The following is a 135,982-nucleotide window of genomic DNA, read 5'->3' as shown; positions in this document are numbered from 1 at the left end:
TCCACTACTTATTGAAGCTCTGATTAAAGGGCCCCCTTCCAGTCCCCTCATCTTGGGCTTCAACAATCAGGCCAGAGTCAGAGGTGGCTTCTGCTCTGGAGCACCCCCTCTGATGGTCTCCTCATGCCTCCAGAAGTGGTGCAGAGGTTGCAGAGCCCCCCACCGCTGTGTCGGCCCTCGGTGTCCATGGACCAGGCACCCATGGAGTGCATCCAGCTGATGAAACAGTGCTGGGCAGAGCAGCCGGACCTTCGGCCTTCCATGGACCGCACCTTTGACCTGGTCAGGGGCTGGGATTGGGCAAAGGCTCCGCTGGCCACTTGTCAGCAACCTGCAGAGGCTGCAGGAAGGCAGGCTGGCAGGACCTCTGACCTTCCCGTCTACTTCCCAAGGGGTAGCCTGAGGACTGGGGGTTTGGTGGGGGTGGAGTTAGAATGGGAGCTGTGGAGGCCTTTGGAGCAAGAGACAGAGCTCTGGGTAAGAGAAATATTCTATTCAATTCAAACAACATTTATTGAGAATCAAGTATATGCTCAGCCTATTGTGGCAGAAAGACCCTTGCTCTGGGGGCCCAAAGCTGGACTGGTTCCAGTGTCCTATCAATTACCAGCTGAAAACAGCTAACCTCTTGGAACCCCCATTTCCCATATGCCTCCTGATAATGTCTGCAAACACAGTGCCCAGCACCCCAGCAGGGCTTAATGAGTAGAAGATGGATGGAGGGGAAAGGATCAGGCATAGTACACCCCATGAGAGGGGCATGACAGCCCAGGTCCTCAGCAGCCCCACCAGCTTCCTCCTCCTCCCAGTTCAAGAGCATAAACAAGGGCCGGAAGACGAACATCATCGACTCAATGCTGCGGATGCTGGAACAGTACTCTAGTAACCTGGAGGACCTGATCCGGGAGCGCACAGAGGAACTGGAGCTGGAAAAGCAGAAGACAGACCGCCTGCTGACGCAGATGCTGCCTCCGTGGGTGCCAGGGGGAAGCGGGTGAGGAGGGCAGCTGGAATCCAGCCAGACTCCAGGTGATCTCATGGCCTGCCATCCCTAGGTCTGTGGCTGAAGCCCTGAAGATGGGGACACCTGTGGAGCCCGAGTACTTTGAGGAGGTGACACTGTACTTTAGTGACATCGTGGGTTTCACCACCATCTCAGCCATGAGTGAGCCCATCGAAGTGGTAGACCTGCTCAATGACCTCTACACGCTGTTTGATGCCATCATTGGCTCCCACGATGTCTACAAGGTGGGGTGTGTGGGAGGCAAGCCCTCCTTCAGCTTTACCAGCCTCCAGCTCAGCCCTTTCTGCTCAGCCACCTGCCCCAGGCCGCCAGCCCAAGCCCCTTTTCCAGTCCTCTTATACCTTATCTCTTCTGCCAGTCCCCAGCTCAGTTCCACAGCTGGAGGGCTCCCCAGAATCTCTGTATTAACCCCAGTTTAGGCCTCCTGACAAGGGACAATCACTTTGGGCGAGAGAGGTGTTTAGTAGTGAATTTACACAACCCTTCCCCCAGGTGGAGACAATTGGGGACGCCTATATGGTGGCCTCGGGGCTGCCCCAGCGCAATGGGCAGCGGCACGCGGCAGAGATCGCAAATATGGCGTTGGACATCCTCAGTGCTGTGGGGTCCTTTCGCATGCGCCACATGCCCGAGGTGCCCGTGCGCATCCGTATCGGCCTGCACTCGGGTAAGCCCCGGCCCTTCGGGGCACCACCCCATCTCCCTCTTTGGGGCCGGCTCCATATTTCCTACACAGGAGGCAAACTCGTGGGGTGGGTGGGAGAGGGGACTTGTCTTGAAGCCTCCTTTGCGTAGCAGACACCCCATCGTAATATAAGAGGGTACACTTGAGAGTGTTTCTTTGGGGAGCTGGTGGAGAGTATGGGGTGCTGAAGTCCCCCAAGGCCCTAGGTGCCGCCCAGACGCCAGGCACGGCCAGCTTCAGCCCAGCCCCGCCCGCCGACCCCGCGCATCTCCGCAGGCCCGTGCGTGGCGGGCGTGGTGGGCCTCACCATGCCGCGGTACTGCCTGTTTGGGGACACGGTGAACACTGCCTCGCGCATGGAGTCCACCGGTCTGCGTGAGTGTGACCGAGGCGGGAGGGGTAGGGCGACGTCGCGCAGCCCGATGGGGTAACGGCCTGGGAGGGGGTCTGCGGGAGGGGAGTCCCGAGCTCACGGCGTTCCCCGTTGTCCCAGCTTACCGCATCCACGTGAACATGAGCACTGTGCGGATTCTTCGCGCTCTGGATGAGGGCTTCCAGGTGGAGGTGCGAGGCCGCACGGAGCTGAAGGTGAGGCCGGGCCCCGCCCCCTGCTGGGCGACAGCTCTGGCGAGGGGCACGCCAAGTCTCCAGGTTTCGCTGCGACCTGCAGATCCACCTTCTTCACCCCAGTCCCGCTAAGTCCTCCGTCCCCCTGCCTCCCCAGGGCAAGGGCGTCGAGGACACGTACTGGCTAGTGGGTAGACGCGGCTTCAACAAGCCTATCCCCAAACCGCCTGACGTGCAACCGGGGTGAGGAGCCGGCATGGGCGGGCAGGGCGTGTTACGGGGCACAGCCCGGGTGGACCCCTTCTCCCTGCCTCCCACCCTGTATTCGACGTCGCCGGCGTGAAGTATAGATGACCTGGGCCCTGCCCTCCAGGCCGCAATTCCCCCTTTCTGAGGCTGCCGCCCCCTTCCCCTCAGGGCCAGCAACCACGGCATCAGCCTGCAGGAGATTCCCCCGGAGCGGCGCCAAAAGCTGGAGAAGGCGAGGCCGGGCCAGTTCTCCGGAAAGTGAAGCCCGGTCCCTACAGGTGCTGCCCTCTCAGCTCCCGCCCAGCTGCCAATATCCCCTCAGACTGGGGGGCTGCATACACCGCCCGGGAGATGCTGCCTGGCGGACAGGAGCCTCTTCTGCAGCCTGAGGCCTAGTGCTGCCTGCAAACTTCCCATCCCAGCCCAGTGTCCCTATTCCTCTCTGATTCAGTGAGCCCAGGCTGGATCCTAAACCCAGGGATTTCCCCTGGGAGGGCAGCGCCAGCCGCAGGGATTCTGGTTTAGTATTTCTGGAGTGGTCCAGGAATGCAGACATGGGAACCCCTGTAATCATGACCTTCTGTGACCTCTCCTCTGACCCCCACTGCATTAACCAGGGCTCCCCCCCAGGCCTCACAGGCTGTGCACTGCACAAGAGACAGAACCCTAGGGGGCAACATTCACTAGAGGACAAGGTAACTGCTGCCCCTGGAGGTCTGTTAGAGCAGAAGCCCTGCCTGCTACCCTCTTTCAAGAAACTGGGATCCATGACCCTCCCCTTCCTAGGTGAATCCCATGACCCCTCCCCATGATTTCCCTCTGAGACACTCCTCTTTTCCTCAGGATGATTCCAGAAGGTCCTTTTCCTGAAAGTTGCTGCTACAGGTGACTGAAAGTCTGGCTAATACCAGTGGCTTCTGTCCAGCTCTGCCTCAAAGGATTCTGGGCCTTTACAGGAGCTGGTTGCAAACCAGCTGTGTGACCGTGGGAAAGTCTCATGCACTCTCTGGGCTTGGGTTCCCCTCCAAGGCGAAATGAGGAGTGGCCTAGGTGGTTTCCACACCCCCCAGCTCTGACAGCTGGACTTCAGGATGATTGGCCTTGGGATATGGAGCACTGGGCATGTGACCTCCAGCCCCAGTGATCCCGAGCCCATCGGGGGATGCTGGGATGGGGGATTGTCCCCTTTCCACGGCCTCTCGAGGACCCTGGAAGGAGGATCTGGGATTGGATGCCCCAACTCCAGAGGAGGTAGAGACCTGATCCAGGAGAGCATGGGTTGTCTTGTGGCCTGAGGAGGCAGGTGCTTCTGTTTAGCCTCAAGCCTCCTTCCCTTCTCCATCCCTCACAAGTCAGAACCTGGCTCCTTCTCCTGTGGGCATAACCAGATAGCTTGCCCAAGCGCAGAGAAAAGTTGTTTCAAGACTTTGGGGAAAGGAAGGTAAACAGATTGCACCAAACTTTTATTAACCAGAACACCCAGGACTAGTAGTATCTCCTGTGTAACTGAGCGCTGCTGAGTAAGCAACTGGACAGAAACTCTTCTTGGCAACAGTGTCCACTCCCTTCCTGATAGGTCCCCAACTGAAGTTTCTTCTGTGGAACTCTGATGTTCCAGATCCCAGGCCTGGGCATGTTTGACTCTGGGTGTCCTTCACCATTGCTGCAGAGCCTGGCCGAAGTTAGCAGAAGCTGCAGCCACTCAGGCTGCGACCATAGGTAGTGAGCATCCAGTCCCTGGAGGTGTGCAAGCAGAACTGGAGACATCATTGACCAGGCATGTACAATCAGAGGGAATTCTTAGGTAGAAGGATGAACTAAATCCTCACTACACAAGATGTAGTTGGTGGACCAGCAGCAGTGACATCACCGGGGAGCTTGTTGGAAATGCAGAATCCAGGCCCAGACCTACTGAATCACAATCTGCATTTTAACAAGTTCCCTCAAGTATTTACATGCACATTAAAGTTTCTGAATCATGGAACTAAATAATCCTAGGATCCCTAAAATCTTAGAATCTCTAAGATTTCATAAAAGCCAGATGAGAAACCAGCCACAAGACTTGTTTTGTTTGGCCTATGGGGTGTTTTGTTTTTTGTTTTGAGGTAACATTTAAAAATCAAGAGATACCACGTCTTAAAAATGTATACCAAATTTCCCTCTTCTCTTGAAATCAAAAACCCCACACAGGGGCAACTGCTGAGTTTCCACTGGCACTAAAGAGCGACTGTCCCCTTTCTCCAGGGCCTCGCTCTTCAGTTCTCGTTGTCTCCACCTCCCAGAGTCCTAGACACCAAGATTTTCTGAACTTCCTTTGTGTACCTCTCTGGTGCCTGTAGGCATTTGAGCTCAGGTCTCCTGGAGTAGCTGATGTTAGGATGACAGATACTCCTGCAGGTTGTGTTGCCTGACTCATGAAAACCACCAGTTTAGTGATCTTCCCCTCCCTAAAGGTAGAGAGAGAACGTATTAGAAATCGAAAATCCAGCATTTGTAGGTTCTGGTTACCTAAGGTGGTGCTGCTATCGTGAGTAATTTAGTGCAATTTAAAAAACGTTTTTAACTGAGTTTGGAGATGATGAATTAAAGATTTTTTTTAAACCCCGATGCACACACATAAAAATGTTTCTTAAATTACATAGATTCTTAAATATCTCTCTTCAGATTTGCTCTGTGGTTAGGGCCCAGAGATTGAGGGCAGACTCTGAATTGCTGGGGCTGGAGCTGACTGTGTGGGTGTAGCTCTACTCCCCTGCCTCTTCTCTCCCTCCCCACCCCACGCCTTCCCTCTCCTTCCCTTTCTGCCCACGCGGGGGCGGGGGTAGTTAATGGCCTGTGATTCAGGTCAATCTCAGGGAAGAGTCAACCTGGGTGCAAGATGATGTCCACCTGCTGTCGTGTTGGGACCTGAGAGGGTGTGGGCAGGCTGAGGGAAGACACCCCCCAGAGTGGGTGGAGAAGCAAGATGGATGGGGCCCAAACCCAGTCTGGGGAATAGGTGGGGTAAATGGTGTGAACAGGGCTGAGCAGGTCCTTTCATACCCTCAACTCGGTCTTGTTCCCAGGCCCCAGTTTCAAAGGGGGGAGGAGCCTGGTAAAGGAGAGTCCCGTCCTCCTCCCCAGCTAGGAGAACTTGGGGACTGCCTGCCCCAGAGTTCACAGAGCTGGTAGGAGAAGAGAAGGGGAAAAACTAAGCCTCCGTCTCCTCTCTGCCCTTCAGCTTCCCCTTTCTCTCCCTGTCTCTCCCTCTCTCTCAGTCTCCCCTAGTCTCCTCTCTGTCCCCAGTGGCCTCTTTCTCTCTGCCCAGCAGTTTCTCTCTGCCTTTCTCTGCAGTTCCTCAATTTCTGTGGAACCTTTTTTCCTGGGCCCAGCCAGTATCCTAGAGCCCTGCTCCCCTCTGACCGGTTCCTCTCTACCCACTCACCCCTGTTGTTCCCGGAGAGCGCCTGGCTTGGTCATCAGGCACTTCCTACCTTCAGATGTGTTTACACTACCTCTGCCAGCTGGCCTGTGCCAGGAGCCCACACTTGGGGCTGTCCTTGCCTTTGGGATGGCTCTGTAACTGGAACCCATGATGGCCAAAGCAGGGACCTCACGCAGCTACTGCTGCTTCAGTCCCATAGCTGGGACTCTACATCATGAACCGGGGCTCACCTGGCGCCTTTTCTCTGTGCTGCTCCTCAGGGTCTGGGCCCTGTTCCCATCCCCCCCTGCAGGGGACCCCAGGCACCCCCCTTTGGAGAATCTGGGATGCTGCATTGTGGGCTGTGTTCACTGGGATCTTCTGGACTGTGTACAGTGGACACTAGGCTATGTGCTGTCATGTTGGGGCCTGAGAGGGTAGGGGCTGAAATGAAGGTTTGGTTTCTTCCATTTCATGGTGTGTGATCCTTTTGGCCTGGGTAGTCTGAACACCCCCATCCCTGGAATGTTCAAACCTGGCATTGCCAGAGAGGGCTTCAAAGAGAGGTGAACCCTAGAGATGACCGGAGCAGGGAGAAGTGAGCTGGGGCCAACAATCCTCCAGGAAGTCCTCTGCTCAGGGGGTCTGCTCTGAGGGTACCAAGCAGGAAAGCCTTAGAACTTTCAGGCTTCTAGAAAAGACCAGGGTCTCTGAGGTTCTGGAAATGGGTGGTGTGGCCTCATCCCTTGATTGTAGGCTGGAGAGAGGAAGGAAGAGAAAGGCAGAGCATGTCTATGGCCAAGACTCATGACCCATGGAAGCCAGAGTCCAGGACTACAGAAACAGGGTCCCCAAATGGAGAAGTTGAGGTCCATTGGTCTCAGGCAGGACTCACCAACAACCCACACTCCACCTCCAGCCCCTCAAGAGCCTGCCACTGGGGCATTAGAACAGGACAGACCATCCCAAAGCCACCAATAGATAACCAGCCCATTGGTCATCGATTTTCTTTGAGCCCAGCTATCCCAGCCCCAGGCCCACTGTTCCTGACATGACAACTTGTAATGAACATCAGTTGTTCTGCCTTCTAGCATCCATCCTGCTCAGTGGTGGGCAACCATCCCTGCCCCATTCTCAGCCCCTGTGGAACTGGGTGAAACTGACCCCAGACCTCCCCATCCAGTCCTGCCCAATCATTCCATCCCTGTGGCCGCAGAGATTGCCTTAAGGGCAGGCAGGTGACCTGGGCCAGGCAAAAGAGGCTAGTGCTGCAATGTTGCTGGAAGCCTAGTGAAGAAGTTGTCTTTTTTCTGTGGGGTTGCTGAGAGGATGGAACGCTGAGTGGTCTTGCCACCACAAAGACAAGGCGCAGAACTAATAGATGGGCAGAGACGAAGTCTTGCCGCCACTGTTTAAGCCTCCACACCTCACAGGGCCTAAAGCCAGATCCAGCTGTTTGAGTACCATGAGCTGGGCAAGTTGTTTTCTTTACTTAAGACAGATTAAATCGTACTTTCTGTTCCTTGAAGTCAAAACTGTCCTGACCGACATTTCTCAAAAGGATTATAGAATACAGTGAGAGTTAGACTGATTTAATAGGAAAGAAAAGTGGAAAACCCTGGCTTAGGAGGGAGAAGGGGAGAGAAGGTTGAACGGCCAAGAGACAACAGTCCCCAAGTCCTGACTCCACTGAGAGTCAGCCCAGGCCCTTCCCCTGTGCTGTGACTGTTTGTGAAAATCCCATTTACAGGGACCCTAACCCAGGGAAAGGTTAGGGCTGGGGTGAGAAAATGTTCACAGCCTTGTAGCCTTGCCAGGACTTTTGTGCTGAGCCAGTGTTTAGAAGGTGGAGGAATCCATCGCTCTGCCCCAGGGGAGATGATGCAAAGGAAAGTACAATGAATTCTCAACTTAGCCCAGGGCTGGATGTCAACATCTTTGTGAGTAATGTGACTAGGCTTTGACAGGGAAATTTGGGTTGGGGCAGATGGCACTCCCTTCTGGGACGGGAAGGGGAGTAGAGGAAGTGGGGAGATGGACAGCTGTGATATCTGAGAAGCCAGGTTCACGCAGTTCAGCTCTTATTCGTCACAGTCTGGAGACTTGCCCATTCAAACTAAAGCCATTTTTGTCACCTCCACCAGGGACATTCCACCTCACCACCCACCCCTGAGTCTGGGTCTTTGGCCCTGGATCTAGAGAAGGGCCTGCTTTCCAAGCATTTACCTGTCCTGCTCCCAGGGAACGTTGACCCTGCCATTTAAAAAGCATGTCCCCATACACGGTCTCTAATCCTCACACAACCCATTGTTATACACATGAAAACTGAGGCTCCCTGCGGTGAAATGACTTGCTAAAGACTGCACGTCCAGCAGATTTTGGGGTCAGGAAGCAAACCCAAGAGTTGAGACTCTGGGCCTCAGGGTGCCTCTCAATGGTGCCCTGGAGATGCTTACCTTACAGGCAGTCCTGCTTCATGCCCCCTTGATTCTTTTCTGCAAGAGCACGATTTAAACTCCAAATCAATGTCTGTGTAATCACATTATGGAAGAGTTTTGACTTGGTGGCATCTGAACAGGAACACATTTTACATTTCTCTAATCAGTGCCTTCAAAAGCCCAGTCTAGGGCCAGCCCGGAGGCGCAGCAGTTAAGTTCGCACGTTCTGCTTCTCAGAGGCCCGGGGCTCGCGGGTTCGGATCCCGGGTGCAGACATGGCACCGCTTGGCACGCCATGCTGTGGTAGGCGTCCCACGTATAAAGTAGAGGAAGATGGGCACGGATGTTAGCTCAGGGCCAGTCTTCCTCAGCAAAAAGAGGAGGATTGGCAGCAATTAGCTCAGGGCTAATCTTCCTCAAAAAAACAGCCCAGTCTAGTTAAAAATTCCCATCTCCTATCTGCTCTAAATGTCTGCTCCACTCCTCGCCTCACCTGTCAGGGTCCTAGGGAGGGGTGACTGCTCCCTGCCTCCTCCCTCCGGTCTGGCTCCTTGTTCAGGAGAGGAGGGACATGGGGCATCATTTGATCCTGGGACCCCTCCACTACACTCTTCAAGTGGGAAGACACAGCAGAAGCCTAACTGGCTGTCTGTTGGGGCAGTTCCCTTGGTCTCCCTTTGGCTCAGCTGCTGCTGATGCTGTCTGGGGGAGGGGGAGGCGGGGCCTGCCCATATGGGCTTGCTAATAAAGTTGAAACTTCACGGCCCTGCACAAACCCCAGTCAAGCCCCCTTAGCCAATTTTGTTTTCTTTTTGTTAAAAAGGGCCTTCAAAATTGGAAAAGCTTCAGGGCCCCACAACATTTGGATCTATCCTGGATGTGGTCCCCTGGGGGTTGGGGTTCAGCTCCCTCCAAGCCTTCTTTATCACTGAAAACCCCTCAGAAAGCAGCAGCCGTCTTTCTTTAGCCCAACAGTGGTAGGCACACCTATGCCCTTCTCTGGGTACCACAGCCCCTTGTGTGTCCCATGGCTACCTGGCAAGCCGGGGCACCCAGCTTCAGCCTCCCCTCTGACCTCCATCCTCCTTCACAAGGAGCCACGGGAATTGCCCTCTGCTTCATCCTCTCAGGCCACAGGGGACTGGGCCAGAGGCTACCACTTCCTTCTTCCCGGGCCCCTGCACTGTGACTCCTTCTTTCTGTGTTCTTTCCACCCAGCCAGCAGTGAGATGCCTCTCTCGCCATCAAAGGCACCCCCAGTCTCCATAAATGATTCTTCCAGAGAGCTGCCGCTTGGTGTTTGTTGGAAGAAGAGTAGCCCTCAGCCCAGATGTTGCACCCCCCAACTCCTGCTCTTTCCCTCCCCAGCCGTCCTCTGGCAGGGCCAGTTCCAGAAACTCTCAGAAAGCCCTTGGAATGGGGGTGCAGGTGGGGGTAGCTGAGCCATCTATTGGCTTCTCTCTTCAGAATGTGGAGTACTTAGTACTTAAGAGTTTCAGCTGTGGGCCCTCCTTCTAATTCTGTCTCCACAGGAAAAGTTTCACTCAAACCCTGTTACAGAAGAAATTAATGTGCATTTCATGTATGGGTTACACAATCAGGTACACAGGTTATCACCACACCCCATCTTTTATCTGTCATGTACTTTGAAACTTTCATCAATTTTTCACATGAGAAAATGTTGATCCATTTGATTAAAATGTTCTCATGACTGCAAGTTCGACACAGGCCTTTCCTGTCTACTCTGCCTCCTCAAGCTAATAAATATCCGCAACCACCCAGTTTACGACCTTGCCTCACCTTCCTTCTCTTTGTCATTGGCCAGCCCAGCCAGCACATTGTCTCCTCAGGCCTCTCTCTTGGTCCTCACTGCTCAGCCCCAAGCCGTGTGCCTCCTTCAGAACCTCCTTGTTACTGCTGTCGACATACTGTCTGATTTGGGGCCACTTGGGCTCTCATGTGTGTTGTTGGCAGGTCCCCCAATGACCCCTGAGATCACCTTCCCCAGGGCTTAGCCTTTATCCCAGGATGGATGGGCACTCAGAGCTCCTTCCACAGGCTCTTCCGCAGGGCAGGGGTGAGGGTGGGCAGTTAAAACAAGCCTGAGGGATTGCTAGTGGCATTGATTGCCTGCAGCTAAAGCCTCCAGACCAACTTCAAGAGGCCCTGAAAGGGGAAGAGGAGGACCAGTACTTCAAACTTCATGCTCAACACTGCCGCCAAGGAATAGAGGCCTTCCTGACTCTTGGAGAATAGGTCTCCATCTTGGTGGATTCCCTGGGCCCATGTGCCCCAGCACGGGGCAATGCCCATGTACACTGAGGTGATTGGACTGGCTGATCATGGGTCATCCCAAGACCAGAGCTGAGGGGAGGAAGGAACAATGTTTTATTGGGTGCTTCCTATGTGCCAGAAACTGTACTAAGCACTCTACTTGTGAAAGTTAATGCAATACCCTTAACAACCTTATGAATCAGACAGACACTCATAACTTCATTTTACAGATGACAACATTGAGGCTCAGAAAGATGGTATGACATGCCTAAGACCACCAAGTTATTAAATGATAGTCAGGATTATAATTTTCCCAAGGTCTTAAACTCTACACTATTAATAAAGAGGCAAAAACTGATGGGACCAAATCCCTGAGGAAATGGAAGTAGCTTTAGAGAGCAGTAGGCAAGCCTCTTTCTCTGAGGCATCAGGCAGGAGGTGGAGTCCATAAGCATTTGGTGGGAAGGAAAGGCTGCCAAAGAGCTTCTCTTCCTGTCCTCAGTGTTGTCAGGCACATTGCCGCGTGTCTGCCAATAGCAAGATGGGTGGGATGGAAAGTTAGGTGAGGATTTGATGACTTTGGCAAGGGCGGGGGTCAGAGAGAGAGTGTATCTCTGGGATCCTGGATCATCTAGGTCTTCAGCCTCCCCAGGCCCAGAATCCCTGGTTGTGGAGACCCTGAGGAAAGAGTCACTCTCTGGTGTTCAGCATTCTCAGACCTTCAGGACCCAGCATGCAGCACCAGAGGGGACTAAGAAGGCAAAGGAGACATACAGGGATGGGGGAGGGGGACAGATGCTCAGGAAAGGCAGAAGTAGGCCAGAGGCCTGGGACCTCCAGGCATTGCTGGGACCAGTTCAGCCTTTGCTGGGGCAAGGGCCACTTCCTCCCCACCAGGGCAGACCCCCAACACTAGCCAAAGCTCACTGGGATTCTGGATGACCTGGATTTGTCTGTTTGGAAAATGTATAAAAGAATCACCAGACAGCTGAGAGGAACTGGCCGTTCACCCTGGGGAAAGGAGGTCCTTACATTTTCAGAGGCCCCACAATGCACAGTTGTTATTTGCTCTCCTGTGGCTCAGGAGCCCAGACATAGGGGCCAGGAAGAGGAATGGAGCTCAGCCAGGATGTCTGGCACAAGACAGGCTAGGTGGAGGATTTAGGGTGTCGGGGAGAAAGTGGTGAAGTGCCTCGGACACCAGGAGGACAACGAGGTGGTCTTAGAGGGGCTGATGGGCTGTGTCCATGAGGCTGTCCTCACCAGGTTCTCTTTCACCCTCCCTCACTCTCAACCTCATTGCCCCTCCTACACACCAGCAGTGATGGTGTGACCAGCCACAAACACAGGTTCTTTACTCGCCACACAAGAGGGGCCAAATAAAAACTGAAACACCAGGCTTATGGCAAGGAAAGAGCTTTTATTTCAGGTGACGTCAGCCAGGAGACCAGAGTGAGTCCTCAAATTTGTCTCATCTCCCTGAAAGATGGGGGGCAAGGTATTTTCGAGGTGGCAAGGAATGCAGCTGCTTGTAGGGAGGGGGATCTGTGGTCTTGCTGGTTGGCATTTTCCCACCAGCCTGTGTTTGGCCTTGTGAGGCTGCTTGCAGAGAGGGGGGTGGTGAGATAAGGGAATCTGCAGGTGGATATTCTTGGTCGTCTGCCTCCGTGGTGGATGGCGGATTCTGGTGCCAGGAAGCTGAGGCATAAGCAGGGAAAGGGGATGAGTGCTTTTGATTTTAACCCTATATATGCTGGGTCTAACGTAGGGGAACTGTTATCAGGGCCAGTATCAATGGGGGTCAGTGTTTTGTGCCAGACTTAGCCTATCAATGACCAATGTTGTGGTTAGACTGGCCCTTGTAGTTCTTATTACGATTGCAAGATGCCCTTCAGCAATACCCATCAGGAAACTGAAAAAAAACCCAAAGATTTATCACTAACAGGACCTGGAAATTACACAGCACACTGGTGCCAAATAGTGAGGTCGCAGGGAGAGAGAGAGAATGCATGTGGGGCTGGGGTTCTCCTATTATTGGGGTCAACAGTGGGGCCTAGGGTCTCATGGGCTTACTCTTTACTGGCAAATTTAAAACATAAGAGCGGGAATTTAAAGTGAAGGGAAGAGAAAAAACAAGTGGCCCAAAGGGTCAGTTGTTGAAATCAACCAAGATCTCCAAAACAAGGAGCCTCAGTGAGGGGAGGCAGCTTGGCTCTTTATCTCGTGATGTGGCTGACAACGTGTCTATTCAAGATAGCCATCCTTGAAGTGGATGCCTAATAGGGGTGGATGCCTTGGCAATCAAAGCTTAAGTCAGGCACCTGAATTACAAAAAAGAAAGAAACTACCATCAGGACTTTCACTATAGTCAGCCTCCTCAAATGATACTGAGGAGTCAATGCGTGGAAGAAGAGGGAAGGAAATATTTTCTCCAGGTTCTCTGTCAGCATCTCTGTACTAGGCATGTCAATCAGGGTGGCTGCCAAGCCCACCCCCAGGTCATGCCCAAGTGAAAACACTTCATCCACAGCCCTTGCTGGGGAGCAGCCCTTAAGCAGCCACATTCTGTGGGGCATAGCCCTGCCCTCATCCAACCCCAGCTGACTGGATCAGGGGTTGGTACCTGACTCAAGCCCAGCCAAGCCTTTGGTGGATGCATGACCAATGATGTGCCCTGGTGCAAAAAGATGAGTTGGGTCAATTGGATGCTCTCTCTTGGAAATCTGAACAGAGAAATGCTGAGTGAATGGCACAGTTCAACAGCCAGAGATGGAAGCAAAAAAGTTGAGAAGAGCTAGAGGGTGGAGTCAGGGCAATAAGGGATCATGGTAAGGGGAAGATATAGGCAGGAAAAGATATCCAGAGGAGAGAGGAATGAGGAGTGGAGTAACTAATGAACAAGTCACAGAGACAACTATGCCTTGATTATAACTTGACAGGATGTCAAGACTCCCAGAACTGGCCAGAATTCTGAGGGACCAAGGTCCTGAAACCCCTCCTGAGCTCCTGTTCTGCCTGTGTCCCCACGTGCAGATATCCTTCTGCTAAACTCTGCTATCTGAAATAGCCTGCATAGATCTCTTTACTCTCACCCAAAAGAACCTGCCTGATGTAGCCACTCTCCTGCAGGCAGGCCAAATAAACTCAGACAGATTCCTCCATTTAACTACAGTTTTCCAACATTCTGTCATTATGTCTTGATATTTGACAGACTGTTCGTGAGGACCTTGGTAGGTAAAAGTGACATTATTTGCTACTCCTCCTACTGAAAGGTGGGGTCTAGTTCTCCTCCCCTTGATCTACCCAGGCCTTAGTGACTTGCTCAACCAGTGAACGTTTCAGAAGTGACAGCTTGGGGCTTTTGAGGCTAGATTATCATAAGAAGCTCTGTTGGGCTGGCCCCGTGGCTGAGTGGTTAAGTTCGTGCTCTCTGCCTCAGCGATCCAGGGTTTTGCTGGTTCAAATCCTGGGCATGGTGCTGGGCGTGGACATGGCACTGCTCATCAGACCATGCTGAGGCAGCATCCCACATACCACAACTAGAAGGACCCACAACTAAGAATATACAACTATGTACAGCGGGGATTTGGGGAGAAAAAGGAAATAAATAAAATCTTTAAAAAAAAAAAAGAAGCTCTGTTGAAGCTTCTGGGACCCTGAACTGCCATGTTAGGAAGTCTGACTACCCTGAGACCACCATGCTGTAGAGGCCGTGTGCAAGGGCATCTGTTGACTGTCTCAGCTGCCTCCAGCCTTCCAGCCATCCACTTCAAGTTGCCAGACATGTGAATAAAGACTTCTTAATCCTAGGATTCCAGCCTATCTGTCCTGAATACCACCAAGTATCTTTGTCTGTGCCACACAAAGCAGAAGAATCACCCAATGGATCGGGCCAGCACCAATCACAAATTTTGCACAACAACCTGTGTGATTTCTCTCTTTTTGCCATTATAAACCCTTGCCTCCTCTGTCTTCCTCAGAACACATTTTGGGTTTCTGCCTAAATCTGTGTCTCCAGAATTGCAGTTTTAATTACCCAAATAAGTATCTACTGTTTAAAGTATAGCCACCTCTGACACAGGAAGGGTTAATAATCACTGGAAAAAGCTTGCCAACAAACTGTGACCCGGAGGTGAGAAGGCCGGTTAGCCAATGACGGGTAAGACCTCCAGGGGGAGGCTACCTAAGACAGGCATCGCCCACCCGGGGGCACAGATGGAGAAACGATATATCGATATCGGGAGCAGGAGGGGCCATTGCCTAAGAGACCTTGCCTGCTCCGAGATAAAAATATACGAGCACAGCAATAACATGATAATATCAAAACAGACGCCGAGGGAGGGCTCCTTGAGAAATCACTAAGAATTCTTGGTATTCGCTAATTATTTCATCCAGAACACCTGTGTATGTTTAACAGCTGTAAGCTATGTATATATTGAAACGCCGGTTATAATAAACTCAGAGTGGCCATCAGCCCTCTCCGCATCTATCCTGATGTGTACCTTGGATTGCGACACCGACATATGGTGACCCCGACATGATCCAAGATCGGCGGCATTATTGGTGAGTAACGATATGGGGGAATTTCAATCGCCTTTCGGCGGTCCGCTGTGAGAATGATGGGCCAACAATTGGTGACTCAGCAGAAATTATACTTTAAGACACTTCAGCGGCTGCTGAACGCGATTTCAGTTTCGGTTTCTCCCGCCGAGTTACAGAGGATATTGCTGGCAATATCTCTAATCAACCGTGACTTGGCGTCGGGAAACTCGAAATGGGGCACGCTCCCCAGTGCCCCGATAAATCAAATTTGGGGAGCTCTCAATCAGCAGGCCGACTCTATGTGAATGATTTAGTGGCGGCCTCATCAGGAAGTGCCGGAGTGGATCTCATGGCTTCAGAGACAGTCGTCATAGATTGTGCTGACAAAACCTTTCTTGTTCCTACCAATGTATGGGGACCTTTACAATCAGGATATTTTGGGTTATTAATGGGACGCTCTAGTTCAGCTTTGAAGGGCTTAAACATCATTCCCGGGGTAATTGATGCTGACTATCAAGGTGAAATAAAAATCATGGTCCGTTTATCTGGTTATTATGTGATAGAAGCTTTTACGAGGATAGCTCAGTTGATATTAATACCTTACTTGTCCCCTGCTCACGCCTTGATTTCAGTTTCGATTTCTCCTGCCGAGTTACAGAGGATATTGCAATATCTACACATTGCCCCTGGTTCCCTGAGGATGGCATCTTGGACATTGAGTTGTGGGAAAGGGCTGGCAAGGCACTAAAGTCTCACTTTGAGCATGGCCTTTTAAAATCTTTAAAGGACGTACATATCTTAATGACTTTGGGAACAGTACGTACTGCGCTGTTCCCTTTGTGGGATCTATGGGATGAGGAAAACTCGGCCTCGTTCACAGGAGCGCCCTTCAGGCAAAGCTGAGGAGGCGCCACCACTGCCTCCTCCACCTTGCTCGCCGCCAAGAGACTCTTTTAAAAAGGCCATTAGTAAGTCTCAGACAAATTTTGAACAAACGTCCTCAGACGATGATGATTTACCATTCCCCCCTCTTTTAGAGAGGCGTTTCGCCTTCAAGAACCCTCCTGTCTTGCCTACTGCTCCTCCTTGTACTCCACCAGCCGCGTATGTTGATTCCAGGCAGTATAGTGTTGTTCATAATTGCCTTCGGGAAGGATTAAATCATGGAGATCCTGATGTTTTTTCCTGTGCCTTCCCCGTGATGGTCAATCATGGGTGAAGAGAACATGAATCCCTTCTTTTCGGGGTGTTTAAGGAGCTGAAAAAGAGCATTAGAGAGAATGGAGTGCAGTCACCTTTCACTGTTGGGATGATAGGGCGCTAGGAGCCAGTTACCATATGCTACCCTGTGATTGGCTTTTGCTCGCAAAGACTCATTTGTCGCATGCTGAATATACTCTTTTCAGGTCTGAGTATAAGGAGATATCTGTATCCCGATCTATGGATAATCTATCTTTAAACCCCCCTCTCCCAATCAGTGCCGACATGCTACAGGGGGTCGGCCAATATGCGACGCCTCAAGCACAGGCTGAGGCAAATGGAATGTTGCATAGACAATGTTCAGAGGTGGCATTAGCAGCCTGGAAGGCAACTCCCCCTTCAGGGGCAGACAAAGCCCCCAATTCCTTTGTGAATGTCCAACAAGGGCCAAACGAGCCATACATAGAATTTATTGACCGTCTCCAGCAGGCAATTGAGAGACAAATAGCTCATCCTGAAGCAGCTCAAATTATCCTGTTGAAAATAGCTTTTGAAAATGCTAATGCTGATTGCCAGTCTGCTATGTCTCACCTTAAAGGGCGAACTCACACTTTAGGGGATATGCTGCCAGCGTGTCAGGAAGTAGGAACTCATAGTCATGTGGCCAAAGTAATGGCAGCAGCGTTTTCGCAGCTGCCCAAAGGTGCTTTTTGATAATGCCTGTTTTAAGTGCGGAAGACCTGGACACCATGCAAAACAGTGCAAGTCCGGTCCAAAAGATATCCCTGGTAAAGGAGGGCCAGCCGATATTAAAAAGCCGCCTTCTAAACCATGTCCTTGGTGCTGAAGGGGATTCCATTGGGCGAATCAACATTGCTCTAAAATTAATGTAGATGGTAATCTAACCAACCATAATTTGGCGTCGGGAAACTCGAAATGGGGCACACTCCCCAGTGCCCCGAAAAATGAAGTTTGGGGAGCTCCACTGCCAAGAGGGGGGCCAGTGGCTTCGGCCACACTGGCGACGGTGCTTCATAGCCTCGCCCACTTGGCCTCCCCATTGGCCTAAAAAGCAAACCTCTGCATCTGTACAAGGTGTAGGGGGGCTTATGACACCCGAGGGGAGTGATCACGTACTCAAAGTCAGAGGACCTGAAAACAGAATTGCCTTAATTACACCCTACGTTCTTCCAACTCCATACTCCCTATGGGGGTGACAAATAAAAATGGCAAGCAATAGGATATATTGGAGTATATGAGGAAGCCATTTGGTATAAACCTAATTCTGCCTGACTTTTTTTTTCCAAAAGGGCCTGACTGTGGCCATTGAGCATGCATTGTATATCTGCTTAGACATTTTGAGATAAAGGTGCAACTTCCCTCCCCCTCCCAATGTTGGCATCTCCTTAAAGATTAAGCATCTTTCTTTAGTCTGGGAACTGATTGTAGCGCTCATCCATGACCACCCAGCTCGAGGCAACAGACCTGCCAGCCTGCGGGGTTCACTGAGACAGCAGACCTATCTGCCGTTTCCATCAATGGCTGTACGGATAGAGCAGCCTCCTGACTATTGTAAAAGGGACATTTCAATCATATGTGAAACATACTCTTTGAGGGTATATAACCACCCTGTATACCCCCACTTCTTTGGAGTGCTCTGTTCCTTTGTGGAAAGACTGTCCCGGGTTATAATCCTCAGATTTAAGCTCAGAATAAACTCACCCAAATTTTCATTTGTAGATTGGTTATGGATTATTTTCGTCGACAGGGGTGAGATTTGCTTTCTCAATGGAAACTATCTCTAAACGTTCGTTAAGCCTTTTTCCCAGGGGCCGCTGATGTTATTAACATTCCTCCCATACCTATTCAATGGAAAACTACCACGCCTGTATGGACAGATCAGTGACCCCTTCCAAAAGAAAAATTATAGGCTTTAAAGATGCTAGCACAGGAGCAACTAAAATTAGGCCATATCGTACCCTCAAACACCCCAGTATTTGTGATAAAGAAGAAATCTGAAAAATGGAGATTACTCCAGGACTTAAGGGCAGTTAATGCTGTCATGCAACCTATGGGGGCTTCACAGAAGGGAGTGCCAAACCCTTCTTTACTACCTGAGAATTGGCAAATTGTTGTTACTGACATTAGAGACTGTTTCTTTTCTCTACCTTTGTGCTCCGCTGATAGGGAAAAGCTCGCATTCACTGTCCCAGTATATAACAATCAAGAGGTCCCCCAGAGATATCAGTGGAAGGTCTTGCCTCAGGGCATGAAAAACAGTCCTACCATATGCCAACAATTAGTAGGAGATGTGTTATTAACTTTTCGAGGCAAATACCCTACTATACAACTTTACCATTATATGGATGATATTTTATTAGCAGCACCAACTAAAAATTTTTCATTAACAGCATACCAACAATTAATTGAATTTCTAAAAGGCAAAGGCCTGCTTAAGGCTCAAGATAGGGTACAGTTTACCTCCCCCTGGAAATTTCTAGGATTGATGATTGATAGACACCTGGCAAAGCCATGCATTCCCTCTATTTCCATACCCAATACTTTAACATTAGTTACATTGCAACAGCTTTCAGGAAATATCAATTGGATACATCCTTTTCTTGGCATCCCGACACATTCTCTGAGTCACTTGTTTTCCTTGATACATGGTGACTCTTCCCTCTCTGCTACACACACTCTTATCCCTGAGGCAAAACGAGAACTAAGCCTAGTAAACAAGGCTCTAGCCTCCCAATTTTTAAATTGCTTTGATCCAGAAAATTCCCTTATGCCTTTATGTGATAAACACACCTAAGAGTCCTACTGTTATCGTCTTTCAAAAAGCGGGCAAGGTTATAAAATGCTTGGAGTGGATATACTTGCCCCACACACCAGCTAAGGTACTCTATACATATTTTGATGGAATAGCAGAGGTTATTCAAAGGGGACGTTTACGGTGTTTACAATTGCGAGGCGCTGACCCTCAGACCATTTTTTTACCTTGCACATCTTCTCAGTTTGATCATCTCCTCGGTTCTCTCTTCGCAACCTATTCCTGATGCCTTAACTTGTTCACTGACAGCTCCGGAAAAACCAGAAAAGCCAGTATAGCTTGGTTTGCTAATAGTGACTGGCAGACCAAAGTCTCTCACGGACATTCAACTACTCAAATTGCAGAATTGGCAGCTGTGCACCTTTCCTTCTGTTCCTTTGAATATTCTTATGGATTCTGCTTATGTAGCTAATGCTGTCCCGCTTTTGCCCTCTGTTTTAAACTTTCATCAAACCACACAAGATATTTTCACTCATTTTCTGAAAATCAAGTAATTATTGTCCCAGCGTACTCACTCCTGCTTTATTGCACACATACGCTCTCACACTCCTCTTCCTGGTCCTTTATCTCAAGGAAATGCTATTGTTGATTCTGTTGTAGCCAATGTTTGACTTGACTGTCCTGCGTTTACAGCAGCACTTTCGTTTCACGCCTTACATCATTGCAATGCTCCAGCCCTGTGCTTGCACTTTCACTTAACAAAACGACAGGCTGCACAAATAGTTGCTGGTTGCCCAGGCTGTCAACAATCTTCCCTAGCCACCTCTCCCTTCGCTGCTGATGGGGTTAACCCTCATGGACTATACAGCAATGATCTTTGGCAAACGAACACAACAATATTTTCGCCTTTTGGACGTTTCAAGTATATTATCGCTTCTGTTGACACTCACTCTCGATTTCTTTTCGCATCGGCACATACAAAAAATAGCACTAAACAAGTCATTCGTCGTTGGCTTGCTATATTTGCTTTCGTGAGGTCTCCTACATGCATTAAAACTGATAATGGTCCTGAGTTCTCAGTGCAAATTTTCCGCCAATTTTGTGCAAATTGGAATATTATCCATAAAACTGGCATCCCCTATAATTCTACGGGACAAGCTATTATTGAGCGATGTCATAGAACGCTAAAGGATGCTTTACAAAAAATGAAAGGGGGAAATGAGTATTATAAGAATGATCTGCAAGGTATTCTCAATCACGCCTTATTTACTTTAAATTTTTTCAATCTAGCAGAGGATGGCACATCAGCTGCAGAAAGATATATGGGTCAAACTCAGAACCATATGGCCCAACAAAGGCCAGCATTACACACATCTGTTTTGACACAATATCTTGGCAAAGTGTGGATTAAAACGTCCTTATACGGATATCTGGGAGGGCCCTTTTATGGTTAAATGTGGGAAGAGAGGAGCTCTTTGTGTTTTGACAGATAAAGGCATTGAGTGCATTCCATCAAAACGCGCACGGCCTGCTCTGGAATTACCAGAAAATGGACAAACGGATAAGTAAATCAGTTTTTTTCTTTTTCCTCTTTTCTTCTCTAATGCATGTTGAGGTGATTTCAGAACATGAGAATCTCACATGTTGGGCCTTTATTCCTAATCCTCCTCTCTTTACTCCGGTTACTTGGTGGCATGCCAATCCCCCTTTGTCCTCTAACGATTCTGATTGGACAGGAGGAACCGGGGTACCCTGACAACAACATACAGGCCTGCACCAAAAGGAAGAAGGACCTCTGGTGATGTATGCTAACAATTCACCTTTTTGTATGGTTTATTAAAACAAAAGCACAACATGTGTCACCTTTCAGGAACAAATGTATTTGTATTACCAACCTAAGAAAGGACGACAGGCAGCCAATCTGACATACATTACTGCTATATCAACATCTTACGAAGACAAAAGTCATGTCACACAAGTTCCTTCCATCCCAATTTGCCATCCAAAAACTGATTGGTGTTACAAACATTACTCAGTACAGTGGTCCCCTTGCCATACAGCATATCCAAGGCGGGGCAACATCTTTGGGGCCAACGTGCTGGATTAGGGACCTCATGGACATCTTTTGAGTGACAATCATACTTGGGCCTTCAACAGATCAAGTCAGAAACCTATAACATGAAGCGAACAGAGCCTATCTGGACCCCTTTTACAACTATCTTACAATGAGACAGTGTGCAGCCCCCTCACAAAGGAATATGGAGGATCGGGTTGCCTTTTATATCACAATTGTCCCATGGCAAGTATGGGAATGAAACTGGCAATTATTTACTAACATTGGTCAAAAATGTTTCTGATACCGTAATGATTTGTACCACCCATCCTTATGTGTTATTATGGGGAAACAGTGTCCCTGCTATCCAAGAATCTTCTGGTATGTATGTGGTTAATATTTCTCCCCCATATTGGTATTCTGATTGTTTAACACATTATAATGTAACCTCATTGAATGTGATATATGTAATGGTGTTAAAAAGAAGAGCACATATTTAGTTACCTGTTTCTCTAAATCGGACATGCTCCGAAGAGCATGCTCTACATATCCTCCTTGAGTCCATGAGAAAATTACGCCCTAAGCGGTTTTTGGCTACACTAATCACGTTCATTGTGTCCGCGGTGATTATCATTGCATCAGCCGCTACAGCTACTACTGCCTTGGTTAACAGTTTTCAAACAGCCCATAAGGTGGAGTCCGTCTTGGTAAATGTCACGATTGCAGGCATTAGAGGCAGCAGTAGAGTGGCTGGGAGAGCAGTAAAGTGCATTAAATATGCGTATGAAACTAAAATGTGATTGGCAATTTACCATGCAATGCGTTACCCTCCTACCGTATAATAGCTCGCTGACACCTTGGCAAGAATGAAAAAAACATTTACAGGGGGCATTTAATACCTCCCTGGCCAATGACATCACTGGGCTACAAGCTCGGTTAGAGAGGCAGTTACAAGAAGTAAATAAGGTGTTCTCTCAACAAATATTTCAAGACATTGAAAATGGGTTACACTGACTAGAGCCCTCCAATTGGTTCTCGGACCTCTATTTACGCATATTTGTTAATGCTGGTGTGATTTTGATATTATCCATGTTAATAGTTTATGTTTTACGTCTGCTGTGCTCCCTGAAAAAACAACAAAGTCAACAAGAGCAAGTATTGGTTATGATGGGCCTTTTGGCCTCAGCACAACATGACGCCTTCCTTGCTTTAAAAAACAAAAAGCGGGGAAATGTAGCTGCCTCTGACACAGGAAGGGTTAATCACTGGAAAAAGCTTGCTTGGGGGGGGCAGGGGGCACAGATGGAGAAACGATATCAATATCAGGAGCAGGAGGGGCCATTGCCTAAGAGACCTTGCCTGCTCCGAGATAAAAATATACGAGCACAGCAACAACATGATAATATCAAAACAGACGCCGAGGGAGGGCTCCTTGAGAAATCACTAAGAATTCTTGGTATTCGCTAATTATTTCATCCAGAACACCTGTGTATGTTTAACAGCTGTAAGCTATGTATATATTGAAATGCCAGTTATAATAAACTCAGAGTGGCCATCAGCCCTCTCCGCATCTATCCTGATGTGTACATTGGATTGCGACACTGACATAAAGTGTAGGGATATTCCCTCAGTCGATACCAGAAGTGATCTCCCCGCACACTTGTGGAAAATCCACACTACCCCCATAGCTCATTAATGTCACCAACATGGCTGCAGTGGACACAGGCAACCTGGCATTTTGTGTGACTTTTCCTCCTGGACAGAAATAATTGGACCAGAGTTGGGTCCCTGGTCCAGGCTGGGTCAACGAGAACCCTTTGGAATTTGAACCTAGACACTCCAAAACCTGTCTACTCTCGTAGACATAGAACGAACTGTGCGGCAGCCATCTACCATGTGGACCGGGAAACAGAACTGGTGGAGGGAGAGAGACAGACAGACAGAGACACAGAGACAGAGAGAAAGGAGATAAAACAGACGTGCAGAGAAGAGAGGCAGAGAGAGAGGATTTCCTGAGTTCCTACAATGCTCCCGTCCTGGCCACTACTCTGTCCCTGAGGCCCAGTTGTATTCCTGGCCTTGCGTTCTTATAACAAGTCCTCCTTTTTGCTCAAGTTGTCTCTTGTGGGTATCTGTTACTTACAAACAAGAGCCCTAATTAACTCAACCTCCCCAGTCTCTTGAGTAGTTCAGTCCTAACTCCCTTCTAGTCTGGATCCACATTGCCCTGGGCCATAGTTTACCTTGAGGATGACAGTGGGTTTCATCTTAAAAGCCAACTTCAGTCAGTTGGTTGTGCCTGGGCCTGCTTTTTGGGGCAACAATGGGGCCCCATGGGAGTTCAGGTAATAACCACACCCTCCTAACTAGAGCCGGGTGGGGCACAGGGTATATCTCTCAGGATGAGCCACCCGTTCTTCAGTAGGGCCAGCAGCAGAGAGACAGACTCTGGGTGGCATCATGGCCAAGTACAGGGTGAGGGTGTCCACTGGGGAGGCCTTCGGGGCTGGCACTTGGGACAAAATGTCTATTACCATCGTGGGGACCCAGGGAGAGACTCCCCGACTGCCTCTGGACCATCTCGGCAAAGAGTTCACTGTGGGCGCTGTGAGTGTATGGGGCGCAGGGGTAGGGGCAGAGGAGGGAGGAGGAGGAACGGTCCTCTCAGATAGTAAACCTACCGTCCCCCTCCCCAGGAGGAGGACTTCGAGGTGAAGTCCCCCCAGGACGTGGGCCCGGTGCTGCTGCTGCGCGTGCACAAGGCGCCCCCGGCGCTGCTCCTCCTGCTCGGGCCCTTGGCTCCGGACGCCTGGTTCTGCCGCTCGTTCCAGCTCACGCCGCCGCGGGGCTCCCCGCTCCGCTTCCCGGCCTACCAGTGGCTGGAGGGGGCGGGGAGCCTGGTGCTGCGGGAGGGGGCAGGTGCGAGAGGGGATGGGCTGGGGCTGGGGAAAGGGCATGGAGTGAGAGGGGGGCTGATATTGGGGGTGAAGGGCAAGGGAAGTGGAGAGGTGAGCCAGTGTAGCCACTAGAGAAGGGGCAGAAGATGAGGGGCTAGTGAGGCTGTGGCGAGGGGGAGGTAGCAGCCGCGTATGGGAGAAACTGTACTTACTGGGGGAGGGGACCTGGTAGGTGGTGGCTCGAGTGGAGGGGAAAGTGGCTGGGGCCAGAGGTTGGGGGAGTTTCTCTGCCTTCCTCACTCACTCCCCTCCTCCCACAGCGAAGGTCTCCTGGGCAGACCACCACCCCAAGCTCCAGCAACAGCGCCGGGAGGAGCTGCAGGCCAGGCAGGAGATGTACCGGTGAGGAGGGGTCTACTGTATGTGGGTGGGTGGGGCCGTCGCCCACCAAGGTCGGCCTGGTGTCCCTGGTGATGATGCTGACTAAAGTCTCTGCTTTGTGCTCTCTGAACATAAGACCTGAAACTATCACCTGGGAACTTGTTAGAAATGCAAATTCTCAGACCTACTGAATCAAATATTGAAGGTGGGGGGCAGCAATGTTGGTTTTTGTTTTGTTTTGTTTTTTACAAATGTGGGGTGTTTTTCTGACCTAGTTTGCCCTCTCCAAAGCTATAGTGCAGATTAGCATGTGTAGAGAGGCCCTGTTTAAATGGGGAGTCCTTTGACTCAGATCTTAGGTTACACACCCTGTAGGGTGTTTGCACAACTGAAGGAAAGCTAAGGATTTTTTTTTTGGTCACCATAATTTCTTTGTTATTGTCTTTTTTTTTTCTTTTTACCTGTTGACCCCCTTCACCCGTTTCTCTCACCCCCCAACCTCTGCCTCTAGCAACCACCAATCTTTTCTCTGTATCCGTGAGCTTGTTTTGTTGCTGTTGCTGTTGTGGTTTTAGATTCCACATATGAGAGAGAGTGTATAGGATTTTTCTCTGCCTGACTTATTTTACTTAGCATAATGCCCTCGAGGGTCCATCCATGTTGTCACAAATGGCAAGATTTTGTTCTTTTTTATGGCTGAATAATATTCCCTTGTATATATATACTACAGTTTCTCTATCCATTCATCCGCTGATGGACACTTAAGTTGCTTCCATATCTTGGCTATTGTGAACAATGCTGCAACGAACATGGTGGTACATATATTTTTTCAAGTTAGTTTCCATTTTTTTCAGATAATACCCAGAAGTGGAATTGCTGGATCATATGGTAGATCTAGTTTTAATTTTTTGAGGAACCTCCATGCTATTTTCCATCATGGCTGCACCAATTTTATGTTCCTACCAACAGTGCGTGAGGGTTGCCTTTTCTCAGAATGCTTGCCAACACTTGTTATGTTTTATCTTTTTGATAATAGACTTTCTAACAGGTGTGAGGTGATATCTCACTGTGGTTTTGATTTCATTTCCCTGATGATTTAATGATGTTGAGCATCTTTTCATGTACCTGTTGTCCATTTGTGTATCTTCTTTAGAAAAATGTCTGTTTAGATCTTCTGCCCATTTTTAAAAATTGGGTTGTTTTCTTTTTCGTCTAGTTGTATGAGTTCTTTATATATTTTGGATATTAGCCCCTTATCAGATATATGATTTGCAGATATTTTCTCCCATTCAATGGTTTACCTTTTCATTTTGTTGATGGTTTCCTTTACTGTACAAAAGCTTTTTTTTTAAATTTTAGATTGTCACCTGAGCTAACAACTCTTGCCGATCTTTTGTTTTTTTTCTTTTTCTGCTTTTTCTCCCCAAATCCTCCCAGTACACAGTTGTGTATATAATTTTTTAGTTGTGGGTCCTTCTAGTTGTGGCATGTGAGATGCCACCTCAGCGTGGCCTGACGAGTGGTGCCATGTCCATGCCCAAGATCCAAACCTGCAAAACCCTGGGCTGCCGAAGCAGAGCACGTGAACCTAACCACTCAGCTACAGGGCCGGCCCCTGATTTCTTCTTTGATCCATTGGTAGTTCATTATCATGTTGTTTAATCTTCATATATTTCTGCGTTTTCCGTCTTCTTCATGTAATTAATTTCTAGTTTCATACCATTGTGTTTGGAAAAGATGCTTGATGTGATTTCAATCCTGGTAAATTTATTACAACTTGTTTTGTGGTTTAACAAATGATCTATCCTTGAAAATGTTCCATGTGCACTTGAGAAGAATGTGTATTCTGTTGCTTTTGGATGGAATGTTCTCTAAATATCTATAAAGTCCGTCTGGTCTAACATGTTGTTTAAGGCTGATGTTTCCTTACTGATTTTCTGTCCGTATGACCTATCCATTGATGGAAGTGGGGTATTAAAATACCCTACTATTATTATTTTGCTGTCTATTTCTGCCTTTAGGTCTGTTAATATTTTCTCTAGATATTTAGGTGCTCCTGTGTTGGGTGCTTAAATATTTATAAATATTATATTTTCTTATTGGATTGGCCCCTTTATCATTATATAATACCCATCTTTGTCTCTTATTACAGTCTTTGTTTTAATGTCTATTTTGTCTGATATAAGTATAGCTACTCCAGATTTATTTTGGTTTTCATTTGCATGGAATATCTTTTTCCACCCCTTCACTTTCAGTCTGTGTGTGTCTTTACATCTAGAATGAGTCTCCTGTAAGCAGCATATAAATGGATTTTTTTTTAATACATTCAGCAACTCTATGTCTTTTGATTGGAGAATTTGGTTCATTTACATTTAAAGAAATTATTGATAGGTATGTGCTTATTGGGATTTTGTTAATTGTTTACGGGCTGTTTTTGTAGTTCCTCTCTGCTCCTTTCTTCTTCTTTTGTAGAGAGCAAGAGTACAAGGCAGCCCTGGTCAAAATATGTGCTGTGGACTGATTCTTTCACCCACCATATGCAGATAGGGTCCTCTGGTGCCAACACTAACTGTTCCTTATCACCTGGGACGGCTTTTAGAAACTACTACCATTAAGTGTTTTTTTCAAGTGGTAGTGAAAACCTAGATTTTTTAAAGTGCCTTTTAATTCATTGTTGTCCATGAACTTTTAGAGTACTGAATATGTAACAGTATCTCAAATTTTGACTATTTCAGTCTTTAATGAGTGCCATTTAAAAAATTTTAAAATAGATATAAATTGTTATATGTAGGCCTCATGGTAACCACAAAGCAAAAACCTGTAATAAATACACAAAAGATAAACAGCAAGGAATATAAGTATTCCTAAAGAAAGTCATCAAACCACAAAGGGAGAGAGCGAGCAGTATTGTTTTAATGAGGCTTTCAGATGACTGGTGCCTGCTGGTGTCTTCTTTGCCTTGGGCCTTTTTCACACATCAGTTGTTGTGTCCTCCCGGAAATGTGGGCAGATCTGCAAATATACCACCTCAAACCTCAAGAAACTCATCCTCCAGGGAGGGCAAGGGGTGAGCTGGGGGCTGTTTCTCTGCTCTGGGCTCAGTGTTGTTGGAGGTCAGCAGGGAGAGCTGGGTGTGAAAGGCCACTCTGGCGGTGGATGGAGACTGCAGAGGAGCTGAGGCCGCTGGTGGGGATTCCTGAAGCAGAAAGCCAGGAACTGCACTCAGATGCAGATTTTCAAAAGATCGTGGTCTGGCCAACTTTGCTGCTGTCTAAAGCTTGGGCTACAGGCCGCTGCTCCAGTTCTCTGGGGACACAGCAGCTGCAGGCTCGTGTGGTTCCTGGTGATTCCACCTGTTGTGAATTATATCCCCAAGAACACCATTGCACCAAATCTGCCAGCAATAGCCCCTGATGAAGGAACAGATATGGAGGTCTACTGTGTCCATGGCGTGGCCTTTCTTCCTTTCTTGTCAAAACAAAGACACAGGAGTCAGGAGACCCAGGGCCAATCTGCTGAAAGGAGCTGTGAAATCTTAGGCAATCATTTGACTTTTTTTCCCTTTTTTTCTTTTTTTTTGGTGAGGAAGATTGTTGCTGAGCTAACATCTGTGCCAATCTTCCACTATTTTGTATGTGGGACGCCACCACAGCATGGCTTGATGAGTGGTGTGTAGGTTGGCACCCGAGATCTGAACCCGCGAACCCCAGGCTGCCAAAGCAGGACATGCAAACTTAACCACTATGCCACTGAGCCAGCCCCTCATTTAACCTCTTTGATCCTATTTTCTTCTGCAAAAGATACTAAGAATACCAGTCTGATATGTGTTATTAGGAAGAACAAATGAGAAAATTTGCATTAAGAATGCAGCTAGACAACTGCCAAAGCCTGCGCAAATGTATTCTGTTACTGTTGTTCATAATGTCTCTCAGTTACCCCTGTTGCAACTGTCGAGGCCCTTGATAGTTTAAGTGAGGCCTCAGATCCACAGTGTCAGCATCACCTGGGCACTTGTTAGAAATGCAGGCTCTTGGGCCCACCCACCCTAGACCTACTAAATCAGAATCTGCATTTTACCAAGATGGCTAGGCCTAGGTGAATCTTTTGTACATTAAAGTTTGAGAAACAGGGTTTGGCCACCACCTGGTGGCAGTGTGCTTTAATTGCAAATTTGTCGTTTGAAGTTGAAAGTTCAGACCCAAAGGCGATTTGAGTGAACCAAAGAATGAATGAGAGGAGGACTGGCTGGGGGTCTTCAGCTTCAGAGGGACCTGATTTTACCAATTCACTCAAAGGTCTTCAGGCTGTATTGCCTGCTTGATAGTGAGACTCAGAGATGCCTTAGGCCAGGGCAAAGTAAATTGGTGGGCTCCCCCAGCAAGTGGGATGCCTGCCAAAGGCAACTAAAGCCTCCTGCACCCTCTGCTTCCCAACAGCCTCCCCTCTGCGAGACGCAGCTGTGTTAGTCAGGAGTTGTGTGGTCGCAAGAACAAAGACAGACTCCAGCTAGCAGACAGGAACAAAAGGAATGTGTCTACAGGACACAGAGGGTTTCACAGAAGGAAGGGCTGGAAGTGTAGCCAGATCTCACAGGCCAGAAGCCAAAGTGACACTCTCCCTGTCTCTGGGGTCCCCTAGATGCTTCTCTCTCCTGCTTCACTTTTCTCTCTCTCTCTCTCTGCAGAACAGCTTTCTTTGGCTCCCAGTCCACACGGTGGAACACGGCCATCACTAACAGTCTCTGTGTTTACATGTTATAATCCAGATATCCAGAGAGAGATGGCCTCTCTGACTCAGCCCCAATCACCAGTTCCCTGGGAAGGCCCAGCTGTGGTCAGGTGCCCAACCTTGCACCAGTCAACTGTGACCAGGGGAGAAGTCTTGCTGCGGGAACATGGCAGCTCCCTTGCAGCCTTGTGGGTGGAGAGGAAGGACAGAGCCCATGAAGGCCCCTGCTTGTAGAAGGGGGGCTGCCTCTGACCAGGACCTCCAAGGGAACTGCCACTACCTCTGCCCTAGTCAAGGGGCTCCCTGAGGCTTCTTGCTGACCACCTTCTTGCTCCTCCCTCCAGCTGGAAGACTTACCAGCCAGGCTGGCCTCACTGCTTGGACATGGAAACCGTGAAAGACCTGGACCTCAACACCAAATACTCTGTAGTCAAGAGCACCAACTTATACCTGCGAGCACAGTCTGCGTGAGGACACCCACCCTGTCCTGCCCCTGGGCCTCAGATACCCTAGGACCCCTACCTTCTGCTCTTCCCTACTCAGCTCCCCCACCACGAGGGATATAGGTCAGACAGCCTACCCAGGGTATGGCCTCTGCTCACCACCAATTCTTAGAGGGCAGTGGCTACCTCAGGGACAGTGGCTGCTTCAGGACCTGGAGGTTGGTTCAAGATCCCAGGAGGGATAAAGCTAGCTGACAGGGGAGGGTCTCCCAGGGCCTCTTCCCCCTTCCCCCCCTTTCACATCCTCTGGCAGGTTTGCACAGCTGAAAATCAAGGGGCTGCTGGACCGCAAGGGGTCCTGGAGGAGTCTGAGTGAGATGGAAATGGTGTTAAACTTCCAGAAGACCCCAGCCACTGGTGAGGAGCTTGGGCCAGGGCTTCTGACCTCTTTCCTGAGGCATCAGCACTCATGGCTGCTAGGAGTCTCAGAAAACCAAGCACCAATTCACTGTGTGGCCCCGGGCAGGACCCTGTCCCTTGCCAGACCTTACGTTCTCCACAGATACAAAGGAGGATGTGAACTGGGGGCATCCCTCACTTTCAAATGCCTTTTAATCTAACCGATGTTTGTTGGCTTACTACACATCAGACCCTGGGTTAGGACTGTGGACACAGTCCTTGTCCCCGCAGGGCTCACAGTAGAGCAGGCGAGTGGACATTAGGCTCAAAACCAAAGTAACAAGTTTCACTTGTGAAACCTGCGCATCAGCTCCAGTGAGAGTGTAAAGGGGCACCTGCCCTAGTCCAGGGGTGGAGGAGGGTGGGGTCCTCTCCCAAGGAGGTGACTTTTACGCTGAGACCTCAAAGTTGAGTAGGTGTTAACAGTGCCAAGAATAGGGTGTGGGGACAGAGAGCATTTCAGGCTCGGGGGATAGTGCCTGTGAAGGCCCTGAAGATGGAAGGATCGGAGACCTTTGGGGGAAAGAAAGCATCTGCTGTGGCCAATGGATATTGAGTCACGGAAGGAAGATAAGAGACACAGCAGGGGAGGTAGAGGGGACTTGGGTCGTGCAGGACTGTGTAGGCCCTGGCAGGAACTTGAGCCTTTCCTAAGTGCAGCAAGAAGCTTCAACTGGCTGTCAGCCAGGGAGTAACATGGCCATATGTGCTCTGTGGATGGTGGTTGTTAGGGGACAAGAGTGGAAGCAGGAGGACCAGTTATGAGGCTCTGGTCGTGGTCAGAAGAGGATGGTGGCCTCAGCAAAGCAGTGACAGCAGAGATGGAGTGGACAGGTGGACCTGTCCTCAGGATGGAGAATCAGTGGGATGTGATGAGAAGAGGAAGCGAGGTCCCCAGGCTCTCCCACAGCAGCCAGGTGGATGGAGGTGCCATTTCCCAGGATGCCAGGCAATGGGAGGGGCCGGGCTGGAGGAGGAACCCACGTTCAGTCTCAGATATGCTGCATTTGAGGCTGGTGAGTCCTGGGGTTGGGATTTCAGGTAGACAGTGGAACAGGTGGACTGGGGACTAAGATTTGCTGTTTGGTGAATGGGCAGTGACTGAAGCCAAGGAACGAGAGGAGGTCACCTTGAGAAAGATACAGAGTGAGAAGAGAAGGGAGCCTAGGATGACCCAAGAGTAACTCCACCATGAAGCTCGGGGAGACCTCTGGGGCTGGGGTGACCCAGTCCCCATCTCCCCTTTCCCCCTACAGAGTATGTTTTTGAGCACTGGCAGGAAGACGCCTTCTTTGCCTCCCAGTTCCTGAATGGCCTCAACCCTGTCCTGATCCACCGTTGTCGCCGCCTCCCAGAGAATTTCCCTGTCACTGATGCCATGGTGGCTCCAGTGCTGGGCCCTGGGACCAGTCTTCAGGCTGAGCTGGAGGTGAGGGATGCTGAGGTCCAGGCTCTGCACCATCACAGTGCCTTCAGGCCCACCCCACTGGAGAGGGGCAGCACTCACATTCATTAAGGACCTACTGTGTGCTGCCTGCAAAACACCCTCCACCGCACTCACTCCTTTCCCAGCCCTAAGTCTTCTCCCTGCTCCACCCCCTCCATCCTTTAGAAAGCCAGGTGGCAGCCCCAGCTCCCCTTCTCTCTCCTGCAGAGGGGCTCCCTGTTCCTAGTGGATCATGGCATCCTCTCTGGTGTCCGTACCAATGTCATTAATGGGAGACCTCAGTTCTCTGCAGCCCCAATGACCCTGCTATACCAGTGCCCAGGACATGGGCCCCTGCTGCCCCTCGCCATCCAGGTCAGTAGCTGGCCAGGGGGCGGGGCAGGGGTGGGGAGGGGTCCGACTGATTGGTCGACAGACCCCTCATGGCCTCCTCTCTCCCCAATGGCCTCTCCTACAGCTCAGCCAGACCCCCGGGCCCAACAGCCCCATCTTCCTGCCCAGTGATGACAAGTGGGACTGGCTGCTGGCCAAGACCTGGGTGCGCAATGCTGACTTCTCTGTCCATGAGGCCCTCACGCACCTGTTGCAAACACACCTACTGTCTGAGGTCTTCGTTCTGGCTACACTGCGCCAGCTGCCCCGCTGCCACCCACTCTTCAAGGTCAGCAAGGCGGCTCAGACTGTGCCCCAAGCCTTCAGGTCCCTGAAACTTGGCCTACCCCTTGGGGTGGCTCTTCAAGGCAGCCTGTCCCCACATGGCCCTATCCTTTCAGGCTGGGGTGCAGAGCCACAGTCCAGCTTCAGCCACATCTCCCTGCACAGCTCCCCTGAGAGCCTGCTTTCCAGCAGGCCCTGAGCTGGGGTGAGGTGAATAGGGACTGCAGCGAGGAAGGTACCACATGTAAGACCAGGCTGTGCCCCAGAGAGGTTCCCTTCTTAGGGGAGATCAGACCAACAGCCAACAGCCATTACAGAAGCCCAACTCCTAGGAAAGGAGAGACCTGGGGCTGGTGGATGTCAAAGTGTGAACATGGCTTTGAGGGACCAACAGGTTTTCTGCAGATAGCAGCAGGGGTGGGGGAGCCCTGGGAAGGAGACCCATGTCTCTAAAGTGGGCTCTGCAAAGCCTTCAGATGGCCCAGCTTCATTTCGCCCAGGGACCTGACGCATCTCCTCTGTGAAAGGCAGGATTTCCCACACACAGGGTGGGTGGCTGCTCAGTTCTTGCTTCGACAGTCTCCTGGGTCCTAGATGCAGGCCCCCCTCTATCCTCTTTAATCCAAGCTGATTCTTTCTGACCACCGGCAGCCTCCTGGGCCTGACCCTCAGAGGTGGGCTCTGGGGGATGATTTTACATTGCCAGGCCCTGGTTTTCATGGTTCTTTGCCTTCCCAGGGGTTGGGAAATCACTGGATGCCAGAGCTGAGGGGCTCATAGTGCTCATCCAGCTCAGCCCCCTCACTTGCCCAATGATCTGATGCCCAGAGAGAGGAATGCATAATACCTGAGATCACAGAACAAGATGCTGGTGGAGGCCAGTCCCGTCACTGCACCTGGAGCCCTCATCCCTGTCCTGGGCTGTCCCTCTTGTCCCTGTCATCTCTTTCCACAAGTGATTTACAAGACTGGGTGCCTCGGTAGGGGGAGGTCTGGGGCCAGAAACACTGAGGCTTCACTGGACCCTGCCTTCTCTGGCCCTTACAGCTGCTGGTCCCGCACACACGGTACACCCTGCATATCAACACGCTGGCCCGCGAGCTGCTTATCACCCCTAAGCGGGTGGTGGACAGGGTAAGCACTGCCTTTGGGAGGGTAGGGGTGGCACATTCCTTCAGTTTGAAGAATCTGGGGTCCTGGGTTGGGAGTGGCCCTGTCTCCCCTACCAGAACTACCTCCTGCTTCTGGGGCAAGGGCTTTGGTACCCAGAAGTCCCATCTCCCAGTCCACAGGCCTTGGCCTCAGAGGCTTCTCCGAGTTGATACAGAGGAGCATGGAACAGCTGAACTATTCCGTCCTATGTCTGCCTGAGGATATCCGTGCCCGAGGAGTTGAAGACATCCCTGGCTACTACTACCGGGATGATGGGATGCAGATCTGGGGTGCAGTGGAGCAGTAAGGGGGCCATCCCCAGAGAGCTGGGGGCTTGAGGGAAGCAGGAAGGCTGGGAAGGAGAGGGAGGGCCCAAAGAGGCTCTTGACAAGGAAAACTGAACATTAACAAGACTGGGCAGGGGCGCTCCTCAGAGCACATCGAATTGAAGGCTAGGACTGAACCCAAACATGGTGCACCTTGCAGCTTTGTCTCCGAAATAATTGGCATCTACTACCCGAGCGATGTGTCCGTTCGCGATGACAGTGAACTCCAGGCCTGGGTGTGGGAGATCTTCTCCAAGGGCTTCCTAGGCCGGGAGAGCTCAGGTACAGGGACCTCAGCCCTTGAGCCCCACCCTCAGGCCTCTGCAGCACGGTCCTCAGGACCCTTGTGGCCCCAGCCTCAGTGCAACTCTCCCTGCAGGTCTTCCTTCCTCATTGGAGACCCGGGAAGCCCTGGTGCAGTATGTCACCATGGTGATATTCAACTGCTCAGCCAAGCACTCTGCCGTTGGTAGTGGGCAGGTGAGAAGGGTCAGCACTGGGGGGTGGTGGGATGGAGGGGCCGGGCTTCTAGGCCTCACTCTGCCCTCTTGGCCTTCAGTTTGACTACTGTGCCTGGATGCCCAACCTGCCGCCCAGCATGCAGCTGCCACCACCCACCTCCAAAGGCCAGGCAAGCCTGGAGGGGTTCATAGCCACCCTCCCACCGGTCAATGCTTCATGTGATGTCATCATAGCCCTCTGGCTGCTGAGCAAGGAGCCTGGAGACCAAGTAAGTGTGGGGCTGGGAGTGAGGCCAGCTCTAGAGTAAGGGACGAGTGTTGTTTCCCCTCCCTGGCCCAGACCCTACTCTGCCATCAAGAAGCCTGGTCTCTTCACCCCACTGAACCTTCCCAGGGGGACACATGAGCCTTGGACATCTCACAAGCAGGGTCAAATGGCCAAATGAGATGATCCACAGTCACCCTTAGCCGCAAAGACAACCCATGATCGCGCTCCAGCTGGCGCCCCTTTTGAAACTGTTGGGGGAAGGGGACATGGATGAGGCTCAGACAGAGGCTGGTTCAGGTCCTCAGGGTGGAGGGCTGGGGCCAGAGCCGGCTAAGGCAGGTGACAGCTTCTCAGCAGCCCCTTCATTCAACCTTGTGGTTGGTCCGCAGCGGCCCCTGGGCACCTACCCAGAAGAGCACTTCACCGAGGAGGCCTCACGGCAGAGCATCGCTGCCTTCCAGAGCCACCTGGCCCAGATCTCCCAAGACATCAGGGTGCGGAACCAGGGCCTGGTGCTGCCCTACACCTACCTGGACCCTCCCCTCATCGAGAGCAGCATCTCCATCTAAATCTGGAGATCAGGGCCTCACGTGACAACTCTTTGACCACATTGCTCTAGTCCCAGAGAAAGGGACTCCCCAGAAAAACAAGCCCCCACATGCCTCTCCTAAGACAACCAGATGCCATGTAACTCACCCCCCACAACAAAACAGAAATAAATACAGAGAACAGAATTTCATGGGACAGCGCCACCATACTTTTTGAAGATTCTAAGCCTCAAAGCGCCTGCATACCCCACAGCCCCCTTGAAGGGTTCTGTGACTTTGTCCCCAGTTGTATCTTTAACTTGCGTTATGGTGGGGCGAGTAGGGTTGCATAATCCTGCCCCTGATCCCAGTGACCACAGCTGATTGGACCTAATGGTCACCTGACCCAAGGGCAGCCCTCCTATAGGTTGCTCAGCAGCACAAGAAATGGCTGGTTCAAAAACTGCCCAAGAAGTTGATCCTGACCTCTTGTCCCAGCTTTAAAATGAACAGCCCATTGAGAAATGGCCACTGGAAGCAGGGCAGAAGGAGGATGACACCCTGCTTGGGGCATGCAGGCAATGCTCATGTATGCTTTCTTAAAAACTTGCCCCAAAGTTAGATAAAAGGCTTGCATATTATAAAGCAGCTTCCATTTCCAAAGACTTAGAAAATATTCTATCATTAGTCATACATTGCCATCTAGATTAATCTTCAATGATGGAACTGCAACATTTCATACCTATTAATTCTGTTTTTCTTTTTTCTTATTCCAACTCAGTGAGCATCCATTAAGGCCAAAAATGTGTCCCTTTGAATTCACCTAATGATTTCCATCTCTGTCTCATATTGCAGGTATCGGAGGTTTGGTTTTTGGGTTTCATTAATTTTTATAAAACAATGTGGACAAAATGCAATATATATTCGAGTAACAGCACAAACATGACCATTGAAATAAATAGAACAGCGCTTCCAAATGTGTTGACCCATAGGCAGCATTTGAACTGTTCATTCTTTACTAAAGTTCAGTGTACCAAAAATGATTTAGAGCTATATAGCTGTTGAACTTCTTTGGTTTCAAGCAACAGGGAACAATTCCTGCTAACTCAAGCAATAAAAGAGTTTCTGGAAAAGAAGCTGAGTGCCTTGGGGGATCGGAGAAAGAGTTAAAACCAGTAAGAGTTAAACACAGTTCTCAGGAAGGACTGGAAACCTGGGCGGCTTTGGGCACAGGAACCAATGGACATCCTCCTCAGGCGCTGCCATGGGAATGACAAAGCTCCTACCACTTTTTGTCCTTGAATTATTTGCCTCAATATTCAAATTCCATGAGGGAGAGTCTGTTTGCCTTAACTTGGAGTGGCAGAAACCATTGGTTGCTGTGGCAGAAAGAGTTTGTGCTCACCAAATATCCCAGGTACTTCTCAACATATCCCAGTCTACCTTTCAGTTAGGTTGAAACCATGTGACCAATTCTGGCCAATAGATTGTGAGAGGAAGTGATGTATGTCATTTCCAAGATGAGGCAGTTAAGAGCTGGTGTGCCTCCTCCATCCTTCTCTTGCCATTGAGGCTACCTTGGAGGCATGTTCCAGAAGACATGAGACCCGTCCTTCCCTCTATCACTAGACTCGAGAGCTCATGAGAACAGGGTTCATAACTGCCCACCACAGTGTCTGGCATATTGCAGGTGCTCAGTAAGTAGGTGTTGAATGAAGGAATTAATAAACGAATGATTTCTAAAACCCTTCTATGCCCTTTTTCACTTACCTGTATGTCTCCCCAACTAGACCATGAGTTTCTTGAAGGCAGAAGCTGGGTCTCATTCAACTTTATATGCATGGTGCCCAGCACTGTGCTGACACATAAGAAATACTCAACAATGTTTGTTTAATGATGGACAAAAGGAAGAATGATTGGATGGATGGATGGATGAACTAGCAAGTTGAGGGGACGTTGTGCCCCAGTCAACAAACTGGTACTTGCTTCAATGTATGTCTTCTGGGATCAACTATCATCTCCAGGAGAAACTAGAGACCCCAAGGCAGCTCAGCAGTAAGAATCTAAGCAGTCAGTCTCCAACCCTCCTTGGAGAAGCCACCACCACCTCCACTGCCCAGGTCCTGGGAGCCCCTCTGTCTCTCTCTCTTTCTCTGTCTCTCCATCTGTCTCTGTCCGTCTGTGTCTCTCTCTCATACGCACACACACACACGCCGAGTCCTTGGGCTCTCGGCTGACCAGCCATCAGAAGAGAAGGTTGTTACAGGTAAGTCACCTCTAGGGGATATCCAGTTAACTCTTCAGAGTGGTGGTCCCCTCAGCCTAGGGTGGGGACTTCATCATGGATGAGGCGTTGGGCATCCAGGCCCTACAGTCATGCTTTGCAGACCCCCGCCCCAGTTCGGCTTCCTGGCAGAGGGGGAGGACAAGTTCCCTCTTCACTACCCTGGACTCCTGCCTCCACCATCCCAAGTCTTTCAGTTATGGAATGAAGGAGTCATGGAAGGAGAAAAGAGGAAAAAGTGTGGGGTGGAAGGTCCCAGAAGTGGGGCAGAAGCCCAGCTTATCTGCTGCCACTTCCTGCCCAGTGTTCCAGGACAGGGTGGAATCACTCACCAGGAAAGAAGGATAAAGGTGTGGCTAGGTAGCAGCAAAAGGGATAGAAACAGAGATGCAAGACTCAGACATTAGCATGGAACTGAGTTAATGAAGACAACGCAGAGGCAAGGGGTGCCAGACATAAAAATTAAAGGCAAGTAACCAGTGGGAGCAACTATTTGTAACAAATAGAAAATACCTGAAATATATAAAAAGTGTCTACAAATTAATAACCCAGCAAAAAAGAGAGCAAATAATATAACAGGAAATTCACAAAAGGCGGTTCATAAAATAAACCTAAACATCTAACAGACATGTGAAAAGATAGTTAACTTCACTGGTTGTTAGGGAAGTGTATTGAGAGTTGTCAGGGGTGTAAAGCAACCGGTCTCTGGCATGACAGTGTAATGGTGTAGCTTTGGTGGAGAACTCTGGAAGCCTCAATCAAACTTTAAAATCTAAAAGAAAAAATTTAATCCAGCAGACCACTTATAAGAAGGTATCCTACTAAAAACGCCCATATTTGCATAAAGAAATGTTTATGATGATGGTCTACGCAATATTATTTTTATAGGAAAAAACTTTAAAAAACTTAAATGTCCAGGGGCTGGCCCGGTGGCGTAGTGGTTAAGTTCATGCACTCGGCTTTGGCAGCCTGGGGTTCGCAGGTTCAGATCCCAGGCTCAGACCTGGCACCGCTTGTCAAGCCACGCTGTGGTGGCATCCCACATAAAATAGAGGAAGATTGCTCAGCGACAATCTTCCTCAAGCAAAAAGAGAAAGATGGGCAACAGATGTTAGTTCAGGGCCAATCTTCCTCACACACAAAAAAAAAAAAACAAGAAAAAAAGAAAAACTTAAATATCTTTCAGGAAGAAAATGTTAAATTGGGAAACAGTCCTACCATGAAAAATAATATAGCCGGTAATAAAGTCAATCCATAAATGCTGACACGGAAAAAACATCCAGGATGTATTGTTGTAGAGGTGGAAAACAAGTCGCACAATGATAAGCATGGTATGACGCCTTTTATGGTACAAAAATAAGCTAAGTATGTAATCAACACAAATGCCAGGGAAGAAGTTTGGGAAGATGCACACCGACCTGTTGTTTGAGAAGGAGCTGGACTGTACAGGAGGGCCATGACGAGGAGTAAGGGAGCGAGGACTTCCAAATGAGAGAGAGAGAGAGAGAGTGAGGAAACCTGGGAAAAAGAGATCTATTTGATTGCCTGATAGATATACTCACAGGGAACAGCTTTGTTAAGGAAAAGTATCCAAAACTGATAAAGAGGACAACTGCCTGCCCTTTCAAAGACATTTAATTTTTCTGGAAGAAAGTACCATTGCTTGATTTTGCTATTTATTATTAATAAAGGCCTCAGTCTATGTGAAGCTCATGTAACTTGTGTCTGGTAGAGATGCAAATGATTTCTGTTCAGTAATAAAAGATAACCCCAACAGTTAAGAGTTTATTGCCCTGTAGGACATTAGCTATTTTTGTAATTAACCCAGCAATCCTATCCTAACATTCCTTTATAAAATTGCCCATAAATAAATCCTCAGCACCTCAACTGTTCTTGGAACCAGTACTACCACCTTGCTAAGCTGAATTAAATCTTTGACTTGTGTTCATTCTAATTTGTATGAATCATGTTTTTAATATTTTTGAAAATAATACTTTGACAGGCTGGAGGGAGGGGAGCTATGTCCCACTAGAGCCTAGAGCCATGGTCCCTTCCCTCATTGCTGGGGCCTCTTCCAGCTTCCTCCCCATCTTTGTGGCCCCCTGCTCCCTTGTGCCATGCATGCTGGACTTCCGGGATGCCTTTGCTCACCACCCAGGGAGGATGGAGAATACAACACGTCCCCACTCCCACCTCCACCGACCTGAGAAAGAGCTGAGGATGGGGCTGGAGGCAAGAGAACAAAAATGGAGACAGAGACGGGCTGGCTGCGTGAGGCCACGCGGTGACTCAGTGTTCGCTACTCAGAGCGGTTTACCCGGACTGGGAGTGGACCTGGGGGAGATGCAGAGGAGGCGCCCAGACTTCTCTCCCGGGGCACCAGAAGTGGGGTGGAGTCACCTGGAAGAGTAGACAGGGAACGTCTCGGGAGCCAAAAGCCGACCCTGGTCTGGAGAGGTGGGGGTAAAGCAAGGCTACAGCGAAAGGAGCCGAGGTTAGACTGTGGGCTGAGGGCGAGGGCCTGGGCCGAGGGGGCGGTGCTGGGTGGCGCACAGGATCGCCCCGCGCCCGGGGACAGATGCCTCTTGAGGGGACAGGCCACGGGAGCCCGAGCCAGGCGCACACAGATCTCCCCAGACCCGGCTGCCCCGCCGCCCCAACGACTCTCAGTCCTCCAGCCAGCCCGTCGCTGCCTCGCCTTCTGCGGCATTCCGGACCTCATCGACCGCAGGCCATGGGCGAATACCAGGTGCGTGCGGCCACCGGCTCCTTCCTGGGCTCGGGCACCTGAGACAACGTGTCAGTGAGCCTGGTGGGACCCGCAGGCGAGAGCCCGGCCCTGCTGCTGGACAACTTCGGGAAGGGCTTCAATCGGGGCGCGGTGAGGGCCCGCGCGGGCCCGGGCGCCCCTCTCTTCTACCCCACTCCACCCCACGAGCCTTCTCCCTCTCCCGCTCCCCGCCCCGGGAGGAGGACTGGGAGGTGAAGTCCCCCGAGGACGTGGGCCCGGTGCTGCTGCTGCCCGTGCACAAGGCGCCCCCGGCGCTGCTCCTCCTGCTCGGGCCCTTGGCTCCGGACGCCTGGTTCTGCCGCTCGTTCCAGCTCACGCCGCCGCGAGGCGCCCCGCTCCGCTTCCCGTGCTCCCAGTGGCTGGAGGGGGCGGGGAGCCCGGTGCTGCGGGAGGGGGCAGGTCGGGGAGGGAATGGGCTGGGGCTGGGGGAGGATAGTCCGGCCGTGGGTCAGGGGCGGGCACAGGTGCGCTGGTGTGGCCAGAGAGTGGGAGGAGGGGAAGGTGAAGGAGGGAGAACATCTAGGGGCGGCAGGAGGGGCACCGGAAAGAGGAGCAGGAATGGTTGGGAGGAAGAATCTTATTGATTGGGGGGACCTGGTGGAGGGACCAATGAGGAGGAGGAAGGAGTGGTTCCGACAAGAAGCCTGGGGGGACTTTTGGGGGCAGGGACTTCTCCATCCCTTTACCTCTGGGAGAAGAGGTAAAACAGACCAAGAGACCAGTGGCTGACCCAAATTCCAGTCTAGAGATGCCCCACCCCGGGTCTGAGGAGAGGCTGGGGTGCTGAGGATTGGGGGCCGGTCCTCCTCTCACTCCTTCCCTCCGCCAGCCAAAGTCACCTAGCAGGACAGCCTCCCTCTGCTCTGTCCCCAGCGACAGGCAGAGAAGAAGGAGAGGCAGCAGAAATACCGGTGAGCAGCTCAGGGGGACTTGGGCGTGGTAGGCCCTAGAGCCCCCACTTCTTAGTTTTCTGGCACAAAGGGGCTCCCTTGCTCCTGCTTGCTGAGGTCAGCTGAGTCTCGGGTCTGACCAAGAACAGCATGCATGTGAGGAGCCCCAAGTTCTGGCACAGCCCTGCCCCCCCCCCCCCCATGAGCTCCCAGTTCAAAGCCCTCCATGCACAACCAGGCCCAGGGGCCCAGCCCATTACCTTTTCCAGTCCCAAAGGGTGGGGTCCAGCCACAGCACCTCACTCTCATCTCCATCAATGCCCTTGTCCAGGTGGAGTGAGTTTTTCCCCGGGGATATCCTGCTGCCTGGATGCAGAAAACCTCAAGGAGCTTGATCCCAACCTGGGCTACTTGGTCACCAAAGAAGTCAGCCAGAAATTCCACCTCCTCTTCCCGTGAGCCTGCCTGCCCCAGCCAACGGCTCCTCACGGCAGCTCCTTTCCCTCCCAGCCCACCCATGCCATTCTGAACGTCATCCTGCAGGAACGTCGCCCTGGAGCTGAAGAGACTGCTAGATAGCCGATGGCCCTGGGGAAGCCTGGATGAGATCCAGCACACCTTCGTCTTCCCTAAATCAGCGTGTCAGGTCTGGGATGTGAGGGAGGGCCAGAGAGTCTGGGGTGGTCAGCTGGTAGGAAAGAGAACCAGGGAGCTGGAATTGGAACATTCTGGAATGTCCTGCACAGAACTTGTCCTGCACAGCCGCCACTTCCCTCCCCTGTCCTTCACAGGACCTCATTCCTACCCTGAGAAGAGAAGGCACACCTTCTGTCACCCAGGGCTGCCGGCAGGGTTGGCCTCTGGTGGGAGCTGAGGGACCTAGGGAGGACACTCCACCCCAAATGACCACCCTCAGGATGCGCTAAGGCTCGCTGTTCTGGGAGCCATTCTCATTCATCAGGACTTCAGCAAGAATGGCCAGAAAGTAAGTTCTAACAACTTCACTTGTTTGTCAAGGCAAGTAGAAACACTTCCTGGCACAAGCACTCCTTTTCTGCCCTCTCTTGGCTTCATGGCAAGGCAAGCTTCTCAAGCTGGTGAAATTAAGTTAGGGCTTGGGGTTTGTCTGCCGGTCATCCTCCTCCCTAACTTCATAACTGCATCTCCAAGCTGTCCTCAACACTGAGTGGCTCTGAACAACTGGTAACACCTGTCCCGTGAATATTCTCAGCAAACTAGGAAAAAACATCTGAAGTAGAAAGACTTTTTCCTTTCAAAATTGCCACCTCCTCAGTTGGGGCCTTGTACTTCGCATGAGACTTGAAAACAAACTAAGTCAAAAAATTTAGGAGTCTCCACTCGCCAATATCCTTGTCCCCGTGGGCACACTGTGGGTCCAACTGTCCATTCTGACCTGGGGTTCGAACTATACATGCTGAACGGTTCAAAAATCCTAGCACCAACGCCACACTCCGAGGGTGTGCAAGCTCTCTCTTTGAATGATTGTTCTGGTTTAACAAACTATCCAGGGTGTCTTGTGGCAAAGTTTCAAAAGAATAGGACATGGGTTTTAACAGGAAACTGAAGGACCCCAGTAGAGCAGAGACCAGGAAGGATGGGCTAGAAAGATAGGCTCTGCTGGTATCCAGCGTCCCTCAGTCTTCTGATTTTCTCAAATTCTACTCAAATCCTGGATGCAGTCCTATGCACACCACAGAGTACCTGAGGCTTCCCCCCAAAATGGGTGGGGCTAAGGGAGTTGGTAAGTTCTCAGGTAGAACCCAAATCTCCAATTCCTTGTTTTCTGAGAAACCACTCACAAGTAAAGTTATCCAACCAGCAGGGTAGAAGAAAGGGGACATCAGAGTGTCTGTGTGGAAAGTTGGAGATCTGGGTCCTCAGAGTGGTGGCAGTGCTAGAGGAGGGACTTGGGTCTCTGGGGACCAGGGTGACCCTCCCCACACCCACCCTTTGCAGAGTATGTGTTTCAATATTGGTGGGAAGACACCTTCTTCGCCTCCCAGTTCCTGAATGGTGTCAACTCCATCCTGATCCCTGCTGTCACAGCTTCCCAAAGAAGTTCCCTGTCACTGATGCCATGGCGGCCCCCATGCTGGGCCCTGTGACCAGTCTGAAGGCTGAGCCGGTGGCAAGGGGCCCAGGGTTTCAGCCTCCCTTCCCTCCCCTCAGTGCCTTCAGGAGCCCAGGCTCCCAGTCCCCCAGAACCTGCCTCTCCCACCCAGCCCTGGCTTCCCTTGATCCCCTCCCATTCCTGTCAAGCCTTCTTCCTCAGCTAGCTCAGCCTCTTCTCTGGTCAGTGCTTCCTGCTCATCCCTGAAAGGGGGTGGGGCCTTGTTCTGCGATGGCAAGGGCTGAGGGGGCAGGGCTTAGTGGGGAATGCTCTCTCCTGGAACTTTACCAGGATCAGTGCATTTGGCAGGACCCCACAGCTCAGAAACCTGGGGGATGAGTCAGTTGTCATGGTTACTGAGGATGCCCTACAGCTGGTCAGCTGAGTGCTCCCCTGAGCTGTCGTCTCCCCTCTCTCTGGGCTATTGGCATGAAATATACCTCAACCCCAGGAAGCTGCCTTCTGCATCACAAGGTGCTGTCCAGCAGGGCTCAATTCTCTCACCGTCTACCTTTGAAACTTGGGCCTGGCCACAGCAGAAGCCCCTCCAGTATTTGGGTGGAGGTCTGTTTCTTAGGAACCAGAAGGTGGTTCTGGGCTGGAATGCCCCACTGGCTCCAGTGAATGAGGTTCCTTTAAGTGAAATACTTGCGGGTGCAGAGTAACCCCCACTCCCTCCCCCCAGCTTCCCAGAACTGCACAGGGCTGTCCCCTCCTTCAGCTCTCCTCCTCTCCTACCCTAGAGGGGCTCTCTGCACCTAGTGGACCACGCCATCCTCTCAGGCCTCTGCCCTAGTGTCATTAACAAGGTGGCCCCAGTACATGGCTGCACCCCCGACTCTGCTGCGCCAGCACCCGGGCAGGCCCCTGCTGCCCCTCGCCATCCAGGCCAGCAAGGAGGGCCCGGGGCAGGCTGGGGAGCAGGGAGCATATGGTACCCTCAGGATGACTGAAAGGTTGCCCCTCCCAATGCTGCTGTTCATCATTCTCATCTAATCCTACCCAGCCCCTCCCGAATTTGGTTTCTTCTAGTTTTCCTGCATGGCCTCTTTGATTTCTATCCTGATGGAAAGGCTGTGATATTCAGTGTCAGAAAACAAACTGCTCTTGACATGGGTTTCAAATCGGCTCTACTGAATCATGCACCTTTGACAGTTCAGTCATGCCGCCAACGGTTAAAAACATGACCCCTTCTGGGAGGCGTCTCCACGCCCTCCCTTCCCACCCTTCCAGTCTCTGCCTCACACAACGAGGGATCTGGATGACTTTGAGCTGGGACAAGGAGCCCTCAACCAGCTCCACCACATGTGACAAGGTGGCCTGGGGTCACTTCACCTCTCAGGGACTCTGTTTCCTCTCCTGTTGTACTAGAAGTGATCAAAATAGGGAACATTCACATGGCACTTACTGCACACCCCGCGCTGTTCTAAGTACTTCACTGGCATCAACTCCTTTAGTCCTCAGAACAACCCAATGAGAAAGCGATTATTATCATCAACCTCGTTTTACAGATAAGGAACATGAGGCACAGAGAGGTTAATTAACTTTCCCCGAGGACACAGTTAGTGAGGGAGTTGACCATGTGACTTGGCCCCGTGGACATGGTAATGGACCGCACTTTCTGCGGCTAGTTTCTGCGTGACACCCACCCTCCCCTGTGCCCCCTACTGCAGCTCGCTCAGACTTCTGGCCCAGACAGCCCCATCTTCCTACCCAGTGATGCGGCTGAGGACTGGCTCCTGGCCAAGACCTGGGTGCACCACTCAGTTCCTGGTGCATGAGATCTGCTGTGAACCCACTTTGCGATGGAGACCTTTTTTCTTTTTTAAAGATTGGCACCTGAGCTAACAACTGTTGCCAATCTTCTTTTTTTTTTTCCTGTCTGCTTTTCCTCCCCAAATTCCCCCAGTACATAGTTGTATATTTTAGTTGTGGGTCCTTCTAGTTGTGGCATGCGGGATGCCGCCTCAGCATGGCCTGACAAGCGGTGCCATGTCCGCGCCCAGGATCCGAACAAGCGAAATCCTGGGCCACCGCAGCAGAGCACGCAAACTTAACCACTCGGACACGGGGCCAGCCCCCTAATGGAGACCTTTTTTCCCTCTGTGCTGTGACAGCTGCCCACGTGCCACCCCATCTTTAAGGTAGGGAGGACCCCTCCTTAAGTGCCCAGAGTGTGGGGGACCTGGGGCTGTCTCATCTAACCTGTGACTCTGGTTTTCCCCCGCTGCTCATGCCTCATTTCCGCTATACCTTCCACGACAACATCCAGGCCCGCACTGGACTCTTTCACCAGGAAAGCTCATTGACCAGGTCAGGGCCCTGGAAGGCCTGGGATCCTGGTAGTCAGCCAGGTAGGGGCAGAGGTTTGGTCCTGAGCTCCTTTCTGCTGGCAACAGTGGGCTCTCTGCTCATTACAGTCAACATCGCTGGGACAGGTGGGCTGTCTGGAGCTGATCGCCACAAGGGCTGGAGGCTGTCACCTACTGCTCCCTCTGCCTGCCCCACCAGCTAGCTGGCCGTGACGTCCGGGACCTCACCCACTATTACTGCCAAGAAGATGAGCTCCAGATCTGGGCAGCTACACACAGGTGAAGCTCCCCTGGGGCCTGAGGGCTCCAAGCCTCACCCTGGGCTACATCTCTGTTGGCTCATCCAACCATTTCCTCCCACCTTCTACCCAAACACACTGCTATCTCCTAGTCCTTTCCTGCCTCCTCTTCTTCCTTCTCAGCTGTGTGACCTTGGGCAAGTCACTTAACCTCTCTGTGTCTGTTTCTTCATATGAAAACAGGGACAATAAGAGCACCTACCTCATGGGTTATTAAGATGAAACGTAAAGCCCTAAGAACAAACCTCAGGCGAATAGGAAATGCTCTCTGAGCATTAGCTATTATTAGTATTCACCCCATAGATAGTCTCCATGTCTCTATTTTTCCTTCTGAATCTCCCTCACAGGAGACCTCCATGGGATGCACCTCTAGGCTCCGTCCCAGCGGCCAGAGGTTCTTGATGTCCGGCCTCCTCGTGGGTCCCCATCTCCCACCACTAACCTGCATAACGACCTCCCTCCAGGCACTGGGATTTATGACAGTGCTGCTCATGAGCCTCACATGGCTCTGTTTTTTGCCACATGCAATGCAGTGTTGACTGTGGCATCTCAGCCCCTCTGGAATCTGCCCCCCACCTTCCATTCTTCCTTCTCAGCACACACTGAGCTCAGGGAGGCCAGGCACCCTGATTCCCCCTCTCTCCCTATCCAAACACTGCCCCCTCTTCAAGCCCAGCTCGTGCCCCGCTCCCCTTGAAGTCCTCAGGGACTCCTCCCCCATGAACACCCATAGCTAGAGCTGCCCCCGTCAAAACCCTTCTTAGCAACGGACCTGCACACCCTTCGTGAGCCCTGCTATGGCTGTGGGTGGATGCACAGTGAGCAAGGCAGACCCAGACCCTTTGGGAACCAGTGGAGGAGACAGAGCCAATCCGCCAGTCCCCATACAGAGGGGCCTGGTGTCTAATCCTTCCCTGTGGCTTGATCTAGCTCAAGAGGCTGGAAAGCAAATACCTGCAGGGCCAGTAAGCAGCAGAAAGCTACGGAAGGGTGGGCCGGGGGTGGGGGGGGGGGGGGTGGGGGGGGGTGGCAGGAACCGTGGCCAATGGAGAACTCATATTTGTTGATGGAGACAATGGCGACCCAGCTATGACTATAGCCAGACTTTAGATTTTTCAAGAGAAACCAGACATTTTCTAATATTTAAATACTGGGTATTGATTCAACTTGAAAAAGAAACAAAGAAAAAACCTGGGCAGCCAATCAAAACACATCTGCAAACAAAATGGCTCTCAGGCCATCGGTTTGCACCCCCTGGTGGAGACTGAGGCCTTCCGGTTTGAAGCTCAGCTCGGGGATTCATACAATGTGTGGTTGGCCATTTTCCTTCTCTGGCATCAGTTTTCTCCTCTTCGGGCAGCTGGTTTCAGTGGCCTCTTCTAACTCACAGCCCTGAGCAGCATAGGCTCCCAATTGTTAATCACCATGTACTCCTGGATCCCCAGCTTTGTGTCTGACATTGTTGGCATCTACTCGCGGTTGACACTGTTGGGGTCACAGGAGGAGAGGACCTAGCAGGAACACTGGCAGCACTGTGCTTACTGAGTTTGGGGGGGTCAGTTTGAATTCAGTGCCTGGATGCCCAATATTCCCACCTCCATGCGGCTCCCCCTGCCGTGGCCGAAGCCAGGCAGACCTGGTGGCCTCACTCCCTGAGGTCAACGCCACGTGCCATGCTCTTGTGCTCTTCTGGGGTGTCAGCAATGGAACCAAGGGCACTGTAAGCAAGGCCTAGGGTGGGGTGGGGGGTGGGAGGGTCTCAGGTTCCGAAAGAGTGGGTGAGGAAGGGGTCCTGGGGACAATGGGTTACTTGGAGGGTGTACTCAGTAGGCTGGGCTCCTTGGTGGAGGGGCCTGGAGGGATGTACCCTGTTGTGGGTGTGGTTTACGTGAGTACGGGCTCCCAGGAGGTGGAGCTTAGAGTGGTCTGGGTTTCACAGTGAGCATGGCTTGCGTGGTCTGAGTTTCTAGCAAGGTGGGCTTAGGGTGTCTTTTGCCTAGATCGGTGGGTGGTCTGCGTTTCAAATTGGGCGGGTCTTGGGTGGTCTGGGTGGGCAAAGCTCAGGTGGTAGTCCTTGGGTGGTGGATCTTCTGGGGGACTGGGTTCCTCGATAGTCTCGGGGACTTAAGATGGACCAGAATCTCGCGGGGCAGAGGTCCCAGCTTTCTCTCCTGCCGTCCCCAGAGGCGCCTGGGGACCCACCCGGACGAACGCTTCACCGAGGACTGCCCGCAGCAGAGTGTCGCCGTCTTCCAGAGCCATCGGGCCCAGATCTCGCGGGACATCCGGGCGCAGACGGGCACCTGGCGCTGCCCTACACCTATCCGAACCCCGCGAGAGCGGAGAACGGCGTCGCGGAGGGATCGCGCGCCCGGCGCCCCACCCTCACCCCACCCCGCCCCCAGTAAACGGGCGCGCGGTGACGGAGCCGGGGCTTGCGTTTGAAGCGGTGTTTTTGGAAAAGAGGCGGGCGCAGGGCGGGCAGAGGCGAGGCGGGAAGGGCCGTCCTAGATAGAAATGCTGTTCTCAATCAGCATCGGGTCCAGGTAGTAGTAGGGGATGGGGAGGCACTTGTTGCGCTGGCGAATGTTGTGCGAGATCTGGGCCAGGCGCTGGCGGAGGGTCTCCATGCTCCTCCGTGGGACTTCCTCCACGAAGTGGATGTCAGGGAAGTGGCCCAGGCGCCGCTGCGGGCACGGAACCGGGCAGCTGGGACGGAGCGGGCCCCACTGCTCCGCTCTTCCCCTTCAGCTGTCTCTGTTTCCCTGCCTCCCGCCCGTGACACCCCCTCTACTGTCGTTGGCCCCCCACCTCTCAGCCCCCTTCCTAGGCTCAGAGTTCCCCCACCCCCACCTGCACCCGAGGCCCCAGGGCACCTTGTCGTCAGGTTCCCGGCTGAGTGTCCAGAGCACCAGTAGGGTGATGCACGTGGTCTTCACATCCGGCAACGTGTCCATGAAGGTCTCCAGAGTGGTCAGCCCCTTGGCCCGCATCGGGGGGTTCCGCATGGATGGCGGGAAGTTAGGCATCCAGGCGGTGAACTCCAGCTGGAGGTGAGGTAGAGGAGGAATTCTGGGTCAGAGAGTACCCCGGGACTCTTGGGTTTAAATTGAGGCTGGAATTGAAGCTGGGACTCAGGTTGAGACAGCTCCGGGCTAGACTAGGGATTATGGCTGTGGTTGGGTTTGAGGTTGGGACTGGGGCAGGGGCTGGTGAGCATAGGTACCTGCCCTGTGTTGACAGCTGCGTGCTTGGCAGAGCAGGTGTAGATGACAATGGTGACATATCGGATCAGCTCGGGCACCGTTCGCAAGCACGTGGGAAAACCTGGGGGCGTGGAGGGAGGCCCATGCAGCGTCAGTCCTGCCCTGGTCCTGGCTGGCCGGCAGAGGGCGCAACCAAGCTCCGCTCACCCTGTCCTGCCAACACTCCAATCTGCCAGATGGTGCCCTCATCCTGCCTGCTTGGCTCTCCTGTGGCCACAACCCCATCCCCCCCATCCAGACCACAAGCCTTGGGGAGGGGGCCTCAACTGGTCTTGGTCAAGTATCCTCCAGGGCTGCTCCCGGCACCAGTCTGAGGTGGGGCCCTCAGATCCCTCCTCCAGCTCTCTTAGGGGGGCCTCTCTGGTCACAGGCCTCAGGATGGAAAAGGCTTCAGAAGAATCCTGGCTTTCCTGCCCTGACTCAGCACAGTCCCCTTCCACTCCCCGGCCCCCCCCCCCCCCAACACACACACTTCTTTGTAGACTCTGTGCTCACTCCAGATGGATTTCTCAGTAGCCTGGCTCTCTGTATCACACCTAAGCAAGATGTTTGCTTCTCTTTCCTGTGTTCCCACATGAGAGACCAGCCCTGGTTGCCATGGTGACCCCGGGTTTCAAAAGCCCGACACTTTCAAACCAGACCCATCATCTTCCTCTCAAAACAGCTCTTTCTTGCAGGCCCCTGTCTCAAGGAAGGACACACACCATCCACCCAGCTGCAAAAGCCTAAACCTGAGAGTCACCCTTGGCCCCTCCTTCCCCCACCTAACCCCCACTGCCAAACCCAAACCAGTCACCAAGTCCTGTCATTTCTATCTCCTAACTAGCTCTGGAGTTCTCTGCATCCCCACAGCTCCCACTCTAGTCAGGTCCCTGTCACCTCCCTCCTGGACACCACAGCAGCCTCCCAAACTGTCTCCTAACCGCCATTGCAGCCTAATGTTCTAACCTACAAATCTCATCTCCTTGCAGACTCCTCGATGGCTCCCTCTGGTGCTCAGGTAATTCCAAATTCCTTAACCAGGCTGTGCAACCCAGGCCCTGCTCATGGCTTCAGCCTTAGCCCCATTGGGAGCCTGCCCAACCCCCACTCTCAGCACCGGTGGCAGGGACCTGTAAGCAGCTCCCAGAACTCACTCGGCTTGCTCTGGCTTTCAGGCTTTTCCACATGCTGTTCACACCCAGAACTCTCCAACCCCACCTCTGTCATCTCACAGCTGACCTCCCCACCCTGCAGATCTTAGCTAGATGTTAGCCAAGATGTTAGATCTCAGCTAGACCTTAGCTTGCTGCTACCCAGCCCACTCTCTACCTACCAGCCCTCTCCAAGCTGGGTTAGGTGCCCCCCTGAGCCCCTCTGCACCCCTAAAACTACACCAGTCCTGTTTTAGTGTAACTGCCCATTTACTTGATCAGACCACCCCACCAGACTGTGAACTTGAGGGCAGCGCCATCGCCTGTCTTGTTCCCTTTTGCCTCCCCAGTAACCGGCACAGTGTTTGTCACATCATAGATGCTCGCTAAATATTTGTTGAGAGGGTGCCCAAGTGGCATGACCTCAGGATGCTCTCCCATGCCCTCCTGGAGCCTGCTGGCTCCCCACCAGCTCACCAGCCTCCAGCATGCTCTGCTCTTTCCTGTTTGAGCTCATGCCTCATTTCTCAGTTCACAAAAGTTGTCAGGTATGGGAGACTGGGATCCCTCCAGGTCTCTACAGAGATGGCCCACAGCAGAGAGACCAAAGGCCAGCCATGCTTTCTTCCCCAACCTCTCCAAGGTGCCGCTGCTTCAGGGGTCAGGGCAGAACCCTGACAAACTCCTAGGCAGTGATTTGGCCTCCTTCGGTCTCCAACAAGACATGCTTCGGGCCCAACCCAGTGGGGCTCACCCCACAGCCCCTGGGCCCTGCCAGGTGCCCAGGTGCCCAGGCCATACCTGAGCTTTCACGCCCTAGTAGGCACTCCTTGAATATCTCCCGCACCCAGGACTGCAATTCCAGGTCACCCTCCACAGCCGCGTCACATGGGTAATAGTAGGTGATGATCTCTGTCACGTACCTGACCAGGGGACAGGGCCTCAGTTTGGACCCCCCGTCCCCTCCCCAACCGTGCTTCTCCCACCTGCCCAGGATGCCCTGGCCTTCGCTGCCCCAGAGCTGCCCCAGGCCTGTGGGTGGGCAAGTCCTGGGGGGCAGAGGTGACGAGGACGGCTTGGCAAGGTCAGAAGATGGTACCAGACCCAAGCCCAGGTCCTTAAAAGTTCCCCACACCCCCTCCAACATCCCAGGGTGTCTACCCTGAGTGCCACCCACTGCTGCTCCAACCTCACCTCTCCAGCGCATCCCACACTGCCAAGGAGTCATCACGGTAATAGTATCCTGGCAGGTTCTGAACCCCACGCTCCACAAAGTCGTTGGGGAGGTAGAGACTGTCATAGGTGGTCTCTGACAGAGCCCGCACCATCACCTCAGCAAAGCCCTCCAGGCCCAGGGACATGGCCTGTCACAGAGGAGGCAGACCGTGGCGTTGGCGGGGTCCCTGCAAGTCCTCCCCTCTGAGGCTCACACCCACCTCACCACAGCCTAGTGAGAGCTCAGCTTGCCCCCACCCCAGGAATTAGCACATTCTGGGCCAGCACACCCAGCCCCTGCCCCCTCATAGACACAGCACCCACTTTAACCGGTCCCCCTCCCTCCATGCCCCCTCCTGATCTAAAGGCAAGTGGAAATTCTGCTTTTAGCCTTACTGCAAACGCCAGAAGGAAAGCAGATATCTTGCTGGGGGTGGGGACAGAAGTCTCACCCTGGCAGAGAGTCCCCCCTCATTGAGGAGGAGGGCCCGCCCGATGCTGTTGATCTGGATGGTGTATCTGGTGTGGGGGACAAGGAGCTGTGGGGGAAGGCAAGGAGGACAATGAGAGAAAATCGAAGTTATCCCCAAAAAACCTCAGCACCCCCATTTCTGCAACATCAGACCCCTTCACTTGAGGAAGTCCCTAACCCAAGCCCTCTCTCGTGGGTCCCAGCTGCCTCCCAAGTCTAACTGGAGTCCTTCTGACTGCTGAGTGAGCCAGGTGGCTTCCCGAGGCCAGGCAAGGGTAGTAATGCTTCCCAGAGGCCCCTTCGCCCAAGCCCATACCTTGTAGAGGGGGTGACACATGGGTAGCTGCCTCAGCATGGCCAGGCAGAAGGCCTCAGCGATGAGGTGGGTCTCCAGCAGGTGGGAGATGGCCTCGTGGCAGTAGAACTCGGCATAGCGCACCCACGTCTTAGCCAGCAGCCAGTCCCACTCTGAGTCACTGGGCAGGAAAATGGGGCAGTCGGGCCCTGGGGTCTGGCTGAGCTGGGGGTGAGTAAGGAGGGAGGGTTGGGTAAGGGGAGAGACTCACACACATAAGGACCCCCACTTCAGGAGGAAAGCAGAGGGGAGTCTGAGGGGTTAAAACGCCACCCCCTACACTCCAGTCCCTTTGGTCGCCTGAGCACACCAGGGCCTTCCCTCCCTCTTCACATTTGCTCTTGCTGTTTCCTCCTGCTGTAGTACTTTCCCCCTGCCCCTTTCTCTACCTGGCAGTTCCCACTCACTCTTCAAGAACCAGCTCACAAGCTGCCTCTTCTGAGAAGCCTTCCTTGTCTCAAGCCCCCAGCCGCCACATTCAACTGTGAAGGTTGTGCACTGCACAAGAGTACCCAGCCCCCTGAGCAGGAGGGGACTCACTGAAATCTAGCTTACAGTATTCCACTAATGAGCCAGGAGCATCAGGGCTTGACTGATCCCCCTCAGGGGGTGCCTTTTTCTAATTTGGACAGGACCCTGGTGGAGACCTCTGAGAAGGAAGCACCTCAGTTCCCTTTCCTGCCAGACCAGACTCAAGGCAGCGGCTAAGACTGACCAGCTCGATATTTCCAGCAGAGGCCAGACCCCCAATAAGCACTGGTTTATCAAGTGGATGGGTAAATGGAGTCAAAGAAACAAGCTTGAGACACCAAGTACATTCCTGTCTGTTACCTATGTGTTTATACACACAGCACACACTCTACACACGGGGCCAAACACGAGTGCACCCACAGGGACCCAAGTTCATGCATGGGCATACAATCACAGAGTGGCAGCACACAGTTGTGCACATGTAGGCGCACAGGGTCTCAGCCCAAGGCTTATACACAGGGCCACACACCAGGCTCACCACTAGCCACAGACACAGATAGGGACATACACAAACATAGGTGTATTCTCAGATGCACACACAGGGACACACACTTCTATGGACACACATGCTTACATACAGATGTGCACATTCACACAAGCACAAATTCTCACAAATAGATGTACACCCAGGTCTGTAAGTTTCACAAGCATGCACACTCACAGAGGCTGACCCACTGACCATATACTCACATGGATAGGAGCATAACAAGTACACACACAGGCCCACACACTCTCATAAGCACACATACACATGCATGCACACACAGAGACTAATGCACTAGCGATGCGCTCACACAGCGGCCCCAGGCCTACACCCCAGGCACCTGGATGGCGATGGGCATCATGTTCCCTTCCGGGCCAAAGTGCAGTAGGCAGAGGGGGGCGCAGTGGTGTTGCTTCTGGCCGTTGAGCTCAACGGTGGGGATGCCCTCCAAGATGCGGTAGTCTGCCAGGTAAATGTTCCCCTTCTGGAGGGGAGCTGCGATGGGCGGGCAGGTAGGTACCAACATGGGGCACCTACCACCCACGCCTTGGATGCAGAGTGCCCTACCGCTCGGGTGCAGGGGTTGGCCAAGACCCGACTGGGGGATCAGGGCGGGGGTGGGACTCTGCGGGCGACCGGAGTGGGGAGAGATGGGGATGCCACGGAGGGAGGGAGGCAGGGAGGCCGTGGGGGTCTCCACCGGAGCGGGCCTCACCTCCAGCTCGGCTTGCAGGCACGTTCCCTCGCCCAGGAACGGGGCCACCATGTCTTCTGTGACGGGGAACTTATCTGGGATCCGCGTGCAGCGGCGGAGCAGGCCTGGGTTGATACCATTGAGGTACTGGTACCCAAAGAAGCTGTCCTCTGCCCAGTGCTCGGCCACGTACTCTGGGGGGACGGCGGAGGGACATCAGGACGCGGCCGGATGCCCCTCAGGGACAGAGAGGCATGGAGCTGTGGCCGTGGGCGAAGGAAGACAACGGATACCCGAGAAGACTCGAAGCCCCCAGCCTCCCCTTTAGTGGCCGGAGGGGCCCAGGGCGACGTTTCCCAAGAGGCCGCCAGAGGGCGCGCCCGCCCAGCTAGCGATTCCTGCCTGAGGTTCACCCCGCCCGTCCCGTCCCGTGGCTGTGATTCGAATCCTGGCCTCTTGCACGCGCCTCGAGTTCCTCCCGCCAGAGATCACCTGGCTCTCCCGCGTTCGATTCGGGATGCCCCACCCCGTACCGGAGATGACAGACTTGTTGGAAGGGAAAATTTTCTTAATGTCCTTCAGTCTCTTCCACGACCGTTCGCAGTCCACCAGACCGCGGAGTTTCAACCCCAGTGCCCTAGGAGTTGAGATTCGAAGTGGGGAGGCCGTCAGAGAGGTGCCAAGCGCCCCCTGGGACGGTGGCAGAGCTGCCCCACCTCACGTAGGTCTCTGGGCCTCAGGGTCTCTAAGTCTCAAAGTCCGTGAATTTCTGGAACTCTGGGTCTAAGGGTCTCCCAGGACCGGAGCTCAAAGTCTTTCTCTGTCTAGGTCTCTGAGTGTCACCTCTCAGGTTCTCTGGCCTGTCTTTTCAGCTCCCTCTGCCTTCCTGGCCATTTCAACCTCTGGGGCTGTGGTGGAGGCGGGCATGGAGCAGCGGGTGAGGGACAGTCTACAGGAGCCCTCACCGCCCCCTCACTCACACACTCACATGGGCCCCAGGCGCATGAAGAAGGAGGCGGTCTTCAGGAAGGAGTAGCGGAGATTTGAGTTCAGGAACTTGGTGGCCTTAATGTTGATGAGAATCGGGAATCCCGGGATATATCCATTCCACCTGTGGGAAGGAGTGCAGGGCTGGGGCTGGGCACCTGGGGTCCAGCGGGTGGGGAGGGGGCAGAGCCCAGGGGTCAGTCATGGAAGGGGCCCTAGGGCAGCCTCAAGTCCTTACTCAGGCCGGTTGGGGTTTCTCCGTACAGGAGGGCGGTAACTGGGGATATGCACGTAATTGGGCAGGCCGGGAACGAAGACCCTCCAGCTGCAAAGAAAAACCAAGACGATGATCCCTGATGCCCATGTACCATCCTAGGGCCAGAGGGGGTGTCACTGGCCCCCGACATCCCGCAGCCCCTGTTGCCCTGCCCTCACTGGTAGAAGTCCTGCTTGGCCCTGATCTCCTCCTGTCGGTGCTCCAGAAGGATGGGGAGCTTGTCGTCTGCTCTTGTCTTTCCTGCAGGAAGACCAAAGAAGAGGCTCAAAGTCTGCCTCCCAGCCGCTGCCCGCCCTTGCCCACTTCAGGGATCAGAATGCAGCTTCTGCCTCCCAGGTTGGCTCTGGGGCGCCCACGGTCAAGGGTGGGAAAGGCTTACCCTGAGAGAGGGAGCGTGGGTCTCCCCCCAGACCTCAGAGGAAAGGATCAGGGACCTCCCTCCTCCCTCTGGCTCCACCCCGCAAGCTGGGCTCTGCGGCTGCAGGGAAGTCCCTCTTCTACACCCACTGGAGCGTTAGTGACAGTTCTTTGGCACTTACTAAGTACCAGGCACTTTCTAAACCTTGGCTTATATCAATAATTACTCTGCACAAGAACAACCGTATGAGGCAAGTGACTTATTGTAGGCCCACAACCTGGTCTCCGAATTCCAACATCCAACAGGCTGTAGAGAGCAGGTCAGTCTGTTTTTTCCACAAGTCAGGCACAAATTCCTTGGTCAGCAAAATCTGCTCTAAATTTACCTGAAGCTCTAGGTAGTCTCTATTTAACTCATTTGGTATAACTATTCATAGTTTTTGCTGCAGAAATAATAGTATATTTGATTAGGGGGTGCCCTAGTGGGTATATCACATAGCATTATGGTATGTGTATATATAGAAAATATATAGATATATAAAGATATATCTATACATATATTTCATATATGTGTGTGTGTGTGTATATATATATATATATATATCTTCTAAATCAAATCTGAATTTCAGAATACCTCTGGCCCCAACCAGTTCTGGCTATGGGACAATATCATCGTGCTCATTTTACAAGGAGGAAACAGTCAATATTACATAGAGAGAAGACAGTGAGCTGGCATTTGAACCAAGGCAGCCTGCTTCTGACCACTCACCCATCACCCACTAACAGCCACCAATGGTTGTTAAGCCTTTTTAAAACTTATTTTAGAGGTTACCTCACTGGATTCTCACATCAACCCCACTAAGTAGGTTCCATTAGCCCCATTTTACAGATGAGGACACTGAGGCTTAGAAAAATTCAGAACTATACCCACATGTCCAGCTGGTAAATAGTGGAGCTGAGATCCAGATCTAGGCCTTTCTCCAGCATCTTGGCTGGTAGTCCCCAGCTGGCATGTGCCTATCACTGCAGCCCCGTCATTTTCCCTCGAGACCCTCTTTGCCACCCTCTTCCTCCTCCATCTGCCTTAGCTCACATTGCATCCTGGGCGAACAGTGTCCCCTGGAGTTGTGCAACCCAGAGACCCATCTTGGCTTCATCCCCAGGGTGGGAGCCTTGCTCCTTCAAGGGCCCAGAAAGTGACTCAAGTCTCCCTAACCTGTTGTTGCGTGGCAGCTGCCCCACCCAACCCCATTCCTGCATGGCCACACAGCATCACCCTGCCTGTCCCCTGCTTCCATGCCACTCAGACCTGTCACTGTGAGAAGATGATCCACATCCCCAATGAGACCCTCCCCTTGGCCTCCCCACCCTCTCCCCTGCCTGTCTTCCTCTGCCCCTGCTTCCCCTTTCCCCTGCTCAGGCCCCATTCCCCTGCTCCCAGGGAAAGGCTCTCGCCACGAGGAAATGAGAGGCAGAAGAGGGGGAAGAGGGGAAGTAGGCAGCGGGAGGATGGGGCTCCAGGCCCCTGCATCCTCTCTGCTCTGCCCTCCCCTCCCATCCACCTCAAGGGAGGTCAAAAGGGGACAGGCCTGCAATCCCTGTGTAGCAGCCACATATTAGGAAGCTGACACAAGCCCACCAGACAAGGACTCTGGCAGGGGTGGATGCAAGGAATTCAGGCACTCAGGTCCTGTCCCTTTTCCATGGGAGCAACCACGTGACTGGGAAAACAGCTGGGCAGCCTTGATCAGCCACCAAGGAAAAACCCCATAGTCTGCATGAGTAACAGGGCCTCCTACTGGAGTGCAATGGAACCTTACTGGATTAAGGGCGGCGGGGGGGGTGCCTTTTGGAGCAGAAGTGAGTCCTGTTAGAGAAATAATATCCTGTTGGGGTCTTAGGGAGTCCTTTGGAGCAATAGAACTTCCCGTCAGTCTAAAAAATCCTCAATTAGAAAACCAGGCCAGGGGCCGGCCTTGTGGCTGAGTGGTTAAGTTTGTACACGTTTTGCTTCAGCGGCCCAGGGTTTCGCTGGTTTGGATCCTGGGTGTGGACATGGCACCGCTCGTCAGGCCACGTTGAGGTGGTGTCGTCCCATATGCCACAACCAGAAGGACCCACAACTAAAATATACAACTGTGTACTTGGGGTATTTGGGGAGAAAAAGCAGAAAAAAAAAAAAAGAAGATTGATAACAGTTGTTAGCCCAGGTGCCAATCTTTAAAAATTAAAAAAAAATTTTAAAGGAAAAAAAGAAAAGCAGGCCATCAGGGCTGGCCCTGAGGTGAAGTGGTTAAGTTCGCATGCTCCACTTCGGCCACCCAGGGTTTCGCCAATTCAGATCCCGGGCATGGACATGGCACCACTCATCAGGCCATGCTGAGGCAGCATCCCACGTAGCACAACCAGAAGGACCTACAACCAGAATATACAGCTATATACTGGCGGGATTTGTGGAGGGAAAAAGAAAGAGGGAAAAAAAAGAAGATTGGCAACAGATGTTAGCTCAGGTGCCAATCTTTAAAAAAAAAAGAAAACCAGGCTTCGTGCAAGCCCTCCTGTTACAGCCCCATGGAGAACTGTGAAGCTAACAGGGCTTCTTAGTGAAAGGACGAGGCAGCAGTTGGAATGCTAGGGCATCCTATTAAAGTAACCAGGCATCCTGTGTGGTAATAGCCTCCTGCTGAGGGGACAGGGAATCATTTTAGAGCATCAGGACATGCTGTTTGGCATAAGTAGGGCATCCTAGCAGAGTCCTGAGGCCTGTACTCAGAGTAGTGAGGGGTCTTTCAGAGTGGCTGGGCACCCTGTGGTAGTCAAGGGGAGGACTGGAGAGGTAAGGGAGAGCACACTGGTCTTCAGCTAGAAGCGGGGATCCTGAGATCCTGAGGGTAACCCTGGGCCTCTGTTCCTCCAGGATGCAGCCCGGAGCTGGGTCCAGCATGGCAGCAATGACTGAGAGTAGTGTGTGAGAGTGGCAGGCGTTCCTGGGAGTCCCTGTGGGGCTGGCACCTGGCTGGCTTGTTAGGAGCCTGGAGTGGCGATGCTGGACAGGCCAGGCAGGAGCAAGAGGCCTAAGGGCATGGGATGGGCTGGTGAGGGCTTGCCTGTAGCCTCCCGGAGTGCCAGGGTCTCGTAGCCATCCATCCACTGGTAGGCAGGGAAGTGGTAGGTGTGGCCATTGGGCGCAGAGATCTGCACGTAGTTGCAGTACCAGGAGTTCTTGGGAAAGAAGGAGTAGCGCTCCTTGTGCAGACGGATGATGATGAGCTCCCCGAGGTCCTGCTGGCACTGGACAGTATACTCATCCACCTGGGCAGGGCACAAGGCCAGCTGAGCAGGCAGGACTTGACCCTGGCTCCTCAGGCCTCCCATTAGTCGGGCCCTTCACCTAAATCCTGCTCACACTGAGAGATGCTCATCTCCCTGGAATGAGGTGACCTGATCATTGGGCTCTCCTCCCATCCCTCCCACCTGACTGTCCCCTGCTGGGCCCATCTACCCAGGGCTGGGCAGGACCCCAGCCCCTCCCTTCTCCATTCCCAGCTCCTTGGGTCCCCTCCTCCCACCCCATCCCCAATCACCTCAGGCTGCAGGAGCCATGCAGACCCCCAGGGGCTGGTGTACAAAGGGGTCCATGGGGTCCAGGGCCTCCCAAGCCTCCTACAGTCTTAGAGTGGGCAGAAGTGGTCCAGCTAGTCCCTTTTTCTCCCACTTATCAATGAAGATGTGGTGATTCATAAATGGCCACATAGAGTGACCTATTAAATCACATAACAGCGGGTGGCTGGACCAGACTCAGAATCAGGTCTGAGGGTTGAGGGCCCAGGAAAGGGTGCCTTCCGTGATGGAGCAGGTGGGTCCCCACTGGACAGGCTGGCCATTTTAAGTCACAGAGAATCCACTGTGAATTTAAGCCAGTTGTGATGCAACTTAACTTAGGAAGAGTGAGTAAGGATGAGAGAGAGAGGGATGAGGGAGAGGGGGAGAAAGGAAACAGGAAAGGGATGAAGGCAGAGGGAGTGGAAAAGGGAGGAGAAAGAAGAGAGATAAAGGGAGTGAGAGAGGGTTGAGAGAAGAGGGAGGTGGGGTGAGTGATGAGAGAGAACAAGACGGATGAGGGGGAGGAAGAGAGAAGAGGTGAGAAAAGGGGAGGAAGGCAGATGAGGAGTGACCAGAAAGGGATGAGAGGTGACAGACCAGGGATAAAGAAGGATGGCCCCAAGGCCAGAGAAGTGGGAGAAGGTTGGAGCGAGGTCTGAGTTGAGGGGCATCCGGAACCACACTTGGAGCCCCACTGCTTTCGGACCTCCCCAGAGCCCCCCAACCTCTCCTGGCCAAGCTCTGGCTCCCTGGCTCCCTCCCCTGCACACCTGCATCCCTCTCCGTGTTTCCCAGACTCAGACACATATACACACTCACACATATACACACTCACACATGTGCACACACTCACCGCTCCGGTTGCAAAGTCTCTCCCAAAGTGGTTCAGCAGCTGCTTATGGCTCTCTCCTTGGGTCCCCACGATGGTCAGGGAGATGGAGTCCGTCGTTCCTGACAAGAGATCAGTACCAGTGGCCACCTTGACTTTGTAGGTGGCCATGGCTGCTCTTCAGGAAGTGGGAGCGTGGGACTCAATCACAGACGGTGGGGGCTGGGCCACAAGGGGCCAAGCAAGGGAAGCCAGACACAGAGAGGAGTGGAAAGGGACAGCGTCCCGAGGCGGAGAGGTGAGGCCCACTGGCAGTCCAGAGCCTGGAGAAGCTGCTGCCCTTGATGGGCGGGTTGGGAACCCGGCAGGCTGGGGCGGGGCTGTGCTCCTGACAGGTAAGCAGGCATCTGAGCTACAAGCCTTCTGGGATCTGGCGGGGAGGGACAGATGACAGGGCAGCAGGGCGCTGGACCTATCTCCAGAGAGGGCGGATGGAAGAGGGCTTGAATGAAGGAGACTTCAGGGTGGGAGAGCCAGTCTAGCATGAGCCACAGCCCCAGGGAAGGTGGAGGAAGGGCCAGGCGGGGCCCCCAGATCTCTATCAGCTTAATAAACTCCTTCCTTCTGTTTGCCTCCATTGGCTGCAGTGCTGGGCACTCCTGCTAAGCGGGGCCGTGGGCAGTGGGTTACCTGCATTGGTTCTGGGGCTCCTGGTAGGTGGGGGTTAGGGGAGGCGCAGCGCAAACTTGCTGTCCAGCTGGCCTGCTGCCTGGCCATTCCTCTCTGGGAAATGGGGCAAGTAGTGGCCACAGTGGAAAGGCTGGCCTGTCCTTCTGCCGCAGGGCCCAGAGCCCACGATAGGAAGGGTGGTGTGTGTTGAAGCTAGAGCTCAGGAACCCTAGAGCACAGAGAGTCTCCAGGACGAGATGATCAGGGATGGGAACGGGGGTGTCTGCCGCTTCCTGTGGGGCCAGGGTCAGCGGTGGAGAGATTGGGGTTGAGACAAAGGTAGAAGACAGTTGGAGTGAAATTTAGGGCATAAGAATTAAGCTAAAGAATGGGTATATAATTTGTGGCATAATCATAACATAGAATTCTACCCAGCAATTAAAAAAAAAGAATGAATCTCACAAAGATTATATTGAGTGAAAGAAGTCAGACATAAAAGAGTATGTGTTCCATCATTCCATTGACACGAAGTTCTAGAACACGCAAAACTAAGCAATTCTTAAAAAAGTCAGACTAGTGAGTGCTCAGAATGGGGGTGCAGACTGAGCACCTGCAAGGGGAGCCATGTAGGGATCTAGAAACATTCTATATCTTGATCAGGGGGCGAGTTTCTGATGCATCGCAGAAGCCAGAGCCCTGAGGACGAGGTGGGCTCAGGCCGTGGATAGGGCTGAGCTGAAGGAGGTGTTGGGACTAAGGTTAATGTAGAGAGAGGGCTGGAGTTCTGCTCTCAGCAGATAGCGTTTGGGGCCCAGGGAGAGTGAGGAGAGAGTCCTGTTCCCATGCCATATTTCCGGACCTGCCCTCCTTCCTTCTGCCTCCCAGGAGCAGCTCTTGCCAAAAGGAAGTACCAGCCCAGGTTTCCTCCCTGGTGGCACCCTCCTGTCACCATCCAGGGAAGGTCACACACTTTCCTGGAGCCAAGTTGGGGCAGAAGGGGGCTGGGATTCTGAGATGGAGAGAAGGTCCCCGCAGGTTTGGGACTGGGTGAGGAATGGGGAGGAGATTGCAATTCGAGATAGGGATGCAGTTGGAATTAAGGAGGGAAATTACCTTTTTAAGATCCAGATCTGCTCCTGTCACACCCCACAACCCCCTGCAACCCCAGATCAAGCCTGGCAGCGGCTCCCCCTTGCCTTTGGAGTAACCACCTCATACCTTCATGTGGCCCCCATGGCCTCCTCTAGGTCTCATTCCTCCCGGCCCACCCAACGCCATGTTGGCTTTCTTTTGTCTGAGACTAAGTGCCTTTCATTCATCAGCAGCAGACACTGACCCAGCAGGGCACTGTGTCAGGCCCTAAGAATACAATGTAACCAAAGCAAATCTCTGCTCACCTTCAGGAACCTACATTCTAGTTGGGAAAACAGACCATATTGCCTAATAACCAATGTAAATTAAATACTGTGTTAAATAGTGATAAGTGCTGAAGGGAAAAAATAAAGCAGGGAAGGATAATATAAAATATAGGGGAGCAAACTTTAGAAAGAGAGTGGCTAAGGAATAGCTCTTTGAGAAGGGGACTTTTGAATAAAGACATGAAAGGAGTGATGTCAGCTCCTTCCAAACACAGGGCCTTTGCACACTCTGATCCCTCTCTACCTCTTGGACCTGATTAATGTTTCCTCTTCCTTCTGATCTTAGCTTGATAATTGCTTCATCAAGGAAGGCCAAATTTAACTATTGATGGCTCCCACAACTCTGTAGTTAACGTCTTTGATTGATGTCTATCTTCCCCACTAGATTAGACTGTCCATAACTTGCTTTGGTTTTCTTCCTACCTCCTGGAACAGTATCTGCTACTGGGAGACTCTTGAAACGTGATTCTTAATATTGGATGGGTTAGTGATAAGGATGAGGGCAGGGTTGGGAACTGAATCAACAATAGGGTTGAGATTAGGCTGAAAATTTAGAGAGGAAAGCTAGATTAGGGTGAGGGTGGGGGCAGGGAGTGATGTAGGGGAGGGGAATGGGTTAAGGGGACAGAGACAGGATTGGGGAGAAGGCTGGGATGAAAGTTATGTCCATGCTCTGGTGAGCAGCAGGGCTGTCTCATCTGTCTGGGCACTGTACTATCCCTGGCTGAGGACAGGAACTGCCAACTTGGTCAAGCTCCCGCTTCCTGGGCTCTGCTCAGCCACTCTGATGACTTTTGGGGGATGCTAGGAACCTGATGATGCAAATTTGCCTCTTAAGATATTAATTCCATGTAAATTATCCCAGCCTCTTGCCTTCTAGCCACTCCCCTTCCCTTGAGACTGTGCCCCCAGGGAGCTGCTAAGGCTTGGTGAGGAGCAGGGTTGGGTGGAGTGAGAACTGAGGCTCAGGGGCTCCAGAAACCACACCTCCAGGCCCCTATGGGATTCAGGGTCCTAGTGCAGTGGGGGCGAAAGGCCCAGCCTTAACTTTCTCATCCAGTAGAAAGATTGCTCTGTGAGTGGGTAGCGAGGAGGCACAGGCACACAGGCGGCCTGGAGGGTAGGGTGGGAGGGGTCCTTGGGGAAGAGAGCTGATGGTGTACAAGAGTTTGGGTATCACCACAAATGGTAGGGATCTACCTCCATCCCCCAAAAGCTGCCTCCTCAAATCGTAACCCACTATCAATAGATCTCTCCTTAGTCATCCCTCTGTCCCAAAAAAGCAGGAGTAGTGGCTCTGAGTTCAATCAAGGCTCAGGACTGGAGTAGGAATTAGGTTCCTGAGGGAAACAGAGACAGAGATGGGATGGTGGGGATACAAATGTGGCTGGGGACATGCATAGCATTAGGCATCAGCATGTAGATGGGGCACTCCCAAGTTATGACCAAAATGGGATGCATGGCTCTGGGTAGGTGCTCATTGGGCTGAAGAACTGGTTCTCCTGGACCAGGGGTGGACCCAGAGAGCAGAGGAGGCCCCTGGGAAGGATGCAAGCTCGCTAGGTTGGTTCAAAATGGGCCACCCACACAGGAAGCTGAGTCCTACTGCTGGGGCATCCCCTCCCCAACCCTGCCCTGCCCCAAGCCCTGCAAGGCAAGGAGCAACCCCTGGGCCCCACCCCCCAAGGACAGAGAGAGAGAAATCAAATTGGATCTCTCTGTTTAAAACTTGCCAGAGCTCAAAATGATGTTGTCCTGAGGATCAAACCCAAGGACTCAGTGTGGCCTACAGGACTGTGCGTGCCCCAGCTTCTGTCCGCCTCTCGGTCACCTTATTCCAGCCACTCCAGCCTTCCCTATGTTCCTTGAACACATGCCCTTCGGGGCCCCTTCACTTTCCCTGCCCCTGGTCTGTATCACTTTCCCCACAAGCTGTTTCAAGTGTTTTTCTCTTGTCATCCAGGTCTCAACTCAACTGTCACCTCCTCAGAGTACCCCTCCCTGATCACTAGACCTAATGTTTCCCCCTCAGCCCCAGTCATGCTAACACACTGCCTCGTTTCATCTCCTAACTGCACTAGCAAGCATCTGACAGGATTTGTTTGTTCCTGTGTTTATTTATGTGTTTGGTCTTCTCCCTGTAAGTCAGTGGAGGTAGGGATGGTGCCAGGGGGCTTCATAGCTGCTTCCACCATGTCTCAAATGGTGTCTAGGGAGACAGGAGCCATGAGGCAAGCATTCTAGAAGGTCAGCACTGGAAGGGCCTTTCTAGGTCTTCTCATTTCTCCCATTTATCTGACAGATTTGGGCCACTGAAGCTGATGGCTTGCTCAAGGCCAGCTGAAGAGGGGTGGTTTGCTTTCCACCGTACCACCTTCCAGACTGACCAAAAAGCATAGAGGGGTCCAAGGTGTAGGCTGGAGGAAGGCCCCTGCTGACAGGGTTCACGCTTTACATGAGCCCCTCCCCTCTGTCCTGTCCCCAGAGGTGCCTAGAGCCCCGGCAGAATCCTACATGTGGCCAGTGTGTCTCCCCAATAAATCTCCCTCCAAGCTGGCTTTCTGGGAAACCAGATTCCAGTGATCCTCCCTGGTCCCTCCCTCCCCGGCTCGGGCATCTGTAAGATGGGCATGCCTTCTAATGCTAACTTTGGTGCAGGCCAAGGAGTGTTCCTCCTCTTGGAGGACAGGCTGCCTGAGACACCCTGCCATCACTCCAGGCTGTCCTGGTCCTGCTGTTCTAAGTCAAAGCCCAGGTTTAAGGGGCTGGCACATCCCGCCTCTGCCACAGTCCTCCTGGCCACAAGGGGGTGCCTCTGGGTATTTCTTAGTCCTTTAATTTGTTCTAAAATGAACAAAATCTGGTGATTTTGAAACCGGCAGAGAGTTAGCCATTGATGATTAAGTAGCTAGGAACTAAAGGTTTTTTTCCTTTCTGGAATTACTGAATATAGCTTTCTACTGTTTAACCACCCATTGTTAACTGAGCTGCTTAGGCAATATGCTGACTCCCACTAGGTTCCTATAGATAACATCTCCCTGGAGCCTGGGTCACCACGGTAATGGGTGTGTGAGCTGTTCTTCAGGAATTAGAACCTCTTTGTCCACTCCAGGCTGGTTGAGACCACCAACTCGCCAACTGGGCCATCACAGTTGTCCAATAGGCAACCTTTTGATATCAAGAGGCTAAAAACTCCACCCTCAGATCATGCTAACACCGTCTTTTGTGACCATGGGTCCTATGAAGAGGCATGGAGTCTGACTATGCTTGCACAGATCATCAATTACCTCACCTCTCCTCACCTCCAATCACCTCATTCCACATTTCAGACCACGTTGCCCCCTATCCCATAAATATCCCTGAGTCCCTATTTTTGGGGAAGTGGATTTGAGACTCATGCTCTTGCTTCCCCACATGGCTGCCTTGTGAGTAAACCCTCTCTGCTGCGATTTTGTCGTCTCAGTGTTTGGCTTTCTGGGCAGCGGGCAAAAACAAACCTGGTTCAGTAACAGAATCACAGTGTCTTTGGGGCTGGAGAAGAGGGAGGGGCAGTCTTTGGCTATGCTAAAGGTCAGATTATCACTTCCTGCACCTGTGATCCTGGGAGAAGAGGATCCCCATGCCATTGTGCACGAAGAAGTGTGTTGGGGGGATATCTCACTTGCAGATTCCAATCTAAGAATTTAGTGAAAATCGTTACCGCATCAGGTTTGTTCTTGCCCACCACCCAGAAAGCCAAACACTGAGACGACGAGATTGCAGCAGAGAGAGAGTTTACTCACAAGGCAGCCATGTGAGGAAGCGAGAGCATGAGCCTCAAATTTGCTTCCCCAAAAATAAGGACTCAGGGATATTTATGGGAAACGGGGCAAGGTGGTCTGAAATGTGGAGAGAGGTGATTGGAGGTGAGGAGAGGTGAGGTAATTGATGATCTCTGCAAGCATAGTCAGGCGTCATGCCTCTTCATAGGACCCAGGTTCACAAAATGGTGGCCTTAGCATGATCTGAGGGTGGAGTTTTTAGCCTCTTGATGTCAAAAGGTCTCCTATTGGACATCTACACGGGCCCAGTTGACGAATTGGTGGTCTCAACCAGCCTGGAGTGGACAAAGGGGTTCTAATTCCTGAAGAACAGCTCAAACTCCCATGACTGTGGTGACCCAGGCTCCAGGGAGATGTTATCTATAGGAGCCTAGTGGGAGTCAGATAGCATATTGCCTAAGCAGCTCAGTTAACAATGGGTGGGTTAAACAGCTAAAAGCTATATTCAGTAATTGCAGAAAGGAAAAAAACCTTTAGTTCTTAGCTACTTAATCGTCAATGGCTAACTCTCTGCCAGTTTCAATCCTCCTGTTCCTTGGTCATTCCTTATTCTTGAGGGATTCCGGGCGATGACTGATCTAGCTACTTCCTGCTGAATTGGGGCATAGATCCGAGTTAGAGAAATGAAACTGTTTAGCACTCATTTGGAAATATTCTTGTTCCCAGCTTCAGGTTGACATTTTGCATTATTAGAATTTTGTACCTTGCTCAACAGTTTTGGAACAACATCTAAAGGCACATTTTATAATCAAGTATCTGACCAGAAGAAAAAGAAGTATAGACAACCTGAATTTTAACAGTCCCTGAAAAATAGACCTAATCCCAGTGGGGCCTCCATCTGATCTCCAGGTGGGGCAGACATCTGGTCTTAGTTCCCTAGTCTTCTGTTCCACTGGATATGCATCAGAGACCGGAGCAGTGCCCCATACTCTGATCTTTCAGTTGTCATTGATGATGGCTATCAGTGTCGACTCTGCCTGGGGGTCATCACATTCCTAAGGAACTCAAAAGAACAAAGCTATCGACTTATAGTGGCTGGGAGGGGCCATAAAATCTACAGAGCATGTCTGAGTTAGTTAATCAGAGGTGATTCAAAGCTACAGTATGGCTTCTTTTCTACAATATGGCTTCCTTGTGTCAACCTGTGTTGAGCTTGTATCAACTCAGGCCAGAGAGAGGCTGTGACCAGAGTTTGGTCAGGCAGAGAATTTGACTCAGGAGGCAGAGGATGTAAGGGGGGGCTGGATCTGAGGTCTAGGGAAGCAGGAAATTAGGAAGGTGTAGGGTGGCTGCAAAGGAAGATGTGGATGACTGAACTCGAGGACAGCACAAATCTCTATTTTTAGGGGCTACAGGGTTAGAAGGGAGTACACCAGACTCCCCAGATATCCATCTGTTTCTCTTTTTTTAAAATTAATTAATTTATTTTTGGATGTACATCATATTTCGAATTCTGTGTAGATTACATCATGTTCACAACCTGAAAACTAATTATAGTCCATAACCATGTGTTTCAATCAGGATGGGCTAGATTATGTTGCCACAACAAACAATATCAAAATCTCAATGCCCTTAACCCAACAAAAGTTTATTTCTTGCTCAGCTCTAGGTGCAACTCATGTCAGCAGGGGGCTCTACTCTAGTCCCTCAGAGACAGAAGCTGTTGGAAGTGCCCTCTCAACATGTGTTTCTAGAACAGCAGAGGCAGAGAGAAAACTGGAGGGTTCATGCCAACAATTAAATGCTCCAGCCTGGAGACGATCTGCATCACTTCTACTCATAGCTTGTTGGCCAAAACTCATCCGGGACCCCACTCACCCACCACAGAACCAGAGGTTGAGTCTTCCATGTGTCCAGAAGAGGAACTGAATCTCAGTGGCAACACTACCACACCCAGAAGCTGGATTCTCAGGCTTTGCAAAAAACCTATTTTTTTCCTATCAGCCCTTTGAGTCTGGATATCCTTTCATTTTTTGATGGATGACACTCTGGGAAGTAAAGGCAGGAATGTAGGGCCTGGCTAGGTGGTGGCTCGGGCTGGGAGGCTTCCCGTCTCCAGAACAGGTGATCCAAGGACTCATTGCTGCTGTTGCTTTCTGCAATCCCCGGGTACCCCACCTGCCTACATACGCACATACATATATCAAAACAAAATGAAATATGAGCCAAATATGTTGGTTTTTATTGAACTCACTGGGCTCAAGGACAAAAAGAGGGAGGGATGATAGAGGGGATAGGAGAAGAGCTGGGAAGAGACTCCCCACATACACACTCAAGCCAGGGAGCCTGGCCCTGAGAAGGCAGCTAGAGGTCCAGGTAAGCTGGGCTCTAATTCTAACTCTCCCCTTAAAGACGTTGCAGTCAAAGTAGACCACATAGCAGATCATGGGCACACATCCTTCTTGCCCAGTTTCCAGGCTCTTCCAGAGAAGGACATTGGATTGGTTAGTCCTAGGCTTGGAGGAAAGTGGAAACAAAAAGGCAAGATAGGGGGGCTGGCCCCGTGGCTGAGTGGTTAAGTTCGCACGCTCCGCTGCAGGCGGCCCAGTGTTTCGTTGGTTCGAATCCTGGGCGCGGACATGACACTGCTCATCAAACCACGTTGAGGCAGCGTCCCACATACCACAACTAGAAGGACCCACAACGAAGAATATACAACTATGTACCGGGGGGCTTTGGGGAGAAAAAGGAAAAAATAAAATCTTAAAAAAAAAAAAAAAAAAAAAAAGGCAAGATAGGGGGCTGGCCCCATGGCTGAGTGGTTAAGTTCATGGGCTCCACTTCGGGGACCCAGCATTTTGCCAGTTTGGATCCTGGGTGTGGACATGGCACTGCTCATCGAGCCGTGCTGAGGCGGCGTCCCACATGCCACAACCAGAAGGATCTACAACTAGAATATACAACTATGTACTGAGGGCTTTGGGGAGAAGAAGGAAAAATAAAAGAAGATTGGCAACAGATGTTAGCTCAGGTGCCAATCTAAAAAAAAAAGGCAAGGTAGGAGAAAGAGTTTTGGGATGGGGGAGGACTGAGGAGGATACCTCAGAGTCCCAAGCCAGAAGTCCCAAGGGGAGAAGGTAGATTTTCACAGGAGACAGAAGCAGGAGGCTGCCCAAAGTAGGGCAAACAGTGATGGAGTCCCTTCCTTTCAGAGGGGCCTCTTGTGCATTTGACTTTAGCTGGTGGCTTCTCACCCTGGACCCTGCTGGACTGGTCCCTCACAGTTTAGGGCCCAGTTCATATGATGGTAGAACCATGGCAGGTGGAAAAGGTCTTCATCTGCAGAGGAGACGGTTCAGGCTGACGGAGAACAAGGAGGGCAGAATGGCTTGGAGGACCCTTAGAAGTTGGCCCACCTCACGCTTAGGCCTTTCTTCCAGGGTGGTATGAGGAGGGGTTTAGATGGAGACACTGTTCTCGATGAGGGCAGGGTCTAGGTAGGCGTATGGCAGCGCCAGGCCCCGGTTCCGTTCCTGGATGTCTCGTGAGATCTCGGCCAGGCGTCTCTGGAAGGCGGCGATGCTGTGCCGTGGGGCCTCCTCGGTGAAGTGCTCATCTGGATAGGTGCCCAGGGGACGCTGGGAGAAAATCAGGTGTGGGGTCAGGATGATGTTGAGGACAGGATGGAGAATAATGAAAGACTACATTTGCCAACAAATACAGTCAAGTTGGCTTCTAAGGACATGACCCTTTAGAGCTACTGTACACACAAACCCTTCAAACCACAACCCCAAACCACCTCTCCACGATCTGCACCGAGTAGCCCCCAACACCCACAGCTCATGGAGCGTGGGAGTCAGAATGGGACTTGGAAGCCAGCCAACCCAAGGTTAATGCTGCCTCTGCTGGTAACCTTCTGCCTGTTACTCTGACTCAAGACAGTCTCCGCATCTGAAAGTCAATGGATTTGATTAGTGAATCTGTAAAGGTCCCTTCAGTGCCTGGTCCCTTGCTCTATGAACTAAAAGAACACAACCACATTCATAACACAAGTGAAATCAACATAAACACACCCCAGCAAATATGCCCAAAAATACACCTATTACCTCACAATTTCACAAAACTCAATCCCTGATGACAACCAGATCTGAGGCATCTTCCCAATCAAGGGACATAATGAAACTTTTGCCAACACAATCACTATCACCATACACTATACAATGATATATGTATCACACTATACAGCATGGCCAGCCACAATCGAGAAATACCACCAAGAACAATGCCAACCTGTGCAGTACAGGACTGCCCCTCTCTCCCTGACCACGCCACACAACCAGTTCACCATCCCTGTTCACTGGGCCAGCCTCCTAACCAGCATCCACTGCCTGTTCAATATAACCTTCATAGAATATAACTGTTAGCAATAATACTGATGTTTAAAAAATTCTTTTTTTTTCCTTTGAGGAAGATTAGCCCTGAGCTAACTGCTGCCAATCCTCCTCTTTTTGCTGAGTAAGACTGGCCCTGAGCTAACATCTGTGCCCATCTTCCTCTACATTACATGTGGGATGCCTACCACAGCATGGCATGCCAAGTGGTGCCATGTCCGCAGCCGGGATCCGAACCAGCGAACCCCGGGCTGCCGAAGCAGAATGAGCACACTTAACTGCTGTGCCACCGGGCCAGCCCCTAAAAAATTCTTTGTCTTGTTTTATTGTGCTGGCAGAGCCTTCCAGAACAGTGTTAAATAATAGCAGTAACAGTGGGCATTGTTTTCTTGTCCCTGACTCTAATGAGGAGACTTCTATTGTTTCACTATGAGTACAGTGTTTTCTGAAATACACTTTTTTTTTCCTTCCCCAAAGCCCCAGTGCAGGGTTGTATATCCTAGTCGTAAGTCCTTCCAGTTCATCCACATGAGCCGCCACCACAGCATGGCAACTGACAGACGGGCCCCATGATTCCAGCCCAGGCAAAGAACCTGGGCCGCCAAAGAGGTGAGAGCACTGAACTTTCAACCACTAGGCCATGGGGGATGGCTCTGAAATATACTTTTTATCAATACTCCGTAAGGGAGTTTCATTTTACACTGAGTTTTTATTAGTAATAGCTGTTCACACTTACCAAATGCTTTTCAGCATATTTTGAGATGATTATATCGTGTGTTTCTTTATTGATGTAATGAATTATACCATTAGATTTCATAAGGTTGAACCAACCTTCCATTCCTAGAATAAAGTAGACTTCATCATCGTGCATTATCGTTGTGCTATTTATTATTGGCCTTCATTAACTGATGATATATTTTTAAGACTGTGGTCTTAAAGCGGAATGAGTTTATAATTTTATATTCTTAATCACAGCCAACACACTGCAAGCCCTTACATGGACTATAACAATGGCACAACAATCCTGTAAAACAGGTACTCCCATCATTCCCACTTTACAGATTAAGAAACTGAGGCTTAGAGCAGTCTCATTGCATATCCAAGGTCACATAGGTGGGAGGTATGGATCTTATACTGGAACCTTCTACCTGAGACCCACCTGCCTTCTTAGGAGCATTACCTTTGCCAGGTGCTGGTATCAGGGTTCCCAGTAAAATGATTTGGGAAGCTTCTATACTTTCCCTATACTTTCAAGTAGTTTGAATAATTTAGGAATGACTTGTTCCCTCAAGGTTTAGTAGAATCTCCCTTTGCAGGGAAAAGGATCAGATCGTTTACAACCTTACCCATTCATGTATGGTTCTCATCTCTCCTGGTGTTAAGTTTTGGTTGTTTATGTTTTCCTAGAAAATCATTCATTTCATCAAGATTTCCAAATTTGTTTGCGTAAAACTGTAAGTAGTATTTTCTTCTAATTGTTTTCAGTCTTCTCTGTATTTGTGGCTGTATGTCTTTCCCATTCCTAATGTTGTACATTTATATGCTTTTTTTTCTTGATTAGAATCATCTCTGGTTTCCTTACTTTATTAGGCTTTTCAAAGAATCAATTTTATGTCTTATTTACCAGATTGACACCTAATTTCTAAAACTACAGCAGAGTGTAGCTGTCACAAAAGCAGAACACAGAAATATGACAGCCTGGGTTCAAAGCCTGTTACTAGCTCTGTGACCTTGGGCAAATTGTTTTGTGTCTCTGAAACTTAGTTTTCTCCCCTGTAAAATGAAACTACCATTTATTGAACACTTATATGCCAGGCACTGTATTAAGCATTTTAAATATAGCTACTTATTTATTTTGTGTTTTAAAATGGTATACATAGAGTATCTGATTTAATGACTGAGACGTGACAGATCCTCAGGAAGTGATGATAGCTGCTGTTATCGTTGTTAGAATTTTCCAGGTTAAACTTCCCACTGGTTTATGAGGCGGGAACCCTCCACCCTCATTCTCTGCCTACATATCCCTCTCCACTGTGATGCTGTGATTTATAATAAGAAAAAATATTTGGTCTTCCCTGTTCCTACATAGAGCTCCTAAAACCCTTATATGTGATAAGAATGTTAAAAAGTGCCTTTCCTTATTCAAAATAAGCCCCTTTCAACCACACTTGAGTTTATATTAATGAGGTGACTTCTGGAAAGCCCCTTAGGGTGGGGGCTGGTTGCCAGGGGAATCAACCATGTAATTAGAGGGTTAGAATTTTCAGTCCCACCCCCCAACCTCTGGGGAGGGGAGAAGGGCTGGAGGTTGAATTAATCCCCAGGGGCCAAAGATTTAATCAATCATATCTACGGAATGAAACCTCCATGAACATGTCTAAAATCTGGGTTTGGAGGGCTTTCAGGCTGAACACATGCAGGTGCTGGGAGGGTGGTGCACCCTGAGAGGGCATGGAAGCCCTGCCCCCTTTCCCTCATATCTTGCCCTGTGCATCTCTTCCCTTTGGCTATTCCTGAGTTGTATCCTTTTATAATAAACCAGTAATCTAGTAAGTAAACTGTTTTCTTGAGTTCTGTGAGCTGTTCTAGAAGATGATTGAACCTGAGGAGAGGGTTGTAGAAACCCCTCCTATCCATCCACACAGCCACAGAAGCGGCCTTGCCAAAACACAAATTTAGCCATGTCACCCCAGGCCTAAAACTCTGAAATGACTCCCTGGCTCCCCACTGTCCTCTGAAGGAGTACTGTGCCTGCATGGAACCATTTGTGACCCTACAATCACACCAACAGACTCTCGCCTTCACTTTACTTCATTTCACTTGGTCACATCCTTCTCTCTGCTTAAAAACTAATCCTGCTGCTCCTTTGTCTGCCAAACTCCTACCTGTCACACATGTTTCAGCTTAGATGTCACTTGCTCCAAGAAGCCTTCCTGGGTTTTCCCAGACTCGGTCATTTTCCACAAGGCCCCACCCTCACCTCTGTCACTAGGCTGTAAGCTCACGAGGACAGGGATCATATCTGCCCACCAGTGTATGGTACATTGCGAGTGCTCAAGAAGTATGTGTTGAATGGAGGAATTAGTAAATAAATAATTTCTACAACACTGTGGTGCCCTTTTTCACTTACCTGTGTGTCTCCTCAACTAGACTGTCTGATTCTTGAAGGCAGGAACATCTTGCTCTTTATATGTCTTTATATGCCTGGTGCCCAGTGCTATGTTGACACATGGAAGGTATCCAAAAAACGTAGGTTGAATGTTTGGATGAATGGATGAGTGGTTGATGGATGTGGTTGATTGATGAATAAATGGATAGATGGATGGGTAGATGGATGAACAGATTGGTAGATAGATTGGTAAACTGGTGAACTGGATGGATGTTGTGCCCCAGCTACTAAACTGGTATTTGCTTCAATGTATGTGTTCTGGGATCAACTATCACCTCCAGGAGAAACTGGAGACCCCAAGGCAGCTCAGCAGTGGGCATAAATGCCAGCAGTCAGTCCCCAAGCCTCCCTGGAGCCACCACCCCCACTGCCTAGGCCCTGCAAACCCCCACCCCATAGCCCGCCCCCCACCCCATATACACACCTTGTCGTTGGGTTCTTGGCTGACCAACCAGAAGAGGAGAAGATTTTTACAGGTGACGTTCACTTCTGGGAGGGTGTCTAGGTAACTCTTCAGGGTGGTCGTCCCCTTGGTCTGGGGTGGGGGCTGTCTCATGGATGATGGGGCATTGGGCATCCAGGCTCCAAAGTCATGCTGTGGAGACCCCCACCCCAGCTGAGTCAGCTGGTCAGAGGGGCAGGACCAGTTCCTTCATCATCATCCCTGATCCTGCCCCTACCGCCCCAAAGATCGTGGAAAGGGAAGAGAGCGAGGCGTATACGGCAGAAAGTTCCAAAAGTGGGTCAGGAGCCTGGCTCACCCCTTGTCACTCCCTACCCAATGTTCTAGGACTGGGTGGAGTGAATCACCAAGGAGGATGTAGAGAGGTAATCCTAGGAAAGGGCCTTGGGCCAGCATGCCACACAGAGCAACCTGATACTCTACTAGCCACCTCCTAACCATGACAGAAGCCCGTAAATTCTACTCCCTACACAACACCAACTCGAGTCACCATTACAACCTTGGATCCAGCTCCACCCGTTCATCATCCAACACCAGCTCTGATCATAAACCCACCCCCACCCTGACCCACCTATACTCTCAACCCAAACTCTGGCCTCATGTTCATTGCTGAGCCATGCCACCTTGCACAGTCCACTACTCCCCAGACCGGCCCTCTGCAGCCTCACCTGCCCACTGTTGACAGCAGCGTGCTGGGCGGAGCAGTTGAAGATGATTGCAGTGAGGAACTTCACCAGCTCTCCCAGGGTGCACAGCTGGCGTGGGAAGCCTGGGTGTGGGAGGAAGGGAAGAGGGTGTGGATGGGGGGGACGGGATTCCTAGGGGCAGCTCAGGGCTGGGGCTTACTGCAGGGGGAGAGTGAGGAAGTGAGGGCTAAATATTTGGCCACCACTGTCTTTGGAGTAAAATTAGGGTTGGGCTGAGGTTAGGGATGGTCAACACCAGGGTTTTTGGTCTCTGAAGGGGGTCAGGATAGGAGCTGGGTGCTGGGATCAAACGAGAAAATGCCCAGCCAGCAGAGCTCAGAGCAGAGGAGGCAGGTGCAAGCCAACAGCCAAGCTGCCTCTCCCTGACCGCCAAGGCACTTCTGTCTGCGGCTCACATCAGTGCATAATGATTTAATGCTACCTAATTCACCAAGATTTGTCCAAGCACCCAGTAGGGATCATCCACTGCGGGGCTTAGCAGCAGAGACAGATGACCAGAGAGTGTTAATCATGAGCTCGCAGTGATGGAAGCAGAAGAAAGCTCTCAGGCCAGGGCTTGGCTCTCTGAGGAGAGGGCAGGCAGCACAGAAACAGGCACTGGGACTAATGTGGTTATGGGAGACTTTCCTAAAGGAATAGAAGGGGCCTCCCTGAGCTGAAGAGTGGGTGAGCTTTGAATGGAAAAAAGATGACAGAGGAAGGCACTTTCAGTTGGTCCTCTTGTCTCTGGATCTCACTGGTCTCATCCAATTGTATGGCTCTAACCACCTCCCACTGGTCGATGATTCCCAAATCCACATCTCCGGCTCTGCATGGCCCCTGAACTCTCGACTCAGCAGTGGGTATAAATCTGCAGCTGCTACCTGACATCTCCACCTGAGTGTCTGCAAGGCTTCTCACACTTAGCATTTGCAAAACCTAAGCTTGACTTCCTGTGCACACACACTCCCCAAATCCGTCCTTCCCACAGTGAGCCCATTTTGGTACTCTTTATCCAGTTGCTCAGGCCAAAATCTGTGCACTCACTCCTCTTTTTACCTCATACTGCACATATCAGCAGATACTTCGAGAAACCAATCTTTTCTCACCACCTCCAGTCTCCATCACCACCCACTCTCCATCATCTCGCTCCTGGATGAATCTGGCTTCCACCCTTGCCCCTGACAGCCTGTTCTTCACCTGAAAGTCCCGAGTGAGTGATCCTTTAGAACCATAAATTGAATTATGTCACCATTTGCTAAAACCCTCTAAGGACTTCCACCTCACTTACCCTACCGTGGCCCTACTTGAGCTGGCTCTCGCTCCTTCTCTGACTTCATTTCCTTCCCTAGTTTTCTCCCTCTCACTTACTCTCCTGAAGTCCTCAAACCCACCACATGCTCCCACCTCAGGGCCTTTGCACTCCCTGTATACTTTACCCAGTTATCCACGGAACTAGCTCTTTCACTTCCTTCAGGTCTCTACTCAAACATCAACTCCTCAGAGAGGCCTTCCCTGACCCCCTATCTGAAATGATCCCCCTACCTCTACATGCTATATCCTCTGACACGGTTTCATTCTTCTTAGCATTCATACCCACCTGACATATTTATTATCTGTCTCTCCCCACAAGAACTTTAAGCTCTGGAAAGGCCAGGACTTTTATCTGTCATGTTCCCTGCTGAACGCCAGCACCTGGAACAATACTTAATATTAAAGAGCCCGGTAATTATTGGATGAATGAAGTGAATGCAGGAGAGATTAAGAAGCCAGAGTGGGAAGGATGGGGCCCAAGCAAGGTGAGAGGACAGGGAGGGGACATAATTGGAGATGAGGCTATAGCAGTGTGCCAGGCCAGGTCGTTTCTGGGCAATATTTCAGAGGATTACTAGGGTAGTGGCCCCACAGGCTTGGAGGGCAAGTAGGAAGAGGCTGGGAGAGGTGGGACTGGTTAAGAAGAGACAGCTACCACGATGCAGGAGTCGTGTGAGGACTGGGACTAGTAGAGTGTGGATGGTGACAGTGGGAAATGATGGGGTTAGCCACCAGACTGGATTTAGGGAGAGAGAAAGACAGGAGAGAACATGAGTCAAAGGTGGCTCCAAGGTTTGGAGTCAGGATGACTGGAGAGAGGCTGATGCACCAGAACAGACAGAGAGGTTTGGAGGAGGGACCGGGTATCTGCCTAGAGTGTGTGGGAATTTTCTGAATGTTCTGTTCATGGTTGATAGTCTAACCTTGAGGGCTGAGAATTAAAAAGCCAAGAAGTCAGACCATCTATGGGAATTTTTCTGTGGCTTATATTATGTATTTTTTCCCCTTGAAATATGGAAGCAAAAGGCATAGTGACTGAGTTAATGAGTGCATTTTGCCTTAAAACATATGAATCTAGAATAAGTTTGCACTGGTTCAAAGAGATGTTTGTCAATCTGAAGAATTTCTGATGTATTAAATCAGAGACAAGTTTAATAAAGTAAGATAGAGTTGAGCCAATAGTAACAAGATCCCCTGCTGGGTCTTAAATAGGAAATGGATAACCCCAAATAGAAAATAGCTGCTCAGGATCAGGACTGCCCATGATTGACAGTAGGCTTGCAAAGCATGGGAAGGGGTCACCCTTTAAAAGATCCAAAAGACCTCTGGCTGTCACCACCTTAACCCAGAAATTACTCTTGGCATCATTAACAGTGAGACAACCTGACATTATGTGTCTCCCCATGTGATGCAATGAGGAGAACACAGCATCACCTGAGAAATATTCTTGCCAAAAACACGTAACCTTTAGGTATTACTTCCAGTTGACAAAAAACACAGTGTGTGGAGGAACAAGATGAATGATATCATGAGCAAGCAATTAGATAAATTCAGAAGGTGAGACATTCTACAGATCTGCTAGTCCTGGCTTTTCAATAAGTCCATGTCAGATGTCATGTGATTTAAAGGGGGGGGGGGCTGTCCCAAATTAAAAGAGACTTTAGAGTCGAAACAAAAACTGTATCATGTGGTCCTCGATTGGCTCTGGAATCAACAGGATCAACCGAGGGAAAATGGGAGAAGGGAGGAAATTTGAACATGGACTAGATAAGAGGGTGATATTGGAGATTATTGTCAATTTTGTTAAGCATGATGATAGTATGCGGTTGTGTAGAAAAACATTTTTTTGAGTTGCATATTGATTAGGACTGAAATATGAAATATTCTAATTTGCTTTAAAAGACTTCAACAGTAAACAAAAGCAACAGATTAATCAAATATGGCAAAGATGTTAACAGTTGTTGAATCTGGGTGATAGGTAAATAGGTGTTCATTACATTATACTCTCTATGCTTGTATGTTTAAAAAATTTTGTTTAAAAAAAAACAGGCTCGGAGTCCACTACAGGTAGGGCTGCAAAGCTGTCCATTCTATTTGCAGGTGACCTGAGACCACCCCTCCTCCCTGGGTCTCCCCAGGCGGGAACTCCTCTGGGTGACCACCAGAAGCGCTGAGTCAGCTGAAACCCACATCCCTGCTGAGAGATGTCCCAGGCAGTGAGAGTCTTCCACCTCGGGCTAGGGCTGGGGGAACCAGAGGATGGACATTTGTGCCACTTTGAGCTTTTCCTTTTCTTCCACTACACCCAGACACAGAGGCCTCTGCTACATGGTCCAGTGCCCAGAGTATACACCATATATTACAGTGGCACCAGGGAAGTAGGCCATGAAGAATAGCAATAGGGTATATAACCCGAGTGAGGCCAGAAGTCATTCTATAGTGATGACTTGTAGTTTTCATGTGCAGGTCCCAAGGGTGACAATGAGACAGCCAAAAACGAAAGTCCTTCAGGGAATAGAGAATGGGGAGATTTCCAAGTCTGGAAGCAGCTACAGAGGAAAAACCGGAGAAAGGGTCATTGTGTTAGGGAGGGGTAGAGAGAGGAAACAGAGATCCAGGACAAACCAACAGCTGGGATGGGGACCTGGGAAGAAGTGAGAGGTTCAGAAGGAGATATCCTGGGCCGGCCCCGTGGCACAGCAGTTAAGTGCGCACGTTCCGCTTCTCAGCAGCCCAGGGTTTGCCGGTTGAGATCCCGGGTGTGGAGATGGCACCACTTGGCACGCCATGCTGTGGTAGGTGTCCCACATATAAAGTAGAGGAAGATGGGCATGGATGTTAGCTCAGGGCCAGTCTTCCTCAGCAAAAGAGAGGAGGACTGGCAGCAGGTAGCTCAGGGCTAATCTTCAAAAAAAAAAAAAAAAAAGAAAAGAAAGAAAGAAGGACATATCCTGCCTGGAGCTAAGGGAAGACTTTAAAGAAGGGAGGGTGGTCTGGGGCATCTGCTTGGCACTGAGGTTAAGCAAAGGAGGCTTAAGAGGAGGCCATGGTGTTGGTGGGTCTGAGAGGCCTCTCAGGCAGTGTCAGAAGAGAGGGAAGAGTTAGGGTTTGCTGACAGGTGTAAATAAGGAGGAATCAGGCAGCAGAAGGACCAACCCACTCCATGAAGCCAAAGGAAGTGAGAGAGGTTGGTGGCTGGAGGGGCCACCTGGCAAGACAAACATGAGAGAGTATGAGAGAAGTTTCCAGAATCCTTTGTGTTTGAGGCTGAAGATGGCTCCTACCGCATGAGGCAACACATCCATAGAGCTCAGCAAGCAGAAGTGAATGGACGGGTTTGTGTAAAGGTCAAGGAGGACCAGAGGGGCACAGCGTAGTGGTCGAAAGCAAGGGCTTTGGAGAGGGTGAGAGCTGGCCCTGGATCCTGCCTCTGCCGCTTACTATCTTCAGGCTTCTCCATGCCTATTCCTTATCTGTTCAGTGGGGCTAATAACACAATGTACTTCAAAGGCTGGTCAGTAAGTAGGAACTGATTAATGGTGGCATCAGGGGGAGCACTGGGTCATTGAGAGCCTGTGGTTGGGGGATGGAGAGAGGATACCTGAGCTTTCTCGGCCCAGAAATGCCTGAGCAAAAATCTCGCCAACCCAGGCCTGCAGCTCTGAATCCTGCTGCACAGATGCATCACTGGGATAATAGTAGCTCACGATTTCCGAGACAAAGCTGCAGAAAAGAGATACTCCATGCCACAGCAGTGACCTCGGGCTCAGGCCTGGCCAGAAAACCGAGGCCCATTGCTGCTCAGGCTGGGGAGAGCCAGCTGGCCAGAGTCCACTGAGAGTCCACAGGGATTCAAGTCTCACCCTCACTCCTGAGTCAGGGGTGCTCTGGGCCTCCTTCCAGCCCAGGAGGCTAGGGGAAGAGTGCACTGAGGAGAGCCTGACTCATCCTGTATCCCGCCACACTTAGCACCCAGGAGAAAGAAGACCTGCCTGCCTGGGGGCCCCAGCCCACACTAGCTGTTGCACCTGCCCTGACTCCTCTGGACACCCCATCCTTCCCTTCCTCCATTGCATTTATGCACAGCCCAGGCCCTCTCCAGCCCACAGCTATCTGCCATTTCATAGGGACCCCAACCGCAACTCTCACCCTTGGGGTGCCCCATGCTGGGGTCTGAGAACCCCCGAAACCCCCAGCAATAAGCACCCCAGCCTTCTTGAGCACAGGGGCCCACACTGCCCCTGGGCCAGCAGGCGCTGGTAGGGCCAGATTGGCTGCAGGGTCCCAAGCCCACACCTCTCGATGGCGGCCCAGATCTTTAGGCCGTCGTCTCGGTAATGGTAGTTGGGGATGGCCAGGACGCCACGGGCCCGCAGGCTGTCCGGAAGGCAGAAATTGGTGTAGGTGAAGTGGGCCAGACCGGTGCTCATGAGGTAGAGGAGGCCTTGCCGCCCGATGGACGTGACCTAAGGACACAGCACAGCTGGCTCCCGGGTGGGCCCAACCCCCACCCCAGTGCCTGGGGACGAGATTGGTCTAGTGACTCAGCAGAGGGGATTTTTCAGTTAATCAATCAGTCTAAGACCACGGATCAAACACTCATAGTGGCCCGATGTGGGCCGCGCGGGTTGCGGCCCTACTACGTGCACAGTAGGTAACCTTGAAGTGTTCGGTAACCAGAAGAATGAACTAAATGCCGGGCAGGCAGGGAGGCGAGAGCCGGGGCAGGGTCAGCAGGGGGGCTTTGCTCAGCCTGGGGTTGCCCTGCCCACCTCCAGGAGCCTTTGGAACCAGGGCCTGAGGGCGTGAGGCCCGTGGGTGGGATTGACCCCAAAGGGGCAAGGTTTAGCTGCAGCTCAAGTAGGAGACTGACGCAAAGGGGCGGGGCTTGTGGGAAGGTGCTGTCAGGGACTGTAGAATGGGATTGGTGGCCGAACAAGGCTTGTGGGCGGGGCAAAGCGTCCTCGGGGGCGGGGCCTCAGAGACGGGGAGGGCAGGGAGCCGGGAAGCCGCACCTTGTCCACAAGGCCCTCGGGGTTGAGCAGCGTGGCCCTTGCGATGGTGTTCACTTGCAGCGTGTAGCGAGTGTGGGGAAGCAGGAGCTGCAAGCGGGATGAGGTCACAGGAGCCGAAGGTCAGGGGAGAAGGCCGCCTTGGCTCCGCCCCCTCTGGCCCGCCGGGGGTTCGTACAGACCTTGTAGATGGGATGGCAGAGCGGCAGCTGACGCAGCGTGGCGATGGCGAAGGCCTCGCACAGCAAATGCGTGCACAAAAAGTGCGTGTTGTTCTCGTGCACCAGGAACTCAGAGTTGCGTACCCAAGTCTTGGCCACCATCCAGTCCCAGTCGGAGTCAGTGGGCAGAAAGATGGGGCTGTTGGGCCCGGGGGTCTGGCTGAGCTGCGTCCAAGAAGAATAAGGGGGTGAGGCTCAAGACTGCTAGTGTGCCTCCTGAGGCCCCGCCCCCGAGCCCCCGCCCCAGGCTCACCTGGATGGCCAAGGGTACCAGCGCCCCCTGGGGATTGAGCCACAGCAGACAGAGCGGGGCGGCCACGTACTGCTGGCTGCCGTTTAGGCAGTGGACGGGGACCTCCGCTAGGATCCAGTAGTCGGCTAGGAAGATGTTCCCCCTCTGAAGAAGGCGCACAAAGGTTTAGAATACTATCCCCACCCGCGCTCAGCTTCCCTCTCCGTGCTCTGTCCACCCACTCCAGCCTGAGCCTCAGTAATGCTTGGTGCCTGCACTAATGGCCTATGCTTGGTACCCCACCCTTCCAAGAATGTCCGGAATGAGGTCCAGCAGAGTCTCGGTGTGCAGCCTCTCACCTTGTCACTGACTAGTTGCCCCAGGAACTCAGGCGTGGGTTTGGAAGCATTCAACTGTTTTTTCCAAATTGTTTTTTTTTTTCCTTTTGTTATGTCAAGGAGATGCAATCACCAAAGGCCCTGAACTAGACCAAGCCTCACCACAAAAGCTATGCCTATGACCTTTGCTTTATTTTTAATGCTAAGCCTCTCCAGGAGGAGCTTAGGCCTTATTACTGCAACCTGCAGTGTATGTGGAAGCATGTTTTCCAACTGAGCCTGCACAAGCGAATACCCACCTCTTCCTTTTGAATATTCATCCCCATCTGAAATAAAAGGTCCCTGCTTCTCTTTGTTCTGGGACGCCATGACTCTGGAGATGATTCCTCATGGTCTCCTATTTGCTGCAAACATACCTTACTTTGTGAGACAACTACTTCTGGTGGAGAGTCTGATTTAACTGGCCAGGCGGGAATGCCCTTTGGTTTTGGTAACAAGCTGCCTTCCCAGCTTGGACAAGCCAGCGTCCTCTCCCCCTCCCCCCATAACTGGTCCTTTCTACGCTGTCAACTCAGTCGACCTCAGCATATCGAACAACAGAAAAATCAACACACAATGAGAATTCACCAACGTCTTTGCCAGCCTTCTGGAGGCTGCCTGAGGGCTTGGGTGCCCCAGAGAGACTGGATCATCGTCTTCTCCCACACCCTGAGAGCTCCTAGTTCTCCATGATTGTTCCTGCTGTATCTGTCTTAAAACAGCCTTCTCCCAGCCTCAGCCCCCTGGGATCTTGGAGGCCCTTCTCCTAGATGTCTGTCCTGCAGCTGCCCTGCTCGTTCATATCACTTTACCAGGCCCCATCTCAGGCCTCAAGCCACCCTGAACCCCATTTGGCTCTCTTCTATATCTGCTCGACTTGAAAGGTGCAGGGCCAGGGCTACCCAGAGGGCAAGGCCAACAGGCTGGATGTGGCCCAGCCATCCCGCCCCTGTCCTCCACACACTTCCCTTGTCCATAATGGCAACTCACCCACCTCTAGCTCTGTCTGCAGGCAGGTGGCTGATCCCAGCAAGGGAGCCACCATGTCACTGGTGACAGGCAGCTTTCTGGGCAAGCTGGAGAGGCAATGGAGCATGACAGGATTGACACCATTCAGGTACTGGTACCCAAAGAAGTGGTCTTCATGCCAGTGCTCTGTGACGTACTCTAGGGGGCAAGAGAGGGGAGCCAGTTGGTTCGGAAACTACTTCTCTAGATCCTGCTCCTGCCCAGCCTTTTAGTTATACTGTGGTTTAGATTTTCCTCCCAGCAACTCTGTGAGGTAGGTATAATTATATCTTCAATTTAACACTGGACACTGAGAGTCAACAAGATGGAGTGACTTGCTCAGTTAGTGGCAGAACAGGGATCTGAACCCAGGTCTGGCCCCAAAGCCCAGAAGTCTTGGTGGTGGGGGTAGAGGAAGAGAGGAAAGTGCATATGATCAGGATTAGGACTCCTGAAATGGCCCTTGACCCTCTCCTAGGCAAGGGGTGTCTCTCTGTCATCACTCCCTTATTCTTGTCCCCTCCCAGAGGAAGGAGAGATGCCCTGGTTCCTGAGGGGAATCTGTGAGATTGCCACCAGTGAAACCAGGAACCCCTCAACTATAATCCAGCATTCTCCCTGAGAGGGCTGGAAAAAGGCCCTTTCCCAGAATGGGGTAGAGGGGTCTGAGGCTGGGGTAGGGTGGAGGATGGACTTCTCCTGCCCAACTCTGCACACCCGAAGTGAAGGTCTTGTGGCACCAGAAGATATTCCGGATGTCATCCAGCTTCTTCCAGGAGCCCCTGCGGTCCAGCAGCCCTCGAAGCTTCATGCCCAAGGACCTGAGTGGGAGGGGAAGTGAGGGTGGGGGCTGGGAGCTGCCAGGAGCACTGTGCTCCTCACCTAGAGGGCTGGAGGAACCTGACAAGGTCAATGTTCAAAGCAGAGGTGCCTAACAACCCGCATGGGAGAAAAGTCTAGTGGCCAACCGAGGTTTTGTAGGGGTAACTCCACACCGTACACAAGTGGTGCACGTGGCCACGTGGTGCGGATAAGTCATCCTCATTGTGTCGACTGTACCCTCTCCAGCCACATCACAAGCAGAGCCTCAGCTGTTGAATGAGCTGCTAATGACCCCTCTGATTGGTAACTAATCACACAACACCTCTCCCTTGTGATACTGTGAGTTCCTCACAGCCAAATCAATGTCCTAGTACTACTACTCAGTAACATCTATTGAGAAATTATTTTGTGCTGGGTGTTATGTCATTAAGTTCTCCTCCAAACCTGTGAGGTAAGTATGAATACTATTGTCATTTTACAAATGAGGAAACTATGTAGAGGCTAAGTGGAAATCAAGATCATACAGCTAGAAAGTATTGGTTCTGGGATTTGAACTTGAGCTGTCTGACCATCTCATTAAAGCTTAAGGGCCGGGCCTCTGTCCTACTCACCGTGGTCCCACCAACAGTGCCTGGGACCATGCTTTGCACAGACCAGGTACTCAGTTAATTGTATTGGTTTGAGGAATGGAAAGCGAAGGGATGACTTAAGAGCAAAGAGGAGGCGATGGGGAGATAGAAAAAGGAGTTGCCTAAGGAGGGAGAGGAGCCTGAGGGGCAGAGAGAGGGGAGACTGACAGAGAGGGGAGATTAGGGGAAGAGAGGGAGAGACTGAGGAGTAGGGAGAAGAGAGACCGAGGCAGAGAGGGGGGAGCCTGGGGGGGTCAGAGAGAGCAGAGATGTGGCTGTGCATCAAAGGGGCAGAGGCAGACAGGAGAGTGAGCAGGTGTGCAGAGGGCAGTGGCCTCACGCAGGGATGGCGTTGAAGAGCAGCGAGGTTATCTTGGTGGCCGAGTAGCGAATATTGGGCTCCATGTGCAGCAGGGATGGGATGTCAATTTTCATAGGGAAGCCAGGCAGGTACCGATTCCCGCTGCTGGGGAGCAGGGGGAGCAGAAAGAAAGAAACCAGTCAGAGGGACCTGCAGTCCACTCCCCTTAATTCCTTCCCTCTCTCCCCAACCAGTGTCCCCAAGCCTCCCCTCAGACCAGACTTGTCCCCTGCCCTCTCTCCTGCCTGTACCCACCTCCTCCTCTCTGCCAGACCGCTGGGGCCATCCCTGCCCATTCTGCTCTGACACTTGAATTAATCTGCACTTGTCATAGACCCTGACTTCCAGGGCCCCATTCTCACAACAGACCCTTCACTTCACACTTCCTCTACCTTCTTCCCAAGCCTGGGTCCTTCCTCACCTGTCACCCTGGTCTGCACAAGGTGCCGTCTTGGTCAAGGCAAATTTCTTGTTTGACTCCATCTCCTCAAAGCTGCTGACATCCACAATGCCAGGGAAGCCAGGAGCATAGACTTTCCAGCTTCCAAGGAAAAAGAGGTCAGAGATGGCAAGTGAAACTTAGGGTAAACAGAAGCCTTCACTGTTAAGACATGGCTTTAAATTAAAACTCGCAGAAACCACCCGTTTTCTGGGTAGGTGACAAAGAATTGGAATTTTCTCCCCGAAGGCACTGAGCTTCAAATCAGAGTGGCATTTGAGGATGACATGAATGTCTAGGCTGGTTTAGAGTTGGTCTGTGTTGAGATCAAGATCACGGCTGAGGGGCTGGCCCCATGGCCGAGTGGTTAATTCCCGTGCTCTGCTTCAGCAGCCCAGGGTTTCGCTGGTTTGGATCCTGGGCATGGACATGGCACCGCTCGTCAGGCCGTGCTGAGGCAGCGTCCCACATGCCACAACTAGAACACACAACTATATACTGGGGGGCTTTGGGGAGAAGAAGAAGAAGAAAAGAAAAACGAAGATTGGCAACAGATGTTAGCTCAGGTGCCAATCTTTAAAAAATAAAGATCATGGCCAGTTTAGGGGGAGGCTGAGGATAGGCTGAGATTGGTCAACAATAGGGTCATGTCTGATACTTGGGTCACACCAAAGGCAGCTGGGGGTTGAGTGTGGATTCATTGATGGTATTGGGACAACTGTTGGTACTGGTGTTCTGGTATGGACTCAGGGACAATGTTAGACTGACGTCAGACGTTAGACGTTTAAATCAGGGCCCTGATCTTTGGGCTCCCAAAGTTGGAACTGAGGTCAGAGTTAGTAACAGTCTGATTAAGGCTGAGGTCAGAATAAAGATGGGGAACGAAGTCAGATTAGGCTGCCCTTACCGGTAGCATTCCTGTCGGGCCTGGATTTCCCGTTTCCTGTGATCCAGAAGGAGAGGAAGGGAGTCCTGACAAACAGTTCTTGCTGTGGGGAATGAAAATTACTCATCATATAAGTCTCTTTTCAAACAACATCTCCTCCAGCAAACCTTGCCTGAACTCCCTAGCCCTTGGACCTGATCCCTCAGTGACATGCATGTCCCATGTTCTTCCTGTATTCATCAGTAGAAGGGATTCAGGACAACCTCACCCCAAAATTAAAACAATTTTCCTAAGTATTTGCAAATTTGTCTCCTTTCCAAGACTATAAACTCTACTGTATTCATTTTTTTGTATTCTCAGCATCTAGCATGGTGTCTGGTACTGTGCACATAACATGCACTTGACAAATGGCTGATGAACAAATATATTTTGTGAAGTGAGGGGTGCATGTGCTGTGATGGTCGATGGGGGTTCAGAGTAAAGTCTATGAAGAACTCACTGTGGGCTGAGGGGTAATGTTCACTTGCCTCACCTTGGCCTAGAACGTCATCTCTCATCGCTCAGACTCATCACAACACGTGGACCAGTCCTAGTATTGCCTCTCCAGACCAGACAGCTCGGGAGATCCGGGGGTCCAGAGGCCGAAGAAACTCGAAGCCAGCACCCTTGAAAGGCCCCCCAGATTCAAAAAGGAATCTGAATAGCATTTCACAGGCACTTCATCCACACCAGAAAAGCCAGTAGTAGTGGCCAGGGCATCTCCAGCTAAATCGTCTAAATATTCAGGGCTACTCCACCTGTTCAAATGCAATTACTCAGCTTGCAGGTTAATTCCTCTCTGGCCTCCAGAAGAATTCACTCTGGGAAGTGCAGAGGGAGTCAGTGGTAAGCAAACCGCCGTCTGTGTGTGTTTGCGTCTATAAGCGATGTGAGTGTGCGTGAGCGTGCATGTCTGTGCGTCTGCAGAGAGGTAAATATTGCTCAGAAGGCCCCTGCATTTCAGGGCTTTGGAGGCTTACTTTCTCCAGAAAGCATCTACTTGGGAGCCCTGAGTTCCTGTTACCCCAACCCTAACTCTATTCCCTACACCTAATCCCAACAGATGCTTTCTGCAGCACAAACCAGCCCCTGCCTCTGACCCACCTGTTCCTGGTCGCAGCTCTATGGTGCAGTAGCCCTCAATCCATTGATAGCAGGGGAAGTGAGAAAGGGTACCATCATGGGCAGTGACACAGATGTAGCTGCAGTACCAGGAGTCTTTGGGGAAGAAAGCATAGCGTTCTTTGTGTAGACGCAACAGCAAGAGCTCACCCAACTCCGCTGAGCAGCGCACCTTGTACTTCTGCACCTGAGGGGACCAAGAGAGTAAGCAAGTGAGAGGCAAGGAACTGCCGGGGCCATCCTTGCGCCTTTCAATGTGCGTCTACACCCACACCTATTCTGGCTTACAAACCTGAGCTGCTGCTAACCCATGCGATGCCTTCATATGAATTAGAAAAAGGCACCCCTTCATCCTGGCAGAAGCAGCCACAGCTACCACAGGCACGGTGTGTGACCAGAGTGGGTTTTGTGTTTCACTAGCATCCTTGGCAGCCCGCACCCTTGTGTAGGCCACCAGCAAACAATCCTGGGGCCTGGCAGAGGCAGGCAGGTCCCCTCCAGAGAAGAGGAAACCCAGGCTCAGAGAGGGTATGCAACTTGCCCAAAGCCCACCTTCAGTTATTGGAAGAGAAGCGAGGAAGCCAGTGGAATTCTCCTGACCCCCTGCCCAGGGCTCTTTCTTCACAGCCCTGCCTGGGTAAGGTTTATCATCCACAGGAAAGACAGGGACCAGAATAGGGATGGTGAAGAAGTTAGGGTCAGCATCCAGAGCTCTGCAGGACTTGATGAGCTCTGGAGGAAACTCCTCCCCTCTTCAGGGTCCCCTGCCAGCCCTGCCCCTCAGAGGTCACTCCTTGCTCTCTCCTCCGTACTCACCGATCCAGGGGTGAAGTCCCTGCCCAGATGATCCAGCAGCTGCTTGGGGCTCTCACCACACGTGCCCACGAGTGTGATGGAGATGTTGTCCAGCGTGCCGGCCATCAGGTAGGGACCAGTGGTCACACAGACGCGGTACACGGCCATGATGGGAGGGAAGGAGAGATGCCCCGGCAACGTTGGCTAGAGCAGCAGCTGGCCTGGAGGAGGTAAGTGGCAGGCCGGGCAGGGCTGGGCTACTGGGCTGCTGAGTGAAGGGCTGGGGGACAGGGTCTGCCTCTGGAGAAAAGCCCAGCTCTCTCTGGGTTGCTCTTGGGCTCTTTCTCTCTGGGAGCTCCAGCCTGTGTCCTTGCTCACTTTGGGCTTCCTCTCCCCGCCCACAGTCTTGCGCCCTAATGGTTGTTTGCTTGTCTCTGGCACAGCCGGTCCCTCTGGCTGACAGGACAGGGCTCACCCAGATGGATATCAGGGGCCCAAATCCCATTGGCAAGGGAGGGACCAGATGCTGAGGTGGGGACAAGGAGTATATGACGTCTGTATGATTGGGACACTGCCCTCCTCCTGGTCAGGGGCTGACTGACGCCCTGGGGCCCTTGTCTGCCCCCTCCCCAACTTCCCCCAAGACCCTTTTTCCTCTCTCTCAGCCAGAACTGGGCACAGGGCACTCGCGTTCTTACTTGTGAATCATCTATGTGAGTCACTATACTCAAGTGAGCCACACTCGGCCATAAATCACACGTGACTACAGCCACACGCAGGTGAGTCGCACACGCATCCCTGCACACCGCATAGGGGTCAGAAACAACTCTCCTATCTTCCCCCGCACTCTGTACCACCGTCGCCACGCCGGCCCTCTGTATCCTCGATCTTCGGCACGCCCGATCTCAGTCTCTCCCTTGGAATAGGGCCAGTCAGGGGACCGAAGTGGACTCCGGGCGCACAATGTCTGAAGGCCCCACGTGGCATTCTTTCCGCTCCGGGCCTGCTCTCGGCCTTCGGGGCCGTGGGCGGGATTGGAGGGGCCGGGGTGCATGGGCTTCAGGTCATCAGGGCTGGGGAGAAACCTCTCCACGAGGAAAGCCCGCAGCTGGCAGCGGCCCCGCGCGGCCAGTTCCGGCACGGCAAGGTCTCAGCCTTCGCGGCGCTCCAGCTCCAGCGTCCGAACATGGACGGCCGCCTTACCCGACAGAGAGGAGAAAGCACAATCAGCAGCTGCTGGCCTTCACCGGCTTCCTCCTGTTCTTTGCCGGAGTCCTCTACGCCACGCATACAATTCCCAGTCAGTTCTGCGAGCCTGGTCTTTCGTGAAAAACTCTTATAAGCAGCAGAAGAGTATCCTGAGGAGAGCCCGGATAGCTCAGTCGGTAGAGCATCAGACTTTTAATCTGAGGGTCCAGGGTTCAAGTCCCTGTTCGGGCGTCTGTTCGTTTTCTCCCCTACGTCACTTATTTTGGGGTTAGTTATCTGTATTCCTTCGGACAAAACAGAAAAAAAGACTAAAGAAAATACTGTTACTTGGTTTTAAAGGGAAGTGGTTTAAAGTGCGTCAGGGTTTTAGTTTTCAGAAGGTAGAACGAATGACAGTGGAAGGAAAGCAGACATGTTTTAGAGCAGTACGTAATACGAGCCATGTATGCGACTTTAAAATTTCTGGTGAGTCATACTAAAAAGAGTAAAAAGAAACAGGCGAAATTAATTTTAATAACGTATTTTATTTAACCCAATATATCCGAAATCTTATCATTTATCCGAAATCTTATCATTTTAACAGGTAATCAATATTTTTAAATTATTAATGAAATTTTAACTATTTTTTTTGTACTAAGTCTTCTAAGTACGGTGTGTATTTTACACTTACAGAACGTCCCAATTCATATTTGAGGTGCTCGATAGCAGTATCCACCCTATCTGACTGTTTTATTTTTCTTTTGTCTTCTGTGAAAGGCAGGGGGAAGAGAGACACAGAATAGCAAGATTTGTAATATCTACACTCCAAGAAGCAGGCAGGGGCAAGCGGGTTCCATGGTGTAATGGTTAGCACTCTGGACTCTGAATCCAGCGATCCGAGTTCAAATCTCGGTGGAACCTTCCGTCTGCTTTTTCCACTCATAATGAACGTTTCATTATGTATGTTATTTACTATTAGTTTCATATATGAGATTTTTTTATGATCCGAGAGGTTCTGGAAAGAAAAACCAAGTTGCAGTTCCTTGAGTCTTTCAAACTGGGTAATTGGAGCTTCTAGCACACTGTCAGGAGAATATACAGTAAGTCAAATAAACAGCAAGTTGCACTAATTTTGAGAGATAAGGATGTTATGTAAGAATATATTAAAGTGAAGATCGGTTAACAATAAATGAAGGTTACTTTGGCAGTTTCCATCAGGTCTCGCTTTGGGGCTGGAATGCAGACTTAGGCTCTGTCTGGAATAGCAGAGAGGGAAGACGGTGGTGAGACTGCTACCAGGAGTCCTAAGAAAATTAAGGAATATTCCAGAAGGGGCTTTGTGAAGCACGGCTTGCTTAGACGCGGAGAAAAACTCTACTTGGCAGCGGTGGGATTCGAACCCACGCCTCCGAAGAGACTGGAGCCTAAATCCAGCGCCTTAGACCGCTCGGCCACGCTACCTGCGCGGAAAAGAGTCATCCTCACAGTCCTCCTAAGAGACTAGAGGAGAGAAATAAGTTGGACATGCTTGTTACTAGATTAGCAGGTGTTCTTTGGGAACCATCGAGACTCTGGACCGCGGAGCAGCGGACGGCAAAGCCAATAGACCAGAGGAAACAGATACACATAGAAATTTACAACAAAACAAGTTTATTTTGATGAGTGGGGCCACATCTGGGAGTGGGGTGCGCCTGGGCTGGAAGCATCCCCCAAGCGGGCAGGCAGAGCTCTGTACTCGCTGGCTCGCTCATATTCAGTTGCTCTCTCCCCCTGTTTCTTCCACCCTTGCGCGCCCGCACTCCCACCTGGGTCACCGGCTTTGCGCCGCTACCTCTCCCAGGCGGGCCTCGGAAGTCCAAACCAAGCGCTCCTGGCGCGCCACGCCCAATTCCCTCTCACCCCCACCCTTCCCCCACCCCTCCCCACGCTAGTACCCGTAAGCTGTCAGACGCTGGCGCCCGCCAGGTGGCTCTGTGGCGCAATGGATAGCGCATTGGACTTCTAGTGACGAAAAAGCGATTCAAAGGTTGTGGGTTCGAATCCCACCAGAGTCGATTTTATTTCAATTTTTTTTTTCCCTTTCCTCTGTATTCTGCCTTTTCTTAAAGGTTCCCATCCCCTCTTCCCTTACCCTATCTCAGTGTTTCCACCCGGTTTCAGTTCCAACCTCAGTCTCCTCTCTGCTCTCTTCTTTACTTACCTGTCTGCCCCGGGCCTTGGGCCATGGAGAGCAGGACTGAGGCGGGAGACAGAGGGCAGGGCAAATGGGCATGGACGCCGAGATAAAGGCAGGCCCCTGGCTCGGGGACACATGGGGATTTAATAACCACTTTATTCCATGCACTAGGGACTCGGGAAGGGACTGGGGCTGGGCTGGGGGCAGAGAGGGTACAATCCTAGACGCAAAGGGGGCAGGGAAAAGGGACAGGAACCAGGGAAATATATATTTATATAGATACTCTAATATAGACCACATCTCACCCGCGCGCTGCCCCCGCGCGCCCCGCCGCCCTCCCCAACACCTCCTCCTCCGGACGCCCGGGTCCCTCTGCTGCCCTCGGGCTGGAGTCTCTACCCCACCCCCAGCCCCCGCCCCCACCCCCCAAAGCTCAGGGCCAAGGTCTCCAGACAGCGGGCGGCGGGGGCGGCGGGGCCTTGGGCGCCCCGTCTTGTCTGTGAGGCGGCGGCGGCGGCGGCAGCAGTCCGGTGAGGGGCTCCGGCGCGCCGAAATCCCTGGCGCGGGGGGAGCAGGGGGACGGGGACCAAGCGCAGCGCGGGCTAAGGGAGCCCTGGTGCACTGGGGGGCGCTGGTGCAGCGCGGGGCCAGGCGCCGGGGCGGCGGGGTCCAGCGGTGGGCGCGGCGCTTGGGGCCTCGGATCTACCGGTTCCGGCCGGGGCGGCTTGGGGCGCAGGTAGCCATGCAGCGCGGAGAAGAGCTGGGCGCGGGCGGCCGGGCTGGCGTCGTGCGCGAAGGCCGCCAGGCGAAGCAGGCACTCGCGGAAGCCGGACAAGTAGCAGCTGGCGAGCGCCTCGGCGTCCTGGGCTGGGGACCGGGGAACCCCTGGAGGCGCGGCGGCGGGTGCAGCCGGCGGGAGGACGGGCGGGCAGGGCAGGGGCCCAGCAGGGGTGTGGGAAGGGGCGGGGCGCGGAGATACCGAAGCCGGACAGGCGCACAGACAGAGACAGGAAACCAGATGGACCGACAGAGGGAGAAAATGAGGGAGACAGAGACAGACACGCGCGGGTGTTATTAACCTCGCCTCGGAGAAGAGCCTGCCAACCCCCAAGCCCACCGTCCACCGCAGGGCCCACCCCGTCTGCCCCGGCCCGGACCTCAGTGAATCCCCCCTCCCTCCCTCCGCTGCCCCACCCCCGCGCTGTACCCGGGGGCTCCACCCGGCTTCGCTCCCTCAAGTAGCCCACGGCGAATTCCAGTATCTCTGCTTTCTCCAGCTTCGGGTTCCGGAGGTTCTACAGATGGGAGGGGAGGGCGCAGAGACAGAAAGGGGTGGGGAGAGAGGGGGAAAGTGGCAGGGGGAAGAAGGGAGGTGGGGTGCGGGAGCTGGGGGTGCCCCCGGTTCGCGTTTGTGCACTGCCCACAGAGCGAGCGACCGAATGCGGAGTGGAGATGATCGAGAATGGTCCTGGCCCACCCTGAGACGAAACTGTCCAACCCGAGGGGATGAAACCAACCCACCGTGTGAGGAGGGGATTTGAAACAGCAAACCCAGGGAGTGAAATTAACCACCCTGCTGGCTGTTCTGGGGGGTGTAGCGGGAGAGAGAATTTACAGACCTGAAGGATGAGACTGCCCCACCCCGGGAGTGAAATTTACAGAGCTGGGTGTGAAACTTACAGACCCAAGGGGTGGCGTTGAAGATTGCGTTCTGAGAGCGAGGGGGGGTCTGGGATGGGATTCCAAGGGCGGGACTCGGGTCAGGATGCCTTGGGGCCAGGGTCGCCAATGCAGCATATGTCCCCACCCCAGTAGGAAGTGAGGACAGGATGCTTGGGGGTCCGGGGATGGCAGCAGGACTGACCTGGTCCCGGGTCCGCTCCAGCAGCAGCAGCCTCAGCTCTTCCAGGCTGCGGTTGATGCGGTCCCGGCGCCGCTTCTCCACTAGCGGCTTTAGCATCTGCGATCAGCAGGAAAGGGAGAGCGGGCCGACCCGACCGAGACTCAGCGCGGCCGCGCTGGCGTCCGGATCCCGCCGCTGGGATAGTCCCGCCTCCATCCTTCCCCAAGACCCCGGAGAGCCTAGGGCCCGGCCCATTCGAACCCTCTCCACGCCCCTCTCCCCAACGCCCCTAGGATCAATTTCTGTAGCTCGCCTCCTCTCTCTCCCGGGTCTTCTGCATTCTCCTCCCTCCTCCCCTCTCAGTGTCTCCTTCTCCTCCTCCTCTTTTCTCTCTATGTCTCCGTCTCGTGCAGTCTTTCTCTGTCTCAGTGGAGAACTTTGGGGACCCTCTTTGCGCCCAGACACGTGGGCCGCACGGTGCCGGGCTCAGAGTTGGCGGCCCTGAGTGCAGAAAGGGAGATACCCAGCGCGACCGCGCCTCTTCTCCCTCTAACCCGTCTATGCGGTCACCCTTTACTGGTTCTAAAATCTTCCACCCGGTCTCGGGCCTCTGGAATCAGTATCCACCGGGCCTTTCTCTATAGGCTGCATCGGGCCAGCCCCGGCTCACAGCCCTCGTGGAGCAAGTGCCTAGCCTCTCGGCTTTTTGTTTTCACCCTCTTATCTTAGCTCTGTGCTCCTCTGACTTATTTCACTCAAGCGCCGGCCCCCTCCCATGCCCTCCAGGCAGCAAGGTGCCAACTGCCAAACCCCAGACCTCTGCTACTGCCACCCACGCAGGTCCTGCTCGGACCCTGTCCCCTTCTTCATACTTTGCAGCTTCCTCCCCAGCTCCTGGCTCCTTGGGTTCCCCGGGCACCTCTCCACCTTCCAGCCCTGGTCTCCGTCCTCTTCCCTGACTCACGGTCTCAGGGACGCTGTCCCCTGACTGGACCAGGGACCTCTGCTCCCACCCCTCCCGCCTCTCACCTTGGGCCCGTCCCTATTCTCGGCTCGATCCCGGGTGACCATCGCTCCTCGGGACCGTGGTGTAGACCGAGTCCCTGCTCGCCTTGCGCCTTATATCCTGCAGGCTCCGGGGTGGGGGTAGGGGGGTAGGACCCGGCCCCGCCTCCTTCGGCACCCGGATCCCTCCCGGAGCGGCCTGGGGCACGAGGCTCCCGGAAAGGGGAGGAGTGCAAGGGGTGGGGGGCGGGAGAAGGAATGGCACTGGCCTGGGAGTGTGGGAATTGAGGGACCCATGCAGCACCGGCTGGTTTAAGGACCATAAAGTTGTATAATGAGTCGAGACCCAGCTGACGGGAGGAGGTTATTAGGGAGAGAGGAAGTCTGAGTGATTTGGGGACACATCTCAGGAGTGAACTTCAGAGTTCCCCCAGAATGGCAGCTTTTTTGGAAGTTCACTGTACCCCCACTAACCCTGAAATAAAAGTTAGCACCCCTCGGCCCCTTGACTGGATCTTAGACATCTTCCCCCAGAATTCACCTCCTACTTGGGATAGGGAGCGACCTGAGTGTGCTGGGTGGATCGGTCTAATTCAACTGGGGCTCTGTCTGGAGGTAAGAGGAGCTCCAAGTCAGTCATATTCAATTCGGCCCACATCTGCCCGCTCATTGTGTGCACTGGGCACTGGTCTAGGCTTGGACCGTTCATACTGAGATATGCGCTAGAGGCCCACGTTATCCCTGCAGGATCTAGTGAAGAAGACAATGTGTTATCAAGCAGCTATTATAGAAGCAAAATGAAGTGGGTGCTCCGGAAAGGGTCATCCTGAGGGATGACTGGACTGGAGCCGGGGGAGCCTCAAGGAAGAGGAAGCAAAGCTTTGAAGCACGAGTAGGAAGTGGAGAGATCTTTTTACTTGGAAGTATTTGATTCAAAATTAATTATAGGAGATTCAGGCATTTGGCTGCCAGGACACCTGACACAAGTGTGCTGGCGTTGCTTGCTACTGGGGACCCCTCGTGACTGTAGGGGAGCAGGAAGCAGGCAGTTTTCTTAAAGGGATACAAAAAAGGGATCAAAACCCACCTCAAACCAAGAGCATGACCCTCTGGAGAGCGATGCGTGTAGACTCGGAGACTTCCGGACAAAGTGCCTGAGAAGATAAAATCAGAGATTTAATGGGACAGCAAGAGTGCCAGGGAAAAAGATACGGAAAGACAGTGTTGCAGACCTGAGTCGGAAGATAGCTATGGAGTTAGAGACGGATGGGGCTCCTCCGAGCCACCCCCTATTCCCCGCCCTTGCCCCTCCACACCTTGGTGTTTTTCACGGAGCCCGCCTTGCCAAGGCCCGAGCCCGGAGGAACACAGACCTTGGGGAGGGCGCTCCCATTTGGGATCAGGGCCCCCAGCACATCCCACCTCCCCCTACCTGGGCCAAATGGGAGCGCAGATGTGTGGCCCCAGAAGCCCCCGCCGCCCCCCTCCTTGGGAACCTAGACTCGGGCTGAGTTTTTCTCACCTGCACGCGGGGCTCGGGGCCCCGGGCTGTTCGCACCCAGGTGTGGGGCCGCCCCTGGCCATATGGGGCGACTTTATGGCCGGGTGGCCCGATCCGAGCAGGAGGAAGGATAAACCGGCGCTCCACCCACGTCAACTACTCGGGGTCACCATCAGCCAGACCACGACCGCCTCCACCTCTAAGTTAGCAGAGGGCTATCAAGAGGTGTTCGCCGCTTGCATTGGTGGTTCAGTGGTAGAATTCTCGCCTGCCACGCGGGAGGCCCGGGTTCGATTCCCGGCCAATGCAGTGGTCGCTCCTTTTTCTTCCTTTTCCCCAGAAAAGAGAGAAGTCTGATGATGCGCCTGAGAAGTATCTCTGTTTGACGTTTCCACCAATTATTAACACAACTTTTTTACTCTATAGCAGACTTTGAGGCTCTAGATCGAGACTGATTCCGAAGGTCCTCACACTTCCATCCTCCCCGCCTGGGGGTCCTGCTGCCTCCCACACCCCTCCCTCCGCCCCTGGCCCCGCACCTCCGCAGGCGTGACCCTGAGAAAGGAGACCGCGCTTGGATCCCTGCCCCGGGGGGTCCTCTCAACCCTCTGTGGGGGAGGGGCGAGATCTTCCCGCCCCACACGCTCTAAGTCCCTTGCTCCTCTTTCCATTTCTCTTCCTAGCTCCCTCTCTTATTTTCTGTTCCCTCCGAAGCCCGCTTTCTTTTTCTAAGTCCATGGGCCTCCGCCTTTTCTGTCTCCCCGTCTTTCTGTGTCTCTGCATTCCTCTCGACATCTCGATCTCTGCATCTTTCACGTTCCTTCCAGGTCCTTAGCAACTTCTGCTCCGGTCTCTCCGGGTCTTTAGTTGTCTCTCTGCATCTCTGGCTCCGTCTCTTTCTGCGTCTACATCTCGGTCTCTGGGTGTCTCCGGGTCCCCGGGATCTCTTCGTCGTCTCTCCAGGTCTCTGTCGCCTCCTGGCACTCTGCGCTCCCACGCCCCTGCCATCCCTTGGGAAGCTCGCTCACACCTCCGGGTTCCTGCCACCTCCCTGCCCGCCCCTTCCCGGCCGCTTTGATCCCGCACGCGTCGGGCCGGCGGGCCGCAGGGCGCACCCCAGCTGCGGCGGCCACTTGTGAGCTGGGGCGGGGCGGGGCGGGGCGGGGGCGGCCGCGCTCCGGGCTCGCGGCGCTGCTTCTCCGCGCTCTCCCGGCGCGCTCGGCCTCCCTCCGCGCCCCGCTTCCTGGCGCTGTCTCCGGCTGCTGCCGGGCTTCTGCGGGCCCGGGTCTCTGGTTCGCTGAATCTGGGTCTCGGTCTATCTCGGTCACTCTCTCTGGAACTCGCTCTGGGTCTCTGTCTCTGCCTCTGTTTCTGGTTTCTCTTTCGGCCTGTTTCATCTGGGCCAGAGTCTGGGTCTTTCTTGTCTCTGGATTGTGTCAGTGACTGGAAATGCTCTCTTCTCAACTCCAAGCCGTGACAGTGGCTCCCAGAAGGAAACTGTACGATAGCTGGGCATCTGTATGTCTGTGCACACAGCCACTATGTTTATTCACTCAGCTGATATTTACGGCGTGCCTCCTGTGTGCCAAGTATTGTTAGGCATTGGGGGTACATTGGGGCTAGGCTCTCCTGAAGCCTACATTATAGTGGGAGGCGGGGGCAGAAAATGACTAAGAAAGCAGACAATAACACAAGTTCATATAGTGGGGGGCGGGGACAACTGGACCCAGCAATGACTTGAGGATGCTGTGCTACTTACTTTACCTACTTTACTCTGAGTGGTCAGAGACAGCCTTTATGAGGAGGTGATATCTGAGCCTAGTATAGGCAGCCATGAGTCCAGGCGAAAGGAACAGCAAGTGCAAAGGCCCTGAGGCAGGAACAGGCTTTGATCATGGGAGCTGGAGAAAGATGGGGGGTGTCCCTGGGACAGAGAATTTGGAGTGTGACAGAAAGAAGAACCCAGAGGTAGGCATAGCCCATCACCTGGGCCTTAGAGGCTCCAGAAGGAGTCTGGATTTGAGTCTAAGCACAGTGGAAGCCAATGGAGGGTTTTAAGCAGGAGAGTTATATTCACGACTTCCGTTTGAAAAGATCACTTTGGCTGCTGTGTGGAGAGTCAAGCAGGGAGGCCGTTTGAGGTGCTGCAGCAGTCTCCTAGGCCAGACATGATGGCGGCTTGTACGGAGGTGGCTGCAGTGGAGACGGAAAGTGAACTTCTAGGTTTTCGGCTTAAGTAACTGGGTAGATGGTGGTGCCTTTTATTGAGATAGGAAACACTGGGGAGGATGGGAAAAGGTTTGGGGAAAGAAATCAAGAAAATTAGTCAGGTTGGTTGAGAGCCCCTTAGACATCCAAGAAGAGGCTGCAGGTCAGCCAGGGATGTACAAGTTTGGGGTCAGGCTGGAAGGTAAATACTGGGCAGTCGTTGGGAGATAGATGGTTTTTAATGCTATAAGAGAGAAGAGAAGGAGCTGAACAAGGAGCCCTGGGGCACCCCAACACTTAGAGGTCAAGTTGAGGAGGAAGAATTGTCAAAGGAATACCGAGTTATCAGAGAGGCAGCCGCGAAAAGCCGGGGAGTGGGGTGTCCTGGAAAACAACAAAAGGTTGTTCATGAAGAAGGAGGGAGTGGTCACCTCTAGCTAAGCTCCTGGGATGGTAAGGAAGGAGGAAAGAGCAAAGCAACCACCCAGTTTGGCATCCTGGAAGCTCCAGGTGACCTGGGGGGAGAGTAATTCTGTGCAGCCCCACCTGGGTGGGTCGAGGTAAGAATGGGATGTGAAGGCAAGCAGAAAGTGGCTGTAGACACAACTCTGTCAAGTTTTGCTGTGAACGGGGAGGAGAAAAATGTGTGGCGGCCGGGAGCAGGAGAAAAAGATGAGGGTTGCTGGGGCATGGTTGATGCTGAATAACCCAGACCTGGGGGGAGGGGAGGGGCTGGGGTGGGGGGTGTTAGACTCCAGTGCCTGGGGGAGAAATCAGCCTCAGGGGGGAAGGAAGACTCCTGGCCCACAGGGAGACGGGGGAGACAGAGGGTGTGGGTCAGCTGGGATGTGGGAAGGATGAGGCAAGTTCTCTCTGGTTGCTTCCATTTTCTCAAAGAAGAATGAATCAAGCTCATTGGTGGAGCTACAGGTCGTTTGAGGAGAAAGACGGTAAGAAATGTTCATTTTGGAGAGTAGGAAAACAAACTTTCTAGGCCAGGAGAATAGGATTTCTAGGCAGGTTGAGGGTCCATTTGAGTGCGGCATCAAAACTTTCAAGTTCAGAGGCCAATTCAGCATGAAGCTAATGAAGTTTACGCTTCAGGACCCCTCACTTACACAGGCCCTGGGGAGGGCCCCAGCAACGTGTTCACACGGCCATATACTTCTGTAATATTTGCAAAAATAAGACATTTTAACTGCGAATGGTAAAGACCACTGTGTCTTTCCACTCCAGCTTCCCCTCTGTCACCTTTTCCTCCTGGTGTGGGAATGGCTGTGGGCATTTTGGGGATCTGGTTATGGGGTGAGTTGGGGAGACATAATATTTATGATTTTGTGAGATATGTTAATGCAGTTTCCAGTCACTTCCACCTATAGTTAAGCTAGCCTAGCGGTCCTGATGTAGGGATGACTTCCAGGAATACTTCTGTCACCTGCTGCCACTCATTGGGCTTCCGCGCTGTGAAGGTGCAAAGCCAGAGGGCACATGTGATCTGAACGTGTCCAGTGGCTCTTGTCGCTACAAGTACGTGGATGGTAGAGGAGAAACAAGATATGAAATATACAGACGCCAGAAGCTAGTCTGTGGAAAGTGTTATAGAGGTGCTCAGGCAGTTATTTAATACAAATAAGTTATTTTTGTGGACTTTGTGACATTTGTGGTATTTCTCAGCTTTTTCAATTTGTAAGTTGTTGTGATCTCTCTCTTGTTTCACTCCAAATATTACTCTTTGTAGATAATATTGTATTTTCTTAAAAAGCTCTGCCCCCAAAACCTGAGACCCGTTGGGCTGGCTGGGTGATTTCCTCCAGCCATTGCTCCTGCGCAGATGCAGCTGTGAGGGCCGCGACCCCCCCCCACCCCCCAACGCCGCCCCACCCCTAGCGTTTCTGAGGGTATCGGGGCCTCGGAGTGGATCGCATGCTTCTGTGTCAGCGTGGGCCTGTGTGCATGTCCGTTTGTGGTTGTGTCTGCATACATGGTGTGTGTATAGGTGTCTGGGCCTCCAGGCTTTTCCAGACGGCTCTCTCAACACTGGGCTGCCTCAGGGCTTGGGGGAGGGGAACTCGTGTCCCACACGCGCTGGGCCCCCAGGGAGGCGGGGGGCGGGGGAAGGAACTGAGACAGCACAGCTGGTCGAGTGTCTGAGCTTCCCCTCCCCCGCTGTGACGTCTCTCCAGGCTTGGGTTCCAAGGCTCAGCTCCTCCCTCTTTGTTCTTCAAAGAGAAGGCTAGCTTCCTGGGACCCCCTGGGTCCTGAGTAGGGGGAGTTCCTGGAGGGTGGGGTCCTGGGGGGTTGGGGGTTGGGAAGGAGGAGGACCAGGCCCCTGGGTTGAGGGAAGAATCAGCATAGAGGACCTCTTTGCAGTCCAAAACCAAGCCGACCATAATCCCGGGCCTTGTGTGTCTTACACTTCTTGTGGGGGAAACAATCAAATGAACATTATGGAAAACTTATCATTTGTCGGATGGCGATAAGTGCCATGGAGCAAAATGAAACAGGAGAGTGGAGAGTGGGAACTAATTTTAGATGGTAATATCAGGGAAGGACTCGTTTTTAGTGCCGTGGAGTGGAATCTGGCTCCTAGCTCCTCTGTGGACAGGGGAGCGGAACCCTGCCATGTTCTGCGCCATCCTCTCACCTTCCTGCGCTATATCAGACAATGCTCCACAGCTGTTCATAGGGTTTTCTTGGCCAATGTTTTCGGAAGTCAGAGGCCAGGTCCTTCCTCCTAAGGGCTCATTGCCCTTGAGGGGCAACCTGCCTGGCTTGTCAAGGGAGCACAGAGCAGCAAGGGGCCCTCCTGGGCCCGGCTGGAGTGGAGGTAGCAAGCGCAGGAGTTGTAGGAGGGGAGATGAGAGCCGTAAAGCGGAAGGCTGATCTTGCAGGACCATCTAGACCATTGTAAGGACTCACTCATCTCTGAGTGAGCTGAGAAGCCATTGGAGAGCTTGTTTCCCACTAGGTTTTTTTGCTTTGTTTTTGGCACTCTTAATTTTTATATATATATATATATATTTTTAAAGATTGGCACCTGAGCTAACAGCTGTTATCAATATGCTTCTTTTCTTTCTTTTTTTTTTTTCTGCTTTTTCTCCCCGAATGCCCCCGGTTTATAGTTCTATATTTCCCAGGATCCGAACTGGCGAAACCCTGGGCCGCTGAAGCAGAGCGTGGGAACTTAACCACTAGGCCACGGGCCAGCCCCTATAGCATTTCAAACTTTCAGAAAAGTTGCAAGAATAGGACAAAGAACTCCCCTATACTCTTCTCCCAGGTCCATTAATTGTTTACATTTGCCCCATTTGTTTTACCATTTCTCTCCAAATATACTATAAAATATTTGTTTTCTGAACCATTTGGGGATAAATTGGAAACATCAGGCCCTTTGCCTCTGGTTACTTAGTGTATATTTCCTAAGAACAAGGACATTCATGACATAGTACTACATAACAGTACAATGATCAATATCAGGGTATTAAAATTGATATAATACTATTATTTAATCTCCTGTCCATATTCAAATTTCCTCAAGCGTTTCCATGATGTCCTTTATAGCTCTTTTTCCCCAATCCAGGGTCACATCTTGCATTTAGTTGTTATGTCTCTTCAGCCTCGTTCAGTCTAGAAGAATCTTGGTTGTTCTTGATCTTCACAGAAGATTTTGAAGAGTTCAGGAACTTTATTTTGTAGAATGTCCTTCAGTTTGGTTTGCCAGATGTTTCTCAAGGGTTAGATTCAAGTTATTCAGGTTATGCATTTCTGGCAAGAACATCACCACAGAATTGTTGTGTCCTTTTCAGTGCATCACATCACAAGACACAGGTCCGTTTGTCTCAATACTGAGACACGTGACTTTGATCATGTGGTTAAGATGGTGTTCGCCAGGTTTCTCCACTGTAAAGTTGTTTCCCCTTTGTAGTAATTAATATGGAATCTGTGGGAAGATACTTTGAGACTCTTTTTTTTTTTTAAAGATTTTATTTTTCCTTTTTCTCCCAAAGCCCCCCGGTACATAGTTGTGTATTTTTAGTTGTGGGTCCTTCTAGTTGTGGCATGTGGGACACCGCCTCAGCGTGGCTTGATGAGTGGTGCCATGTCGGCGCCCAGGATTCGAACCAGTGAAACCCTGGGCCTCTGAAGGGGAGCCTGCGAACTTAACCACTTGGAGACTCTCATCAAAGGTCACTCACTAATTTAGTATCCATTGATAATTTCTAACTCCGGCAGTCCTATATTTATAGTTGGCAGTTTACTGTAAAAAGAGCTTTCCCTTCTCCCATTTATTTATACTGGTACAACTTTGGATTCTTACTTGGTTCAATGAATTATAATCTATCACAATCATTATTTCAATGCTCAAATTGTCCTAGATTGATCCAATAGGTGCCCCTTTGGCTGCAGCCTCTAGCTGCTGTGTCTTTTTTATATATACCCAATATTCTTTGAGCACTTCTTTACTTTCTGGTGCAACAAAATGGTCCAAGATGATCACCACAGCCTAGAATCAGCCTTTTTTCCATGGAGCCCTGGTTCATTTTAGTAGAGAATGGTATTCAGTAACCAAGATCTGGGCACTTGGTGTGCTTATCACTATTCATGTGTCATTTTTTTCTAGGCTGTCTCAGTGGACAGAGCCAGGAAATACATGTATGTTTATACATTGTGTGTGTGCATACATTTATTTCTCTATCCATACACATTAAAAACCATGAATTCATGTTGATATCCCATTGGAAGATTTTGCAGAGAGAAATGACAAGATCTGATTTATTTTTTAAAAGGATTACTTTGCCCAATGTGTTGAGAGTAGATTGTAAGGGAACAAGGAATGAGAGCAGAAGCAAGGAAATAATTTAAGGGCTATTGCAATAATCTGGGTGAAAGATGAGGGTGGCTTGGACCAGGGCGTAGTGGTGAAGCAGAGACAAGAAGTAAAATTTTTTACATATTTTAAGTAAGAAATTGCTGACTGGTGTGCAGCGGGTGAGAGACAGAGAAGAATCAGGGGTGACCCTAAGGTTTTTAGTCTGACCAACTGAAGAAACGGAATTTCCATTTACTGAGCTGGAAAGACTACAGGGAAGCAGGTTTTGGGGAGATGAGCAGGAGTTAGGTCTGGACATTTTAAGTATGTGATTGCCTATTAGATATCCAAGTGGAAATGACAAGTAGGCAAAAGGATATATACATCTGTAATTCAGGGAAGAACTCTGGTACTACAGATGGAAATTTTGGATGTATTGATGTATTATTGATATTTAAAGCCCTGAGACTGGAGATCACTAACGGAGTGAGTACAGATAGAGAACAGGTTGGAAAATTGAGCTCTGGAAACATTCCTACATTTGAAATCCACAAGATAATGAACCAGCAAAGGAGTCTGTAAATGAACTGCTAATGATGTCGAGGGCACATCAGAAGAGTGTGGTGTCCTAGAAGGCAAGTGAAGACAGTGTTTCTAAGAGGAGAGAGTAAGCCTCTGTGTCAACTGCTGCTAAGCAGAGATCAATGTGATTTGGCAAGGTGATGGTCATTTGATAACCTTAACAAGAGCAGCTTTGATGAATGAGGAGTGAGCTCCTGATTCAAGAAGGTTCAGAGGAGAATGGAAAGATGGAATTGGAGACAGTGGATATAAGAAAACTTGTTTTCCTGAGGAAGAGAACAGAGAAATGGAGTGGTAGCCAGAGGAGGTGTGTGGGATCAGGATAGCTTTTGTTGTCTTGCTTGTTCTAAACTGGAATACATTTCAGTATGTTTGTAGGCTGATGGGAATAACCCAGTTAGAGAGGAAAAATCTGATGGTATAGGAAAGAGAGCAAATGTCCTTGAGCCCTTGTGGGCCAGAGGGAATGGGAGGTCTGCTAAGTGTAGGGCTGACCTTAGACGAAAGGGTTCATCTAAAGTAATGGGGGAAGGAAGAGTATGTGGACACAGGTAGGTACGTAGGTGCGATTGCGTGTATCGATGGGGGAACCTCTTCGGAATGCCTTATTTTCTGAGTGAAATAGGAAGTAAAGCTGAGGGAGGATGAAGGGATTCGTAGTTCGAGGTGAAAGGCTGAATGAAATAGTCGTATAGGAGAGCTGCATGGTGAATGGATTAGGGAAAAGTAACATGATTGTTGATAGCACTGAGGAACCAACTGAGTTTGGTGGACTTAGGTGTTCAAATCGGCCGTTAAAAGGCTTTTGCAGGAGCCAACCTTCGGAGGAGGCAGAAGTCTGAGGCCCGCAAGAGGGTGCTCGCGGACTTGTCCCAGGTGGCTGAGTCCCTGAGAATCTCAGAATAAACGGCGAGATCTTTTCCAAGGAAAGAAAGCACTAGAAAAACGAATTGCTTTCTCCTCCGCAGGGGGTAGTACCCAGTACCAAAAGTATAGCCGCTGTGAGCAGGATTCGAACCTGCGCGGGGAGACCCCATTGGATTTCGAGTCCAACGCCTTAACCACTCGGCCATCACAGCCGCGTGCGGCCCGGGGCCTGCGTAACTATAGCTGCCTATCAACAGGCCCGCCTCGCGCCGGCCCCGCCCTGCTACCTTGAGATGTCTGTGCGCATGCGCCTCGGCTGGGCGGTGCTCGCCCCGGCTTCCCTGCGTCAGCCAGCAGCGGCTTTGCGGGAGCGGCAACTTTCCTAGTCTGCCTCCCTTCCCCGAGCTACCGTACGACCCCAACAAAATGAACCCAAATCCTAGTCCAGCGCCCGGTAACCTTGAAGGCGGCCAAAGGGATGCCCGGTTCACTCTGGTTCACGAAAGCGAAATGGGAGTCAGCCTCCGGCTGCATACTTAAAGTGCATGGGAACACATGCCCAAAGAGGGATTTGGCTTGGTAAGAAGAATCGCCTCTGGAAAGGTGCGGCAGAAAGGCCCTTTGGGGGTGCAGAAAGGCCTTCTTCTGGCAGCAATAATATACCACTCTCAAAGGGCCGAGGCACCGCTGGGATTCGAACCCAGGATCTCCTGTTTACTAGACAGGCGCTTTAACCAGCTAAGCCACGGCGCCGGCGGAAGCCGCACCGCGTCTAGATATAGATCAGCTGTTAGTGTGCTCCAGTGAGCGAGAAACACCTACAAAACGATGGCTGCAGCTGGTCCTCGGTGTCTCATCCCCTCCAATGTTCCCCCTTCCCTTCCCAGGATTTGAGTCCAAGGGTTAACGCTCTGCCCCTCCATTCCCCCACTCCTTCGGAGGCCAACTCGACCATGAACGGGTGCATGACTCCCCATCCCTTAGCCTCCTAGACTGATCTGCTGAAGGGCCCTCTCCTGCGTGGTGACAAAGAAGCTAAACACCCTCCATTGCTTCAGAGCACCACTGGCGTTAAGTGGGCTTCCCCCCTCCCTCCGGCGCCCGTGGCCCACGTTGGAGCTTGCCCTTAACCACAAGTTGCCTCTCATCTCTCCTTCCCAGGACAAATCCAGCTGAGGTGATGTTAGAAGAAAGAGTAGAGTTTGGGTTCGGGGGAGATTTAGCGGGCTCAGCAAGGCCCTTCAGCTGGAAAGGGTGTGGGGGAGAATGGGGACTGGAGTTGCCAGGGGAGGCAATTGCCCACTCTCACTACAACCTTCCTGGAAGCTCGGCCACACCTTCCCACAAAGAGCTCCCCTCACCACCCCCAAACTTCATTCCACAAAGTTCTGGGTTTTTTTTTTCTCTTTGTATTAAAAAATAATAACAGACACAATATCAAAAACACAAATGCCATTGGTAGAGGGTACAGCTGAGAACACCTGGGTCCCACCTGAGGGGCAGCACCAGGGACTCCATGGTCCACCAACCTCCCCTACCCTGGAGCAGCTAGGGGTTTGGACCGCTGGGTCCTGCTTGGGCCTCAAGACCTCCTCCTCCCATCTGGAGAAGAGGTGGGAGAGAGGGCTGTCCCCTCCAATAAATAATTGCAGCCCCAACCCTCGGGGACCAGGGCCTGGGCTCAGCTGGGATTTGGAGAGACCACTTCAGCAGCTTGTCAGCAACTTTGTCCAGGGGAAGGAAGGACTCCTCACCAGGGGTGGGAGGTGAGGCTTCTCTGGGCTGGGCTGAAGAGTTCCACCCTCTGTTTCCTAAAAAGCCAGAGGCAGCCCCTGGATCCTGGGCTGGTGATGGGGGTCCAGCCCCCTACAGCGGTAGAAGCTGGGGCAGTTTCCTATTGGTTGGTCCAGCCACATCTGAGTTCTGAGAGTTGGGACATGGGAGAAGGAAGCTTCTCATGCACTCCCAGATGTGGCCCCAAAATGTAGTCTAGCTGGTGCCATTTTCTGTGGCAGGTAAGGCTAGACTGGATGAGTTCCCACCTTGTTCCTCCTCCTCCATGGCCAGGTCCTGAGAGCTTGAGACCCTGGCCCCAGCTTGGGCTCGGGCCCCCTCTCCACCCTCGCCCTCGCCTCCATCGCCACCACCGCCACCACCCTCCTCCATGGGCTCCAGCCCTAGTCCATCCAGTTCCGAGAAGAGTGAGTCATCAGGGTGGCCAGGGTCTTGGGTGCTACTACCGCAGTCCACACAGGCCTTGGAGGGAGAAAGGGGATGAGTCAAGCAGGGTTCTCACTGCTGACCTGCCACCCCAGCTCCCCTTGTCCCCTAGCCCAAGATGTACTCCCAAGAAATACTAGTCCACTCGGGGCCAACAAGATGGGGAAATGCATTGTACCCTAAATCCAGACCCAACTGTGGGACATTCACAATGTATATTAGCATAGGATAGGCCCAGAAAAGGTTTACAAAGATTCATGTGGTTTAATACTACATGTGGGTTATAACCCAGCAGCAAACTTAGTGGAATTAACATTCTTCAAAATTAATGATCCAAAGACGAGGGGGTCAGCCCTTAGTCTCTATCCCTTCAACTTGAGCTCAATTCTTTCCTCTCCTTCCTGGCCCTGACTTCTCCTTCTCACCATCACATCCAGGGCCCGAGGCAGCTGGCCCTTCCGGACCCAGGAGTGCACAGCACCCAGTTCCCTCCGCTGGTCCTCCGAGAACCGAGGCTGCTGCTTCTGCATGGCCCGGAGCCGCTCCCGGTCCTGCTTCAACACAGAGGCCATGTCCCTGCCCAGGGAAGGGGTTCAAAAGGCAGAGGCTGGGAGCCGGGGCCAGGCCCCACAAGGTGCACATTAGTCCTGTACCACAACTTCCCACCCACTGTCTCATGCTCCTCCCCTGAACCAGTGCTCTGAGAGGGCTTCCAAGACCAGAAAAGCTGCCCTCGGTATGGGAGGAACTAATGATGGGACTCCAACAGGCAGCAATTAGGACAGGAAGTTCCAGGGCAGAGCCAGCCTCAGAAAAAAAACCCCACAAAGTTAGCTGGGGAGTAACGGTGGGCCAGCCTCCCCAACCCTCTGAAAGGGAGGCAGAGGAGGCCTCAAACACCTCACCTGGAGGGCACCTGGTAAGTCATCATGACATGCTGGTCAGCATTGGCCATCAGCAGCCAGATGGGATCCTGGAGCACATACTTAATGACCTGGTCCCCAGGCTCAGCCCTGGCCTGGGCAGCCCCAGCCTCAGCCTCGGAAGAGTCGATGCTGCCGAAGTACTTGCTTGTGTGGCTGCTCTGACTACTGCCTGTGAAGAGGGTGGGGGCCAGCCAACGGAGTCAGGCCAGCCGGCACTCCCACCCCCAGGGCCTCACAAGGCCTCCCGCAAGGCCACATGTCCAGTCCACTGGCCTTAGAAGCCGGGCATGGGCCCAGGCTGTTCAGCCAAGGTGGGGCCTGGCCTCCCAACTCCCTAGTCACTGTCCTACCCTGGGAAGTGTTGGAGGGTAGGCACTCACGTGTGATGCTGGCTGAGGTGCTGCCCCCCTCATGGGAGCCTGAACCAGACCCAGAGCCCAAGCCAGAGCCCAACGAGCCTGAGGCAGCAGAGCCTGTGCCAGAGCGAGAGTCCTCTTGCAGCAGCAACTCTAGCAGGTCACTGGAGCCAGAAAGCGCGTCCTGATTGGAGGACTCAGTTACCTCCACCTGGAGGATGGGGAGGAGGAAGGGGACGGGGAGGGATTAAGGGATCAACACCTAGGTCTCCCTTCAACTGCTTCCACTGGTGGGGGGGGCACACCCAACCCAAGTGGTCTCTGTTCCCACTCCGTGACTGTGGGGCCAGGATGAGAGAAGAGAGCTGACGAAGAGTAGGGATGTGACGCTGGACCCTTTCCAAGTGGCAGATGCGCTCTCAGAAGTTACTGGGATGTCCTCACCACCTGTCAGACAGACAGGACTGTCCCCACTTCACAGATGAGGCAGCCGATTCCTGCCTCCTTCAGAAATTCACCTGGGTTCTCCCACCCGACAATACCACCTTCTGGAGACTGAGACGCCAGGCAAGCGGAGGGCAGGAAGAAGCGCAAGGCGAAGGAGCAGCAGGGGGGAAGAGCGGCTGCACAGGGGCTGGTAAGAAGTTGCAGGGGGGGTCAGTGCTCACCAGTCTGGCCTCTGGTTCAGCGGCCTCCTCACTGGGAGGCGGGGGTCCAGCACTGCTCCCAGGACCCCCTGCAACAGCACCCCCCTCAACACGCAGGGGCTCCTCAAGCTGCAGCAAATTTAGCTGGAGTGGGGAGCTGCATCTCGAGTTGAATAGTGGAGAGTCTGGGCGGTGGGGAGGGCTGGGGGCCAGTGCAGGGAGGGACAGAGAAGGGGAGTAGGAGGCAGGGGTAGGAGGCCCCTCGACGGGGGTCTGGGGTACCCCATAGGGACAGCTGGATGGGGTAGGGAACAGATAGTTAGGGAGCACCAAGGCCACCATTGGGGTCACCAGGGGGGCAGGGAAAGCTGCAGGAGGCACTGATGTGGGGGCAGGAGGAAGAGGCTGGGGGCTTCCTTGTGGGGAGAGTACTGGGAGGGGGTAGGGCTGGACCACAGCTGGGAAGGGAGTAGTGGCTGGTGGTGGGGGCCAGGGGGCAGAGGGTGGCACAGGTGAGGGGTGGGATACATAGCAGGGGGCTTCAGCCCGGGGGGTCTGGTGGTGGCGTGAGCGCTTGGCTTTGGATCGGCAGTGGTGTCGGCGGCCGGGGGGTGTGGGGCCATGGTGGCAGCCTGTGGGAAGAGACTAGGGTTAGCGAGGGCCTCAGCCTGGGGGTTAGCACCCCTGCCACCCCCATTGCCATGTGGCTCTGACCAGGAAGAGGGCAGGTGAAGGCTCTAGAGAGAGTTTGGCTTCCAGACCCACACAGAACAGAGGGGACCCTGGGGAGTTGGGGGAACCTTCAGGGAAGAATCACAGAAGGCAGGGACAGGGGCATTTATTGAGAAAGGAGCTGGGGAAAGGAAAGGTTACATGAGGGGTCGAGCTGGGGGCGCAGAGAAGATAGAGGCACGCTGGCAGATGGAAGGAGGCAGGGTGGGTCCATGGACGAATGGGCAGGCGCCTCTGGTTCATCCGCCAAAATTCCTGCAGGCACTGACAGCCTGGGAGCTCCTCCTGCCAGTCGAGGCTGCACTCTGCCTAGCTCCGATGGAGCAAAAAGGTGGGCAGGAAAGCCCCGTCCTGAGTCTTGCGTGCGCCTGCCGGGGGCCTCCCTCAGGCACCTGGAGGGCTGCCATCTGCCCTTGAAGCCCAGACCCCACCCGGAGTTATCTTTGCCCAGAGTGTCTACACAGATCTCTTGATCAGTGACAGCTGAGTCCTAAGTGGGCATACTTCCTGCCCTTACCCCCAAGCTGCGCCTGAAGTAGCTTACCTGAAGCAGAGCACCTCGGCCTCCTTGTCTCAGTGCCAGCCCCCCAGGCTGCCCTCCTCTGGCTATAGCCTGGAACCCCAGCTTAGTGGGGAGAGGCTAGCGATGGGCCTGTCCCTAGGGAGGGCCCAGGTGGTGGAGGCAGCACCAATCTGGGTCCCTGGAGCAGGAACATTTCCCTCAAGAACCCACCCTCCCCCCAACAGTCTGGTCCTAGACAGGGTAGAGGGCAGACTCAGGGAGGTCCCAGGTGACTACCTCGCTCGCCAGGGGCCGATGGGGCCAAGGAGCTGTCAAGTCCACGCAGCTTGCCGAGGTCACGGAAGCGGCTGAGGAAGGCTTGCTCCTCCTTCTGCGTGTGCAGGGACAGCACGGCCTTGGTCAGGCCCACCGGGCGGTAAGCATCTGGGGCTGGGTCAGGGGCTACCGTAGGGCTGGGGGCTGGGCTGGGAGCTGGGCCTGGAGCCAGGCCAGGCAGGTCCTCCATCATGATGATGTCTGAAGAAGGGGAGAGGGAGGAAAGGTAATCAGAATCACCTCAGGGGTTAACATATCCACACCACACCCTCCCAATCCAACAGCTTAGCCAACCCCCAGCCTCTGCCTCACAATCAAGCCTGGACCCCATATGCATCTCCTGGCCACCTCCTCGCCCCCAAGGACAGGCCCTGGGCTGTCTTCTCCATACAAAGCTCTCCCAGGATGAGAAAGGATACTCAGCTCCTCCAGTGGCACTCCCTAGGATGACACCTCCATGACTCTGGATGGAAGGGAAGCCCACCCGTTTTCCTTCCTTCACACATTTTCCAGGTCGATGCCCAAAGACCCTTAGAGGGGTTTCAACATTCCTTGCCTTCAGACCCTCTGTGCTCAGCACCCCGGGGTTGAACTCCCCAAGCCAGACTTTGTGTGTGAACTAACAGTGAAAATACAGGAAGCAGCATGGGGAAAGGCAAAGCAGCAAAGGCTGGCGGGGGTGGAGAGCAAGAAGTGGCAGCCCCAAGATAGGAGGAAGGCCAGAGGAGGAGGGAAAAGGCAGGCATCCGGGAGGACCAAGAGGCTGGGGGACCAAGTGGAGTCCCAGGCACTGCCCCCTTGCTCCATGCCCATACCCGACTCCGGGGGCTTCTTGTCTCCCACATGGACGATTGTGGAGCTGAAGCTACACTGACTTGTGACGGATACTACGCTCTCCGCCTTATTGGCCAGGGCAAGTGGGCTCAGGGTGCCTCCCACCACCGGCTCCTTTTGCAGGGTGGCCCCCTCCCCAGACAGCACTGCTGATGGATCTGTGCGGAGAGAGGGCACCAGTTACCACCCCTGCCCCCACCCAGAGGTCAGGAGAGGAAATCCCGGGGGGGTGGGGCAGGGAGGGGACTGACGGTAAGGAGGAGCCTGGAGATCTGGAGGCTGGGAAGGGGACAGGGCAGAGCGAGGTGGGGGCCCCAAAGGCAGACGTGTAGAGACACAGGGTCAGTGGGCCAGGATGGGGCAGGAGCAGGGCATGGCCTGGGTCTTTACCTTTCTTGGCCCCCACAGAGAGTGGACCTGTCCTCTGCTTATCATCGTCAGAGGCTGAAGAGGTGGTGCAGGAAGAGGAGGAGGCACATTTACGCTTGGTGGTGCTGGGGATGTTGCAGCTCTCCAGGTACCTGGTGATACACCAGAGGACATGACAGCAGGGCCAGGAGTTGGGCCAGGCCCGGGCCCAGGTGGGACAAGGCGCCAGGCTGGCCTTACCTGAGGATGCTGTCCAGGCAGTTTATCTGCTGGTAGGAACAAGTGGAGGCTTCTTTCCTCTCAGCCTCCTCAGGGATCAAGGCTAGTGGGGCCTGGATTGGAGCAGGAGGTGCCTCCAGGTCTGGGTCTGGGGACTGGTTTGGAAGGGTCTTAGCCTTGAATGTGCCTGTAGCTGGGCCGAGAAGAGAAAAAGGAGAGAAAAGCTCCTCTGGGCTGGGGGTGAAGATCAGAGGACTCTGAGGTCTCACCCCTCACCCACAGCTTTACCCACTTACCAGGGAGGCGGGGCCGGGGTGGAGGCCGGGCCCGGGACTCAATAAAAAGCTGCTGCCCCTGATGCTTCACCAGATGCACATCCTTACAGATCTGCTGGAAGGTCACCTGTGGGACAGAGCAGAGCAGTGGAGAGCATTGGGGGCGCCTCGCCAGTATCAGGCGCCCAGGGCCCAGTGCAACAAGAAGGTACCAGTGGGGAGGCATGGAGGCCACGATGAGAGCAGGACAAAAGGAAAAGGAGAGGGGCCCAGGCTGAGCTCCTGTCGGGCTGGCAATGCTGACTCCGAGAAGGACAGGTAAATGGGAGACTAGAGGGGTGAAGTGGGAGAGGGTCACTCACCGGGACAGGAGGCCCAGGCCCCTCAGCATCACCCCCGTTGCTATCACTGGAGAAGCCAGGGCTGAGGAGAGGGCCAGGGGAGGTCACAGGGCCGACTCCACAAAGCCCCGAGGGGCTGGGGCTGTGCACAGGCTGAGGCAGGAGAGGGACAGGTTAAGCGTCTACAGGCCTGCTTCCCACCCCTTCCTCTTCTCCCAAGTCCCCTCCCTTCAACTCTCACCTGTAAGAGCAGCCGGTGGATCTGCTCAGAGAGCTCCTGGATATCAGAGTCCAAGGACAGAGCTGGGCTGGGGGCCGGGGGAGTGAACACATCCTCATTCAGGGGTGCCCTGAGGGGTAGCGAAGGATGAGATGAGCCCTGCCCCTTCCCACACTGTCCCACCCCCTAACGCCAACTCCAGGGCATGACCCACTTACGTGCGTACTTTGTGGCGGCCCAACACAAAGGCCACCTTGCGGCTCCAGGGATGCACGAAGCCAGCCCAGCTGGTGTCCATGGTGACATACTCTCCATTACGGGCGCAGAAGCGGATAGGAGAGTGGTCAAAGGGCTGGCCAGCCAGCTGCAGGACTGAAGGGAGTGGGAAATGAGGTGAGAGTCAGCAGTAGGAAGAGCTAAGTAAGGCGGAGCGCCACCCCACTGGAGAGCCAGGAGACCAAGGCACCAAGAGAGACAACCACAAGAGAAGCCATTAAGAAGCCCTGCAGGCAACTGGGAAGGGAGAGGAGGATGAGAGGACTTACTCTTCTTGTGGATGGCCAGCATGAGGGGTCGGTCCTCAGGATGCAGGAACAGGAGCACTGGGGCCCCCAGGAGGTCCTGAGGGAGGTAGCCGAGCAGTGGGGCAGCCCTGAAATGGGAAAAGGCATCAGAGTGGTCATGGCATCAGTCTCGGCCACCCCCTTTTCCTCCAGGTCCTGGCCTCACCTTTCATCCACATCCTGGAAGAGGCAACTGGGCGTGTGCCGTGTGGTGAAGATCCTCTTGTCAGGGGGGATCCGGGGAGCTGAGGCATAGAAAGTGTGGCTATTGGGTTTCATCCAGAATGTTCCAGCTCCTCAGCCCTCCATGCTGCCTGGGGCCTGGGCTGGCTGGCAGTCCTCCCCACTGCTCTGCCCTGGGCCCTCTGGCCTACAAAGATGGTCACAACCATTCTTGCACCCCATACTGGTAATGAAACTGAAAACCAAGGCACTCTTCTTCGCCCTCTCCTAGCACAGGGCTCTTCTCCACCTTTACCTTGAAAGGCAGGCTCAAACCCTCATCCTTATAATACCTTCTCTGTCCCAAAATTCTGAGGAGATGAGTCATGCCCCCCAGACTCATGTCCTGCCTGACCCACAGCCTAGAGAGGGGGCCCTTCCTCCAACCCCCCACCAGGCCAGGCCCCTGGCCTGCCCACCTTCGTAACCGGAGTGGATGCGCTCTGCAATGAGCAGGCAGCACGGCTGCACGGGGGCCGCATCTGAGATCCGGATCTTGGTCACATATGGAGTTAGGCGGAATGGCTGGTACCGAGGCCCTAGATCCCAGTCAGGACCTCCTCTAGCAAGGAAGAGAGGGGCATTAGGGACCATCAGTGGAGGGTCACCCACCCCACACCTCGAGGTCACAGCCCACACAGCAAAGATGGGGGTTGTGTGGAAGGTGGGAGAGGTCTGCTCCCACTTCCCCCACCTACCTGATACGGCAGAAGACAGACTTTTCCTGGGTGAAATCCTTGAGGCCTGAACCTGGGGAAGACCAGGAGGGTAGTGAGCACAGCCCCCTACCCACTTCCTGGGCTGAGAAGAACCCAGCAAGAAAAAGCTTGGGTACCCTCGCCTCTCACAGCAGGAGCTTTCTAGGACTGCTCATCCCTCCCCCCAAGCTCTTGGGGACCTCACCTGCCGAGGCCCCAGTGCCCCAGGTGGGCAGGCGAGATGGGGCAGTGGAACCATAGAAGACGCCCACATCCTGGGGAGCCAAGAGCTCTGAGAAGCGGGCACCCCGGAACACATCCCGCTTGCAGTGCAGCAGGATACCTGCCTGCTCCGAAATGTAGACGATGCGGCCTGTCAGGAAAGAGACAGCCACGGAGAAGGTATCCTAGGCAGGAAAGTGAGGACAAGAGCAGATTCAGGAGCTATGGGAGTGGGGAGGGGGGTGCATCAGAATGGAGAAGCTGAGCTGCGGCTGACCTGGTTGCGAAGCGTGTACTCGGACGTAATGTGCTCCAGCTCCTCCAGGCTGTAGGTGGACATGTCCATGGCACAAGCCTCACCCTCCTCCAGGCTCCACTGCTGGTAGTATTCCTGGTTGGCTGCAGAGCGAGGGCAGTGGGGCATTTAGCAAGGAGACTGCCCCACCATAGTAGCCCTGGACCTGGCCAATGCCTTCCCAGGAAGCACCACTCACCCTGAACCTGCTTGACACAAGCCAGCGCGTACTGTAGTGTGGCAAGGGTCCCAGAGCGGCCCTTGCCCCGGCGCTCTGGCGGCAGCCGAAGCTTGAGCTCCCGCAGTGCCATCATGAGTTCCTTCTGGGTTCTTGCTCGAGCTGACTGTTCACTGCTGCAAAGCCCACAGGGAAGGGGTATAGGATTAGCCCCAGAGCGTGGCCCAAGCCTCCAGCCCTCTCCCCTAGCCCTCACCCCATGAACCTGCAGCCACTGGTAGATGGGTTGTCCTGCTCCGAGCTGGCACTCAGGAGGCTGTAGGCAATGGAACTGCTGGGTGGGGATGGGCTCTGAGAATTTGTGCTAGGGGAGAAGCAACAGGCCCAAGATGAGGAAAGTGGCCAGCAGCATGGGCCTGTGTCCTAGCTCAGCCTGCTCACAAGACCACTCCCAGACCCTGCAACACACATCCATACACACCTCTTGCTGCTCTCAGTGGTCTCCAGCAGGGCTGAGTCCTTGCCATTGCCGGAGGAGGAGCTATGTGAGCTCCGCTGAGATGCACCCCTGGACTCGGGCCCGTTGGACTCATTGCCACTGGAGCCATTGCTGTTGGCATCCGTGTCATCAGCCAGGCTTGGGCCAGGGCAAGGCCGGTGGTGTGGAGGGCCAGGGGATGGGGCCTCTCCAGGACAAAAAGATTCCCCTGGCCTGGGGTCCCCTCCCCCATCAGCCCCTTCTAGGGAGCTACTCATGTCTGGGCCATGGGGAGGGCAGGAGAACAGGGAAGGTGGAGAGGCCACAATGGATGCACAAGGGGGCCAGGAGGCCTGGCTAGAGGAGTGAGGTGGGAGACCCAAGCCTCTGAAGATTGAGAAGTTTGATCACAGCCAGTACCTAGAGAGGGAGATCAGGATGGAGGGCTTGGAGAAAGCTGGGTGGTTAACTTCACAGTGCCTGTCGGCTTCGCTCAGACCCTCCCCTGCCTGCCCCCACGCTCCTGGGACCCAGGCTTCCAATAGGAGCCTAGGTAACTTGTCCTGTCCCCCTGGGGTGCTCCAGGTGGGAATGAGCCTCTCGTGGGCCTTGCCCCACATCCCCTACATGGTGGCCCGGGTAAGTGGAACCTGAGCAGTCAAGTAGAACTACGGCTGTGGACCAAAGCCTGGACATTTCCCATCCTCGAATTCCCATCGAGCCCCTACTCTGCCTGGGACTGCCAGGCCTCTCAGCAGGGGATGAGCCTTTTTCCTCCTATATTTAGGCCTTCAGGCTAATTTTAACCGGGGGCGGCGCCACCCCCACCGCACATGCGCACGGACGTGCGCGGTCCCAACACGCGCTTCCGCCGCCGCCGCGGTCGCCAGGGAAACCGACGTCAGCAGCTGAGCTCAGCGGTTGCTGGAGGGACCACAGGAGGGCGGGAGGGGCGACCCCTCCCCCATTTCCCGGCGGAAGTCGGGGAAGGACCCACTCCCACGCTGGCGGGCGCGGCCAGAGGTCGCCCACCTCTAATATGTCCCCAGACCCCGGAGGGCCCGATGGCCGTATGAAGATGGGCGGCCCATCGGGGTTCCAGGGGCTGGCCTTGCTTCCCAGGGCAAACCACAACTGCCACCGCCCTCCGAGCAAAGGCCCCCACCCTGGCGTTCGCCTGGATCCCAGTCATTCTGGTTAAGACGACACAGCCTTTCCTTCTCCGGCCCCTGCACCCTCTCCAGATCCCCAGGGCTAAAACCAGCACCTGCCATCGTCAGGGACCCAGGAATCCTCTCGCCTCAGTCCTCTACTTTTTAGACAACCCCCTACGCAACCCCCATCCGAAGCAGACAGACGCAGCTCTGAGCAAGGGACGCACAACAGCCAGCCGACTGTTCTTCCCCTACTCCCCATCCAGCCACACCCCCAACACTGCGAGCATTTTCTGAGCGCCAGGAGAAAAGGGAAGGCTGTGGCCAACAGCAGGAACTAGCGCCGGGAACGGGATGTTCCAGCCCGAACCGGGCTGACATCACGGCCGGCGCGGGGCCAGGGACTGGAGGGGGAGCGTGGGGAGCGCGGAAAGCCTGAAGAGGTCCTGGTGCTGGGGAAAAACATGGGACCCCCAAGTGATAAGAAAGGCGACAGGGGGCATGCCTGCTGAGGGTCGAGTGTGGGGCCGCGATAGCTAGGAGCGGAGGGCAAAGCTGGAGGTAAGGTAAGCGGGTCAGGAGTGCGGACACCTGGTGCAGGTTTGCGAGAAACACCTAGGTCCCCAGGGGCAGAGAGGGGATGGACAGCGGCAAGGAAGGCGGATTTTATTGGTATGCCGCCTGAGCGCCTGGGCCGAAAGCGGCCCATCAGGCTGGAAGTGGCGGAGGTCCGGCTCGGGACCGGAGAGCTACCACCCGGGTGGCCTCGGAGATGCCTACCTGGCCGCGCGAGCGCCCTCCGGCCGCCTGTCCGCCGCCGTTGCAGCCAGCAACCGAGTGGAAGCTCCGCGGGGCCAGGAGGCGGGTTGCATAATGCCAGGCACTGCCCTTCATTGGCCTCCAGCCGGCGGAGCCGCAGGCCCCGCCCCCGATTGGCTGAGGCTCTCGTTCCGGCGCCTGATTGGCTACTGGCCCCCACTGAGGTCAGGGCTGTGTCACACACACGGGCGCACGTGGATCTGGGTGCTGGCGCTGGGCTGGAGGGCCCCAGACACCACCTCCCAGCCAATGGGTGCAGGACGCCTTGCACAGTGAATAATGGGAGGAAGGGAAGAGGAGGTAAGCTGCCTCTCTTTGGAGAAAATGCCTGGGCCACTGGAGGTGCTCAAGATGTCCACTTCCTGAACTGACCAGCCTTGCGGAACAGGACACCTCGGCCTTGCCAGGGGTAGGGAAAGGGAATGCAGACCCTGGGAGGTGAGCCAAGCTGGATGAGATGGCTCGTCCCTGAGGTGGGGTGGGGGGTGGGGGGTGGGGGACAGACTGAAACCTGGCTTGGCCTTTCCTGGGTGCTCCTCCCCGGCCTTGTCATCATAATAAAGCTGTTTTACCCAACCCCTTCCTCTGACACTTCAAATCTTGTGGACTGCCAGGAGGAGGGCAATTGAGGGTCCACGTGTGATGGGGCCGTGGAGTTGGCAGGGGAGGATGCAAACAATAGAAGGGGCAGCCAGAGCCAAGAGGGGCCATGAAGGGAAACAATGGCAGGTGCTTCTGTGGTCAATGAGAGAAAAGGTCTCCGGGCAGCCTACGTGGTGACTAGTGCTTCTTCTCTCCTGAGGATGCAGCCACCCACAGTTAGGGCTGTCCCAAAAGTAGGGGCCAGGAAGCCAGGGCTACAGGGGAACAAAGGGAGAGGCTGAGAGAAGAGACCAACCAGAACCCTAGACAGAGAAAGGTGAGGTGGCAAGGGCTTCAGATACCTACCACTAAGAAAAGAGAAAGCCAAGAACCACATCTGTCTCCTTCACTGTATTCCTCAGGCCCCAGGAGAGAACCTGACACATGGTAGGTGATCAATAAACTCCGTAATTTTGTTGTTAACAAGGATAAATAGGGGAGGGGAGGGGCTTCAGCAATGGAGAAGGGGCTGGAAATTATAATTTTTTAAAAGAGGTAGGGAGCAGAACACCGAGTCCTAATTTGGGGGAATAAAGTGCCAGGCTGGGCCGGGGAGAGCTCCAGCTGCGTCCAAGGCTGTAATAAGTAGTTCCTCTCAGGGCTCCCTGGAAACGTGGGTGGCAAGTGAAGAGGCCCCCAAGCTGCTGCCGACAAAGTCAGCTGGGAGTGCACTCACTGTCACGTGGCCTAAGCTTTCCTTAACAACCGTGTTGGGGGGGGGGTTGGGGAGGGGCCAGGAGGAGGGTTCTGTGGAGAAGCTGGGACACAGGAATTTTATTATATAGCCCAGAAAAACCAAAGCAAGAAAACAAGAAACAAAGCATTCAGGAGCCTAGATTCTCAATCTCCTCTCCTTGAAAATGTCCCCGCAACTCATATACCGTGGCCCACTCCCTTGCCTCATTTTCAGACACCTCTTCTCCAGAAACATCCTTTTTTTCCTCCCCAGCTCTCGTCAGGGATTTAGGTGTGATCTCCCCTGACACAGGCAGTCCTTGCTCTCCCACCTCCACCTCCTTATTTATCTTTTGCTTGGACAAAAGAGTCCAGCGCTCCAGCAGCCCCCACTTGTTCTCAAGGCCCTGGTTGTCCTGTCTCATGGTCCCCACAGTAACCAGGCCCTGCTGCCGTCAATGGAGGAGCGGGGGCGGGAGATAGCAGTGACGTCAAAGCGGAGGAAGGGGGCGGGGCGAAGCAGCTGGGGAATGTGGAGCAGGGAGGCTGGAGAGGCAGCGGTTTGGGAGGCGGCCAGCCCGAGAGGGCGGCGGCCAGCGCACTTGGGAACATCATGTTCTCTTGGCTGGTGGCCCAGGACATGCACCCAGCCTGGGCGCCTCCTCCAACCCAACAGCAGCCGTCTGTCCCAAAGCCAGGGATTCCTGGAGAGAGGATTAGGAGGAAGGGGTCCCCTGCCCCAGCCCCCACGCCTGGCTCTCTTCTCAAGACTCGCATCTACCCTCCTCTCGGCTTGTTTCTACAGCTCCTGGCACTGGCTTTCCTCCTCTCCCAAACTGTACACATCTGCTGGCTCATTCCCAAAGAACCAGGGTGCGGAAGTTGGAGGCCCAGGTTCTGTGAGAGAAAACACACCTTTGCTCTCTCAGAGGCCCCCTCCAGAGCCTGAATCTCTTGTTATTATGGCAGCAGAGACACGGAGGAGGTGCAGGGAGGAGAATGGGTCTAGGATGAGGAAATCGAACTGGGACAGAGCAAGTGGCCCAGCCTGGGTCCTGGATCCTGGGAGAGGGATAAAAGGGTGGAATGAGGATTTGGGGCTGGTGCATGAAGACAAGAAGTACCAGGAAGAGGGAAATGGAGAGAGAGTCACCAAAACTTGCAGAAAACCTTGAGAATGTGAGAATAGTTCCCAACCACAGCATTCACATAAATCTCTCACCCTGTCACTGTTGTTTTGTCATCCTAAAGCCATTATTTTTTAGCTAAAAAAATTTAAAAACATGACCCAGGCATTGTGCTAAGCGCTTTACATATATTATCTTATTTAATCCCCAGAACAGCCCTGTGAGATGGGTATTATTATCCCCATTCCACAAGAACGAATGAAGGCTCAGAAGTTACTAAACTTGCCTAAATTGCCTCATAATAAGTTCTCAGGCTCTTAACAAATGAAGCCCCGGGTTTGAATCTGAGCTCTGATAATGGCTTATCATTCTGGCTTCTTACCCTTCAGGAAATTGTGAGGTGTTACCCAGCATTGGGGAACCTGGGCCTATCAAATATCCAGCTGATTCTAAGTTTGGTGCTTGGAACACAGACTCCAGTCAACCCCTCCTCTCCTTTGGGCCGGATCTCAGACATTCAGTTTGCATCCCCCACATACTTCCAATCATCATAGCCCAGTTTTCACATGCTCACAAAATCCTTGACATCACCCTAGCAGCCACCAACCCCAGTGATTTCCTAGGAACGCCACCTCCTCACTCCTCCACCTTACCCCCAATTCACTTTACCACAGGCCTGGTTGTACAGACAGATACCAGAGCACCCCGTTGGTGCATCCTCACCTCTAGGGTCTCAGGAAGGCATGTGCACAGCCAATCTGCACAACCCCATCCTCCCTCTCAGGACTTAACAGTTTCTGCCCCACCTTTACTCCCAAGGACGGCTCCGAGGCCCAACCTCTCCCTTTTACACATGAGAAAGACATCCAGAGCCATGATGTGACTGGCTCAGGGTCACACAAATCATCTCACTACTGTTTCTCAAGTCACCATGTCAACCCTTTGATACCCTCCCACCTGCCCTGCCAGGGCCTCCCTCCAGCCTCAGAACCCCTGCCTCTTCCAAGTGCTTAAGGCACCTACGCAAACAGTAGCCATGCACTGGAACGTCCCCCAGCAACTCTCAGGGGTCCCGTCCCCGTATCTCCCTGGGAACAGAGGGTCTCAGGTCCTCAGGTGGCTGAGGGCTTCCGAGCCCCTCCTCCCAGGCAGTCAGGGGTCCAGGTGCCCTAGGGCGGTGAGGGATCTGATGTCACTGACCCCTGCCCACGTCCCTCTAGAGCTGAGTTCGCAATCCCTATTCCCCACAACCATCAGAACTCCCATCGCGGTGATCGTGCCTTCGCATGATTCCCTTCCCGCCCCCCATTAACACCCCTCCTAACAGAACACATCAACCCTGAAAAATCTATACCGACCGCTGCTCGTCTCCCCCTACCCCCGGGCACTCACCGTTCGGCGTGTACGCAGAGTCCAATTTCTTCCCAACCAGGACCACAGCGACTCTGACTCGCTTCTCCAGGCCCGCCCACCGGCCAAGTTGCCACGCCCCTCAAGCTTATTGGCCTAAGGACGCCGACCCATGCCCCGCGCCGCGTGCGGCCGCCCGGCCCCCGCGCCACCACCATTGGCGTCACCGCCTGCCGTTATCTTCTCATTGGTCAGTTTACCAACCGGCAGTGACAGCTCCACGTGCGAGACAGACCGCCCCTGCGCGCTGATTGGAAGTCTGACAGAAACCCACGCCCCATCCACTTCCGAAGTTCCTATTGGCTGTGGCAACATTCCCCGAGCTGCCTAGATCGGTGACGCAAGAGCCAGTCCAGCCCTCCAAGCTTTCTCATAGGCTGAGAGGTCTCGGAGCTGTAGAATACACGTGCCGGCGGTCTCACGCGGCAACTTGTTTACCTAGAAGCTGGGGATTTTCCTTGACGACACTGTTACCCAAGACTGCAGAGTGTGCGCAGGCGCACGAGTGTGACGTACACGCAGGCGCAGACATGAGCTGCGGCGGCGTTGGGGGCGCTTTGGGGCAAGACCTGGGCGAGAAGTCTTGAGCGTGACAAGAGCGCCCCCCGCGCTGGGACTCCGGCCCTGGGTCTCTGAGGTTTCGCGAAGCTGCAAGATTCAAACGTTAGGGCGAAGCAGTCTTAAATGTCAGCGCCGCGTGATGATGATGGCGACAATGATAGCTGCCTCTTGATTGTTTTCTGTGGACCAGGCCAGGCGCTTCTTACAAACCCAGAGGCTGGCTCACTTACTACCTACCTCCTCACAAAAGAGACTGAGACCCAGACAGGTAACATGATCTGTCCGGATTAACATGCTAATCAGCAACGGGGTCAAGATTTGAACCCAGGTCCCTGATACTATAAAGAAGGCGAGTTCTAGGGCCTACGGAACCCTAAACCTGTAAAGGACTTAGCAGATTAAGCGCGAAAAAGCCATGAGCAATGTCTAGAATATAGTAAGCCCTCAACGAATGGTGGACATTATAATATGTACCTAATTAGAAGAATCACCTGGGCCCCTTAGAAAATCTATTTTTAAAAGCATCCCTAGTAGTTCTTAGGAGCCGACAAGTTTGGGAAACACTATCTAACTATCTAGGTCTCTTACACTGCTGAATCTTCATGTTGCAGCCAGACATTGGCCTTCCACAGCTCACCTAGCACACTGCACTCACTGTTGTAGCACCTGGGGACAGGAATGCTAAGGTGCCACATCAGGGGCATCATGAGGCTAAGGGAGTTGAGTGTGGGATCTAGTCACCAGTTGGACAGCACAGGCAAGGGTAGCAGGCCATCTATGGCCAGCTCCACACCACACTCAGCTGGGTCTTCTTGAGCAGATTCGTTCAATAAGTACTTATTAATCCGTTCTGGATGCTGGCAGTGTGCTAGGCACCAAGGGGGAAGCGATGCTTTGCAAAAGTTAGCCACCTACTTCAGGCCTAGGAGTAAATGACCATGGGAGAGACTGCAGAAAATCTGGGAGTTAAATCAAAGGGTAGAAAGGAATCCAACAAACAGCAGAAGCATGCCCGCAAGCTAGAGAAGGTGGAGGGGGAGGGGAGTTGGGAAACCCAGACCGCAGGGCTCACCAGGCCCGGACCCGGATCTTCAACACTTCCTGTTATCGACTCCTGGTGCCCCCCCGTGGCCACTTGGGGAATAACACTTTGCCCTGCTCAAGGTCAGGCCCTCAGGTAAAGCTCAGTCCCTTCCCAATTCATCTTCTCAACCTTCCTATTGTACCTGCAGATCCAATACCCTTCCCACTGATTAAAAAAAGATCTTGGAACAGACACCGCCTGGTTACTCATTACACATTTATTGTACATTTTCACAATCTGGATGCGCCACAGAATTGGGGGCATGGGGTGAGGGAAGGGGGGGCAGGGGACACTGGGATAATATGGGGGGGTCTAGAACACAGCACCCCCACCCCCAGCATCTCTCCCTACCCTTTCATACCACAGCTTACATCTCCCTGCTCCCCCTCTACACAGAAACTTTAAGTGTGGGGAGAAGAGTTTGGGGGGTCCCCTCCAGTGGCAGGTTAAGGGACTGCACTCTTAGACCCCTAAAATTGTGCCATTTAAAAAGACATTAGACCATTCCTCTATCACTTCACTAAAGGAGGAGGCAGCTCTATCTTTGGGTTCGACCACCTTAGAGAGGGGCGAGAATCCCCATCTTCCAGCAAGTCCATATACACATTGGCAGTGACTAGTACCCCACCCTGAATTCAGGGGGGCAGTCAGAGGAGCTGGGCAGTGATGGGGGCAACACCCCCCAAATTGGGGAGGAGGGTTTTCAGTCCAACCCCCAGCAGGGGCGGGGCCCGAGGAGATTTCAGGCAGGAACTGGGGGGATTCTCTGCCCTGTCCTACTCTTCCCCAAGGCAGTGATGACCCCCACACACTGGTAGCCACCTCTCCCAAAAGAAATCACATTGTGGCCAACCCCCAACTCTCCTGGTGGGAGGGGGAGGAGGCAGATCAGGCAGATGGGAGGGAAGGAGATCCCATGGGAATGTCAGTTGGGTGCCCCACATGAAAACTGGGGAGCAGGAATGTGGGGAGAGACTCCAAGTGGCAGAATTATTGGTCCATCATAACACACTGAACTCCAAGACACTTACACACCAGCTGGGGGGAGGGAGAGGAGGGGACAAAAGGTTTGGAAAATGGGGGTAGGGGAGGCAAACCAGACTAGAGGGGCTAGGAGGGGGCGATTCTGGGGGCCAGAACAGCCTGGCTCCCTGAAAGCCCAGGCTCCCCACCACCTGTAAGTGATGTCATGCAAATGAAAGTGTGATACAAGGACCAATGGGGACTAACTCCTCAGTAAAAAAGAAACACCGGTTGAAAGAATACAGAGAAGAGTGATGGAACAAAAAAGGAAACCAAAAGGGATGTCAGTATGCAAATGATTGCTAATTAACATGCTGGAAGCTCCCAGAAGACCCTGGGATTCTTAGGACCAAATGGGGCTAGTCTCAGAGCCTCCCACCGATGCAAAGAAGATGCACCTGAGGAGGCCTGGACAGTTGCTTTTTGTTTTATTTTGTAGGGGAGTGAGGGTACGGGGAAGGCCAGGGTGGAAGGAAGGATCAGCTAAATCCAAGGGAAGGAGGAGAGGAAGAGGGACTATTGCATAGCAGATGCAAATGAAGGGACTTGGGCCTGGTTAGGGAGAGAGGGAAAGGGAAGGAGGGAAGGAGAAGGGGAGTGATGGGAACCTCAGGAAGGGGTGTTAAGGACAACCGGAAAAATCTTCTAGTAATAAAACTACAAACAGACCAAATATATATAATATTATATATGTATAAATAACAGCTGGCTATTTACAGGGGGGCAACACACACGGACACACACACACGGTTCCAGGGGAGGGGGGGCTGGAAGATATGGCTGAGAGGTGGAGGAGCGGCTGGGGATGGAGGGGAGAGGCCCTTCTCTGGGCAGGGCAGGCTCCTCAGGGGTTTAAGAGCTGAAGTAAACTGTAGAGAGGGAAAGAGAAGGAAGAAGACGGAGAGGGGAGAAGAGAGAGAGAGAGAGAAAGCAGTGTGTCAGGCCTGGCCCTGCTCCCATCCTCCCCACTTCCCAGGTGGCTGACATCCCTTCCCCTCTCAGCCTCAGGTTTTCCATCTGTAATGCAAGGGGGCTGGACAGGTGGGTTCCAAGGGCTGTTCAGCTCCATGGTATGGCCTTGGGGCCACCAACCCCTAATCCTCTGGGCCTCCGAGACCACAAGCTCTCAAGGTGGTTGGCTTCCCAGCCATGTCTCAAGCCCCTGGGCCTTTCCTGCTCGCCCATCCCCCAATTTCAGGGTTCCCAGACTGCGCTCTTAGACCCAAAGGGTCCTCAACGGAACAGTAAGGATCTACCAGCTTTCTTGTTTCCAAAAATCTTAACAGAAATTGCCCAGAACCAGGCAAAGTGCAGGCTAAACATCAAGGTTTTGGGCTCTAGGTCAATCAGAACTGCCATGGCAGCTATATATGCTTTTTGCCGAACAGTAAAATCTAGGTTAATGACCTTCAAAACCCAGAATTTGCAGGGGGAAACCTCTCCAGAGAAAGGACCCTAGCCACTCCCGCCCCACTCACCGATGATGATGATGAGGATGATGGCGCAAATCACTCCCAAGATGATCATCATCTGGGGGAGAGAGGGAGGGTAAGTGAGACAGACTGTGATACCCCATTCACTCACGAGTCCTCCAATCTGCCCTCCCGCCTGCCTCCACACTTACCTTGAGGTTTTTCCACCAGTATTTGCGCTTGAGCTTGGCTGCACTTGTTTCAAACTGGGAGGCCCCTGCCTGAAGTGCGTCTGCACGATCGTCCAGCTCCGACAGCTTCTGGTCCCTCTCCAAGACCTTGTCCACGTTCACTCTCATGATGTCTACCACCTGGGGGAGGGGCCCACCTCAACGAGGGCACTTCTTGACCATGCGCCCACATACGGAACATGCACCCCGATGCTGCCAGGCTAACATGCCAAGGACACACACAGAACATGCCTAGCACACCTGGGGACATGCAAGGGACACACATCAGGGGCATGCTGGTAGCCAGACATCTCAGATGTCATAGCAGCACCCTCTATCAAGCCTCCAGCAGCCCGCCCATTACCAGAGCACACCTGCCCAGGCTGAAACACCCCCAGGCTGGCAAGGCTGACTAGCACCCCAGGGCCCTTCCAAGTGGTTGACAGGAATGGGGCATGGTATGTCTTTGTCCCAAAACTCATGAACGTGAACTGCCATCACCCTCAACCCAGATGGGCCCCACATCCCTGTTTGCCGGTTCTCAAGGTCCTTCCCACTGCCTTTGACACCCCCCACACTCACCTCATCCACCTGAGCCTGGGTCTGCTGCAGTCTCCTGTTACTGGTGAGGTTTGGAGGGGGTGCAGGGGGGCCTCCCTCCCCAGTTGGGGCGGCGGGGGGGGCGGTGGCAGCGGTAGCCGACCTGAGGGGCAGGAACCCATTAAGACCCAGGGCCTGGAGCCTCCAACCCGGTAGCGAGGGCTCCGCCCATCTGCCTGTCCATCCATCCGTCCCCCACTTCCTCCCTCCCTGGAAGAAGGCCACCCGATGGGCGCCCTGGACTTCGTGGGGCCCCGCCGCCGATAAGCTGCATGACCTTGAGTGAGGCCTCCTCCCCCCTCCGGGCCTCAGTTTCCCCGCCTGTCAAATGAGAGCGACCTCATAGACACGTTTCGAGATCGACCCGAAATGACTGGCGGCAGCGATGACAGGGGCGGGCGGGCGCCGGGTCCGCTCCCTCCCGCGACCACCGCCCGCACGGCCCGCCCGGGACGCGGGGCTCCGGCTGCCTGCGCGCAGTCACGGGCGCCGGCCTGGGCGCGGGGCCCGCGGGGGGCGCGGGCCGAACCCCGGGCACTCCCCGGGCCCGCACACAAGGGTGGCGGCCGACGCAGGCAAGCCCGGTGTGAGCGCGGGCGGCCGACTCACATGGCGTGGGCAGCGGGCGGAGGACTTGGCAGCTGCAGTGATGGCAGCGGCGGCGGCGGCGGCTCGCGCTGGCTCCGACTGGCGCTGGCTGCCCGGGACGGGAAGATGGCGGCCGCACGTCACCCACATCCGGGCACTGCGGGCGGGGGCGGGGCGCGGCGGGCGACTCTTCGGGAGCCGGGCCGCGGGGGCGGGGCGGGGCGAGGCGAGGCGGGCCTGGAGCCGCGGTGTCCCTGCACGTATCCTGGCCCCGCGAGCCCCAAGCCTGACTGCCGCGGCTTCCCCACACCCACCGCCAGCCCGCCCTGCCTGGCCGCAGCCCTCACGGCGCCCCGCCCCCACACCACGGCCTCCGTCCGCCGTGAAACCGCAAACCAGTCCCCACCCCACACCGCCCAAGGTCTCGGCCAGCACCCATGTCCCAAGCCCTGGTGACGGCCTTCAGCACATGGAATGGGAGCGGGAAATCAGGTCCCCGGGGCAATGTGGATGGTTGGGACCCTGCTGCTGAGGTGGAGTGGAGCGGTGGGAGTAGGTCCCCAACCCATCACCCCGCAGGTGGATGTCTCAAGGGCTGTCTGGGGCCTCTGGCCGCTGGGGAGGAGGCTATGAAGATGAAGCAGCCTCCCCGCCCCGCCTCACCCAAGTCACTGCAGCGTGTGAAAGCTGCCCCTCCTCACAACGAGTTCAGACCAAGGGTACTTGGCAGGCCAGGCCCCACTGAGGTAGGGGCAAGTTTAGGACCCCAGGGAGGAGGGCACGACGCTGCCCCGTGGGACTGCCTCACGTGGTGGCCGCAGACCGGCCAAAACCTAGCTCTGACCGAGTTGAGCCAGCTACCCCAGCCGCAGAAGGGCGCCGAGGAGGGCTCCGCGTTTGATCCCAGAGGCCCGGGCCCACAGGACAGGTTTTTTGTTTGTTTATTTGTTTGTTTTAGGGGGAAGGAGGCCAGTAGGCAAGGGGGCACCTGCAGTACCCAGATTACATGGTACTACTTTACACAAAGATTAGCCTCATAGGTGTGAATTAGACAGTTCCTGTCTTGTCTCTGGACCCAAAATATATTACATCGTAGGCACTAAATATATACGTTTGTTAAATGGCTTGATCTGGAACCTGGTAGGAGGAGATTCTCCACGGCCCCTTCCGTCCCTGACTGGTCTCTCTTTAGGTCCTCTAAACAACCCGGCAGCTGCACACACCCACCTCACTCATTCCCAGCAGAACTGGCACCGAGGGGAAGAGAAGAGGGGACCAGGTGAGCTGCCTGTCCGGAGGGGTGGCTCAAAGCAAGCCTCAAAAGTGAAGAAGAAGGCGCCTAGGGGAGGCCGAGTCAGGGTGCTCACTCCTTTCCTGGAAGGGGAGGAGGGGAGGCCCGTGGCCTTGGTCTGAGACAAACAGGAACCAGCTTCTTCCCTCCCCCACCCAGGCTTCCCAGGGCCTCTGGGTGTGATAACCTCCCCCATGCAGTGCCCCACTCCCTCCCAGCAGAAGCCTGGGGACTGGCTCTGTCACCAGAGGTGTTGGTTTCCCAGCTGTCTGAGGGAAGTGAGTGAGCAGGGACTATGTGTTGGGTGTGGGGACTCAGCAGAGATAAGATGCTCTTAGCTCCCTCCTCCCCCTAAGAGCAGCCACGTCCTTGGTCCTTGTGCACTGACACAGAATGTCAGGTGGCTCAATCTATGTGAAAAGGACGAAAAGAGCCTGGTCCATGAGGGCCTCAGGTTGTGCTGTGGGGTGCTAGCTCTTGCTTTATGGCCCTGAGACTATGCTACTTTCTAGCTAAAGAACAAAGATGCCAAATTCCAGCCTTTTAAGTTCAAAAGCCACAGTGTCTGGGTCTAAGACAGGGAAGGTTGGAAGGAGGTACAAACAGGCAGAGCCCTTCCCCCGCCCCCCACCTCTGCCCCAACACCCTGCACTAGCAGAGGAGAAGCTAGTGAAGGACCAGACAAGATGTTCAACGCTGGTTAGGAGTGATCCTCATTTTCCCTGATGGCCAAGTCTGGGGGACGTGTGAGAGACAGACCCAGAATATATGTAGGGAGCCAAGGCCATGGGGTGTGGCTTGGAAGGCTGGCACAATCCTATTGCTATTGGATCCTGGCGGCAGCAGGAGCAAGGTAGAAATGACGGCAGGTGTGATCTGTGGAGGCGGGGACCCAGGAGGATTTATCTCAGAGAGAGGGCTCTCACTGTGCCCCCCTACCTGTGCTGTGGTGCTAAGGAACTCCCCCAATTTAGACCAGTGTGGAGGCAGGAGAACGGGTGGGATGGGATCACTGAGTTCACCTGGAAATGAATGTTTTCTGCAAGCAAGTAAAATGGAGACCCAAACAGAGGTAAGTTAACTAAAGACAAAGTAGCGTGTTTACATAACTGAGATCGTGGCTTCTACATTTACCTGCTTGGGGGGTTGGCAGCCAAGTCTCTGGGCCCCACTCCCAAGGCTCATTGAAAGGATGTGGGAGGGCATCCAAGTTCACCTGTAACAAGCATCTCTGGTGACTCTGATGTAGGCAACACAGAGAAATCCTTTAATAAAGGTTTTCTTTTATTGTTTTTTCCTCTTCTAACAACTGACTTAGAAGTTGGGAAGGAAGGGGGCTGGGTCATTCCCGCACTGACTCATGAACTTGCTCCATCCATATGAGTCAAACCTGACGGAACTAGTAATTAGTTTCAGAGACCTTGTGTGTCCCTCAACGAGGCTTGTAAATCAAAAGCCTTTAATTAGGAGCAGAAGAAGCATGCCCTTGGGGATGCTGCCTGGAATGGGGACAGAGGGGCTAGCCCCAACCATCACAGTCAGCTGCTCAAACCCTGTGACCTGGGGCTGAGCCCTCCAGTCCTGAATCAGGGAGGGGCCTGCCTGCCAAGCCCTGGGCTCCTGGAGGGAAGGGAAACTACCAGGGACCTACTGTGTGTCTGACACTTTACACAGATTGCCACATGCTGTCAGGTTTTTTTTTTTTAAAGATTGGCACTTGAGCTAACATCTGTTACCAATCTTCTTTTTTTTCCTTCTTCTTCTTCTCCCCAAAGCCCCCCAGGACATTGGGATGCTGCCCCAGCATGGCTTGATGAGCTGTACCGTGTCTGTGCCCAGGATTCGAACTGGCGAAACCCCGGGCCGCCAGAGTGCAGCGCTAACTTAACCATGCAGCCACAGGGCCAGCCCCTGCTCTCAGTTTTTTAATTACACAAATAATGTGACTCCATTCTCCTCGCAAAATATTAAGACATTAGACATGAAGCTGAGGTTCCCTTGGCCACCCCCAACTCATTTGTCTTTTTGTTTTACTTTCTAGAAGGTTTTGTGTATCCTCCTTTTGGGGGAAAAAAAGAAGTTTTTTGTTATATTTATCTATTTATGCAATATCTTCTCTCATCTCTCTAACGGTGATAATTAGATTTAAAAAATTCAATATTAGGTTTTAAAGTAGGTTATAGGTAACACAATCAAAATTCAAAATTCAAAGGGTACAAAAGAATGTACAGTCAGCCCTTGTTCTGAGCTGCCGGACCCCCACCCGACACAGCTGCTGGCTCCAGTCTTGTAAATCCTCCAGGATGGTTGGTGCAGAGACAAACATAGATACTTCTTTTTTTTTTTAAATAGAAATGCTAACAGACTATAGGCATTGAGTTGCCCCCCTTCTTTTTTACTTTCCAATTGTAGGTTTGTTTGTTTTTTCTTGTGCTCCCTAGTATTTTTGTCTCATCCAATTTCTCTGATTGGCTTTTATATATAAATGGGAGGAGCCTCTCTCTTTCATTTTGGAGACTTTCCTTAAATGTCTGCAGGGCCTTGGCTCTCTGTTCATATTTAATAGAGGCACACCAAGAGGATGATTGGAAGCTGGGGTGGGGAGGCACTCACTGTCTGCCTGCTTTGCTGTGGGTCAGCGAAAGCCTTTTCATGGGGACTCCCAAATGCTGGTAGGTGGCAGGCTTTCTCCGGGGCCATTTCGTTTTTTGAGAGAAGAATCTCTTCCATTCTCCCTACCGTGCCCTCAGTGCGGGTGTGGGGATCTGGAGCAGGGCGCAGCTCCTGTTTCTAGCTCAAGCCTCACCTCTGTTGGGCCAGGTGTCCCCAAGACCAAAGCCTCCCTGAAAGGAGCGCGCAGAGGGGCGGCGTGTGGGGCTCAGGTGCGAGAGGTGAGGAAGCCCCAGGGGCTCAACACTTTGAACAGACTCTCAGGCATCCCTGTGTTCAGCCAGGCTCTGACCCGGGGTCTGGGGACCTGCAGGATCTCCAGGCATCAGGTCCTGACTCCCTCTGCCCTGCCTGTCCTGTCACCACCCTTCGGCCACCCTTCGGCTGTCCAGCTGCGTTGGAATCAAAGCCTTGTTGAAATCTTTTGTCCGCTGCTGTCTTCTCTTGGGTCTCTCAGTCCTTGTGGATCTACGCCTCTTTGACTCCTCTCCTGTTACTTAGTTAAGTTTTGGAAGGAAGAGAAGACAAATGCTCGCGGCCAATCTTCCATGTTTAACCAGAAGTCTTACCATGGTTTATGTAACTTGTCCCTCAAGCACCAGCCTTTAGGTTGTTTCCAGTTTTTATGCTATCAGGACAGGGCTCTCAGGAATGTTGTAAACACTTCCCGTGATCAGTCAAACCTCATGACCATCCTCCAAGGTAGGTATTGTCTTGATTTTACATTTGGGGAAACCCTGGCTCAGAGAAATGCCCTGATGGGGTCTTCTTTTATTGGCTAATCAACTTTGCTTTTTTTTCACATATAAAATATCTCTTTTTAAAGTTGTATAAAACATAATATACATACATAAAGTGGTATCTTTTTAACCTGTGTAATTCTCCTTGCACAAATACCAAGCACAGTGCCAGAAACAAGGCAGGCAAATGAATAATGAATGAGGGTGAACTACGGTCTCAGTGAGGAGCGTTTTAAAAGAGAGCCCAGCGCAGCAGACAAATGGCTTCTAATGCTGAATTCCTAGGCATCGTGTCGGGGGATGGGTTTGGGCAGGACCGTGTGCCCACTGTTCCTGTGAGGACAGCCCTGTTTGGCCTGGTGATACCCTGATCACTTGCTGCCACTTTCGCGAGGGAGCCAGCTCCTGTCACTGCAGCAGGACAGGCCCAGGCCTCAGGGCCCCTGGGAAGCAGGGTGGTGGGGGAGCCACATGCCAGAGCCCTGTGTGGGTAGGACAAGACATAGGCAGATCAGAGTCTTCTGGGATTGGGAGCCTGGGAGGCCTCCTGGTCCCAAATCCTCACTCTGCAACCCTCTATTTATTAGAGAATCACTGATTGACTGGGGTGAACAAGCAGCGGGGAGGAAAAAGTCCTTCTCCAGATAGTGTGGTTGGCAAGAAGCCACATCTTCCTTATTTCCCTCCATATCACATGCCAAGCCCAGAGTCTGGCAGGAAGAAGGTCCTCACTAAACACTTGTTGAATTGAGTCAACTGTCTTGGCCTGACAGCCAGGAGACTTGGGTTCCAGCCCCAGCTCTCCCTACCTGCAGGATGTCCTGAAGCGAATGGCTTGCTCCTTGGGCCTCATTTTCATCACTTGGTAAATGAGGCCTCTTTCATTCTACAATGCCAGGCACTGTGCTGGCACCAGGAGCTGCAATAATACACAAGCAAAGAGGTCATTAAAACACAGCGCGTTTGTCAATTAATCCTCACTAAAGCTGGGGAAAAAAACCGCATCGTGATCTTTGATGGACGTCATGATTGAGAACTTGCCAACACAGCTCAAACGCATTTAAACCAAAAAGGAGAATCGGAGGCCTCACAGAGCTGGAACACAACAAACCAGCCGGATGCAGGTGCTCACATGATGTCATCAGGGATCTTCTCTGTTTCTAGCTCTGCTGGCCTCTGATTTAGCTTTATTTCCAGACGGGAACATGAGCAGCTGCAGGCGCACATTCTTTTAAAATGTTATAGTCTTGTATTTTTTTTTTAATGTATGGAGTTCAAAGTTTCGAAAGTTCAAAAGGGCATATGGAGAAAGTCTCTCTCTCACCCTGTCTCCCAGCCACCCAGCTTCTGCCCCTCAACAACCAGACCTCCCAGTTCCCTGTGCCTCTTTCCAGAGATGTTCTGTGCACCTAACTTTCCACTTTTTTACACAAATAGAAGTGAACTATATGAACTGTGCTGCGCCTTGCTTTTGTCCCTTGTATCTTGGAGATTGTTCCGTAACAGTGTAGAAAATTTACTTTTGGGGGCCAGCCCAGTGGCGTAGTGGTTAAGTTCACACTCTCTGCTTTGGCAGCCTGTGGTTCACTGATTCAGATTCTGGGCACAGACCTACACACCACTCATCAAGCCATGCTGTGGCAGCATCCCACATAGAAGAGCTAGAAGGACTTACAACTAGGATATACAACTACGTACTGGGGCTTTGGGGAAAAAAAAAAAACAGAAAAAAAAAGGAGGAAAATTGGCAACAGATGTTAGCTCTGGGCCAATCTTCCTTACCAAAAAAGAAGAAGTACATACCTTGAAAAAAGAAAAAAAATTTACTTTTTTCCTGGCTGAATAGTATTACTCTGTAACATAATTTGTTTTTTAATTTTGTTTAAGATTTTATTCTTCCTTCTTCTCCCCAAAGCCCCCTGGTACATAGTTGTATATTTTCAGTTGTGGGTCCTTCTAGTTGTGGCATGTGAGATGCCACCTCAGCGTGGCCCGATGAACGGTGCTAGGCCCATGCCCAGGATCTGAACTGGTGAAATCCTGGGCCGCTGAAGCAGAGTACACGAACTTAACCCACTCAGCCACAGGGCCGGCCCCTCTGCAGTATAATTTAACCAATCCCCTCTTGACATGTAGGTTGTTTCCAATCTTTTGCCAACACAAGCAAAGCTGCAAAGAATAATCTACACGTTCCCTTTTCACCTATGTGCAGACATGTAGGGCTAATTCCCAGAAGTGAAAATTTGAGGTCAAAGGATATGGGTGTTTGTGGTTTTTATTGATTTTGATGGATATTGCCAAATTGCTCTCTGTGAATGTTACCAATTTTTATTCCCACCAACAAACAAGTAAGGCTTGTTTACTTAAAGCCAAACCCTCTCCAACTCTCTGGGACACTTTTTGGTCATTACAAATATAAGTTAAACATGGACTGCATTTCTCTTATGGTGAATGAGGTTAGGCATCTTTTCAGATACTTGAGAGTTCTTAATATTTCCTATTCCGTGAAATGTCTGTATAAATTTTTTGTACATTTGTTATTGTGTTGTTGGTATTTTTCTTATAGATTTGTAGATTTTTATGTATCAAAATTAGCCCTTTCTCTGCCATAGGAACTATAAACATTTTCCGGAGATTGTCATCTATCTTTTAACGTTTGCTTATGATTTTTACCATGCATATGTACTCTTAACATTTTTAATATATATATTTAAATGTGTCTTTTCTTTTATGACTTCTGTGTTTTGTTCTCATACTTAGAAATGTCTTCCCAGGGGCCGGCCTGGTGGAGCAGCAGTTAAGTGTACACGTTCCGCTTCTCTGCGGCCCAGGGTTTGCTGGTTCGGATCCCAGGTGTGGACATGGCACCGCTTGGCACACCATGCTGTGGTAGGCGTCCCACATATAAAGTAGAGGAAGATGGGCACAGATGTTAGCTCAGGGCCAGTCTTCCTCAGCAAAAAAGAGGAGAATTGGCAGTCGTTAGCTCAGGGCTAATCTTCCTCAAAAAAAAAAGAAAGAAAGAAAGAAAGAAATGTCTTCCCCACTCCAAATTATTTACTTCTGTGGTATTCTTGCCAAAAATGCATAACCTCAATCTAGAATGAGAAAACATTGGACAAATCCAAACTGGGGGACATTCTGCAAAATAACTCACTGGGACCCTTGAAATGTGTCAAGATCATGAAAGGGGGAAAAAAGACTGAGGAACTGTCTCAGATCAGAAAAGTCTAAGGAGACATGACAAATAAATGCAATGTGAAATCCTGGATTGGATCCTGAATCAGAAAAAGGGCATTAGTGGGAAAACTGGCAAAATTCAAATAAGATCTGTAGATTAGTTAATAGTATTGTATCAATGCTAATTTCTTGGTGTTGATAGTTATACTGTGGCTACGCAAGATGTTAACATATGGAGAAGCTGGGTAAAGGATATGCAGGAACTTTGTACTATTTTTGCAGCTTTTCTGAAGGTCTAAAATTCTTCAAAATAACAAGGTTAAAAATGGCAGTTTCTATGAGTACCTTTATGGTTTTATTTTTTACACTGTAATCTTTGACCTATTGGTAATATTGGTGTAGGGTATTGATCCATGTGTTTCTCCAGATGGCTACTCAGTTGTTCTAATAACGTCTATCGACTAATCCCTTTTTCCCATACTCATGTTTTTATTTATTTTTAATTATCTATTTATTTTTAAAACTGTGGTAAAAAATACATAACATAAAATTTACCCTCTTAACCATTTTTAAATGTACAGTTCAGTAGTAAGTACATTCATATTGTTATGCAACCAACCTCCAGAACTCTTTCATCTTGCAAAACTGAAACTCTGTCCCCATCACATAGCTCCCCATCCCTCCCTCCTCCAGCATCCCCCTAGACCACCATTCCGCTTCCTGTCTCTGAATTTGACTGCTCTAGCTACCTCGTCTAAGTGGAATCAAGCAGTATTTCTCTTTTTAGTGTCTGGCTTATGCTGATTAGCAAGCCATTAGTTTCACAATAAAATGAAAATCTATTTCTGATACTAATTGGCAAAGCCACCGGTGTTGACTAAGAGACGGATCATCGAAGTGCTTGTAGCAGCAACTTCTGGATTGTGGGTGAGGGAACTGAAGCACAGAAAGGTTAAGTGACCTGTTGCTGATCAAATGGCCAAGAAGGGGAGAGGGTGCACTTTGAAGCCAGCAGACTGGTTCCACAGCTTGCTTCCAGAGTCTTTGCCCTGGACGAGGGCTCACATAAGAGAGCCACGACTTGGAAACCAGCAGCATCTAGTTGGTGTTTGAAGACAAGAGGTGGATGGAGTCACCCAAAGAGTAGTGATCACCGATATTTAAGGGGCAAGTGGAAGAGATGACCCGGTAGTATGTCCCCAGCAACTGACACACTGTAGGTTCTCAGTCACTATTCACTGGATGAGTCTGAAGGAGCAGCCACAACAGTGGAAGGTAAGTCAGGGGAACCATTTTTCAGAAGCCAAAGTGAAAAAATTTTAAAAGATTGGAGTGGTCAACACATTATATGCTGAAAAGAGGTCAAGCTAAAGTCTGAGAAGTGACCTCTGGATTTAGCAACAAGGAAGTCATTGGTGATGAGCAGTTTCTTGAGATGGTAAGGGCAGGTGTGTGCTGGTGAATGGTGAACAACCAACTCTCCAAAAACATCTCCATTTATGTACTTACATAAGTTTGTTATAAATTTTACTAATATAAAGGATGTGTAACAGAATTTACAAATAATCATAAAATATACAATATTCCTTGTTATAAATTCCACTCTTGGATTCATGATTTCATAAGTGGAGTTGTAATCTAACTACAAGTGTAGTTCCAACATGAATGTTGGTTGATATTTTTATTTACATTTTCGAGTAATACAAAAATGAAACAATGAAGATATGTTGAAACTTTACTGGTTCCTCACTGATTTGAGTGACTCCTTTGCTGAATCTGATAATAGTTTTCAATTCCTGGGGGAATATTTCCTCGATTTTTTTCTGCTATGCACAATGTAACACTTACAGACATGACACTATTTTTTTCTTTTTCTTTTTTTTTTTAAAGATTTTATTTTTTTCCTTTTTTTCCCCTAAGCCCCCTGGTACATAGTTGTATATTCTTCGTTGTGGGTCCTTCTAGTTGTGGCATGTGGGACGCCGCCTCAGTGTGGCTCGATGAGCAGTGGCATGTCCACGCCCAGGATTCAAACCACTGAAACACTGGGCCACCTGCAGCAGAGTGGGTGCACTTAACCACTCGGCCACGGGGCTGGCCCCTATTTTTTCCTTTTTTTTTAGCTGAGGGAGATTCACCCTGAGTTAACATCCACTGCCAATCTTCCTCTTTTTGTATGTGAGCCACCACCAAAGCATGGCCACTGACAGACGAGTGGTATAGGTCTGTGCCAGGGAACTGGGCTGGGCCACCAAAGCAGCCTGTGCCAAACTTAACCACTAAGC

The 135,982-nt window shown here is 52.5% G+C and overlaps 7 protein-coding genes, 1 long non-coding RNA gene and 7 other non-coding genes across 26 annotated transcripts in view; 6 read left to right on the top strand and 9 right to left on the bottom strand.

Annotated features, from left to right (window-relative positions):
- The window catches only part of GUCY2D (guanylate cyclase 2D, retinal), a 16,677-nt gene extending 10,163 nt beyond the window's left edge, over positions 1-6,514 (top strand). Inside the window, exons 12-20 of one of the 2 annotated variants that reach the window (XM_044745879.2) lie at positions 134-282; positions 810-973; positions 1,056-1,248; positions 1,517-1,691; positions 1,986-2,084; positions 2,203-2,297; positions 2,434-2,519; positions 2,694-2,803; positions 3,369-6,514. In XM_044745879.2, the coding sequence (XP_044601814.2) occupies positions 134-282; positions 810-973; positions 1,056-1,248; positions 1,517-1,691; positions 1,986-2,084; positions 2,203-2,297; positions 2,434-2,519; positions 2,694-2,787 (1,055 nt within the window). In that variant the 3' untranslated portion in view covers positions 2,788-2,803; positions 3,369-6,514. The remainder of the gene's footprint in view (positions 1-133; positions 283-809; positions 974-1,055; positions 1,249-1,516; positions 1,692-1,985; positions 2,085-2,202; positions 2,298-2,433; positions 2,520-2,693; positions 2,804-3,368) is intronic. The other variant, XM_070482378.1, reaches the window with a different exon arrangement.
- An 8,549-nt stretch (positions 6,515-15,063) lies between these two features.
- Positions 15,064-36,083, top strand: ALOX15B (arachidonate 15-lipoxygenase type B). 4 transcript variants are annotated; one of them, XM_044745567.2, is made up of 15 exons: positions 23,618-23,815; positions 23,905-24,127; positions 24,426-24,507; positions 29,559-29,681; positions 29,971-30,074; positions 30,848-31,033; positions 31,373-31,545; positions 31,771-31,917; positions 32,021-32,224; positions 33,268-33,354; positions 33,506-33,675; positions 33,859-33,980; positions 34,078-34,178; positions 34,258-34,428; positions 34,817-36,083. In XM_044745567.2, exons 1-15 carry the CDS (start codon positions 23,669-23,671, stop codon positions 34,994-34,996), a joined length of 2,220 nt encoding a protein of 739 aa, XP_044601502.2. In that variant the 5' UTR covers positions 23,618-23,668; the 3' UTR covers positions 34,997-36,083. The 4 variants fall into 4 exon arrangements, with proteins under 4 accessions (XP_070338478.1, XP_044601502.2, XP_014717062.3 ...); XM_070482377.1 differs by lacking the exons at positions 23,618-23,815; positions 23,905-24,127 and adding an exon at positions 15,064-15,203; XM_014861576.3 differs by lacking the exon at positions 30,848-31,033.
- Positions 36,084-46,799: 10,716 nt separating this feature from the next.
- ALOX12B (arachidonate 12-lipoxygenase, 12R type) lies at positions 46,800-60,182 on the bottom strand. The gene is made up of 15 exons (XM_014861577.3): positions 59,889-60,182; positions 58,540-58,744; positions 55,234-55,315; positions 55,037-55,123; positions 54,800-54,922; positions 54,345-54,448; positions 53,833-54,005; positions 53,458-53,601; positions 52,064-52,267; positions 51,728-51,814; positions 51,255-51,424; positions 50,862-50,983; positions 48,888-48,988; positions 48,538-48,708; positions 46,800-48,348 (listed from the first exon to the last, which is right to left on the bottom strand). The coding sequence occupies exons 1-15, from the start codon at positions 60,033-60,035 to the stop codon at positions 48,169-48,171; spliced, it is 2,100 nt and encodes a 699-aa protein (XP_014717063.1). The 5' UTR covers positions 60,036-60,182; the 3' UTR covers positions 46,800-48,168.
- Positions 60,183-67,919: 7,737 nt separating this feature from the next.
- ALOXE3 (arachidonate epidermal lipoxygenase 3) lies at positions 67,920-88,513 on the bottom strand. 3 transcript variants are annotated; one of them, XM_070482374.1, is made up of 16 exons: positions 88,377-88,513; positions 87,700-87,899; positions 86,866-87,070; positions 85,744-85,825; positions 84,819-84,938; positions 84,377-84,502; positions 83,303-83,406; positions 82,572-82,744; positions 81,222-81,365; positions 80,930-81,133; positions 80,751-80,837; positions 80,032-80,201; positions 79,337-79,458; positions 74,404-74,504; positions 73,697-73,867; positions 67,920-69,350 (listed from the first exon to the last, which is right to left on the bottom strand). In XM_070482374.1, the coding sequence occupies exons 2-16, from the start codon at positions 87,844-87,846 to the stop codon at positions 69,171-69,173; spliced, it is 2,136 nt and encodes a 711-aa protein (XP_070338475.1). In that variant the 5' UTR covers positions 87,847-87,899; positions 88,377-88,513; the 3' UTR covers positions 67,920-69,170. The 3 variants fall into 3 exon arrangements, with proteins under 3 accessions (XP_070338475.1, XP_044601080.2, XP_070338476.1); XM_044745145.2 differs by having other exon boundaries at positions 84,377-84,499; positions 87,700-88,504; XM_070482375.1 differs by lacking the exons at positions 86,866-87,070; positions 87,700-87,899; positions 88,377-88,513 and adding an exon at positions 86,255-86,859.
- A 532-nt stretch (positions 88,514-89,045) lies between these two features.
- On the top strand, positions 89,046-89,118 carry TRNAK-UUU (transfer RNA lysine (anticodon UUU)). The gene has a single exon. It is a non-coding gene; the product is annotated as a tRNA-Lys (tRNA).
- Positions 89,119-89,715: 597 nt separating this feature from the next.
- On the top strand, positions 89,716-89,787 carry TRNAQ-CUG (transfer RNA glutamine (anticodon CUG)). The gene has a single exon. It is a non-coding gene; the product is annotated as a tRNA-Gln (tRNA).
- A 458-nt stretch (positions 89,788-90,245) lies between these two features.
- Positions 90,246-90,327, bottom strand: TRNAL-UAG (transfer RNA leucine (anticodon UAG)). The gene has a single exon. It is a non-coding gene; the product is annotated as a tRNA-Leu (tRNA).
- A 506-nt stretch (positions 90,328-90,833) lies between these two features.
- Positions 90,834-90,920, top strand: TRNAR-UCU (transfer RNA arginine (anticodon UCU)). Its single transcript is given in 2 exon segments — positions 90,834-90,870; positions 90,885-90,920. It is a non-coding gene; the product is annotated as a tRNA-Arg (tRNA).
- Positions 90,921-91,475: 555 nt separating this feature from the next.
- On the bottom strand, positions 91,476-95,886 carry HES7 (hes family bHLH transcription factor 7). Its single transcript, XM_070482142.1, has 5 exons — positions 95,413-95,886; positions 94,978-95,044; positions 92,907-93,002; positions 92,250-92,337; positions 91,476-91,927 (listed from the first exon to the last, which is right to left on the bottom strand). Exons 1-5 carry the CDS (start codon positions 95,472-95,474, stop codon positions 91,476-91,478), a joined length of 765 nt encoding a protein of 254 aa, XP_070338243.1. The 5' UTR covers positions 95,475-95,886.
- Positions 95,630-95,700, top strand: TRNAG-GCC (transfer RNA glycine (anticodon GCC)). The gene has a single exon. It is a non-coding gene; the product is annotated as a tRNA-Gly (tRNA).
- An 8,102-nt stretch (positions 95,887-103,988) lies between the features above and the next one.
- On the bottom strand, positions 103,989-104,070 carry TRNAS-CGA (transfer RNA serine (anticodon CGA)). Its single transcript has one exon. It is a non-coding gene; the product is annotated as a tRNA-Ser (tRNA).
- A 467-nt stretch (positions 104,071-104,537) lies between these two features.
- Positions 104,538-104,611, bottom strand: TRNAT-AGU (transfer RNA threonine (anticodon AGU)). The gene has a single exon. It is a non-coding gene; the product is annotated as a tRNA-Thr (tRNA).
- Positions 104,612-105,244: 633 nt separating this feature from the next.
- Positions 105,245-120,491, bottom strand: PER1 (period circadian regulator 1). Of its 5 annotated transcripts, none has more exons than XM_070482368.1 (23): positions 120,301-120,433; positions 114,495-114,911; positions 114,279-114,377; positions 114,035-114,189; positions 113,818-113,939; positions 113,524-113,725; positions 113,319-113,370; positions 113,040-113,182; positions 112,565-112,643; positions 112,381-112,487; positions 112,054-112,207; positions 111,857-111,965; positions 111,637-111,768; positions 111,296-111,401; positions 111,021-111,192; positions 110,802-110,932; positions 110,393-110,569; positions 109,539-109,778; positions 108,029-108,639; positions 107,385-107,571; positions 106,984-107,173; positions 106,504-106,654; positions 105,245-106,114 (listed from the first exon to the last, which is right to left on the bottom strand). In XM_070482368.1, the coding sequence occupies exons 2-23, from the start codon at positions 114,767-114,769 to the stop codon at positions 105,848-105,850; spliced, it is 3,861 nt and encodes a 1,286-aa protein (XP_070338469.1). In that variant the 5' UTR covers positions 114,770-114,911; positions 120,301-120,433; the 3' UTR covers positions 105,245-105,847. The 5 variants fall into 5 exon arrangements, with proteins under 5 accessions (XP_070338469.1, XP_014717066.3, XP_070338470.1 ...); XM_014861580.3 differs by lacking the exon at positions 120,301-120,433 and adding an exon at positions 116,426-116,563; XM_070482369.1 differs by lacking the exon at positions 114,495-114,911 and having other exon boundaries at positions 120,301-120,491.
- Positions 120,492-122,161: 1,670 nt separating this feature from the next.
- Positions 122,162-127,192, bottom strand: VAMP2 (vesicle associated membrane protein 2). 2 transcript variants are annotated; one of them, XM_044744284.2, is made up of 6 exons: positions 127,044-127,192; positions 125,838-125,973; positions 125,211-125,331; positions 124,611-124,769; positions 124,465-124,516; positions 122,162-123,855 (listed from the first exon to the last, which is right to left on the bottom strand). In XM_044744284.2, coding segments are annotated over exons 2-6 (351 nt in total). In that variant the 5' UTR covers positions 125,840-125,973; positions 127,044-127,192; the 3' UTR covers positions 122,162-123,838. The 2 variants fall into 2 exon arrangements, with proteins under 2 accessions (XP_044600219.1, XP_070338473.1); XM_070482372.1 differs by lacking the exons at positions 125,838-125,973; positions 127,044-127,192 and adding an exon at positions 125,568-125,601.
- An 822-nt stretch (positions 127,193-128,014) lies between these two features.
- Positions 128,015-133,411, bottom strand: LOC123275939 (uncharacterized). Its single transcript, XR_011493573.1, has 4 exons — positions 133,274-133,411; positions 131,327-131,436; positions 128,242-128,323; positions 128,015-128,146 (listed from the first exon to the last, which is right to left on the bottom strand). It is a non-coding gene; the product is annotated as an uncharacterized lncRNA (long non-coding RNA).
- Between the last annotated feature and the right edge of the window lie 2,571 nt (positions 133,412-135,982).

Source organism: Equus asinus, chromosome 13 (assembly GCF_041296235.1).
Source record: "Equus asinus isolate D_3611 breed Donkey chromosome 13, EquAss-T2T_v2, whole genome shotgun sequence".
In the NCBI taxonomy this organism is placed as follows: domain Eukaryota; kingdom Metazoa; phylum Chordata; class Mammalia; order Perissodactyla; family Equidae; genus Equus; species Equus asinus.
The sequence above is the reverse complement of the archived record's forward strand: the minus strand, read 5'-3'. Positions and strand labels throughout refer to the sequence as shown.

Excerpts from the sequence above, each read along its gene's own strand:
- VAMP2 (XM_070482372.1), bottom strand. Across the intron at positions 124,770-125,210 it reads CCCAGGCTCAGGTGGATGAG|GTGGTAGACATCATGAGAGT; the intron begins GTGAGTGTGGGG and ends CCCCTCCCCCAG. Across the intron at positions 124,517-124,610 it reads ACTGGTGGAAAAACCTCAAG|ATGATGATCATCTTGGGAGT; the intron begins GTAAGTGTGGAG and ends TCTCTCCCCCAG.
- ALOXE3 (XM_070482374.1), bottom strand. The coding sequence starts at position 87,846 with ATGGCCGTGTACCGCGTCTGTGTGACCACTGGTCCCTACCTGATGGCC. Across the intron at positions 84,503-84,818 it reads TGTGCAGACCAGGGTGACAG|CAGCGGGAATCGGTACCTGC; the intron begins GTGAGGAAGGAC and ends CCTGCTCCCCAG. Across the intron at positions 79,459-80,031 it reads ATCTGGGCCGCCATCGAGAG|CTTTGTCTCGGAAATCGTGA; the intron begins GTGTGGGCTTGG and ends TCTTTTCTGCAG.
- ALOX15B (XM_044745567.2), top strand. The coding sequence starts at position 23,669 with ATGGCCAAGTACAGGGTGAGGGTGTCCACTGGGGAGGCCTTCGGGGCT. Across the intron at positions 33,676-33,858 it reads ATCTGGGGTGCAGTGGAGCA|CTTTGTCTCCGAAATAATTG; the intron begins GTAAGGGGGCCA and ends TGCACCTTGCAG. Across the intron at positions 34,179-34,257 it reads CTGCCGTTGGTAGTGGGCAG|TTTGACTACTGTGCCTGGAT; the intron begins GTGAGAAGGGTC and ends CTTGGCCTTCAG.
- PER1 (XM_070482368.1), bottom strand. The coding sequence starts at position 114,769 with ATGAGTAGCTCCCTAGAAGGGGCTGATGGGGGAGGGGACCCCAGGCCA. Across the intron at positions 107,572-108,028 it reads CTGAACCAGAGGCCAGACTG|GTGGAGGTAACTGAGTCCTC; the intron begins GTGAGCACTGAC and ends CCCATCCTCCAG. Across the intron at positions 106,655-106,983 it reads ACTTACCAGGTGCCCTCCAG|GGACATGGCCTCTGTGTTGA; the intron begins GTGAGGTGTTTG and ends TTCCCTGGGCAG.
- ALOX12B (XM_014861577.3), bottom strand. The coding sequence starts at position 60,035 with ATGGCCACCTACAAAGTCAAGGTGGCCACTGGTACTGATCTCTTGTCA. Across the intron at positions 53,602-53,832 it reads GCCTGCAAGCCGAGCTGGAG|AAGGGGAACATTTACCTGGC; the intron begins GTGAGGCCCGCT and ends GCTCCCCTCCAG. Across the intron at positions 48,709-48,887 it reads CAGCTGTCAACACAGGGCAG|CTGGAGTTCACCGCCTGGAT; the intron begins GTACCTATGCTC and ends CCTCACCTCCAG.
- HES7 (XM_070482142.1), bottom strand. The coding sequence starts at position 95,474 with ATGGCCAGGGGCGGCCCCACACCTGGGTGCGAACAGCCCGGGGCCCCG. Across the intron at positions 93,003-94,977 it reads GGTCATGCTCTTGGTTTGAG|ATGCTAAAGCCGCTAGTGGA; the intron begins GTGGGTTTTGAT and ends TGCTGATCGCAG. Across the intron at positions 92,338-92,906 it reads TGGAGCGGACCCGGGACCAG|AACCTCCGGAACCCGAAGCT; the intron begins GTCAGTCCTGCT and ends TCCCATCTGTAG.